Source organism: Notothenia rossii, assembly GCF_949606895.1.
Source record: "Notothenia rossii genome assembly, chromosome: 3".
Lineage (NCBI taxonomy): Eukaryota > Metazoa > Chordata > Actinopteri > Perciformes > Nototheniidae > Notothenia > Notothenia rossii.
The window spans coordinates 57,169,408-57,313,586 of NC_136901.1; the positions used below are offsets into that span (position 1 = coordinate 57,169,408).

General features: G+C 43.4%; 5 protein-coding genes across 11 annotated transcripts in view; 4 read left to right on the forward strand and 1 right to left on the reverse strand.

The window, feature by feature from the left end:
* spdl1 (spindle apparatus coiled-coil protein 1) overlaps positions 1-2,810 on the forward strand; it is a 37,032-nt gene extending 34,222 nt beyond the window's left edge. For all 3 annotated transcript variants that reach the window (XM_079668522.1, XM_079668523.1, XM_079668521.1), the window contains 3 exons: positions 415-627; positions 733-796; positions 2,569-2,810. In XM_079668522.1, the coding sequence (XP_079524648.1) occupies positions 415-627; positions 733-796; positions 2,569-2,716 (425 nt within the window). In that variant the 3' untranslated portion in view covers positions 2,717-2,810. The remainder of the gene's footprint in view (positions 1-414; positions 628-732; positions 797-2,568) is intronic.
* A 2,605-nt stretch (positions 2,811-5,415) lies between these two features.
* sil1 (SIL1 nucleotide exchange factor) lies at positions 5,416-17,880 on the forward strand. 3 transcript variants are annotated; one of them, XM_079668540.1, is made up of 12 exons: positions 5,416-5,652; positions 11,328-11,455; positions 11,795-11,921; positions 12,414-12,519; positions 12,616-12,709; positions 12,831-12,917; positions 13,488-13,583; positions 14,662-14,783; positions 15,623-15,719; positions 15,799-15,963; positions 17,167-17,331; positions 17,432-17,880. In XM_079668540.1, the coding sequence occupies exons 2-12, from the start codon at positions 11,360-11,362 to the stop codon at positions 17,627-17,629; spliced, it is 1,353 nt and encodes a 450-aa protein (XP_079524666.1). In that variant the 5' UTR covers positions 5,416-5,652; positions 11,328-11,359; the 3' UTR covers positions 17,630-17,880. The 3 variants fall into 3 exon arrangements, with proteins under 3 accessions (XP_079524666.1, XP_079524664.1, XP_079524665.1); XM_079668538.1 differs by having other exon boundaries at positions 5,417-5,652; positions 11,342-11,455; XM_079668539.1 differs by having other exon boundaries at positions 5,418-5,652; positions 11,358-11,455.
* A 35,857-nt stretch (positions 17,881-53,737) lies between these two features.
* On the forward strand, positions 53,738-95,250 carry uvssa (UV-stimulated scaffold protein A). Of its 3 annotated transcripts, none has more exons than XM_079673328.1 (15): positions 53,738-53,928; positions 54,375-54,534; positions 55,613-55,766; positions 55,951-56,127; positions 56,848-56,968; positions 57,045-57,563; positions 57,939-58,048; positions 58,295-58,423; positions 75,360-75,480; positions 85,909-86,110; positions 88,347-88,475; positions 88,912-89,095; positions 90,057-90,168; positions 93,519-93,693; positions 93,847-95,250. In XM_079673328.1, the coding sequence occupies exons 2-15, from the start codon at positions 54,383-54,385 to the stop codon at positions 93,938-93,940; spliced, it is 2,379 nt and encodes a 792-aa protein (XP_079529454.1). In that variant the 5' UTR covers positions 53,738-53,928; positions 54,375-54,382; the 3' UTR covers positions 93,941-95,250. The 3 variants fall into 3 exon arrangements, with proteins under 3 accessions (XP_079529454.1, XP_079529453.1, XP_079529455.1); XM_079673327.1 differs by having other exon boundaries at positions 53,740-53,928; positions 88,344-88,475; XM_079673329.1 differs by having other exon boundaries at positions 53,740-53,928; positions 54,422-54,534; positions 88,344-88,475.
* Positions 95,251-95,327: 77 nt separating this feature from the next.
* LOC307034504 (uncharacterized protein) lies at positions 95,328-105,515 on the forward strand. The gene is made up of 2 exons (XM_079673330.1): positions 95,328-97,447; positions 104,333-105,515. Exon 1 carries the CDS (start codon positions 95,420-95,422, stop codon positions 96,563-96,565), a length of 1,146 nt encoding a protein of 381 aa, XP_079529456.1. The 5' UTR covers positions 95,328-95,419; the 3' UTR covers positions 96,566-97,447; positions 104,333-105,515.
* A 3,260-nt stretch (positions 105,516-108,775) lies between these two features.
* On the reverse strand, positions 108,776-113,702 carry nkx1.2lb (NK1 transcription factor related 2-like,b; the record flags this gene model as incomplete). The annotated part of the gene is made up of 3 exons (XM_079671986.1): positions 113,317-113,702; positions 111,218-111,431; positions 108,776-109,497 (listed from the first exon to the last, which is right to left on the reverse strand). The coding sequence occupies exons 1-3, from the start codon at positions 113,629-113,631 to the stop codon at positions 108,776-108,778; spliced, it is 1,251 nt and encodes a 416-aa protein (XP_079528112.1). The 5' UTR covers positions 113,632-113,702.
* Between the last annotated feature and the right edge of the window lie 30,477 nt (positions 113,703-144,179).

Below are 144,179 nucleotides of genomic sequence, written 5' to 3' on the forward strand. Positions count from 1 at the left end.
TATTATTATTATTGAAACATGACCGGTAAGTTTCAAATTTGTCCGGTAAAATTAATTCTTTCCGGTCATTTGACCGGCTAGAAAAAAACCTAGCGGAAACCCTGTTTTGAATGCTCGCATAGTATGGTTAAGAGATAGTACCCATAGAGTCCTGTGTGTGTGTGTGTGTGTGTGTGTGTGTGTGTGTGTGTGTGTGTGTGTGTGTGTGTGTGTGTGTGTGTGTGTGTGTGTGTGTGTGTGTGTGTGTGTGTGTGTGTGTGTGTGTGTGTGTGTGTGTGTGTGTGTGTGTGTGTGTGTGTGTGTGTGTGTGTGTGTGTGTGTGTGTGTGTGTGTGTGTGTGTGTGTGTGTGTGTGTGTGTGTGTGTGTGTGTGTGTGTGTGTCGCTGCCTCTGCTCATCTGTTTTCTGTCTGAAGCAAAAAATAATCAGATCCAGAAGAGGAAGAAAGAGAAGCTTCCTTTCGAAATCACGCCCCCCTCTGAGGAAACCATGCTGCACAAAGGGGAGCAGGTTGTTGCCGTGGCGATAGACGTCACAAATGTAAAAAATTCTGACGCTGAAGCAGACAGTAAAGCTGAGACAAGTACAGCTGAGACAGAGAGCTCCACAAAGACTAGGCACACTGGAGGTTAGTAGGGCTGATTATTGAAATTGTGCACAGTTATTTTACATAAGAAATACACACATCAGCAAAATGGAGGTAAAGTAATAAGGACACGTTTTGTTTGTTCAGAGCCACGACCTGCCAAGTGTGTGAAGATCAGTGACGATAAGACTACTGAGATTCCAAAACCCAGGTCAGTATGTGTGCACTACGAGAACAAATACATGCAACCTGCAAAGGAAGTTAGTCAGTCCAACAGCACGCTCTGTTGCTGAGTCGTGATATTGTTTTATTGCATGTTTGCAGTGGTGTAATATAGTGAAGTACATTTACTCAAGTATTGTACTTATTTGGGATACTTGTACTGTACTCAAGTATTTTTATGTTATGCTACTTTATACTTTTGCTCCACTACAATTTGGAAGCTAATATTGTACTTTTTACTTCACTATATTTATTTGACAGCTTTAGTTATTAGATAGCAGAGGTGTGGACTCGAGTCACACGACTTGGACTCGAGTCAACAATTTGATGACTTTGGACTCGACTTGACAAAATCACAAAACACTTGCGACTCAACTTGGACTTGAACACCAATGACTCGGGACTTGGACTTGAGCCCTCTGACTTTAGGTGACTTGATAATTGAATTCAGAGGTCTCCAACAACATGCGGCCAATCATTTGCGAGGACACATTAGGATCATACCATTATGTGAAAGAAGGGTGGGGGGAAGACGCTCCAAAGACAGCAGGTATAGTGGTACAGGCCAGCTACAAAGCGACGGGGAGACAGATTTAAATGCAAGCGCGTCAAGTCAAGAAATTGGCGAAAAGCGAAAAAAGAAGCAGCATCTGGCTGCATTTGAATGATATTGGAGAAAGCAAAGCTGAGTGCAGGATTTGTAAAATGAAAATAACCTTCAGAGCAGGGTTTTTTTGTTGGTAACCACTCAGGATTTATTGTCAGAGGTGGGAGAAGTTCAGATCTTGTACTCGAGTAAAAGTTCCAGAGTGTAGGAATACTCGGTTACAGTCCAAAAAGTACAAAAGTATTAGCATCAAAATATACTTAAAGTACCACCTGCAGAGGGATCTAGATTCAGGTGTTCTTTTCCACATAGAGACCGCCTCGCTGCACATTATCCCTTGCATAAAGATAGATTGTGGGTCCCTTATAACATGTTTTACACAGTGGAAATAAACATTCTGGTTACCTCAACATCAGGGATCTTATACATTAAACTCCTTCTGAATCAAACCGTCACAGTAGCCTTACCTTACTGATCCCTCTTCAAGTAGAAAAAAACATGTTACTTTACCAGCAGAGAGAAAATGGATTATTAAATTATTAATGTGACTAATAAAGAGCAGTTTGATTATTAAGTATTATTCTGTTGATCGATGTCATTACATTTGTTGAAGAGCACATAATGACTTGTTTAAGACTCTTTTTGTCAAAGTTTAGGACTTGGACTTGACTTGAACTTGCCCATCCTGATTTGAGACTTGACTCGGACTTGAGAGCAGAGACTTGACTCGGACTTGCAAAACAATGACTTGGTCCCACCTCTGCTAGATAGTAACTACGCTTATCAGTTTATTGGCCAAAATCTAAATGAATAAATAAACTACGATATATAATTATACGTTAAGATACCAAGCAGCCGTATATACATTCATTAAAAGTAGCTCCACCTTTACCAGCTGTGATGAACACAATGCATCAAAAAAAGAATCCACTAATTTAATATATAGGATTCTGAAATGGGACATTACGCACATGTACTTCTACTTTTGGTACTTTAAGTATATTTTGATGCCAATACTTTTGTACTTTTCCTGAAGTAAGATTTGAAATGTCGGGACTTTTACTTGTAACATTATTTTTACACTGTTAAATGTCCACTTTGACTTATATCTGAGTTCTTCTTCCACCTGTGGATGTCTGTGGTTCTGCCCTCAGCTCTTCTGGCAGCGACTTTAAGGAGGTGCGGAGAGAGGAGAACCAGCAGCAGAACAAGAGAGAGGAGAGGAGAAAGAAACCAAGGACAGTGGAGGTGATTCACGTGGGCTCCACCAGCACCATGGAGAACCAGTGTGCTCAGCAGTAGCACTTGTACAGATATTGGTTATATCTATATTTCTATTTTTATTCTCTGGACTACAACATATTTTTCTATTTACTATAAATGTGTTAAAATGTTACCGTATTAAATTTTTTTCGCAACATACAAGGTTCAGGGTTCTTTATTTGTCATACGAACATAGCTACAGAGTAGTTATGTCAATGAAAATCTTAGGTCACAGGCTCCTCCAACAGTGCAACACAATAATACAGAAAAACAGAAAAATATAGTGCAAGTAAATATTAAAAAGTAAATAAAAAAAGAAAAATAGTTTAAAAAAAGTGAAATAGTGAAATAAGAGTCTATATGCAAGCTATTGGAATGATATATTAGATAAATAGATAAATAATTACTAAGTAGCAGATGAATGTTATGGATGTTGTTTCAAGTTCAGGTGTTTAACAGTCGTATGGCCTGTGGGATGAAACTGTCCCTGAGTCTGGTGGTTTTAGTCCGGATGCTGCGATACCGCCTGCCAGACGGCAGCAGACAGAACAGTTTGTGGCTGGGGTGATGGGGGTCTTTTGTAATCCTGAGGGCTTTCTTCCTGAGCCGCTGGGAGTGAAGGTCCCCCATGGATGGCAGATCCATCCTGATGATGTGCTGTGCAGCTTTCACCACCCTCTTATGATTGAGGGTGGTGCAGCTGCTGTACCAGGCCGTGATGCAGCCAGTCAGGATCCTCTCTATGGTGCACCTGTAGAAGGTCAGGATACTCTCTATGGTGCACCTGTAGAAGGTCAGGATACTCTCTATGGTTCACCTGTAGAAGGTCAGGATGCTCTCTATGGTGCACCTGTAGAAGGTCAGGATGCTCTCTATGGTGCACCTTTAGAAGGTCAGGATCCTCTCTCTATGGTGCACCTTTAGAAGGTCAGGATCCTCTCTATCGTGCACCTTTAGAAGGTCAGGATGCTCTCTATGGGGCACCTTTAGAAGGTCAGGATGCTCTCTATGGTGCACCTGTAGAAGTAGCAGAGTATCCTGGAGTCCATGTCTTCCTCCTCAGCCCGCGGAGGAAGAAGAGCCGCTGTTTTGGTGATGGTGTTTGTGTGAAGAGTCCATGTCAGGTCCTCAGTGATGTGGATACCGAGGAACCTGAAGCTGCTGACTCTCTCCACCGTAGTCCCATTGATGGCGATGGGGGTGTGTCCCTCTCCCTGCTGCTTCCTGTAATCCACAATCAGCTCCTTGGTTTTGCTGACGTTGAGATAGAGGTTGTTATCCTCGCACCAAGATGTCAGGTTTTCGACCTCTCTGTACGCCGTCTCGTCGCCGTCTGTGATCTGGCCAATGAGGGTCGTGTCGTCAGCAAACTTCACGATGGTGTTGGAGCTGTGAATGGCCACACAGTCGTGAGTGAACAGGGAGTAGAGGAGAGGGCTGAGCACGAAGCCTTGCGGGGCTCCGGTGTTGAGGATCAGGGTGGAGGATGTGATGTTTCCCACCCGCACTGCCTGGGGTCTGCCCGTCAGGAAGTTCAGGATCCAGTCACAGAGGGCGCTGTTGAGCCTGAGGTCTCTGAGCTTGATGGCCAGCTTGGAGGGCACAATGGTATTGAATGCTGAACTGTAATCAATGAACAGCATTCTCACATATGTGTTCCTCTGGTCCAGGTGTGAGAGGGCAGTGTGGATGGTGTGGGTTATGGCGTCGTCTGTGGACCACAGAATTCTGTGATCAGTTTTAGAAGAAAAAAAAAACGTTTAGGGTCAATTCTCTGTTAGTGTTGCAACAATAAATGGTATGATGTGTAACTTGACCTGCTTGAAATTTCAAAACAATAATTTTTTCATAATGGTGGCTTTTTCATTAGACATATCTTTGTCTTGCTGGCCTAATTAGTTTTGTTGCCAGCATAGTGAACCTGGAAATGTTGAGTACCCCAAAGTCTTATGTTAGAAATGTATAGTACAGGTCCCCAGCACATAGAAACATTTCTAACTTAAAACTTTGGTGTACTCAACATTTCCAGGTTCACAATGATGGCAACTAGACGTTGAGGTCATGTTGAACTGGATGATTTACTGTGTCCCTCCTGAGAGCAGAAAGCGTACAATGTGTTGGTGTACAGAGCTTTTAATACAAACAAGTTGAGCTTGAAACATTAGCTCTGATAAAGGTAGAACAAAGTCAACAGTTCATGTTGTGCTGTACATGTACACGCATTTAAACATAAATGCTGTATTAGATCTTATTCTGGCATAGTAATACTAATTAGTACATTACTAAATTGTATTGTATTGGGTATTGGAACACACTTTACTTTTTCCTCTAGCATAATGATTAGAGTGGTACTAAATAGAACGGTTTAAAAATGAAACACCATACATCTTCTCTAGCATACTAATCAATAAAGTACAGCGGTATAGATATCGGAACGCAGTTCAAATTAAATGTATCATTTTATTTCGGCAGTATGCTTGGAACACATAGTATATCTTTCTCTGGCATACTAACCTATAAGGTAGGCCTACTTAATAGTACATGGGAATCGGGAATGCACAATAAGTGTTTCCCTGGTATTCTAAATAGTACGGTAGGTATTGGAACGCTATGCTTGTTGTCACTATCAGTTAAATGTCTGTAGTAGAGCCATATGGAATAATAACCGCTCCCTAACAGCAGGTGGTAGTAATGCTCAGTGTAGCTTTACAGCGGTTGTATTGTTTTTAAAGTAGAAGAAGAAGTCCGTCGTGGACCAATACGTTCCTATTATACATCCATGGGACCAATTGCAAAGCGCCAGTACATCACAAAGAAGAAGAAGAAGAAGAACGTGGACCAATGAGAGCTAAGATGTGTGAGGATGCGGGAAGCACAGTGTTCGGCAGGTCTCCAGATGAATCTTCACGTCCATGAGATGAAGTGACAGCGCGTTTCTGACTTCTTTCTGCGTCTCTTCTGTTTCAGTCAAACAGGTGAGCTGTTGTTAAAGTTACTGCTGTTGTTTTTTCTTCTAATAATAAGGTAGTTCTCTAAAATGCTACAGGGTTTGCTCTCCTATCAGCTGTCAGACATGAAGGCAGGCTGTCAACAAAGTGTCACTATCTGTATGTATCTTATCTGTATCTATCGGACATGTTACTACACGTGCTGGTCGCACACAGAGGCGGGGGCGCGCACAGGATGATAATACACACATAAGAGCATCCTATCTTTATATTCTAATAAATAAATGAGGGACATATTTAATTTTGGACAAAGGAGAAAAAGATAGTGTTCAAGATTTCAAAATGTTGGTCCAGTTTAAAGTCATAGAAAGCAAAACAACAGGAAATACTATGATTGATGTTTGTGTTTTTGTGACAGAATGAAAAAAACATTCACTCAGCACTAACATATCTGCTTGGAGGGGGCCACTGGAGGGGGAGGGGGGTCAAGCTCAGTGTTCATGTGTCCCCCCGGTCCCCCCCAGTGTTTGTAAAGAATAAATATATATACATGTGTATATATATATATATATATATATATATATGTATATATATGTGTATATATATATATATGTGTATATATATGTGTATATATATATGTATATATATATATGTGTATATATGTATATGTATGTATATATATATATATATATATGTGTATATATGTATATGTATGTATATATATATATATATATATATATATATATATATATATACATACAGTGGGGCAAAACATTATTTAGTCAGCCACCAAATGTGCAAGTTCTCCCACTTAAAAAGATGAGAGAGGCATGTCATTTTCATCCAAGGTATACCTCAACTATGAGAGACAAAAGGAGAAAAAAAAATCCAGAAAATCACATTGTGTGATTTTTGAAGAATTTATTTGCAAATTATGGTGGAAAATAAGTATTTGGTCACTTACAAACAAACACGATTTCTGGCTCTCACAGACCTGTAACTTCTTCTTTAAGAGCCTCCTCTGTCCTCCACTTGTTAACTGTATTAATGGCACCTGTTTGAACTAGTTATCAGTATAAAAGACACCTGTCCACAACCTCAAACAGTCACACTCCAAACTCCACTATGGCCAAGACCAAAGAGCTGTCAAAGGACACCAGAAACAAAATTGTAGACATGCACCAGGCTGGGAAGACTGAATCTGCAATAGGTAAGCAGCTTGGTGTGAAGAAATCAACTGTGGGAACAATTATTAGAAAATGGAAGACATACAAGACTACTGATAATCTCCCTCGATCTGGGGCTCCACACAAGATCTCACCCCGTGGGGTCAAAATGATCACAAGAACCTGCAGAGAGCTGGGACCAAAGTAACAAAGGCTACCATCAGTAACACACTACGCCGCCAGGGACTCAAATCCTGCAGTGCCAGACGTGTCCCCCTGCTTAAGCCAGTACATGTCCAGGCCCGTCTGAAGTTTGCTAGAGAGCATTTAGATGATCCAGAAGAGGATTGGGAGAATGTCATATGGTCAGATGAAACCAAAATATAACTTTTTGGTTAGACGTGTCAGTGTTTCCCCTAGGATGGAGTCATAGCAGCGGTGCTAAGGCACGTGGGCCCAGCATAATGTGAGCGCGGAGCGCGTGGAATCTTTTAGTGTGTGCGAAGTGCGCCCTGCCAATTTGTTTCTATGTGTCAGCACAAGAAAGGCTCTTGAGGCCTAGTACCAGGGCCGGTTCTAGACAATTTGCTGCCCTAGTTGAGATTTTAGGCGACATTTTATTTGTAAAGAATAAAAGACAAATACACTGCAAAAACAGAAACTTATTGACATAGGTAATAGACGTCAAAATCGCTTCAAATGTATTTAGTATTGTATGAACTTGTTGGAATTGGGGGGTGAACGTCACATCCTCTAGGGGGGTCCGGGGGTATGCTCCCCCGGGAAGATTTATTTTGGAACATTTTACGCTAAAATGCTTCAATCTGGTGCACTTTGAACACACAATTACTAGAGACCTGATCTAGGGTGTATAACTCTAAAACGCCCATATGAAAAAGATTGGTTTACATTTTAATAATCAAATAAGTATATGAACATAACCAATAACCTACCATAGCCAATAACAAATAAATGTAGCTTATTTAATTTTTGTTGTTCATTCATATCTTATTTTACCCAGTTAACATTTATTTATTTATGCATATTTTTGTATCTCTCCAGCTTTAAACGATATTTTTGGTTTACTGTCCTATAGCAGTGGTTCCCAACCTTTTTTTTACCAATGCACCCCTGAAAATATTTCTCGACCCCAAGGCACCCCAACTTTTTGTAGATTTAAAAACCACTTTAGAGCTTAAACTAAAAACCTTAAATACACCATAAATTGGTTTTCAAATGTGTATTTAATTGAATAGAACATTTTATAGAACAAATAATGTATTCACACATAATAACAAGAACCAGACTAAAAATGTCAACACCATTTCTATGATGAATTCAATATTATAAACAGGCCTACTAAGTAGGCTCTTTTGTTTTGGCTGAACATAGTAGGCCTACCTGTGTAAAAACACGAATACATATCAATACAGTTATTATTTTACATTTGGATTTCAAAAGAGGCAGGCCTATGATCACTTAGATTAAATAATAACTTAATAGAATTGGAGGGATGAAACAATGCCCTCTGACCTGACTTTGGTCATGTGACTCTTCAACCACATCCCAAATATGAAACATTCTGCATTTCGCTATCCAGATAATACTGATTGACAAAATCATAAATCATACATTTATAAGAAAGGCAAACAAATGAACATCCAAACATAAACATTTCTCAGACCGTTACACGGTGCTAGTGCGACACTTGTGCCTGCTTTTGTGAGCAGAGTCTCTTGATGCGTGGGGGGATAGTGGACAGCGCAACGCGGAGGTCCTGCTCCACTGACAGCCGGGTCCGGGTCTTGTTTTTGACATATGCGAGTGAGGAAAACGCCAGCTCGCACAAGTAGGAGGTTAGAAACTGTAAAAGCACCTTGATGGTACTCTCTGAGAGGGATGGATACTCGTGTCCCACAAGCAGCCAAAAATATATCCAGACGTAGTTCCCCGTGCTTCAGTTTCAGGGAGCGGTCCATAGATAGCTCTGCGAGTTCATCCTGAGCTCTGCTGTTTAAACTTGTGGCTGATATCAATGTTATTTTAGACTTCTTTTGCACTGCTGTGCCATCATGTTCTGTCATCCCTGCCTGTGTTGTTGAGGGCTGGGGTGTTTCTTTATTTATTGTCACTACGTAACGATCCATCTTGAAATTATTTGGCGCGAGGATAAAAAGCTGCTCTGCACACCGTAAACAATGACGGCTGACGTAAATCATGAGAATTTAAGCTGTTTAATATTTCTAAATCTGAACAATATATGTTTTATTAGCTTATGAACTCCATTGTAAATGTAATAAAATAAAGTGTATATGAAGTGAAGTTTATTAAATACATAAAAATACGTTTTTTTGCAGCACACTTGGACAGTGCTCGCGGCACCCCAGTGTGCCGCGGCACACCGGTTGGGAACCACTGTCCTATAGTATACATTGGAATGATTTCAAACCTGTTTTAATTATAAAGGAGTGCCTTGGATATATGTGTTTACATAATTTGTGGTCAAAACGTTTGAGACCCACTGAGATAACTTAGACTAAAATTAACTATCTAAATACTCAGAGAGTCCTTCACCTCACTGAGCCTCTCAGTCTGACAGGAGAGCTCTCCTCCACCCTGGTTGTAGAAACATCTACATCTTATATCCGTTAGCGCAGCTAGCACCAGATTCTAATAACAACAGCACCGGTACCGGTGCGCCCTCTCCCTTGCTCGCTCTCTCGCTACCACGCTCGCACTTTGGCTGTGAGCTGCAGGCGCCTGATAAGCCAACATCCCCCACTTTCATCACTTACACTTACAGCGCCCACCATACAGGGCAAATTAAACGTGTAACCGGGGTGAAAAGGGTGTTACATTTACTTAATTATGAATGTTGTTACATCAAGGCCGAACATTTGGATGAGCGCCAACGGTCAAAAATGTTTTTTCCCTCCCAGAGCTACCAGCGCACCGCCCCCCAGATCTGGCGCCCTAGGCGACCGCCTATGCCAGAAATGGGCCCTGCCTAGTACATACAGTGGCAATGTCTCAACATTTTGCAAAAATACACCTTTATTGAACATACAGTAACACAAATACTACAAATCCACATCACAAACAATCAAAAATGAAAAAGGGTCACCACTTATTATTATTTTAAGAAAAAAAGAAAAAAGTAAAATAAATAAATATATATATTTTTTTTTGGTACCTGGCTGGCGCCCCCTAGCAGCGGCGCTCATATTTCAGCAGCGGCGCTGCACCGCCACTATTTGTATATAGGGTAAACACTGCGTGTTTGGAGGAGAAAGAATGCTGAGTTGCATCCAAAGAACAACATACCTACTGTGAAACATGGGGGTGGAAACATCATGCTTTGGGGCTGTTTTTCTGCAAAGGGACCAGGACGACTGATCTGTGTAAGCGAAAGAATGAATGGGGCCATGTATCGTGAGATTTTGAGTGACAACCTCCTTCCATCAGCAAGGGCATTGAAGATGAAACGTGGCTGGGTCTTTCAGCATGACAATGATCCCAAACACACCGCCCGGGCAACGAAGGAGTGGCTTCGTAAGAAGCATTTCAAGGTCCTGGAGTGGCCTAGCCAGTCTCCAGATCTCAACCCCATAGAAAATCTTTGGAGGGAGTTGAAAGTCTGTGTTGCCAAGCGACAGCGCCAAAACATCACTGCTCTAGAGGAGATCTGCATGGAGGAATGGGCAAAAATACCAGCAACAGTGTGTGAAAACCTTGTGAAGACTTACAGAAAACGTTTGACCTCTGTCATTGCCAACAAAGGGTATATAACAGAGTATTGATGAACTTTTGTTATTGACCAAATACTTATTTTCCAACATAATTTGCAAATAAATTCTTTAAAAATCAGACAATGTGATTTTCTGGATTTTTTTCTTTCTCATTTTGTCTCTCAAAGTTGAGGTATACCTAGGATGAAAATCACAGGCCTCTCTCATCGTTTTAAGTGGGAGAACTTGCACATTTGGTGACTGACTAATTACTTTTTTGCCCCACTGTATATGTATATATATATATATATATATTAAATGTGTTTTAACTACAGGGAGGTAGGGTTGAATAATGTCATACTTTTTCAATACTATTATTGTACTTAATTTACAGAAACTTATATGTTAAGTGTGCACCTAGGGAGAACTTGTTTTTGTTAGCATCCTTCCCAAGGACACTTTATCAGGCAGATTGTAGAAGATACAGATTTAAATACAGTTATTTAAAAGTTCACTGCTTGTACTTTTATTTACTTCTAATGATGTACATTTTAATAAAGAAAACTAACCAAAATTATACTTTCAAACAAATTATTGCCACTAAAAGTATTTTCAAATGACCTCTAAAAGCACTCTATGGATACAATACACTTACAATCAAATGCTATTTCTATGTTCACTTAATATCTGTATTTATTTAGTTATTTGTGCCTTTTTTTAAATAAACTTTTAAAAATACATTTGAAATATACTTGAAATCAGGAACAGCAATTAGATATACTTGTGATAACGAATCCTTAAATGATAGTTCTTCACATCCAGGTGCTGTGTGTTTCAGTCATGCAGCTGGTCCCCAGCCGCTCTGCAGCTCCTCTCAGCTCTCTGGCTCTCTTCCTGCTGCTCTGCTGTCACATGACCAGCACTCTCAGCCAGAAGGTGAGTTATACTGGATTATACAGCTTTTTCTCGTGTTGTGTTATGTTGGAATTACAGTTTTCACTGAGGTAAAATTAGTGATATTATCAGTCAGGAAGCGGGTCTTCCCTGACCTCCGAGGTTAATTGACTAATCTTGAATATTTTAGGCCAGTAAGATGTCAAACAAGGTGATGGAAGCTAGGTCTCTGTTCCAAGACAGTCCAGGGACAAGTAGTACAGTTGCAAGTTAGCTTGAGGATGACTATAGTGTCATGCCGTTTGTTTTTTCATCATATCTTTAAAAAGGTTGTTGGCCAGTACACCAGAGAATACATGCTCTAGTTGTGTGTGTTTGCAGTCTGACTCTGCCCTAGCTGTGGTGGAGAATACTGAAGGAGAAGGAGAAGTGGAGGTGACGGATGTAGGAGATGAAGGAGACTTCGAGGTGGTCCAGCCTACAGAGGAGTGGCAAACACTCAAACCAGGTAAAATACTGAAGGACTGTAGAGGTACTTTGTGTGTGTGTGTGTGTGTGTGTGTGTGTGTGTGTGTGTGTGTGTGTGTGTGTGTGTGTGTGTGTGTGTGTGTGTGTGTGTGTGTGTGTGTGTGTGTGTGTGTGTGTGTGTGTGTGTGTGTGTGTGTGTGTGTGTGTGTGTGTGTGTGTGTGTGTGTGTGTGTGTGTGTGTGTGTGTGTGTGTGTGTGTGTGTGTGTGTGTGTGTGTGTGTGTGTGTGTGTGTGTCCTAGCATTTCCATCCTTGTGGGGACCTAAATCTGTTTACACAGTCACTTGTGGGGACTCGCCCCCCTTATGGGGACATAATGAAGGGGAATCATTCATTTTAGGATGAAAACTTGGTTAGGGTTAGGCATGTGTTGGTTATGGTTAAGGTTAGGATAAGTCTCCAGGAAATGCATGTAAGTCAATGTAATGTCCCCTGAAGTGATGTATAAATGGTATGTGCGTGTGTGTGTGTAGGTCAGGCGGTGCCCGCAGGCTCTCATGTACGGCTGAACCTGCAGACGGGTCAGAGGGAGGTACGGCTGGGAGAGGAGCAGCTCAAATATCTGGACCAGGAGCACAGGTAGGTCCAGAGTCTCTACCTGCAGGACTTCCTGTCCAGCTGATCTGAAGTCTGCTGCTGTGAGAGAGTGACTGTGAATGTGTTGTATGTGAGCAGAGAGACAGAAGAGACCTCCATCAGTCCGGAGGAGCTCAAACGGGTCATGAAGAAGATAAAGGAGGACATGAAGCCGGAGAGCGCAGAGCACCAGGTAACCGCACAGTGCATGTTGTATATTTAATTACTCTAGCGACACACTGTGCACTGAGTGGAAAAGCTGCCATAAATGTGTTATGACCTCTATAGAATGGTATATTTGTTCTACTTACGAGGACTCGGTGGCGTCCCGGTTCCGTCCCATGGAGGAGTTGAAGAGAGAGATGAATGAGCTGGACCTGCTGGTACAGACGGATGATCAGGTACATCACACGTTAGAGAAGTCATTTCTTTAGTGACAAAGGGATGTGATTCAGGACAAACTGAGAGGTTCTTTTTTTTATGAGCGCTATCTGGGAAAATGTCCTTGGGTAAAATAAAATCTGTTATCCGTTTGTATAAATTGAATTTCTAGCTGTAAACTGTTGTGTTGTAAACTGTCAGAGGCGCTTTTCTAAAAAAGTATTCTTCCAGTGCTCGGAGCGGCCTCACAAAATAGCTGTGCGACCGCTCCAAACCAAGACGCTGGGCGCAGTGTGCATGTGACGGCATGGGCTCTCTTCTCAATGGGAACAGTTAAAAAGAGAGGCTGTTGCGTAGAATAGGGCACGTAGTGAACACAGACCATAAGGTCTAATCAAAGCATTATTAGTGCTTTAATTGAACCATTACTGAAGTGGAGACAGCTTCCAGCAAGCAGAGAGCTCAAGTTTGACATAAAGACACCACCTGCTTAAAGTGGCCATGCTCTAAATGAAATCAAAATGTTGAAGCCTGGTCATGACCAGCTGTCCTTCAGTCTGCAGTTGAGCTGAATGACTGTTGTTGTGCAGATAATGAGGCGTCTGCTGGAGCAGTTTAACAGCAGCAGCAGCACCACGGAGCAGAGGCTGAGCATCCTGCTGGAGCTGGAGTACTTGGTGCATCAGGTCACACACACACTCACACACATTAACACCTACACACACTGACGCATGTATTCTGAGGCCCCGGCCCCACGAGGACGCATACGGCAAAACGCATAGGATTAACGCAAACGCAATCGCAAAAAAGCTTCCGTCCACACGCTATGTTCACCGGATAGTGTCTGTCCACACGAGATAGCTCCGTTTAGCTCCAACCGCTGGAGAAGCTGCGTTACATATGCAGGAGCCTGTACGTGGCGCTGTAACTTCCTGCACAAAAGCAGCGAAGAAGCATGGTCGTCATGGTTGCCCTTCTGTTTAATCTCCGCGGTGGGGGCCGAGGGAACCGGGCAGAGTTTTTCGCCAGTCAACGTGTGTTAAAGTTGAAATCTTCTGGACAAAATTATAAAAGTGCCGGTCAAAGGTCTTCTTTGTTATTTATTGAGCTTTAAAACAAATGAATAACGACTCTATATAATATAATATAATACATGGAGCCTCTCTTTGTCCTCCCTCTCTTCGGACAGCGTCAGTGTCTGTCTCATGCAGCAGCTGATCCAGTAATGAGTGACCCGACAGTAAAAATAAACATGTTTATAACTAGTTTAGGTAGTTTGAGAGGTAATTAAAATAGCTAAGGGTGATGATCTGACTTGAAGTGTGTCTTTTGCTCTGTTCACCGCTGCATCACAGCAGGACGAGCTGCAGGTGAGCAGAGCTGCGTGTCTCCGTCCTGTCAGATTAGACTTCACTCGCGTTTATGTCCATATCGAGAGAAAGATAAATGATCTCAATTCAGTGTGCAGTTTACTTTGACGCGGGGTGAGCAGCAGAGGTGGGGAGAGGCGGGGCTATTGCCTCATCATTATCAGAAAATGATCGTATAGGGCTTACACACGGAGCCGTTGGACCCCCCAGAGCGTTGCGTATGCCGTTCTATCCACCTTGGGACCCGTTATCGTTTCCGCAGTTGTTTACTGTCATATTCGGTCGTCCTAGTGTGGCCGAATGGTCTATATGACACTAAACAGTAACGCAAACGACCGTTTTCGTCCTCGTGGGGCCGGGGCTTGAGATTGACCTTTCTTCCTCTGCTCGTTAGGTGGACAACGCTCAGAACCTGTGCTCCATGGGGGGGCTGCAGCTGGTGGTGGAGACCCTGAACAGCTCTGACTTCAGACTGCAGGAGAGCTCCGCTTTCGTCCTGGGATCAGCTGTGTCCAGGTACCGCTGCCCCGCTCTGGCCTGAGGATGTCTTTACCCAGAAAATAAGAAACACAACTGGAGGGCAAACGCCTTGTTTAAGAAGTTGATGTTGTAAAGCTGGAAATATAAGGAAGCTCCTGGTAAATGAAATATGATTTGAACATTGAAACAACAATGTCAGTAGAGAGTAATAAAGGAAAACAATTCCACTAAATATGGAACACAATTTACAAAGCTCTGTAGATGGATATTTTTGAATGAGTGGGGATGCATTTTGCATCAACCTTGTTATTCTTTAGCTCATGTATTTATAATTTTGTTTTCATATATATTTGTATATATTTCTTTTTTTTGGAGGAAGTGACATTTTGTGTGGTGTTGAATTTGTGAATATAATGTATTCAAACCCCCACTCATTCAGTAAAAATATAATTAAACAAAAGATATTAAAATGTGAAGTTAACACTGCCTACAACCCTCCTCGTCTCCGACTACAAGTCCCATCTCTACCTCATAACAAACAGCTGGTTCAGGTTTACACACAGGTTGGACACTTTGCCTTGTGTGCTGTCTATGGACTGTATTAAAATATGTTATGTTTCAGTGGAAATGCTCTGGTACTATTATTTAACACTTGCCTGATATTTCTTCATCTATTTTGATTTCATTTGCATAAATAAAAATACAGCATATTTTGTTAGCGAAACTGCTTTTACTCTACATGTCCCCCTTTAAAAAAAAAAAGGAAATCAAATTGGTTGGTTTCATTACCCTCTCCCAAAGGTTGCCTCTTGTAAGCTATGCTCACACTCAGAGAGGATGTAATGGTGGTGACTGACGGATGTTTTGTCCTGCAGTAACCCGGAGGTCCAGGTGAAGGCCATGGAGGGGGGGGCTCTGCAGACGCTGCTCACCATGCTGGCCACAGATCAGCCGCTGTGGGTCAAGAAGAAGGTGCTCACACACAGCTGCACTTCAGTGATATGTTGTGAAGCAGAGCTGTAAAAATAATGTTGGATATTCTTCTTTCCAGGTTCTCTTTGCAGTGGCCTCCCTCTTACGCAACTTCCCCTTCGCCCAGCGCCACTTCCTGTCCCGGGGAGGGCTGCAGGTGCTGTCGGAGCTGTTCAGGGGGGACCGAGGGGGGGTCCTGCGCACTCGTATCGTCACCATGCTCTACGACATGATCAGTGAGAAGGTACCTGTCGTCGCAATATAAAAACTGCTGTCTTCAGACATGAGGAGTTAGGAAAGCAATGCACAGAAACACACTCTTTGTATTTGTGGCCCCCAGTTACACACAGCGTCTAAAAGGGTTACATCACTTACAGGTCACAAAACAGTTCTCAGATGATACACTCGGTAGAAATTCCTGCATTCAAAGCCATACTTGAGTAAAAACGCTAAGGTTTCGCTTTAAAATATGCTTAAGTATCAAAAGTACACATACTTGTTTAGTACAATAGCTAATTTCAGAATCATATATGTTCAATTACTGGATTATGATTATTGACGCATTCATGTATTCATCCCAGCTGGTAAGTGTGGAGCTAATTTAATACAATGTGTATACAGCTGCTGGATGTATTTACTTATTGGTCAATGTTTATTTATTGGTGTATTTACATTTCGTATTAGCTAACAATCTGATTAAGATATCCTATATTCGTCCCACAGAGGGAACATGTACAGTGTCACAGCAAAGGGGACAATGCAGATAAATGGCATTTAGACATTTGAAAACTGACTAAAGCTGTCAGATAAATGTAGTGAAGTAAAAAGTGCAATATGTACTTCAATAATGTAGTGCAGTATAAAGTAGTCAATATGATACAGTACTTGAGTTACTGCACTTTAATACATCCCACCACTGCATCTAGGACAGGGGCTTGTTCTTAACCATTAACCCCGATACTCATACTCAGTTGTAAGGAGGCTTTTCCAACCTGACCAAGCACTGTTCCTCTAAAGTCATAGAAACACCTAAATGACCATTGATCTGCTGTTCACTCATAGGCACATTTAGTATGCTATTGCTTAGGAGTCATTGCAGGTCAAACACCAACATCCCCTTCACACACGCATACCATTTTGTGAGTAATATTGTTGTTTTTACTGTATGTTGTCCATCACTGTTGATTCCATATGATTTTGGGAGTCTTGTCTTCTCTAAAACATTGTGAATTGTATTATTATTGAGGTAGAGGCTTCCAATAAGTGTAGTGGGTTTTCTGCCTCATCCTTCCCAGCTTATATTTCTGTATCTTTTCAATGGTATTGAAATAATTCAAATAATAATAATACAAGTACATTTGAATGAATAAATCATTGCCATCACATACACACACAGTGTTCTGGTGGTAGTGAATCAGTGTGTGACGCTGCTCTCCTCCCGCTCCAGGAGCTGATCTCCCAGGCCGGTCTGGACCCGGGGCTGCACGCCTCCCACCAGGAGCTTCTGCGGCAGTACTCTCTGGTGTCCCTGAGGGAGGGGCTGCTGGAGGAGGGATGGTGCAGTCTGATCCCAGAGCTGCTGGACTCCACCGAGCACGACTTCAGAGAGAAGGTGCAGTGCTGAGAAAAGGTCTGAGGCTGGAAGGCTTCAGTGTTTGCTTCAGTCAAATAAATTGTGTGTGTGTGTCATGCCCCCCCCCCCCCCCCCCCAGGCTCTGCGGGCCATGTTGGCGCTGGCACCGGTGTGTGTGGATCAGTACCGCTCTCACAGCTCCCTGAAGGCCTCGCTGCTCCTGCTCAGAGAACAGTACCAGGACATGATCCAGTCCCAGATGATCCTCGGAGAGGAGAACGAATACTTTGAAGAGATGATGGACCTTATAAACGCTCTACACGTCAAACTCCGATGAGCAGAGGAGCGCTCAGTGGCCTTGAACTCAGCTCTACATACAGATAGTGCACAGACTTCTGAAATAACCATGAACACAAGGACACACTCCCGAAACTTCATCTACTGAATAAAGTTCAAAACCAGGATGGACCTGTGGCATCAGATTGTGGGTTTGGGATCAGAATAACCTTTTCTCTTTTTGGTGTTGTCATTGTAAAATGTTTGACTCTGTTTTCAGAGTTTAAGAATAAATTATTATTTTAAAAATGATGGTGTTATGTTTTTGGATCTCCTGCCTGGAATGTCACCTACAAAACAAACCAGAAATGATTGAGAAGAAGATGAAGCTTTAATCCATGAAGCCATGTGATTCAGGAATGTGTGTGTGCTGTGCTTCATTTATACTGGGGACGCTGGGGACATGTCCCCTCCACTTTTGGAAGTGGCCAATTTGGTCCCTACCACTTTGCATTGGGATCATTTGTTTAAATCAGGGGTGTCAAACTCAAGGCCCGGGGGCCAAATCCGGCCCTCGACTTCATTTGATGTGGCCCCGCAAGAACTTGCAAATAATATAATACGTTTATTATACGGTTACATGCCACTTTACAGGATCACGTTGCCCATAAACTACTTGTCCCACAATGCATCTCCTTTTGTGAAATGTGCACTGAAGAGACTTGCAATTATTTGCCCTAGACTAACTTCTGCTTTCAGACGTAGTTAATTACTAAGTTATTACCCTATCCAATAATAATCCAATTCAGAGGCAATAATGTAATATAATACATTATTTTATATATTTATATAGTTACATCCGGCCCTTTGAGTGCAACCTTAACACTAATGTGGCCCACGATGAAATTGAATGTGACACCCAGGTGACACCCCTGGTTTAAATGTTCTGAAAATAGCGTGCGACACGTTTTATATTAGTAATAAGCAATAGTTGCTCTTGGTTTTCAGCAGCGTAGCATAGTTACTGCACTAGTTGTCAAAAATGAGTGTAAGCATATTAATAGAGGAACTAAGGCCCCTAAAAGTTGAGATACCCCTGCCGAAAATAGTGCAAATGTAGGCTCCTCTGAAGGGGGCCTTATCCAATGCATCTCTGGAAATAATTATCAGAATGTCACCAAATGTGGACTAGATTTTTCGCAGAGCATACAATAAAGCAAGGGTGATATCAATATATTTGTACCATCTTTGTAATATTAACACCTTAAACACACATGAATCATAGGCAGAAATGGAGTAGGAAATTCAAAATGTATGTGTTAATATACTTTTTGCAGATGTTTATCCGTTACTGTTATTAGACAGTCAGTAGGCTACTCATTTTACACTTCACTTCAGGACAAGCGACAAGAAGAATCCAAACAGGGGAAAGACACAACACATCACGCTGAAAACCATGAAGAAGTATCACTGCACCCGTCTGAGGAATGTTTTGATTATGGAAGACCAATGAGACAAATGGAGGGTTGCGGTCGGATAGTTTAAAAATCAGCTCCTAAGTTCTAACCCTATCTCCTAGTCCTTGACCTCTGAGTGAAACGTCACGGGGTTAAGGGATAGTGGATAGGAGAATTCAAAAGGACTCAGGAGAAGAGACTGCGGTACTTTAGAAAATCCAAATGCACTTTCACTATCCAACGTGTTTATGATGCGCCAGCGGACGTCATTGTGTGCGTCTTGGTGAAACTATGGAAACTACAGTGTTCTAAACAACGGACTACGTGGATGTTTAATAAGAACGAGGGACTACTGTAAACTCATCTAGAGTCTCTGCACCGTGCTCTGCTGCTGTTGTTTTATGCTGTATGAACGTGGACAACAGAGAAACATATTCTTCATCACCAAAGTTGTAATTGAAATAAAAAAGGAAAGTGAAATGTATTCTCGTCACCCTCTCTCTCTGGTCCACATTAATACAAATGATCCCAATATGTATGAGTGTATGAAAATATCTTAAAATTAATACAAATGTATTTATTATAAACGTTAGTCTTTAACACCTATCACTGTGTATATCACCATTCAAACATCTTTTAAAAGTTGAAGAAACCCCACACAGCTCAGTGAAATGTTGACTTTATTTGATCATTTCAGTAAAAACTAATGTTCATATTTCTCTTTTTGATTATAATACTGATGAACGTTCAAAACAAAGCACTTTGGCAACTTACCACATACGTTTTAAAATGCTTAATAAGCACCGTAACTTTCATGATATAACTTCTCTGTCATAATCGTTTGTTTCCGTGAACGGCCGACTGTTGTGTGACGGCAAATGCTGCGGCTACAAGGCATTGTGGGGCAGCATTTTCTCCTCTCCTTTCGGTTAGGGAGGTCCAGTGGTTCCTAAGCTAAAGGAGGTTATAAAGGAAGTTTGAAACCTCCTTTCCTATCATTCTAGAGAATTCGAACGGCACTTATCATGGCTTCCACTGAGGGACTTCCGGGTCATTTCACTCCGTTAAGAAGGTTCCTAAGCTAAATGGACTATTCGACTTCAGCCGAGGAGTCTCCACCGCCCTTCACCCCCCCTATCAACACCACTTGGGCATGTTCACACCAAGTACTTTTCCCACAAAGGTTCCTGAGAACTACAATTTAGTTGCGTTCACACCAAAAAGTCCCAGGAACTACATTAGTTCTAGAGAACCTTTTTTACCCCCTTTTCAGTCTTTCGTGGGAGAAAAAGGTTCCTGTGTCTTATTGGCTGGGCGGAATGCAAACCACGCCCCGTCAAACTCCCAAACACTTTTGTGAAGCCGCCATTTTATTATCCTCGCATTGCATTATTAGCATTAGCATTAGCCCAGTGCAGAAACGCAGAGAGACTAACTTATGGCAGAAGCCAGTCTGAAGCCAGTCCCCAACTCCGGGGACTTCCGGCCGGGGATTTTGGGCGGCAGTATCATGGGCAGTATAGCCTACGCCGTGAAGTTGTTTGCGGCCTGCCAGTAAACCCAAAGCAGAAGTAGAAGAAGTGACGTCAGCGGCTTCATTTGACTAATCCTCCCCCAGGAACTAATTTCCGCTGTGAACGCGATCTGTACTTAGGCCCCGGCCACACGAGGACGAAAACGGTCGTTTGCGTTACTGTTTAGTGTCATATAGACCGTTCGGCCACACGAGGACGACCGAATATGACAGTAAAGAACTGCGGAAATGATAGAGGGTCCCAAGGTGGATAGAACGGCATACACAACGCTCTGGGGGGTCCAACGGCTCCGTGTGTAAGCCGTATACGATACTTTTCTGATAATGATGACGCAATAGCCCCGCCTCTCCCCGCCTCTGCTGCTCACCCCGTGTCAAAGTAAACTGCACACTGAATTCAGATTATTTATCTTTCTCTCGATATGGACATAAACGCGAGTGAAGTCTAATCTGACAGGACGGAGACACGCAGCTCTGCTCACCTGCAGCTCTTCCCGCTGTGATGCAGCGGTGAAAGGAGCAAAACACACACTTCAAGTCAGATCATCACCCTTAGCTATTTTAATTACCTCTCAAACTACCTAAACTAGTTATAAACATGTTTATTTTTACTGTCGGCCGGGTCACTCATTACTGGATCAGCTGCTGCATGAGACAGACACTGACGCTGTCCGAAGAGAGGGAGGAAAAAGAGAGGCTCCATGTATTATATTATTATATTATATACATTTGTTATTCATTTGTTTTAAAGCTCAATAAATAACAAAGAAGACCTTTGACCGGCACTTTTATAATTTTGTCCGGAAGATTTAAACTTTAACACACGTTGACTGGCGAAAAACTCTGCCCGGTTCCCTCGGCCCCCAACGCGGAGAATAAACAGAAGGGCAACCATGACAACCATGCTTCTTCGCTGCTTTTGTGGAGGAAGTTACAGTGCCACGTACAGGCTCCTGCATATGCACATTTGCATACTGCAGCTTCTCCAGCGGTTGGAGCTAAACGGAGCTGTCTCGTGTGGACAGACACTATCCGGTGAACATAGCGTGTGGACGGAAGCTTTCTTGCGATTGCGTTTGCGTTAATCCTATGCGTTTAGCCGTATGCGTCCTCGTGTGGCCGGGGCCTTAGTTTATGAGAAGTAAAGAATTCACAGGAACTTTTGAGGGAAAAGTACTAGGTGTGAACGTGCCTATTGAGGATACTCTTCCTTCATCCCCCAGCGCTCTCTTCTCACCCCCACCAAATTGAGTTTGGGCGACAGGGCACACTTCGTCGTCTGACTAACGAAAAAACTTGTTTTTACTTTTTAACACTAAGGGTGCATTCACACCTAATAGTCCGCTTCTCTGGTGCGTACCAGACAACAGTTTGTAACATTGTTTAATTGTTCAGAAGGTTCGGTTTGCGTTCACACCTATGGTTCACACTGGCAAAACTCAAACGGACTATTGTGGTGACCACTGTATTACAGAATTCAATCTAGGAACTACAGGCTGGGGATATGTTTCCGCACGGACACATTTGTTGACGGTACCTCCTGTGTATATACCTACAGGTTCTTATTATACATCCATGATATACAGTGGCCGTTTCTCAATCGCGAGGAAACTGGCTTCCAAGCCAATATTTCAAGGATACTACGCCATCGAGTGCCGCCGAAGGACCATTCCAATCTCGAATTCCAAGTCCTTGGTTTGGGTGTAATTTCGAGGCTGCAAATGGGTAGACTTCGCGTCCTTCAAATCCCCACAATGCTTTGCGCACGGAACAATTTCAAAAACCCTTGCGGAGAATGGCTGAACCGACGCAGCGCAGCACACATTTAAATGTAAGTATGTAGTGGTGTAGAACATGTGTTGGTAAATAGTTTACTTTGTTACATTTGTTATCACCAAAAATGTGTTCCGTGAAAGTAAAGCAAGTTCACAATTAGATAGACATCGTGAGGTATTTATTTTCAGTACAGTTTATGTTGAAACCGTTAGAGAGAGTGGCACACTTGTTAGCCTGTTCCATTCTTCTTTGTTTTCCGAATCCGTGGCTTGGAAGCTACTTTCTTAGTTTATGAATGAAGTGACTTGGAAGTACGCGACTACCAAGCCAGCCTCCTCGCGATTGAGAAACACCCTGTGGCCCCGTCTCAGGTCGACTATTTTAATTTCCTCGCTGCTCGGTCCTCAGTCTCACCGGAATTTGATTTGTCTGCGCCATCTTGAGTAGCGTCCCATGGCTCTTATTTTTGCCGGAGGACCGAGGATCGAGGAGCGATAATGGAGGAGCGATAACCGAGGAACCACCAGACCATCCTCCGATGAAATCCTCAGACACTCGCCAGTAGTATTATTCATCCCGCTTTCGTCTCATTAGTATGCATAGAAAGTGACAGGTGCTGTGACAGGTCACACCTCTCCCTACTTATGCTAATGAGCTAAGTCCCGTCTCCCCTTTGTTCGAGGTGTGAGAACTCAAGTAGGTGTGATATCCCAAGTAGGTGTGAGATCCGTCGATAGGAGGGGGGTGATGTGTATTCACAGGTGTGAAAAGCCCCCACTGTTGCGCCTTATGGTGTTTAATAAAAAATGTTTCAATCACATTAGTATGTGTGACCCATACAAAGTGTGTGATCACAATGTTATGTTTATATTTAATATCATTTTAGAAACCTGTTTAACAATGGACAGCAGGGGGCAGTAGATGGCAGGGTAACACTGCCGTAAAGGGGTTTGTTGTGCACATTGCACTACACACCAGACACTGCCTTACACTACACACCAGACACTGCCTTACACTGTAATGCTACCATACATACATGCATATTGAGAAGGAAAGATTGTTACACCCACTCTCATACATATTGTATTCACCTGTACATTTAAAGAAGTGCCCTTGTGAGAGTGTGTATAAGTGTTTTCAAGTTCGAAGAGAAGGGGGCATAAGTTAAGAAGTTGATGGTTAATGTCGGGAGCCATTTTTCTTTGTCGATGAGTGTGTGACCCATACAAAGCGTGTGATCACAATGTTATGTTTATATTTAATATCATTTTAGAAACCTGTTTAACAATGGACAGCAGGGGGCAGTAGATGGCAGGGTAACACTGCCGTAAAGGGGTTTGTTGTGATTTGCGCCTGCCGTAAACGGACTGATGTGGAGACGGTGCTGCCCTTGGCTTGCCATTCTGGCAAGACCCGCCAAACGAGCAGCTAAGGATTTTGTTGTTCATCATTTCTCCTGTTTTGCAGGAATACTATCTGTCATCGCGCCCTGCATAACAGGTGGGCCCGCCCCCAAGTCTATTAAAACAAAATGCCGCTTCCATCACATTAGTATGCATAAAAGTGACAGTGGCCCGCCCCAATTATGTGATGTCAGAAAACCGAAGGGGTGGAGTGAGATAAAAAAAAAAGAACCCTGTGCAGATAAAAAGCCAGTCATTTCCAATCATCAAGTCATCTTTCCAAAAAAAAAAATGGCCAAGAGACGCCTCGATATGGGTTTAATCAGCGAGACGCCTGTGACAACTTACCGCCATCCGTCCGGAGCGCCAATCAAGAAACGGATGCAGTATCTGTGCCGGGTTCAAACACCTCCGGTCGAAGATCTTGAAGAGAAATGGCTTCTGGAAAATGAACATGTTTGGGGATACGTATTCAACTATATGGCGGATGAACTGCATTTCTACAATCTGAAGAATGGAGAAACGTATGGACCCCACAGTGTTAAAGCAACGTTGACCTCAACAGATTGGGCTGTGTTAACTCTGGTGTCTTCCAGAGATCTCCACGCAACCATTGTATCGGAAGAAGTAGTGCATCAAGAAAACACTGTGGAACCAGCGGTGTACAAGATATGTGCAACAAAAAGCAAAGAAACGCAAACAAAAAGCGAGATCAAAGAAGAGTTTTCACCGTTACCCCTCAATGTGGAGGAAGAAGAAGGAAATATCCCCCCGCCGCCAGAAGTGAAAACAGTCCTGACAAGCACCGTCTGGGAAACTAAAAGCGGACCATCTGGGCCATGGTATTACCGCGCAAGCCGTTTGCTGACGCAGGGGGGAGGGGTTCTCTCTAAAACACAGTGTCCTGCCATCTCTCTCTGTTTCTGCTGATGTGTAAAATATACAAAATAACGTTTTATATACTTACTCTCTTGTTAAAAGGTGATGAAGTTTGTAGCGTAAGCCAGCCATCAGTGTTCTAGTTTTAAGGATCGAAGGATCCAATGTATTTTTAAATGGAGCAGAAATAGAACTAGTCTCCCAGTGCAAGTATCTTGAACAGAGAGTGTCATATTGGACTCGCACTTGACTTTTTAAGAAACATATCCAGAAAGTATCCAATACCATTAAATTCAACTTGCAACATTTTAAACAAATTAGACCTTTTTCTTAACTGTCAATACTGCAAAGTCATACCTCCACTGTATGATTCTATCCCACATTGAATACTGTTTTACAAACTGGTCGTTTGCTTGTGCCACACACCTGAAAAACATAGAACAGCTGTTGAAGAGAGCTATCCAGGTGTTTGACAGAAAGCCACAGTCATACCACCACTGTACCATACTTGAAAATCATAATTTCTTGAGTTTTTGACATATTTTATGTCTTTTAAAAGTATGTGTTTTTAAAAAAATAATATTTACATGGGCTGGCCCCCCTCCCATTGGGGGAATTCATCCACAGAAAACACACTGGACGCAGCACTAGGTCAGAAACCAGAGGAGACTGTGAAGTCCACCACAGACGGACCACCTTTGGACAAAATGTCCTCTCCATTAAAGGCAGCTCATTGTGGAATAGCCCCCCCAACTGAGATACGGGATTGTCCCACTCTCAATAGTTTTAAAGGTCAACTTAAAGAATGGTTGAGCAACAAACAGACGTGTAATCACCGCTAAATAAATGCACTTTAACACAGGGGTATCTCCTCTTGCACTTTATGTAGCGCTTTTATCTTATCTTGCACTTTATATATCATAGCTGCTACATTGTACTGCCATGTGGTAAATGCTTGTATGCTGCTCATGCTCTTTCTGCATATCATGTATTTTATTTTTGCTGTATATATATATATAAATGTCATGTTCTTATATGCTGTATGTGACGGGACTACAGATGGGAATTACCTCAAAGCTAAAATCCGGCTCATTTACACTTGTAAGCATTATTTCTGTTTTAAAGTGTTCATCAATGTGCACTACGGTAGCCCTGAAGAAAATTAAACATTAAAATATGTTATCGATGTCCCCATTCCCAGTTTGTTTTGGGAATAATTGCGATGTTTACTATGTTTTGGTAGCTCTTAACAAAACAGAATTTTTGTAAAAGACTGCGACTCTAAAAGGCAAGTTTGTGATTTTAACACTGTTTCGATGAAACAATAAATTATACAATATTACGACTTTTTGACATATTTTTAACACAATATACTTTTACCTTTTTCTTTTTTTTGTGGTTGTAGGGCTTCAAGATATTTTGCATGTCATGCATAAACACGGTGTCATCTTTTCCTTCAAACTGACGTGCTTCCCGTTTTACAAAACAAGTTATTTTTCTGCTTCTTCATCCTCTGAATTTTCCTCCCCCGTCCCTCTTCCTTCAGCCAGCACAACAAGAATCAAGGTGGATCTGTGAAATGAAACACCTCTTCCCAAAGCGTGACTTCCCTATTGAGAGCATGCGTCTAGGGCAGTAGGGTCTAAACCAATTGGCCAGATATACTAACATCCAGAACGTACGGTATGTTTGAAGACTAACCATTTATCCAGTTCAAGCTGTCTTTAAGATGTGACATTGCGCTCTGACTATTTCCCGTAAAATGGTGACAAACTATTACTTATTCTTAAATTTGACCTCTTGCTGCTTGGTTGAAAATGATAGTTGAAAAATAACTTTAAAAAAAAAAGACTCAAACAGCGAGGGACATTATACTGGTGAAAAAACTCTAAATTCTACAGATGACTCCCCCCACTCAACGCAATAAGTCCCTCCCTCCACTCAGCAAAGCATCTAAAACTAAGGACCCCACTAAGACGACAGTTTGAAAACTAGCTATGGATCTGAGAAAAACCAAGTCTCCCCCCGTGAGTTGCAGCCAGGAAAAAACTCCTGGACTACCATCATCAACATCATTCTGGACACCCGAATCTTGCAGTACTACTGCTGCTTATTTTGATCCTTGGGCCAAGACGTCTCTGTTTATGGACACAGTGAAATCAGTGTTGGTTGATATTGTGGAGGGGGTGATACATCGGTACAGAGAAGAAACATGCAACGGATGCCGAGTCAGTCACCCCGGCCAGAGGCAACACGATTGTCTGAATGACATGCCCGATTTTTTCTTCAGAAACAATTACAACGCGTTAATGAAAAGACTCTGGCTCACCGACTTCATTACTGAGATCGACCAGACTCTTATTGATAAAGACATTTTCACGGATGATTGGAGGATCCAAGGCGCTTCAGAGGCTTTTCTGCACAATCTCCAAAACTGTAGACGCCTCAAGGAGAGACTTGAAAAGATCCATGCCGAGTTGGATGGAGAAGAAGAAGACTAATAACCTGCGGTTGGTTGAAGCCAGGGATTTTTTCTTTTTCGATACATTGACTTTTTCTTTAAAGTAAAATAAAAATGGGGAACTACTATGCAAAACGCTCGGTATATATTGATCAGAATGTAGTCAATACCCTTTTAATAAGTGTGGTGATGAGGACGATTGAAAACAGAATGAATAGTGATCCCCGTTGTTGGAGATTTGGAGGATGTTGAAAACCAACCTCGTCTCCGCGTGTCGTTTGATAAGCTGGGTAAATTCGTGAAAAGGAAGGGATTAAGAAACACCAGAATACAAGTTAAACAATAATCTTGCTTTAATGATAAAGAGTAACAATACAAAATACAAATACAAACACAAAGACAAAGGAAGTACTTCCTGCTCTCTCTCCTGTCCTACCCTCCTGGTCAGCCTGAAGAAAAAGAGGTCGAACCCCTGGAAAACACAGTGTTTCATACTAAAAACACAGGAGGGGGTGTGTGCGGGCTTTCCCCCCGAGGTCATCTTATTGGCAGAGACCAACACATGGCCTGTCGCACCCAATCAGTGCGACACAGCAGAAGAAACCTGGTTCACATCTTGTAGCCAGCACACACCTCCTTTATGGCCCTTTGTCCCTGAGTCCATCTTCCTCCCTTCAGGTTACCACACACAAGTTAAAAGTATGTTTTAAGATATAGTTGTTATAGTTGGCTAAATATACGTAATACATGTTAATTACTTTCATATCAATAATAACGAGGAACACATTACCTATGCTCTTAAGCAGTATTAGAGATGCTTTTCAAATAGTCAAACTTCACACAGGCCTAATACAGAGAACACACTCATTTGTCCTATGGCCCTTCCATTTGTTTGAGCTATTGTTCACATCTTTACTTCAAATAAAAGGTTTCACATTGTATATTTCCAGCTTCCTTTACACATACTGTTATTATTAATACAAAGTAACCAACCACACCTATCTATTGAAAACAAGTCGATTCCCCTGATAATTGACATGCTGAAACTCTTTGGAATGTGTCCCCTCCCCCAACTCTCTCGTCCCTGTCATAAAAAACTGCTTCCATTTCATATAGAGTAATAAAAGATGTTTAAGCTAATTTCTCCACAATGTTTGTAGCCATTTAGTACCCACACATGAAAGAATAAGAACAGAGGTATAGTTGACCAGTAATCATGTAGCACTTATATTTACTGCAATGAAAACACACACACATCTGCTACAAGAATGTGTAACGCACACCCTTCTTTTACGAGGGAAACATTCCGGCGTCTTGGGACTATCTCCAAATAAGGATGTCCCCTGCTCACATCTCTTCTCTAAACACAAGGACTTCACCTCAATATATTGGGGGAGGGAAAAGATACTTTGTCCCTTCTAATTTAACACACATGAATATATATAAGGTGACATTAAAAGGAATATACCAGATTGAACTTTCCTGCCATACCACGTTACTTTAATACTTCAAATATTCCTTCATTTCCCCCTTTTGGTCTCGCATTAACGAGACCAACACACATAAGACATTTGAAACAAAACTACTGTCCTTCTTTAATACTGTGTCTGTCCCCCTTCATTAAACCTTTGGGAACAGAAAACAACCTCCAATGACAGTTAAGAAAGACCAAACTATGTTAAAAAATTGTGTCCTTGTTTGCCGAATCATCATACTCGTCCTCTCCCTCCGCATATGCCAACAAGGGCATTTGGTACAGTGGGGGAGGAGCAGCTTTTCCTTCAATGGTGGAAATGATAAGTTTGACACACAAGGAGCGGATGCACGGCACACAACAACAACCACATGTTATTAAAATGGCCACAAAAGTAGCTACAGAAATAAAGAGAGACATTATTAAACCTTTCCATTGACCAAACATGTTAGCAAACCACTCCTCTAAGAAATTTTGTACCCCTGATTGTTCATGCATAGTTTTAGATAGGGTGCGAAGGCCTTCCAAAGCCCTTGTGACGGAACCGTCTGGAGCCGTGTTATTGGGAATAAATGTGCAGCACATCTCCCCAAACATTGCACAAACTCCACCCTTCTCTGCAAGAAGCATATCCAACGCCATCCTATTTTGCACAGCCATAAGGGATGTTGGACCCAATTGTTCAGCCAGGCCCTCTACCGCGTCCCTAGTGAGATTGGCCAATCGGAGTATGTTGTAATGTACATAGTTGATCCTTTCTACATTTTTGATAGGGGTCACAGGGAAGAGGGCAGAGATAATTGGCAAACTTTCAAACCCTGCAGCTATTTGATCAGCTAGTTTGTAGTCGTTAGGGACCCCTCGTGGGATTCCGATGGAATCGATGTAGGTGGGAGAGTCGACAGACAAATCGAAGGAGCCCGGGGCGTGGCGTTTGGACAGCGCGTGTCTCCTACGTCGAGTGATTAGGTTGGTATTAAGTGTGTCTTTAGGGTCCGTGAGCCCCAGTTTTTTGCCTAATAACATTAGGGGTGCCTGGAGGCGCACCATAGCACACAATCCTACAGATAGTTCGGGAATACGGGTGAACAGGCGGTGACCCCCACAATAATAGTAGAGCCCAGCTCTGGCCCAATGTCCTATATTAGTGCTAGACAGGGTGAGGTTACACCAATCCGGAGAGACATTTCCTAGGTCAAAACGTGGGGATTTTTGAACCATGGAAAAACATGTGTACCCACCGGCGCCTTTGTCAGGCGTAAATGGGCCTGTCCTAGTGTCATTATCAATTGGAGGGAAAACTTTGGCTAGGGTGGTACAGTTAGGAGGGCTGGCCATCCTAGTCAGTTGTAACATACAGTTGTACCCCCAGGTATCTGTGGGAAACAGGGGCGCAGGGTCAGTGGCTAATTGCGGGCGGGCCGTAGCACAGGCTAGACAATCCCCGGCCATTTGTTCTTGGGCTGTTTGGGCAACCCATTTTAACCATAGGTTGTCATCTGTGTATCCTGTGGCCATTTGGATGACGTCTAGAGGTTGAAGTTGGCTATAATCCCCCGTGCATTTATCCGTACATGTAATTTTAGACAGGTATTTAATATTAAATGCTGCCCGAGGAAGGTTTCGTTCCACCTTAGGTTTAACTTTAATTTCGAAGAGGCCTTGTGGCGAACCCCCCCCTGCATGTACCGCGAGGACATAAAGTCCAGCGTCGGAGAGCACTACATTTTTTAGCGTTATGCGTACGGGATTACAAAACCTGACAACGCATGGGACGTTTGGGTTTCTCCTAATCACTTTCATTCTATGTTTGAGGGATCTAACGATTTCCGCCGATCGGTAAGGTGGCATGTATCCCCAGTCATCAGGACCCGAATTTGCTAGGACACCGGACCAGGACTCGCAGGTGCACCCGTATGTGTATGTGACGGACACAGCAGGGTCGCCTTTGGTCCTGTATGTACTGCCTCTGTAAATGTAAGGAGCACCTTTAACCGTATCTGTGACGGTTTTGTTACATACCGCAGGGGCTAAGCAGACATATTTGGCTAGGTAGGAATAGGTACGGTCGAGGCTTCTGCAGGGGGCAATTTTGCACAAGTCGAGTTGTATTATTCCATCACTACCTGCATGGAGAGTGAAGGTTTGTCTAGGAGACATTGGGGTAACTACTGTCTCATAATGGCCCCGTTTGACTCTAGTTACGGATTCATTTGGCGGAGGAGTGGAGTCTGGGTGGTCAATGGAATCACATAAGATTAAAATAATGGTAACAATCACAGTAGAAACCAGGGCTAATCCTGCCAACCATTTCCAGTTACCATACATAGTTATACTGTGAGCTCCAACCCTTCTAGTGTCAGTATACGTCTATTCTAACCCCCAAGTTATTAAAAAATGCTGTGAACCACTGGGTCACTCAACCATGATTTTAAAGGTTACAATGTACATACAGCAGGGCGAACAAGTAGATTATTACTCCTAACACTAGTAGTGACCAACAGGTTATCAGGAAATTCAGGGCTCCTTCAGACATTTTCTATTGTTCTCTGAGAGGTTTTGGTCCCTGTGTCAGTATCACATGAGGTAAAAAGAAAGACAAATCCCTTAAATATAGATTTTTTAGAAAACAACTCCCTAAATTTGGGTTTATAAATGGAGTCTTCTTATAAGTTAATAAATGACTTTAACCTGTGGATTAAGATACCACTTCCCTCAAAAATGAGTTATTAAAAGAACTTTACACTGTGGGTTAAGATACCACTTCCCTCAAAAAATGGGTTATTAAAAGAACTTTAAACTGTGGGTTAAGATACCACTTCCCTCAAAAAATGGGTTATTAAAAGAACTTTAAACTGTGGGTTAAGATACCACTTCCCTCAAAAAATGGGTTAGTAAATGAGGTGCTATGTGTAGCTTATAGCAACCTGATCAGAGGGGAGCAGGTTCCTCTGTCTTCCCGTGAAGTCCTGTGTCTTCGTGCTCCGGCCCGCTGATGGCGACTTCTGGGCTGTCGGTTGTAGGGATGTCCTTGTTGTCCTTCTCCTCCAGTCCGCTGATGCCTGCTTCCAAGTCGTCTGCTGTAGGGATGTCCGCGAGGTCCTTCCGGATGTCGTCGAGGGTCCTTCCAGGTGATTTCCCCGCTGCACACTGGCTCCAGTGGTACCAGATGTCCCCCTTTCCTTCTAGGCGGACAGCATGGGATGTCCGCTGGGTCACTCTGTAGGGGCCGGTGAACCTGGGGTTGAGCCACTTGGGCCGGATGACCTTCAGCCAGACGAACTCCGCTGTGTTGGCCTCGTGTTTTTCGGGTCCCCCTTTGGCCTCAGCAACCTGTGTGGAAAATCCTGACACCAATCCCTTAAGCTGCTGGAAATAAGGTTTCGGAATCAGGACCTCTACTTCCTTTCCTACACTCAAGGCTCCTGGGCCAGGAAACTGATGGCCATGTGTCAGCTCAAATGGGGAGAAGCCTGTCCCTTTGTTTATAGAGCTCCTAATTGACATGAGAGCCAGAGGCAAGGCCTCTAACCATTTCATGCCTGTCTCCTCACATGCTTTGCTGAGTTTCTGTTTGATGTTCTGGTTCATCCTTTCTACCTTTCCCTGAGATTGGGGGTGATAGACAGCTCCAAAACTGTGTCTTAGTCCTAAAGACTGTTCTACTGTGCGTAGGTCGTGGTTCTTGAAATGGCTGCCATTGTCTGACCTCACTTTCCTAGGAAACCCATGTAGTGGAATGTAATGAGTGACTAAGAACTTGATCACTGAGTCTGCATCTTCTCTCCTGCATGGCATAGCTTCTGGCCAACCTGTGTATGCATCGACTACAACTAGTAAGTATCTGAACCCTCTTACTTTGTCAATCATGTCAGTGTAGTCAATTATGATTTCTTCTCCTGCCATCTTAGGTAAAGGAAACTTTCCCTGGTGTGGTTTTACAGTGGCTCTGATGTTATGGGTTAAGCAAATTACACATTCCTCTAGGTAATTAGCTATCATGTCAGGTAGGTAGGGGTGCCACCAGTGAGTCAGGTGTCTGTTCATTTGAGTTTTGCCGCAATGTGTTGGGCCGTGTGCTTCTTTAAGCATTGATCTTATCCATCCTGGGGGTATCACTGGTCTCCCATCTGGGGAGTACCATATCCCGTCTTTGTTGGTAGCTCCTCTGTCTAACCATACTGTCTTGTCTTGAGGAGACCCTGTTGCTTGAGCTTCTTTAAGAGTATCATCTGTTACTGCGGGCAGTAAGTCAGCAGAATTTAAGACCAGCATTTGAAACTGGGGCATATACCCTGCTTTGGCTTTAGCTGCCTTGTCTGCTGCATTGTTACCCCAAGCCAAATAGTTGTCCACCGTGCTGTGACCTTTACATTTAAGTAAAGCTAGTTTGTTGGGTAACATTACTGCTTCTGCAAGCCTTTTGATCTGTTTCTCGTGTTTGATGGGAGTATTGGTGGATGCTACAAATCCTGCTCGCATCCATTGGCGCATCTCTACATGTATGACACCATGAACATATGCTGAATCTGTATAGATGTTTACATATTTTCCCTTTGATAGCTCTAATGCTGCAATGACTCCCATTACTTCTGCCAACTGTGCTGAGACTTTCCCTGTTACTTCTCCTGTTGATCTTTCTTCAAACTCTCCCTCAGCTTTTTGACTCACGACTGCGTAGGCCGCTTGGAGCCCTTTGGTGGGGTGACTAAAACAACATCCATCTGTGAACAGGTTTTCTGCATGTGGCATAGGCTCGTCTCTGAGATCTATTCTTAGCTTCACATCCTGGATGATTCTTTCCTCACACCTATGGGGTTCTCCGCTGCCAATGGTGTCTGCGCTGTTAACTCCTTCATGTGTGTAGGTGATGTGTGCTTGCGTCAGAGTTTTCTCTAACCTGGTCTGTCTTGTGGAAGTCATTGTGAATGCACTTGAGTTCACAAAAGAGACAATGCTATGTGTTGTCAGTACTGTCAAAGGGTGTCTCATCACAATATGTGAAATTTTGTTTAAGATACGTGCTGTACCTGCTGCATGTCTTGTGCATGGAGGTTCCCTGTTCTCCACTCTGTCCAGTGTAATACTAATGTACTCATCAGTATTGACCTACATCCCCCCTTTTTCTGAAATAGAACACCATTTACTGTGTTCTCATTTTCAGAAACATCAAGGAAAAATGGCAATGCATAGGATGCAGAGGCGAGAGAGGTGACCTGGGACATGGATTGTTTGAGAGAAATGAACGCAGCTTCTGCAGCTTGTGTCCAGTCCAGTGTGACAGTGAGATTGCACATGCCTTTCTCATTGATCAGTGTCCTCAGTACAGCTGTTCTTGGGTTATACTCTGGGATATAGTGTCTGCTGTAGCCTGTGAGACCCAGAAAAGATAACATGTCTTTGACTGTCCTGGGTTTTGGGTGATGCAATATAACCTCCTGATGTGTTGCTGACATGCCCGTACCTGCTGGAGAGATAACTCTGCCCAAAAATGTCACCTCTTTACGGGTGCATTGTAGCTTTTTCTTGGAGACCTTGAACCCTGTTGCATGGAGGCGAACCAGTAGGTTCCTGGTGGCCTCTAAACAAGAGGCTGCGGAGGGTGCTGCAATGAGAAGGTCATCTACATACTGGATCAACACCACCCCCTCTGGTAATGAAACGCCATCTAGCTGTTCCCTGAGTATTTTGTTAAATATTCCTGGAGACAGACTGAAGCCTTGGGGCAGTCTCGTGTACTGTAGTTTCTCCCCTCCCATTGTAAATGAAAAAATAAGCCTCATCTTCTCAGCCAGGGGTATGCAGAAGAAAGCGTTGGCCAGATCAATACAGGTGAACCAGGTATGTTCAGGTGTGATATTACAAATAGCCGTGTATGGGTTAGGCACTGGTACCAGAGCTGTAGTTGTAATAGCATTAATGGTCCTTAAATCATGAGCCATTCTGTACTCCCCGCTAGGTTTTGATACCGGGAGTATTGGAGTGTTCCACTCGCTTTGTGAGGGTTCCAACACCCCTGCTCTCTTCAGACCCTCAACTGCCTTGCTGATTCCCCCTTTGGCCTGTGGTTTAACAGGGTACTGTGGTTTATATACAGGCATAGTGCTACTCACTTCAAATGTTATTGGTGCAGCCTTTGAGCAGAAACCTACGTCATGAGAGTCAGATGCCCACAGGTCAGGTGGGAGGTCACGCAACATGTCTTCAGTAAATGAATGGTCAGTCTTTTCTCTACCGTGATGTCTCTCCACTTCGTGTCTCTCCATGAAGATGCATTCTTGTGTGCAGATTTTTAGAGCATAAGCTTTGTGTGAGGGAGAGTATGTGAGTGCTGCTATTTGTGTTGGTTCCCAATCCTCGACTTCTAGCAGTGTCTTTACCATAGGACCAAGTTCCCTGGCTTCATAGCCCCTCCCGATAGCTAATGAAATGTGTGGTGTGGCTTCAGCTGACATACGGTACCAATAGAGTTGCTCATCAGTGAGTTCAACAGATGCAGCCACCCCCGCTTGACCCATAAATAAATTGGTTGTGGCTACGTCCCAAATGGACATAGCCACCTCTGCGTCATACGCATATGCATAACTTTGGTCGTCCATTCTATCATAATTCAGCGTCAGATGGGGAGGATCTGGAGGGGAACCATAAGGCCTGAGGAGGTTAATCCACGGCTTCCATTGTTGAAAAATGGAAAATAGTCCTGGTGTCTTGTCTTGGGGCCGGTCGAGCAACCCCCAGTATATAGTGGCCTGCTGAGTTGCGTCTGCTGCAGTGGATTGGGCCAACATCATTTGAGAAGCTGACTTTATGGTTGACAGTGAACAATTGAGGCGAGTGCCATTTGGGAATGATATTATTAGTCCGTCGGGGGAACAGAGGATGGAGGCGTTAGCTTTGATAAGAACATCCCGCCCCATGAGGTTAGCCGGACTTTGGGGTGCCAAAATGTACTGATGAAGAAATAGCTGGCCCGCTATTCTGGTGGTTAATGGCGTAGTGAGCGGCACCTGCTCTATTCCTCCCGAAAACCCTATGACTGAGACCGTATTACTGGACTTGGATGTGTTAAAAACGGGGGAGTTGATAGTTGAATATCTAGCTCCTGAATCAACAAGGAATGGTAATTTCGCGTGTTTTACAGTCATGTCCATGTAAGGATCCGCCAGGCCCGTACATTCAGGGTTCCCTGGGCGACCTCATTGTGGTGGGTAATAGTCTTGTTCGTACTGGACAAACTGGCCATAGGGAGCAGCCATCACATTTGGTGCAACGTGACCCTGGCCTTGGTGTTGGGCCTGTGGGGCTGCCTCATGGGGTTTCTGGACATACTGCATATCTGCTCTGTTCCCTTGTCCATGCCCTCTCTGTCCCCCTTGTCCCCGCCCTTCCTGTGGAGGGGTTCCCGTCGGGCACATCTTGTACCAGTGGCCGGTCTGTCCACAGATGAAACACCCCCTCTGTTGATATGGGTACATTCCTGGAGCTGTTTGAAACCCTCCTCTACCCCTAGGCCTGCCTCTGAACCCGCCCCTCTGTTGCTGAAAACCATTATTGTAGCCGTATTGGGGCTGGTTATAGAATGGACCTTGGTTGGGAAAACCCCCATTTGGGTTTCGCGGCCCTGGTGCCTGGTCTGCCGGCGCCACAGGATGAACAATCAGCTGTTTGGCACTTTTCTTCTCATTTTGAACTGTTTTACGGGCTATTTCTAGCTGAGCACGGAGTAGTTGCACTCTTAACTCTTCTTCCTCAGTTTTATTCTTTGTAAGTTGTTTGTTAAATTTTCCTACATGATGGCCCAGATGACGCTCCCATGTCTGCGTGTTTAGTAGATCAACTTCTGGGTTGTCCTCCATAAGAGCTTTAATCTCGGCAGGTACTGCTGCTAATATTGCTTTACGGAACATCTGCATATGTTGGTCACTATTTTCTGGACTACAGTCAGTAGCTACTATGTATTGTTGGCGTGACCTGAGCAACATGGTTGCTGCGGCCTCTCCCGGTGTGAACGTGAAAGACAGTGAGCCGTAACCTCCTCCCGTCTGTGGGAAATGTGCTCTCATTGCCAAGCTCAGCAAGCTGTGTATGTTGTTGGAAGAGATAGGCTGGTTATCGTTCATTGTTACTGTTCCTGATCTTTCCTCAACTTTCTTTACGTCATGGCTGGAAGTCTGTTGTGCTAATATCCTCCTGAAATCACCAAGGCAGATTGTTTGTCCTACTGACATATCAGCAAACTTTCTCATCCAATGTCTCCCTCCCTCAGTAGGTAGCGGCATTTTGTCAACCAGTGCATGCACATCTCCTAGTGAGAAAGGGTGGTAAGCGGTATTCCCATTGGGGAGTGCCACCAAAGGAGCCTGTAATACTGGAGCAATAAAGGGAAGAGGTGTGTTGTCTTCTGAGGTGTGTTGGGATCTCAAACTCATACGGGGAAGTGCAAGGACCTGTGTAGCAGTCAGTTCAGAGATTGTTCCTGTCATATTTATGTACTTAACCTTGCTCTTGCACACCCTGCCGTTGACATCTCCCTGTTTTGCTCCAGAGGAACACTCACCACTCTCATCCCCCGATGCCCCTCCCTTGCTGGTGTAGTAATGGCCTGTTTGTGCCTGCCGTTCTTGGAACGGCAGGTCACTCAAACTGCCCTCGCCCTCGGGAGAACTTTCACTGTACCCTTCCCCACCTGCTTGTTGTTGGCTACCGCCCTCCTGCTCTTTATTCATTCTGTCCTGACGTACTTGTTCTATTTCTTCCTTCTCTCTTCTCAATAATTCTTCCACTTCCTGACAATGGACCCCCTCCCTATCCTGATGGTCCGCACCACCATAAGCTCTTTCCCTCTCCTCATATTTTTCTACAATGGCGATCAATTCTTCCGGTGTGGGGCTGCTCTCGCCCTTTTTAATGGAGGTCTTCCTTAAAGGAGTTAGCGAAACATTACCCACTATTTTAAAGTTACCCCCCCTTACACCTGCTTGTTCTTGGGCTGACCCAGAGCCCACTTTTTCCAGTGGCATTTGTAGACTATACCTGGGGGGTGCGTTCGGGACAGGGGAAGGGTAAGGAGGCGGTTGTGTAGATACACTGGATAAATCCGGATAAATCAGGGGGGATTGAATTGAGACATCCTGATCCCCTACATTTCCTGTCTGAGACCCCTCTCCTGAACTAGCCGTTCTTGCAGTGCACCCGTTATTTACAGCACTGCTGAGATTTCGTCTCCTCCTGTCTGAGGCCGAGGTGTCCTTTTGAGTCATATCCCTATAAAATGCGATACGTTCTGCAACATATTGATGTATGTCGTCATCTGTGGGTGGTGGTGTCAGCACGCATGCGTCCCTACTGTCCTGGGGGAACAGGAGAGTGCCAACGTCACTAGAGCGTTGAAACTCCCCCCCCTGTGTTTGGGCTGCTACCATGACTGGGGGATTGTTGACTGGGGGGCGAACCACAATCATCCCCTTCCTGACAATTGCTGCGTTGTGGCAAATCCTCCTTAATTTATCAACCGCCTCTTTCTCTTCCTTTAGTTTCTGACGGGCAAAAAATCCGGGCTTCTGCTCGTTTAGGTTACCCAGTTTCTTTACCAGCTGTCGCTCATACTGATTCAGAGCTGAGCCTAAATTTCCTAGAGTGTCATCCCCTCCCACTCTATCTTCTTTTATCATTTTATCATGGAGGAACCTAAGGTCGGCACAAGCCTTCTTCTTGTCTCCCTGTTTTGTTCCACTTAGAATCAATCCCTCAATCTGTCCCCATTGTTCTCGGAAACTCCCGGGAATTGGGACGTCTAAATCACTTTTGTTGAACTGCCCTTCCATATTGACTTCGCGTGTATTTATCTGACTAGGTTAATATGTGTTCACTAGTAATTTGTGATATACAGGACAATGCTCGTCGTCACTCCTAATGTAGTTATTGTATTTATTTAACTTCCCTGCCTTTGTCTAGACGTGTAAATAGTTTGAGTGTATAAACACATGTATTTGAACTCCACCTTGAGTGATAAATGTAATAACAGAAAAGTACCAATAAAGCGCTTATATAGGAGCAGCGGACTGGCTTATTGAAAGCCAGTTGAGTAGCACTCGAAATGTTTTGGCACCTATAAACCCTGATTGTAATTTAATGATCCTGTGTTCTTTGATTGTATGTTCCTGGTGAAACGCAGTTATTGTGAGTTGTTTTGGATTAAAGCGTCTTCCAGGTGTAACGCAATATTGCAAGAGATACTACAAAATACGTCCAGCAGATGGAGCCAACAAACTATACCATTAAGCAATACTCGAACCGCTAGTCTGTCCTTTCTGTGCCACACCCTGTTTGCCACCAGATGGCGGCACCCGACCAGGAATGAGCTCCACCTCACTGAGGGGAGAAATGATTTTGGAAGCAGCAGGCTCAAACTTTGCTTCTTTATCTGACCAGTAAATATTCACAGAAAAATTCCCCGTACAGTCTATTCAGCTTTTATTGTCCGATGTTTATTTCAACAAGTTTAGCAAGCCTCTCAGCGCGCTTCAACACCGTCTTTCAACGATGTGACGCTGACATGGAGTAGTACCCAGGCTTCACAGAACTTTTTATCGTGACGTTTGGCTTCATAGATTCAACCCTCACAGAACAAAGGATTAATGAGGTCCGGTCACTTCAAAATTGGTTTTTGAAGGTTGCGTTACTCTCCTTTGGATCACTTATAACATAAATAACTAGTCCCCCGCCCCGTCGAGCTGTGGATTCGTTATTTTGAGTCAGTGTTATATGGAGACTTAATACAACCAACTGACTACTCTAGACAGTCTAACTGTGGGGACTCAATACCTCCACTTTCAAGCCAGGGACTTTAATACCCTTCTGGCCCGTTGGGAACTTAATATCCTATTTCAACTGTGGGGACTCAATACCTCCACTTTCAAGCCAGGGACTTTAATACCCTTCTGGCCTGCCGGAACTCAATATCCGATTTTAACTACTAAAACACGCATTTGCATTGTTACTATAAAAAACACTGTAAACTTCGTCTGACAACCCTAAAATTTGGAATATGGTCAAATCACAGATTTCGAATTAAACTGGCATCTGTTTACCTGTTATTGTCAGAGCTCTGTTGTTAGTTGTCAGAAGAAGCCGAGATGTTTAGCCCTGGACTATTCCGTCCGCTTGCTGCTGGTGGTCTCTTCCCCGAAAACACCCCACTCAGACACGTCGGGTCACCATTTGTTGGAGATTTGGAGGATGTTGAAAACCAACCTCGTCTCCGCGTGTCGTTTGATAAGCTGGGTAAATTCGTGAAAAGGAAGGGATTAAGAAACACCAGAATACAAGTTAAACAATAATCTTGCTTTAATGATAAAGAGTAACAATACAAAATACAAATACAAACACAAAGACAAAGGAAGTACTTCCTGCTCTCTCTCCTGTCCTACCCTCCTGGTCAGCCTGAAGAAAAAGAGGTCGAACCCCTGGAAAACACAGTGTTTCATACTAAAAACACAGGAGGGGGTGTGTGCGGGCTTTCCCCCCGAGGTCATCTTATTGGCAGAGACCAACACATGGCCTGTCGCACCCAATCAGTGCGACACAGCAGAAGAAACCTGGTTCACATCTTGTAGCCAGCACACACCTCCTTTATGGCCCTTTGTCCCTGAGTCCATCTTCCCCCCTTCAGGTTACCACACACAAGTTAAAAGTATGTTTTAAGATATAGTTGTTATAGTTGGCTAAATATACGTAATACATGTTAATTACTTTCATATCAATAATAACGAGGAACACATTACCTATGCTCTTAAGCAGTATTAGAGATGCTTTTCAAATAGTCAAACTTCACACAGGCCTAATACAGAGAACACACTCATTTGTCCTATGGCCCTTCCATTTGTTTGAGCTATTGTTCACATCTTTACTTCAAATAAAAGGTTTCACATTGTATATTTCCAGCTTCCTTTACACATACTGTTATTATTAATACAAAGTAACCAACCACACCTATCTATTGAAAACAAGTCGATTCCCCTGATAATTGACATGCTGAAACTCTTTGGAATGTGTCCCCTCCCCCAACTCTCTCGTCCCTGTCATAAAAAACTGCTTCCATTTCATATAGAGTAATAAAAGATGTTTAAGCTAATTTCTCCACAATGTTTGTAGCCATTTAGTACCCACACATGAAAGAATAAGAACAGAGGTATAGTTGACCAGTAATCATGTAGCACTTATATTTACTGCAATGAAAACACACACACATCTGCTACAAGAATGTGTAACGCACACCCTTCTTTTACGAGGGAAACATTCCGGCGTCTTGGGACTATCTCCAAATAAGGATGTCCCCTGCTCACATCTCTTCTCTAAACACAAGGACTTCACCTCAATATATTGGGGGAGGGAAAAGATACTTTGTCCCTTCTAATTTAACACACATGAATATATATAAGGTGACATTAAAAGGAATATACCAGATTGAACTTTCCTGCCATACCACGTTACTTTAATACTTCAAATATTCCTTCACCGTGTAAACAGAATGGCTGAAGTTTGTAAACTAGAAGACATTTTGGATATCGTTCGTTCTGGCAGTACTATTCCTGGTCATTGGGAAACGATTGTAAACGAAACATTTAAAGTGGTCCTGGAATCTTCATTTTCCGAAACATTCTGTAACATTACCGAAAAATGAAACAAACATCAAAAGTGTATCATGTGCTCTCATTGTATGCTCTGTTTGTAGATGTAATGCATCTTTGTGTCAAAAACAGCATACACATGAATATTTTGACTGAAGTGAAAAAACTCCATCATGATATTTCCAGTAATCTGGGGAATTCTAAGCTGGAGACGGTCCTGGGGATGTTACAATCAGTATAACTATTGATTTTGTGTCTGAAAATGTTTAAATGTAAATAGGAAAAAGAAAAATGTAAATAAAAAAAAGTGTTTTTTACATTTTTAAAAACTGTTGTCTTCATTATAGCAAGGGGAGCGTGTCTGATACATGTGTATTACAGTCCTTCACATGCACTGTTGTCTTCATTATAACAAGGGGAGGGTAACAGTGAAGATGTATGATACATGTGTATTGAAACGTGCGTATTATACCCCCACAGAAACACAGAAACATGGAAACACAGAAACACAGAAACACAGAAAACACTGAAACCACTGAAACACTGAAAAAACACAGGACCACTGAAACACCGACACACAGAAACACCGAAACACAGAGACACAGAACTACAGAAACACAGAAACATGGAAACACAGAAACAAAGAAAACACAGAAACACAGAAACACAAAAACACAAAAACACAAAAACACTGAAACACCGACACACCGAGACACAGAACCACAGAAACACAGCAACACAGAAACACAGAAACACAAAAACACAAAAACACTGAAACACTGAAACACCGACACACCGAGACACAGAACCACAGAACCACAGAAAACACCGAAACACAAAAACACAGAAACACAAAAACACAGAAACACAGAAAACACAGAAACACAGAACCCCAGAAACACAGAAAACACAGAAACACAGAAACACAAAAACACAAAAACACAAAAAACAGGCTTGTGTGCTAGTATGGTTTTTGAATAAACACATCAGTATTTTAAAAAGTCGATGGGAGGCTGATACTACTTGACTTTTTAAAATACTGATGTGTTTATTCAAAAACCATACTAGCACACAAGCCTGTTTTTTGTGTTTTCAGTGTTTTCGGTGTTTCTGTGTGTCGGTGTTTCAGTGTCTTTGTGTTTTTTGTGTTTTTGTGTTTCTGTGTTTCTGTGTTTTCTGTGTTTTCTGTGTTTCTGTGTTGCTGTGTGTCGGTGTTTTTGTGTTTCTGTGTTTCTGTGTTTTCTTTGTGTCTGTGTTTTTGTGTTTCTGTGTTTCTGTGTTTTTGTGTTTCTGTGGTTCTGTGTCTCGGTGTGTCGGTGTTTCAGTGTTTTTGTGTTTTTGTGTTTTTGTGTTTCTGTGTTTCTGTGTTTTCTGTGTTTCCATGTTTCTGTGTTTCTGTGTCTCTGTGTTTCTGTGTTTCTGTAGTTCTGTGTCTCTGTGTTTCGGTGTTTCTGTGTGTCGGTGTTTCAGTGTTTCTGTGTTTTTTCAGTGATTTCAGTGTTTTCTGTGTTTCTGTGTTTCCATGTTTCTGTGTTTCTGTGGGGGTATAATACGCACGTTTCAATACACATGTATCATACATCTTCACTGTTACCCTCCCCTTGTTATAATGAAGACAACAGTGCATGTGAAGGACTGTAATACACATGTATCAGACACGCTCCCCTTGCTATAATGAAGACAACAGTTTTTAAAATGTAAAAAACACTTTTTTTTATTTAAAAAAAAAAATGTCCTATTTACATTTAAACATTTTCACACACAAAATCAATAGTTATACTGATTGTAACATCCCCAGGACCGTCTCCAGCTTAGAATTCCCCAGATTACTGGAAATATCATGATGACGTTTTTTCACTTCAGTCAAAATATTCATGTGTATGCTGTTTTTGACACAAAGATGCATTACATCTACAAACAGAGCATACAATGAGAGCACATGATACACTTTTGATGTTTGTTTCATTTCTTCGGTAATGTTACAGAATGTTTCGGAAAATGAAGATTCCAGGACCACTTTAAATGTTTCGTTTACAATCGTTTCCCAATGACCAGGAATAGTACTGCCAGAACGAACGATATCCAAAATGTCTTCTAGTTTACAAACTTCAGCCATTCTGTTTACACAGGGATCACTATTCACTCTGTTTTCGATCGTCCTCATCACCACACTTATTAAAAGGGTATTGACTACATTCTGATCAATATATACCGAGCATTTTGCATAGTAGTTCCCCATTTTTATTTTACTTTAAAGAAAAAGTCAATGTATCGAAAAAGAAAAAATCCCTGGCTTCAACCAACCGCAGGTTATTAGTCTTCTTCTTCTCCATCCAACTCGGCATGGATCTTTTCAAGTCTCTCCTTGAGGCGTCTACAATTTTTGAGATTGTGCAGAAAAGCCTCCGAAGCGCCTTGGATCCTCCAATCATCCGTGAAAATTTCTTTATCAATAAGAGTCTGGTCGATCTCAGTAATGAAGTCGGTGAGCCAGAGTCTTTTCATTAACGCGTTGTAATTGTTTCTGAAGAAAAAATCGGGCATGTCATTCAGACAATCGTGTTGCCTCTGGCCGGGGTGACTGACTAGGCATCCGTTGCATATTTCTTCTCTGTACCGATGAATCACCCCCTCCACAATATCAACCAACACTGATTTCACAGTGACCATAAACAGAGACGTCTTGGCCCAAGGAGCAAAATAAGCAGCAGTAGTACTGCAAGATTCGGGTGTCCAGAATGATGGTGATGATGGTAGTCCAGGAGTTTGTTCCTGGCTGCAACTCACACGGGAGACTTGGTTTTTCTCAGATCCATAGCTAGTTTTCAAACTGTCGTCTTAGTGGGGTCCTTAGTTTTAGATGCTTTGCTGAGTGGAGGGAGGGACTTATTGCGTTGAGTGGAGGGGGAGTCATCTGTAGAATTGAGAGTTTTTTTCCCCAGTATAATGTCCCTCGCTGTTTGAGTCTTTTTTTTTTTTAAGTTATTTTTCAACTATCATTTTCAACCAAGCAGCAAGAGGTCAAATTTAAGAATAAGTAATAGTTTGTCACCATTTTACGGGAAATAGTCAGAGCGCAATGTCACATCTTAAAGACAGCTTGAACTGGATAAATGGTTAGTCTTCAAACATACCGTACGTTCTGCATGTTAGTTTATCTGGCCAATTGGTTTAGACCCTACTGCCCTAGACGCATGCTCTCAATAGGGAAGTCACGCTTTGGGAAGAGGTGTTTCATTTCACAGATCCACCTTGATTCTTGTTGTGCTGGCTGAAGGAAGAGGGACGGGGGAGGAAAATTCAGAGGATGAAGAAGCCGAAAAATAACTTGTTTTGTAAAACGGGCAGCACGTCAGTTTCAAGGAAAAGATGACACCGTGTTTATGCATGACATGCAAAATATCTTGAAGCCCTACAACCACAAAAAAAAGAAAAAGGTACAAGTATATTGTGTTAAAAATATGGCAAAAAGTCGTAATATTGTATAATGTATTGTTTCATTGAAACAGTGTTAAAATCACAAACTTGCCTTTTAGAGTCGCAGTCTTTTACAAAAATTCTGTTTTGTTAAGAGTTACCAAAAACATAGTAAACATCGCAATTATTCCCAAAACAAACTGGGAATGGGGACATCGATAACATATTTTAATGTTTAATTTTCTTCAGGGCTACCGTAGTGCACATTGATGAACACTTTAAAACAAATATAATGCTTACAAGTGTAAATGAGCCGGATTTTAGCTTTGAGCTAATTTCCATCTATAGTCCCGTCACATACAGCATATAAGAACATGACATTTATACATACAGCAAAAATAAATACATGATATGCAGAAAGAGCATGAGCAGCATATTCAAGGATGGTACAGTGGTGGTATGACTGTGGCTTTCTGTCAAACACCTGGATAGCTCTCTTGAACAGCTGTTCTATGGGTTTCAGGTGTGTGGCACAAGCAAACGACCAGTTTGTAAAACAGTATTCAATGTGGGATAGAATCATACAGTGGAGGTATGACTTTGCAGCATTGACAGTTAAGAAAAAGGTCTAATTTGTTTAAAATGTTGCAAGTTGAATTGAATGGTATTGGATACTTTCTGGATATGTTTCTTAAAAAGTCAAGTGCGAGTCCAATATGACACTCTCTGTTCAAGATACTTGCACTGGGAGACTAGTTCTATTTCTGCTCCATTTAAAAATACATTGGATCCTTCGATCCTTAAAACTAGAACACTGATGGCTGGCTTACGCTACAAACTTCATCACCTTTTAACAAGAGAGTAAGTATATAAAACGTTATTTTGTATATTTTACATATCAACAGAAACAGAGAGAGATGGCAGGACACTGTGTTTTAGAGAGAACCCCTCCCCCCTGCGTCAGCAAACGGCTTGCGCGGTAATACCATGGCCCAGATCAGGGATGGGCAACTTTGAGGATAGTGAGGGCCAAAAAAAAATGTCCTCACTACCAGAGGGCCACTTCGTGACCATTCACTTCCATCGGCAGGATACTATATCCACGACATTTAAATAGCCAACTTTAGCTACTAATTTAATGAAAATAACTAAATATATAGGCAATAAATGTTTCTTGTACCAAACACCAACACTGAGTTTAACAACGAATATTCATCTTTGTATTGTGTTTCTATGCTTCCCTCACATTCCATACATAAAACCAAGAACATATGCATTTTTCTGAACTTCACCCACAGCTGGATCAGTAAGCTATACATCTTAATGAGATACTTGTGGCCTCTCCTGCTGCTGCACAATAGACTGAATGTCAATATCAACATTTGTACATCCGATTTGCATGAGATGGAACAGTGTCTCATCTGTCAGTCTGTTTCTCTCCCTTGACTTGATGTGCTTCATCATAGAGAAGTTGCTCTCGCAGATGTAAGTGCTGCCAAACATGCTGGCCATTGAGAGCGCAAAATCCCTGAGGAGTGGAAAGCGGGACTCGTGTAGCAGTCTCCAAAAGGAAATTCCCTTCTCCTGGCGCTTTGCTAGAAAGGGGTCTGACTGTAGTTCGCACATTTCAAGCTGCAACTCAGGGGGCTGCTCGATGATTGCAGCCGAGAGGGGGTTAGTGAATAACTCGATGCGTGGCTGCATGGTGTGGAAATCTTGAAAGCGCTTCTTAAACTGCTGCTGCAGTGTTTCTATGTCGGCTCTGTACTTGGGTAATGTTTTCTCACATTCGGGGGCATCTTTGCGCATCTCTTCACATGACGGGAAGTGCGCCAGATTAGGACGGTCGGCTGAAAATCCGTCTTTAAACAGAGTCAGTTTAGTAACAAATGCGTTCATGTGCGCATATAGATCCGACACGGTTTGGCATCTTCCCTGTAACCGCATATTCAGGTGATTAAGATGCGAGGTAATGTCCGCAAGGAAAGCCATGTCGAGAAGAAAATCTGTATTCCTGAGTTTTGCGCAGTACGCACTTGTATCATATTGGATGGTGTCCTCCAAGAACACAGGGATTTCTGCGCGTAGCGCAAAAAACCTCTCCAAGCAGTTTCCACGGCTCATCCACCTTATCTCTGTGTGCATCTGTAAATCACCGTTCACTTCATCCAAAAAGGCTATAAACTTCCTGTGATTGAGAGACCGGTTCCCTCCTCGAATGAGATTAGTAGTCTTTGTAACTAAATCCATGACATGGCTAAAGTTCATTGATTTGGCACACAGAGCCTCCTGCAATATCAAAACGAAATTTGATTTAGCCACATTCAAAACCATTAGAATAGCTAACAATAATGTTACCCACCTGATGTATGATGCAGTGCAGTCTTGGACAGTCAACGCCACTCTGGAGGAGGAGGCCGGCGAATCCAGTGCGCTTTCCTTGCATTGCTGGCGCACCATCGGTAACAACAGCTGAGAGCTTGTGAAATCCTCCGTGCGCACTTACAACATTTTCAACAGCGGCGAAAATATCTTGTCCTTTGGTATTGCCATGCAAAGAAGCCAGTTTCAATAACTCCTCGTGCACTTCAAATGAACTGTTAATGGCTCGTGTGTAGATGAGAAGCTGGCTCACATCAGTCACATCAGTGCTCTCATCCAACGCTAAGGAAAAGTATGCACAGTCATGCATGACTTGTTTTACCTTTTGTTCGACATGATTTTGTATATCAAATATTCTTCGTGTCACTGTCCGACGGGACAAAGAGACGGTTTCAAAGTTTTTAGCCATGTTGTCATCTCTGAATGCTTTAGCCATCTGGACTGCACAACTCTTCACCATTTCGCCGTCAGACAGGGGCTTCTTAGCTTTAGCAAGCTCAAGGGAAACGGCATAAGACGCCGTGAGAGACGATTGCTGTGTAGTCGTGGCTCTGGTAAAAAAGGTCTGCTGCTGGCATATTTTCCCTTTCAGGTCAGCAACGATGGCGACTCTGGCAGCTCCTGTGTGCTTTTCATATTTGTCTTTATGGGTGCTGTTGTAGTGGCGACTAGAATTGTAGTCCTTCATTGCCGATTTAGTTTCAAGACACACCAAACACATAGGTTTGCCTTTGAATTCTGTAAACAGATAATCTATTTCCCATTTTGGCTGAAAGAGACGGTTTTCTAGGTTCAGTTTTCTTTTTTGGGCGCTCCTGTTTCTTTTCCCACTAACGGAGGAAAGCCGCGAGGTAAACAGAAGACTATACACTTGGCTGCAGGCCTCATTAATTTGGGGGGAGCGCCCTCTAGCGGTGAATATTATTAATTACAAGTGGGGTCTGGTTCAAATGATTTGCTTGTTTACAACTGTGAAACCAATATATTTTTGTAAATTGACTCGCGGGCCGCACAAAGTGAGGGCGGTGGCCACATGCGGCCCGTGGGCCGCCAGTTGCCCATCCCCGGCCCAGATGGTCCGCTTTTAGTTTCCCAGACGGTGCTTGTTAGGACTCTTTTCAATTCTGGCGGCGGGGGGATATTTCCTTCTTCTTCCTCCACATTGAGGGGTAACGGTGAAAACTCTTCTTTGATCTCGCTTTTTGTTTGCGTTTCTTTGCTTTTTGTTGCACATATCTTGTACACCGCTGGTTCCACAGTGTTTTCTTGATGCACTACTTCTTCCGATACAATGGTTGCGTGGAGATCTCTGGAAGACACCAGAGTTAACACAGCCCAATCTGTTGAGGTCAACGTTGCTTTAACACTGTGGGGTCCATACGTTTCTCCATTCTTCAGATTGTAGAAATGCAGTTCATTCACCTTATAGTTGAATACGTATCCCCAAACATGTTCATTTTCCAGAAGCCATTTCTCTTCAAGATCTTCGACCGGAGGTGTTTGAACCCGGCACAGATACTGCATCCGTTTCTTGATTGGCGTTCCGGACGGATGGCGGTAAGTTGTCACAGGCGTCTCGCTGATTAAACCCATATCGAGGCGTCTCTTGGCAATTTTTTATTTTTGGAAAGATGACTTGATGATTGGAAATGACTGGCTTTTTATCTGCACAGGGTTCTTTTTTTTATCTCACTCCACCCCTTCGGTCTTCTGACATCATATAATTTTGGCGGGCCCTTCTGTCACTTTTATGCATACTAATGTGATGGAAGCGGCATTTTTGTTTTAATAGACTTGGGGTCGGGCCCACCTGTCACTTTTTATGCATACTAATGTGATTGAAACATTTTTTATTATACACCATAAGGCGCAACAGTGGGGGCTTTTCACACCTGTGAATACACATCACCCCCCTCCTATCGACGGATCTCATACATACTTGTGATATCACACCTACTTGAGATCTCACACCTCGAACAAAGGGGAGGCGGGACTTAGCTCATTAGCATAAGTAGGGAGAGGTGTGACCTGTCACATCACCTGTTACTTTTAACGAAAGCGGGATGAATAATACTACTCTCGCCCCGCCCCCTTACTGTGTATCGCTCACTGATTGGACGATGCAGCGCATGCACTAATCTGATGCTTCTTGACATGAGAGCAGTTTCCCAGCGGAGTGAAGAAAATACATGAAACTCACGGGACTCACTCCTCAGTTTATACTGTGTTTTGTTTCAATTCATGTATCATTTAGTTACAAATATGTGATATATCTGAACAACAAAGTGGTCAAAAATCATTTTATTCATTTATTGGAAACATTTTCATGATCTCTTTTTTCGTTTTACATTTTCATTTATTGTCATTTCCATTCAGTCAGTCATTAAGTGCTATTAAAATGGTAATGTGCTACATATCCAAACAAACAAACAAAGTGTGCAATCCAATGAATGTTAATCTAACTGGGTTTTGATAGATAATATATCTCTTTTTGTTCTCTCAATTATTTTTATTTCTATTGTATGTGCACTCTAATCAATATTAATCAAACTATTGTTCGTTTATACATTTTAAGAATGGCGTTTATCTTTTTTGAGAATGAGTTCTTATTTTATTTTATTTATTGGGGTCTACAACAGATGATACAAATGTGTGTGTCAGTAAATGTGTGGCGGGGGTGTGTGTGGGAAATAACGGGGACATAGCTGCTGTCAGACGAACAGCTGTGCAGCGTCATCACAAACGGACGTTGCTTCACGTGACGCTCCGGAGGAAAGGAACGTCCCATTGCTCTTAAAACTAATTTCCCTGCTTCTCGTGGTTTCCTTGCATCCCTCCATGCTCCCCTGGTGGGAGGGACTAAACGCAGGGAAACGACGCAAGTGAGGGAAGCAAGGATTTAATTTAACCGACCTGAGACGGGGCCTGTGGACGTTTCACAGGCCGTTTCTCAATCTCGAGGAAACTGGCTTCCAAGCCAATATTTCAAGGATGCTACGTTGTGCTGCTGAAAGACTGTTCCAATCTCCAGCATACTTGGAATTTCACCGAGGCCGCATCCTTGGTTTGGGGGTAATTTCGAGGCTGCACATGGGTAGACTTCGCGTCGTTAAAATCCCCACAGTGCTTTGCGCACGGACCAATTTCCCCAAATCTGTGGCGGAAAATGTAAGGCTCTCATATGACACACACCTGCACACTTGCTAGCCTGATCCACTCTTCGTTTCCGAATGCCAGGAAGGATTCTTGCCTAGCTTCTGAAGCAAGTGACTCGGAAGACATGTGCTACCAAGCAAGTATCCTCGCGATTGAGAAACGGCCTCAATCTCGAGGATACTGGCTTCCAAGCCAATATGTCAAGGATGCGTCATCGAGTGCCGCCAAAGTACTGTTCCAATCTCCAGCATACTTGGAATTCCACAGAGGCCGCGTCCTTGGTTTGGGGGAAATTTCGAGGCTGCACATGGGTAGACTTCGCGTCCTTAAAATCCCCACAATGCTTTGCGCACGGACCAATTTCAAAAACCCTTGCGGAGAATGGCTGAACCAACGCAGCACACATTTAAATTTAAGTATGTAGTGGCGTAGAACGCTGCTGTTAATCTGGAGATCAACAGACACTAGCGGCCCGTGCATATGATTATAATCAGACAACATCCGTTAAAAAACATTATAACACATATAATGAGAGACTTTCTGCAGTAAGGAGCGGCGTTTCACCGACGACAGGTGTTCTTACTTTTATGTAGCTGACGGAGAATTTTTACTTTACACGACACTGTTCAACACTTCATTCTGCTTCACTCTTTAACTAAACAACTGCGGATGTCTTGAAAGACTCAATTGTGACACGTAAATACTACGCTTCCTATGTTTGGGTGCGGACTGCGTTCACACAAGCAATGAACCGCTCCAGAGTTTGCAAGCGCTCCGAGACCACCTATTTTAGCGGACCAGAGTCCGATTGTTTAGTTCACTTAAGAGGTCTCGGATTGTGTTCACACCAACCCAAATGAACCGCACCAAGCGGCTAAACACACCAGGGTTCGATTCAACTGGACTATTCAAGGCAGGTGTGAATGCACCCTAAAAGGCTGGTGTGAACACACCCTTAGGATCAATCCAGTTCTGAGATCTTTACACTGGTTCCTCACTAACACTAAGAAAGTGGATCAGTCCAGTTCTGAAGTCTCTACACTGGTTCCTCTCTAACACTAAGAAAGTGGATCAGTCCAGTTCTGAAGTCTTTACACTGGTTCCTCATTAACACTAAGAAAGTGGATCAGTCCAGTTCTGAAGTCTTTACACTGGTTCCTCACTAACACTAAGAAAGTGGATCAGTCCAGTTCTGAAGTCTTTACACTGGTTCCTCTCTGACACTAAGAAAGTGGATCAGTCCAGTTCTGCAGTCTTTACAAGGGTTCCTCAATAACACTAAGAAAGTGGACCAGTCCAGTCTGAAGTCTTTACACTGGTTCCTCACTAACACTAAGAAAGTGGATCAGTCCAGTTCTGAAGTCTGTACACTGGTTCCTCTCTAACACTAAGAGAGTGGACCAGTCCAGTTCTGAAGTCTTTACACTGGTTCCTCATTAACACTAAGAAAGTGGATCAGTGCAGTTCTGAAGTCTTTACACTGGTTCCTCACTAACACTAAGAAAGTGGATCAGTGCAGTTCTGAAGTCTGTACACTGGTTCCTCTCTAACACTAAGAAAGTGGATCAGTCCAGTTCTGAAGTCTTTACACTGGTTCCTCACTAACACTAAGAAAGTGGATCAGTCCTGTTCTGAAGTCTTTACACTGGCTTCCTCACTAACACTAAGAAAGTGGATCAGTCCAGTGCTGAAGTCTTTACACTGGTTCCTCACTAACACTAAGAAAGTGGATCAGTCCAGTTCTGAAGTCTTTAAACTGGCTTCCTCAAAGACACTAAGAAAGTGGATCAGTCCAGTTCTGAATTCTTTACACTGGTTCCTCACTAACACTAAGAAAGTGGATCAGTCCAGTTCTGAAGTCTTTAAGCTGGCGTCCTGTGTGTCAAATAACTGATTTCCAAATACTGCTGCTGGTTTATAAAGCATTGAATGGTTTAGGACCAAAATACATTTCTGACCTCCTGCTAAATGATGAACCATCCAGAACTCTCAGGTCTTCTGGAACTGGTCTGCTTTCTGTCGCCAGAGTCAGAACTAAACATGGAGAAGCAGCGTTCAGTTATTATTACGCTCCAAATATCTGGAACAAACTCCCAGAAACCTGCCGGTCCGCTGCAACTCTGACTACTTTTAAATCCAGGCTGAAGACTTTTCTTTTTGCCGCTTTTAATTGAACTACTCACATCTTAAACTGCACTGTATCCATCCTTTTTCTTCTTTTAATGTTTATTTTATTATCTTTGCTTTTTAATGACTGTTTTTAAATGCAATTTTCTTAACGTCTTTCATTGTTGTAAAGCACTTTGAATTGTCTTGTGTTGAAAGGTGCTATATTTTTTTTATCAATATATTTATTGATTTTCAGCTTACAAAAAATCACATACATAGGATGAAGACATAGAGCCAAAAGCAATACATATATACACAGGACAACTACTTTACATTAAAGAAAAAATAACAACACTAAATTAAATTGGTACATACAACAAGGGCACTCTAATACATCGGCAACCATCCAGTTTCCAGCAATAGGACCGTATTTCTACAAAGGATATCACAGTAATTTACATTTTAACATATTATAGCATATTATAGCATTATCGCATTATCCTGCCCCAAGTTCGTTCAGAAATTGAGATAGGTCGTTGTTCTTGGTATACTCTATAAAACGTCCCCAGACTTTCTGGAACAGTTCTTGTTTGTCTTTGAGAATGTAAGTGATTTTTTCTAAAGGCAGACATAAAGAAAGTTCCCTAAACCACTGTGCAATACTAGGTTTGCCCAACTTTTTCCATGTTAAGGCAATCACTCTTTTTGCTTGTAATAAACATATCTATAAAAACTTGTTTATAACGTTGTATGTTTGTCGCTCCGGATATAGGCCAAGTAGGAACATTTTTGGTTACAGCTTTAAGCTGATCACTAAAATATTCTGTACTGTTACCAGAACCTCTTCCCAGAATTCCTTTATTCTTGGACATAACCAAAGACAATGGAACAGTGTGCCTTTTCCTTCCCCACATCTGGTGCACGTGTCTGGGATATTAGGGTTAAATGTATTCAGTTTTTCTGGTGTAATATACACTCTCATTAGCCACTTGTATTGCAGAAGCTTTAGACGCGTATTACCCGTCTGTGTTTGGGCCGCCTGACAAGCTGTGCTCCACTGTTCCAATGTTAGATCTTCCTGTAAGTAATTTTTCCAGGCATTAAGTCTAGAGTTAGAGGATTCTGAGGAGAACGCCAGCAGGAGATCATAGAATTCAGATATGATGCCCTTCCCAAAGGGGTTTTTAATTAAAACGTTCTCCAATATAGACAGAGGAGGGGCCAGCATGAGTCGATCCTGAAAGGTGCTATATAATTAAATAAACTTGTCTTGCCTTGCCTTCATACTATATTAACCACATTTTATTCCGACCTCTTGATCCATGATGATGTGACTACATGTTAATATGGAAAACTGTTTTATCAGCTTCAGTACCATTTCAGAGTCGAATAACGTTAACAACGACGATTCTATTGATATGTATTGCATTTGATTATTCTGCAAACTGCAGCTAGTGTAATCTTATCGGTGCTTTTATTCTGAAAGTCGAACCGGTAGTGAAGCGGCCAGCGGAAGTAGCAGTATTGTGAAAAAGGAGAAAGACAGAGCTATCACAGGCTGTTCATTTTCTCATATAATAATCTGTTTAATAGTTGTAACCTTAAACAAAACCACTTGTCATGAATGGACTTCCGGTCTGTGTGGTCCCCTGGAGATAACGGCTGACACCCTGCTGAGCTCCAGTGAGTTTTGGAAGAGAGCAGCTGTGTTTACATCTGTTAGCATTGTAGCAGCTAATGTAGCTCAATGCTACACATGAATTAACTAACGCAACCTGGACTTTAACCGTTTATCCTAGTGCGGAAGAATATTATTTAGTTATATATAGCGTGTGTGTGTATGTATGACAGTCTAGTGTTATACGTGTAATAGGTGATACATATATATATACATATTGCATGATGTACTATAATAATAAGTCAGCGTTATTGAGTGATGTTAGAGGAATAGGACACCTTCTATTAAACTGTAATAATGTTTGAATATTTTCTTTTAATAAACCATTTCATTCTTCAATATCCAAAGTTCTTGATATTGTACACATCATCTGTTCTGTGTGAACATACCATCACTCCACTGTTTGATCCTGGTTTGATATGTGATGAGGATACATGGCCCCCTCTCTCAGACCTGTTGATGTCCAGATGTTTGTCCGGTGTATCTGCTGTGTCTCAGGCGATGGAGTTGTCTCAGAGGGACCGGCTGTCGGAGCTGGTGGAGGAGCTGACCACATCTGGACAGCCTCAGCTCCACCCGGAGCGGATGAAGGAGGTGAAGAGGATCTGCAGGTGGGTCCCTGAGGAGAGAGCTGAGAGCAGCGTTACAGCTACTCTCAGCTCTCTCCTCACTGTTTCTGTTATTAGTATTATCCATAAACAGACACAGAAGTGTGAAGCTTGGTTTAATGCTGTTCTGAGTCATCTTTCATACTGAGAAAAATAAAAAAGGGGAGAAAAAGCGGACAACTGCACCAAAACCCGAGAACGGATGAATAATAATGATGATAATAGAAAATACAAATAATTGCAATAATTCTTCTACTACTACTACTACTACTACTACTACTACTACTACTACTACTACTACTAATATTAATAATAATGATAATTTATGCTCACTAAAATAATGTAAAAAACATAAACATCACTGCATTGATTTTTTGGATTCCTCCATTGTTGGAAAAATGAGTGGACACATTTTGCTACCAGAGAAACATTTCCTATTGAAAATATGATTGCAACAAATGAAAATTCACAATGTAAGCCTTATAAGGGCTATGTTTTAAAACAATTGATAAAAAAACTCTTTCAATACATAGCTCTTCAAGCATAATATGTATTGTTCACAGTCAAGCTATTGTTTCCTGATGTTTAGTCTCAGCGTTAACATTGACTTTTTAACAACCTTTCTGTAAACTGTTTTGAGACGTGATAGGTTAGAATCCACAGGAGAATAAAAACATCAGTTATATAAGACTTTATGAATGTTATATGGTACTGTAGGGCTGCTCAATTCATCGTATTTTAATCGTGATTACGATTTTGGCTTGCAACGATTATGAAAACAACATAATCAAAATAAAACGATTATTTTTTTATATTATTATTTTTTGTATAATCTTTTTTGTATTGGTTTTTCAGTTGAATTATACTTAAAGTTCTGGGTAATCAACTGTTAAAAGCATACTGTTCACATTTTTTTTTTCAATAAATGGATGTTTTCAAAGTAAATGGATAATCGTTTTTAATAATCGTGATATCAATTATTGACCCAAATAATCGAGATTATGATTTTTGCCATAATCAAGCAGCCCTATTATATGGCATTGAATGCAAATGGTTCCTATCTGTGTGTCTCCTCATGCAGAGCGTCTAATGACTGCATCGAGCACGTGTACAACTCTGTGATGTCTCAGCTTAACCAGGAACATGCTGAGGTGCGACTTTCCGCCTTCCAGATCGCCATGGAGCTCTTCTCCAGGTCTCACCACTTCAGGACGCTGCTGGTGGACAACTTCCAGGTACCAGCTTCATGTACCAGGGCTCACCAACACATAGATACCTTCAAAACTATTTATATCTGGATTTCAAAACCTAAAAAAAACGTATTGTGTACATTAACATTGTTGCCTTTGTACCTTTTTGGAGCTTTTGCATATGTGAGCTGTGTCTTGTTCCGAGCCTCTGTTCACCATCGTCCTGCAGGAGTTCCTGGAGTTGACCGTGGAGACAGACTCGGAGCAGCCCCTCCCCCCTCCTAAGGAAGTAGCCAGGAAGTTGAGGGCACAGGCCATCCAGGCTGTCCAATCATGGCAGGCCTCCTATGGGACAGCCTATAAGAAGTTAGCATTAGGCTTCCACTTCCTCAAACAGGTGAAGAAGGTGAGTGGGCCCAACTTTCTCTTTGTTGCTGCCAGACACACGCCCAAGATTTAGGGTCAGAAGGTCTAACAACACGTTACGTAGATAATATCCCTGTATCGTTTTTATATATATATATATATATTGAAAATATTGAGCCATTTACTGACTACAAAGTTAAAATGACAAGAATAACATATACACAGACATAGAGTATATCTACCAACTGTATGCTTCTAAGCGAATATACCTGGTTATTTTTCTTAGATGAGCCCAAGATGCACAAAAAAAGAAAAGCCTCTTTTGAAGGCTTATGAAAATAAATCTACACACTTATGTAAATATATTTAACATGTTCATTCAAATGCTCAATGTTTTACTGTGATATCTTGCTTCAACAGTTATTTTAACACTTTATTTTTATTTTCTTTGTATTATTGTTTAAATGTTAAAGGGGATAAATAAAGTTCCATCTTATCTTATCTAAATGAATGATTCAGAATCACTTAAAATGAACTTATGAATGTAATAGCATTTCATTCATGAACACTCATAATTAACGTTAGAGTTTACAGGTAGTTTGAACAACATTGAAAATCATGCGATGTGTTTAACATTACAGTAAAGCTTCACCTCTGTTCTGCGAATTCCCCACTCAGCTGACCAATCATCAGTTAGCAAAGGCCTCTGGGGGAGGACCTGTCCTCTGCTGTGAGTAAAGTGAGGCGTCTGTGTCCTCAGGTGGACTTCCAGGATGCTGAGGCCCGGACCGTATCAGAGAGGAAGAGGGAGGAGGAGAGGCAGAGGAAAAGGGAGAGGATATACAAGGAGAGAGTGGAGGCAGCCTCCACAGACATGGAGGGTAAGCCCCCCCCCTGTGATGATGAACAGCAGATTCCCTCACGAAGCACAGACTAACAAGGTTGTTTCTCCGTCAGAGTCTTATCAGGAGATCGAGGCCACACTCACAGAGATGGAGTCCTGTATGAGCCTGCTCATCCCCGGGTTCCACTTCACAGAGAGCCACACAGCCAATAGCAGCCCTCCACACTCCCAACCAGCCAATGAACCGTCAGCAGTGGAGGACGAGCCCTGCTGCAGCAAAGACCTGCAGGAGGAGCAGACGGAAGGGAGGGTACAGGAGGAGGAGGAGGAGGAGAAGAATAATGACTCAGAGGGAACGATAGGAGACATGAAGGAAGGGAGGACAGAGGAGAGGGATTTAGAGGGGAGGGGTGTGGATGAGCAGGAGGAGGAGGAGGGAAAGGAAGATGAGGAGGAGGAGGACGAGGAGGAGGAGGAGGAGGAGGAGGAGAAGGGAAAGGAAGATGAGGAGGAGGAGGAGGAGGAGGAAGAGGAGGAAGAGGAAGAGGAAGAGAAAAGTAGTGAGGAAGCGTTCATCCGGAGCTCTGGGCTGATATCTCACTCCTACAACCTGGACCTGAACCTCAGCCCTGGTGGGCACACACACACACACACACACACACACACACACACACACACACACACACACACACACACACACACACACACACACACACACACACACACACACACACACACACACACACACACACACACGCGTATACATCGAATACTGACTGTCAATCAACATTTTTAAACTTCAAGACTAGTTTCTTTAGGCTGCGTCCTTATGTGTCTGGCATTGTGATTGTTTGCTCAGAAAACCTTTGATGTCCCCTTCCTACTATCTCCTACCTAACACAGACAACATCATCATTAGGATGTATCATGTGAGAACTCTGTCATATTTTGTAGAAATACAATCTGATATTCTCCATGTAAGGTTTTAGTTTCCTTCTCTTTTCCAGGTCTTCATGTCAGGGAGACGGAGGATAATGAGGCAGTGGTTACCACGGTGATAGACCTCCATCGGCTGATAATGAGCAAACACCTACCAGCTGTGCAGAGCTGGGTTCAGGTCAGTACACACACACACACACACACACACACACACACACACACACACACACACACACACACACACATACGCATACACACACACACACATAGGTGGAAGAAGTATTCAGTGTGTGTGTGTGTGTGTGTGTGTGTGTGTGTGTGTGTGTGTGTGTGTGTGTGTGTGTGTGTGTGTGTGTGTGTGTGTGTGTGTGTGTGTGTGTGTGTGTGTGTGTGTGTGTGTGTGTGTGTGTGTGTGTGTGTGTAGGTGTTCACTAAGTCGTGTGCTGAGCAGCGTCTCCTGCAGAGGGCTCTGGATCTGAAGAGGAGTTTGGAAACTGCGCTGCAGAAACACAAAGAGCTGCACATCGACTACAAGACCAGACAGCGCAGAGTGGTGAGTGCCCCCCCCCTGCAGTGTGGTGAGTGCCCCCCCCCAGCTACATCTGTCTGGGGGCTGAGCTGAGTCTAAGGACATCACGTCATGTCCTTAGACTGGTCAGGTTAATAACTCATCACTAGCATATGAACAAATATAAAATGAATTCATAAAGAAAGCACCCAACTTTTGTTTCTGACACTCACCAAGGTGTTTGTTTGTTAGGCTTCTGTACCGGCAGGATTCAGGCTTTTGAATTTCGCTGATTGCACTTATGTGGAGAGACTTGGGATAAAAGTGATGTATGGAAAAATGTAATGACAAATTGAGTAGGAGGGACCAACTAGTGGAAAGCTGTAGGAATGTGTTATTTTCCTAAATAGCAGCGGCACTTCAGAGGGGAGAAGAAATGGGAACGGGGTTCGTCAATTTGACTTTAAAACAAGGTGTTACAGATAAACTACTTTAATTATATTTCAAATACAAGGGATAAGGTTAGCTGATAGCTTCTTTATTACATTATACCTGCACTCAGTGATGAGGGGAAACATCTATGATGAGCAGGGAAATAAATGACGAGACACTTCAGATGAACATATTGACACTTTGAAGACAAGCCTACAGACAGAGGATTTAGCAACACATCTTTCTATATACAGTGTTTTGTTAAGAAAGAGCATGGCCAGCAGAGGGCAGCATGCTACTGCAAATGAGACAACATCAGCACTACACACACTACACACACTATACACAACACACAGGCCACACACTATACACAACACACACAACACACAACACCCAACACACACTACACACAGGCCACACACTATACCCAACACTCACTACACACAGGCCACACACTATACCCAACACACACGCCACACACTATACACTACACACAGGCCACACACTATACACTACACACAGGCCACACACTATACACTACACACAGGCCACACACTATACACTACACACAGGCCACACACTATACACTACACACACAGGCCACACACTATACACTACACACACAGGCCACACACTATACACTACACACAGGCCACACACTATACACTACACACAGGCCACACACTATACACTACACACAGGCCACACACTATACACTACACACAGGCCACAAACTATACACTACACACACAGGCCACACACTATACACTACACACAGGCCACACACTATACACTACACACAGGCCACACACTATACACTACACACAGGCCACACACAACACACAGGCCACACACTATACACTACACAAAGGCCACACACTACACACAGGCGACACACTACACACAGGCCACACACTATACACTACACACAGGTCACACACAACACACAGGCCACACACTATACACTACACACAGGCCACACACTACACACAGGCCACACACTATACACTACACACAGGCCACACACTATACACTACACACAGGCCACACACTACACACAGGCCACACACAACACACAGGCCACACACTATACACTACACACAGGCCACACACTACACAAAGGCCACACACTACACACAGGCCACACACAACACACAGGCCACACACTATACACTACACACAGGCCACACACAACACACAGGCCACACACTATACACTACACACAGGCCACACACTACACACAGGCCACACACAACACACAGGCCACACACTATACACTACACACAGGCCACACACTACACACAGGCCACACACTATACACTACACACAGGCCACACACTATACACTACACACAGGCCACACACTACACACAGGCCACACACAACACACAGGCCACACACTATACACTACACACAGGCCACACACTACACAAAGGCCACACACTACACACAGGCCACACACAACACACAGGCCACACACTATACACTACACACAGGCCACATGATGCTTCACACGGGGGGATCTAGTGAGCAAGGCCAGATGCGGAGGCGTGATGAGCCTGGATGAGCCACATCAGAAACCTCTCCACAGTGAGGTTTAATGCTAAACACATATAGGAATAAGTGAAACTACTCTCCATATTTTTGCTCTGTATTTGGAGAAAGAAACTTGGTGTGAATCCTGCATCACATCAGTTCTATCTCTCAAACTTGAATTGTCATCGGCTCACCATTAATGAAATTGAGAGACTTTGGAGATACTAAGTCCAAATTGAAGCTTTCTCAGGCTCAGAGATACCAACCCCATGGAGTGTTTCTAACCTTAACCTCACAGGTGATCACCTACAACCTACTGGGCATGTGCACTCCTCCAAGTGTGACTATTATCTCTAGTACTCATAAACACACTTTGTACAGTGTGCATAGCAGAGCCTCAGCAGCACCATCTGGTGGCTGCTGACAGGACTGCAGCTCCAGATGCTTGTCACCACTACGGTCAACACAGCTCTCTGTTTTTTAGAAACAGCCAGTCTTTGAACCGTGGAAAACACAATCATGAAGGACTCGCACCAGACACACCTTGACATACAGCCCACTTCTGCTTTCAGTCATATTAAGTGTTCAGGCGGACAGCAATTAAGAACAACAAACCAAGTCTTTGTTGGCTTTAGACATAAGATGGATACAAAGCATAATGCCAGTTAAATGAACACATTTCCTTTTGATGATGAGATGTGCACCCTGTGTTGTTGTGTTTCCATGTGCATGCCTCTGAACGTGTCCTCTTGATGTTTTGTTTTCAAACGTCTCTCCTGCATTTCTGCGTGCTCCCAGGGGGAAGCACCACGATAAAGACAGAGAGCGGGAGGATGGAAATATGAATAGAGAGGTGAGATAGCAAAGCACAGCCATAATGCATAACGCATCAGAGACAGAGAGGAGAAGTTGGGGAGCAAGGGGGAAGATGTACCCATTCATTCCCTTCAGAAGCACTAATGTGCCACGGCTGACACTGATACGTCTGTCTGGCTCCTCTTCATCACGCTCAGCCGGGCTGCTGGAGCCGGCACAGAGAACCTGCCATTGGGAAGCTCTCCTTCCTCACTAATTGCTGCTTTGAGAGGTTTTCATTGCTCTGTGCTTCAGAGCTGGGCATACCCTAATACACACCTGCAGTGGGGAGACAGAAACAAGAGAGGGAGAGAGCAATGAACAGCAGGCGGCTGATTCAGGGTTTAAAGGTCCAATGAGTGCTTTGTGCTTTTGAAGAAAGGCGTAACAAAAACACACATACAACTTCTGTATGTGGCACATGCAAAGGTTTTGCTTATCAAAAGCTTATCTACCTGCAGGATTATTTTTGAGTTGGTATGGATGAATGCACTTGTGTGGAGTGACTTGATTGGAAGATGTCCACCTGTAGGAATGTATTATCTTCCTAAAGTAATATGTACAGCAGAGTGGACAGAGGCCGCCGGTTGGAAGCTCTCACACCAGCTGCTGCTTTGAGAGGGTTTCATTGCTCTGTGCTTCAGAGCTGGGCTAACCCAAACACACCTGCAGTGGGGAGACAGAAACAAGAGAAGAAGAGAGCAATGAACAGCAGGCGGCTGATTCAGGTTTTAAAGGTCCAATGAATGCTTTGTGCGTTTGAAGGAATAAAAGTTGTGTAGTGTGAATCCATCGCAGAAGAGTGACAGTGACAGAGCGCCGGGCGCCTCGCTCCGCCTGCTTATCACTGTCAGGAGCAGTCTGCTGCTCCACAGCCCAGCCCCGCGATAACCACACAACTTACAGCCCCTTTATCATAATTAGCTTTTCCTTTTTAGCCTTAAAAGGCCTTCCATTACCGGGTCCTTCTCTATCGGCCCGCTGACACGCCGCACGATTGGTTTCTCTCTCAGCGGGCCTCTCAATACAGTCTCCCATAACGGTGAGCAGGGGAGAGGAGAGGGGGTTAGGGAGGCAGATAGAGAGGCTTGTTATTCAATAAGACTATGAGACGGGCTGGAGACACATCTGCATCACGCAGGGGATTACTGCTGGAAACAGAGATGTCACCATTCATGGCTGACGGCTCTGTGCGTGGGATATTGGAGTTTCACAAAGCAAAGAAGAAAACATACTTTATTAATCCAATCAAATCTCATTTTCACTATGTCATTATATTAAAGAACACACCTAGGCCTGAAATACACCCGAGCACACATGGTTGGGGTTAGCAGTTAGCACACTTTGTATTTGGTCCAGCCTCCAGTTCATGCCATGCCCCACTGTAGCATGTGACTGTTGAGGTCCAATCTGGTGTGCTAATGCTAATTTAGCATGCAGGGTCTTGAAGCTGGTCCAATTATCTAGATAGAGACTTGAATTCTAGCCAAGGAATGGTGAAGCCAATCTGATGGCAAGACCTGTGCACTGTGTGCTCAGTGTGTGTGAAGGCAACTGTACCCAAACACAAGCCCCTGCTGTTCTGGAGTCTCTATATTTGGAGTTAGCTCCTATACTCCGCTCTAGAGCTGCACAATTCATCACATTTCTCGATGGAAATATGTAATATTGAATCTGCAGGAAGCACATCATTTGATAAAGGCTAAATGTGTGTTCAAATATTATTTTGGTTAAATTGTGGAGCCTGAATTCTACATAATTTAACAAAACATATTTGTTTGGTACAGATCCTCTTCAAAAAGTCACTACTGAATAATTGTGATATATTTGAAATGATAATAGGAATTCCAAAGCAAACGTAATACATTTCCACAATAAGTATCATCTCATAATAATTGAAACACCAGTACAAATAATCAAGATTAGTTATGTTTCCAAATCATGCAGCCCTTCATGGTTCTATCCAGCTTCTCCGCTATCATAGACAGGTTGTTAGAGGTGCTGTTAAGCTCCGCTAAGCCCCCCTCTGGAGATGGTGTTCTGAGAGAATGTGAGCTGAAGCCAGGACTGAACTGTGGAGAGTCAATCTGATCTATAGCGTCTTTGCTCTAGTTTGAACTCCAGGACTTTCAGGTAGGAATAAAGAAGCCTGGCGTTGTCTCTGTTTGCTGAGCACTCGTTTGACACCAGTAGAGTCCTTTTCCCACTTCTAAAGCCTGTCTATTGTCATCTCTGTTTTAAAGTCCTTGGGATGTTTTTTATATCAGGAGATAACACGAGGCCAGGGACTGCTGTGACACATGTAACCTATAGCTGATACCAGCTGATGAAGAAACCGTGGTTACTGTGTCAGTTTCAATGTGGAGAGCAGTAGATCTAATGAGATATCCATGTGTACCTTCCACACATATATACATATACAGTGGGGCAAACAAGTATTTAGTCAGCCACCAATTGTGCAAGTTCTCCCACTTAAAAAGATGAGAGGCCTGTAATTTTCATCCTAGGTATACCTCAACTATGAGAGACAAAATGAGAAAAGAAAAACAAGAAAATCACATGGTCTGATTTTTAAAGAATTTATTTGCAAATTATGGTGGAAAATAAGTATTTGGTCACCTACAAACAAACAAGATTTCTGGCTCTCACAGACCTGTAACTTCTTATTTAAGAGCCTCCTCTGTCCTCCACTTGTTAACTGTATTAATGGCGCCTGTTTGAACTCGTTATCAGTATAAAAGACACCTGTCCACAACCTCAAACAGTCACACTCCAAACTCCACTATGGCCAAGACCAAAGAGCTGTCAAAGGACACCAGCAACAAAATTGTAGACCTGCACCAGGCTGGGAAGACTGAATCTGCAATAGGTAAGCAGCTTGGTGTGAAGAGATCAACTGTGGGAGCAATTATTAGAAAATGGAAGACATACAAGACCACTGATAAACTCCCTCGATCTGGTGCTCCACGCAAGATCTCACCCCGTGGGGTCAAAATGATCACAAGAACGGTCAGCAAAAATCCCAGAACCACACGGGGGGACCTAGTCAATGACCTGCAGAGAGCTGGGACCAAAGTAACAAAGGCTACCATCAGTAACACACTACGCCGCCAGGGACTCAAATCCTGCAGTGCCAGACGTGTCCCCCTGCTTAAGCCAGTACATGTCCAGGCCCATCTGAAGTTTGCTAGAGAGCATTTAGATGATCCAGAAGAGGATTGGGAGAATGTCATATCAGATGAAACCAAAATAGAACTTTTTGGTAAAAACTCAACTAGACGTGTTTGGAGGAGAAAGAATGCTGAGTTGCATCCAAAGAACACTATACCTACTGTGAAACATGGGGGTGGAAACATCATGCTTTGGGGATGTTTTTCTGCAAAGGGACCAGGACGACTGATCCGTGTAAAGGAAAGAATGAATGGGGCCATGTATCGTGAGATTTTGAGTGACAACCTCCTTCCATCAGCAAGGGCATTGAAGATGAAACGTGGCTGGGTCTTTCAGCATGACAATGATCCCAAACACACCGCCCGGGCAACGAAGGAGTGGCTTCGTAAGAAGCATTTCAAGGTCCTGGAGTGGCCTAGCCAGTCTCCAGATCTCAACCCCATAGAAAATCTTTGGAGGGAGGGAGTTGAAAGTCTGTGTTGCCCAGCGACAGCCCCAAAACATCACTGCTCTAGAGGATATCTGCATGGAGGAATGGGCCAAAATACCAGCAACAGTGTGTGAAAACCTTGTGAAGACTTACAGAAAACGTTTGACCTCTGTCATTGCCAACAAAGGATATATAACAGAGTATTGAGATGAACTTTTGTTATTGACCAAATATTTATTTTCCACCATAATTTGCAAATAAATTCTTTAAAAATCAGACAATGTGATTTTTTTTTCTCATTTTGTCTCTCATAGTTGAGGTATACCTAGGATGAAAATTACAGGCCTCTCTCATCTTTTTAAATGGGAGAACTTGCACAATTGGTGGCTGACTAAATACTTTTTTGCCCCACTGTACATACATACATACAGTGATGATGTATTGTTGTAGGGAAAGCTAGCATTACGTTAGCATTGTAAGGATACAATGGGATCTTTCCTTTGCATTTCAGAATATTGTAGAAAATAAGATCTTTGGCAAACACACGTTTATCATAATTATACATATTGTTCAACGGGTTAATATACATGTAATATCACCACTTAATGATTTTTAAAGCATTAATGAAGAAGTCAAAAGCTAACGTTGGGCTATAAACAAACTCCAGCACAGTCACATGACTTCACATCCCCAGCACTAAGCTAATGGCAGCTGATGTTGGGCATTTTAGTCTCATTGTTAGCAACTGCCGTTTGTATTGCCCTCAGAGGCTTCAGACATTCGCCAGTGGGGTTTTAACTTATGTATTTTGACGTTAAAACAGCTAACGCCTGTGTGACCACACCTTATTTCAGGCATCTAACATTGGCTTTAAAATTAGGGAACAGGAACTGCCAAATGTGAACTCATTTGTGAATTGTAGGACTCATTCCTGATTTTGTTAAGGTGGTTTCATGAGGTCTTCTTTCCCTTCAGTTTTTTGTGTGGACAATAGAGTGCGACACCATGAATGTGTTCACAGAGACAGACTCATCGTGTCTCTTATTGATGACAGGGGTCTCTGGACTGTTCTGAGTTGTACGCATTCTGAGAGCTTTACGTAATCAAAGTAGTGTGTGTGTATAGAAAAACACTGATATACACAGTGTGGGGAACAGGCAGCTCTCACAGTGCTTCCTGCAGCTGTTTCTGAGACACTATATATGTTTGAAGGCAGTTTTCACGATGAGCTATGAGCAGGAGGAAGCTGCAAACTGAAAACATGGGCTTGTGTTTAGGAAAGGATAAGACATGCAGAGTTATTTGAACATATCTGTTTTTTAAGAGTGTATTCAGTCACTTCGGGCTCCATTCATACAGGCCCAGGCCTTGTTTACTGCTGATAACCCATCTTATCACAGTGCAATGGATGTGGCCGCCTGTTTCTCACTGGAGATAAACAAAGAAAGACTATCCCTCTATTTCTCCCTCCTTTTCTTTCCTACATCCATTCTCTGAATGTGTCTCGTTCTCTCGTTGTGCACCTGTAATATGTTTCTCTCCAACTCTCTTTGCCACTATTCCTCATTATGTGTTACCTTCATAGGGAGTCCTGGGCTTCGGTTATTGCAGCTTGGATGGGTTGATCTGTTACTCTATCATGAATGGAGTCAAAGGAGGAGTGTGTAGTGAAGACCACTTCAAAGTAACTGCAAGGAGTAAAGCATTTACCACAAGGGCTGAAAAAGAGCATTCATATGTATAGCGTGCCCGGTCTAAAGGAAGGCTTACTGCCTGGACTTAGAAAGAACACTGCCATTTGTTTGGTGCAACACCTTTGGTAACCCTGGTTACCCATAACGCTCAGTAAGGAAGTGCTTAGTTCCATGCAGTGATGACCATGATGACCTGATGCTGATATACAAAACACGAGTGGTTGAAGGGCAGAGTGGACATACATTCAATTTGAGTACATGAAGACGAGGAGAAACATGCCTTTACGGTTTGACGTAGGTGCAAAGACAACAAGTCTGATGATCAGGAGTCATTTGTTCCACAAAGCTTATGAAGTTTCATTGAAGTTGTATTGTAATTTGAGCCACTCAGGATTAATTGAAGGTGTCACAAAAAAGTCAAAGTATTGCGATTTGGAGTCCATGAAGTGTCATCTTGTGGCTTCATCAGTGTTCTGAGGAACGTTTAGGAAACACTTTGGACCCAGTCTGCTTCCATCAGGGTCTCTGATGAAGGGAGAGGAGAGGGTTTGCAAAGTGGAGCTGATGGATCCTGTGGGACTCCAGTGCTGTGGTGGGGGGGGGCGGCGGTCTCCTATCACTGACCACAGGCCCTCCCAGGGATCTCTGACGGCCCCTGCACCCTACCACAATCTAGGTGTGTTCCCAGGGCTTTCAGAGGTCCTCAGTGAAATGAGGAATAGCAGTGTGTAATGTCGGCGAGGATGTATAATAATGACTGTTTTGATCACAGATTGAGACAGGTGGGGGGGGGGGGAAGTGGATCCGACAACTGGGAATAAGCTGGCTGACAGGGAGAGGTTTGGGAAGCTCTGGACTGGCTAATAGACCTGCCAGCCTAGGTTAGTGAAATAAAGATGTCACCCTATACATCATATGAACTGACTGCTCCCCGGAGACAAAGGCAGCATCTCTGCGTGTGTGGGGGTGTCGGGCTGGGGGAGTATGATGGGGTAAAGCAGCGGAGAATAAGCTCTGGAGCGAGAGCGAGGGGAGTGGAGAGCCTTTTTCTCATTAGCGTCCGATCCCATGGGATCCTCTCCGGGTCGTAATGAACAGCAGAGCAAGGTGGTAATAGAGATGTGGGATGTTGGGTAGATCAGGCCTGGAACAGGTCAGACTCCACGGCAAGCTTCAGGCCTGATTACTTTGTAAATATGTTGGAATCAATCAGTGGCACTGGCAGTGGACTTCCTTTAGAGCCAGGCAGACCCTCACACACTTATCACTGATCTGCATTCACACACATCACCAGCTGGAAGATGCTTCCAACATGTGCTGGACTTTCACTCTGCTGCCCAATATTGTTACGAATATTATTTTGATTTATTTATGAATTTAACCATCATTCACAGTTTTGAATTGAAATGAAGTCAGATTCAGGGTTTGACATACTGGTATTTATATGTTGATCCATGCTTTGATGTTTGTCGGTGTGATGGAGACTATTTCATGTTGTTATTGTGTGTTGCTGATGGGAATGAGCTAATAGCTAAACCAGGCCAAATGTCTTCTCTTTTTGAGATGTATGTTTGTACCAGTGAACGATGGAAGTAGGGTCACAGATTGTTAAGTAACTCAAATAACAAGTGCAGGAAGTGGATAGCTTCACCCAAACTAGATGTTGGTCCACAACCTGCAGTAAAGATGATCAGAATACCTGTTCAAACGGACTCCTTATTGATACAGCTACCTGCTTTTATTAGGAGTTTTAATCATTTCATTATTTATTTTTAACCAAGAACAGAACAACACTAAAAATGCAGCTTTTGACACCTAAGATAGTTCGACCTAAGATGTGTCTTGTAACAAACACACATATCTATTGTTAACAGGAAAAGACAGCACAAAGGGGCAACATCAATAATATATAATAATAAGATAGCAATCCTGTAAGAACTAACTCAGTTACCATGACGACAGCATGATGCTGTTGGAAATGAGTCCCATCAGGATCCATCGGATGCTCTGCCTTGCTGACTCCAGAGATACAGAGGTGGTCAGCTGTATCAATAGGCAGCACAGAAGGCCACTTAGAAGAGTTCCCAATGTAAGTTCATTTCAAATAGTTAATATTGACCTGTTCTTCTATTCATAGTGAAAGATGTGAATGTTAAAAAAGAATAATACTTTATTATACATACATTACATATACTATCACATTTGCAATTTTGTGTGTAACATTTTAATTGTAGTCAGTATACATTTGCAGGTGGCAGGACCTTGAAATTTTTTATCAACATTTTCACATATTTGTTACCAAATTCAGAGACAAGATTTTGAGTCTGTCCAGATATTGTATGCCATGTGATAATAGTAGTATGAGCACTATGTCCATAACCCAGCTACACCTGAACTCCTCATATCATGTGAGAGAGTGTTCCTCATGTGTGTGTAATATTCTCACTGTGTTTATACATGCTCATAACTGTTAGTCACTTGTTCTCTTAAGAAAATGTCTTGTGATAATGATGGCACAGCCAATGTGTGTGTGTGTGTGTGCGTGTGTGTGTGTGTGTGTGTGTGTGTGTGTGTGTGTGTGTGTTACTACCTGTCAGAAGACAATGGAGACGTCTCTTGCAGCTTTTCCACCTCCTTGCTCTCTCCCCTCTGCTTCCCTCCCTCCTCCTCTCTCTGTGTGAGTGTGTGATGCTTAACCTGCCCCCCCCCCCCTCTCTGCCATACACCTGACTTATGGCTGTGCAGTAATCATTTGCCAGACCTTGGCAGGCTGAGTGTACATTAGCATATAAATAGCAGATGCACTGAGTGCCCATCACAGTCGACTACATTTAATTTTTGGTTTATAAGATTGAATGGGTTTTTAAACGCAGCGCCATCAAACTTGCCAAGAGACAAATGAAGTCAGGGGAGCAGTTGTCCGAGGCAGCGCCCTCACATCATTTTTATAAAGGATAAGAGTCTTATTTAAGGGAGGGGAGAGAGAGGAGATGCTATAGAGGCTGAATAATGAAGACACCTGTGGAAGCAGCACCATAGTTCCTAATCCTGTTCACACACTCACTTCTGCTTCCTTCTCAGTGTCAGTGTGTGGACATACAATAATCCCATCTGTGTATCAACGTGCGTGTGCCATTCAAACACTGGTGGGCTAAATGTGCTGCTATACATGACGGTCCTCCACAGCAAACTGGGACACTTTCATGGAGCTGGCTTCTTGCGTGGGGGTCCTCTTGTTAATAAAACGACCTTAATATGTTGCCGTGCTGAAAGATGGCAATATAGGAATTAAAAAAACACGTTTCCAGTAAATTGTGAAGCAATGAGGAAGAGGATTGTGATGTTTAGTCTAACACCTTGCGTCAAACTGGCTGTGGAACCCACTGGTTTTGAGACTTCAGTTAGTTGGCTCTGAATATTTCTATTGATTTGTGAATGTCAAATAAAACGGAAAAAACCTACGTTTACGGAAAATATGCGCCAGGGGACGTTACTAGTTTACTGCTGGCGAACCACAGTAGCATAGCATTAGCCACGTCACTGTAGAAGAGTGGAAAGTAAGACGTGCTTGCAAATCAACATGGCTTAGTACGTCTCATAGCAACACGAGCCCAGCTTCAACGTGTTTGGTTGCAAACCCCACGCCCATGTCATGTTGAAACAGGAAAGGGCACACATTTGCCTTCTAAAGTAGATTGTTCAAAGACACAGCCCTACTCACTTGGACAGCAGCATACAGAATGCTTTGGTGTTGCGTTGGGATTGGGAGCACCCTACATGTGGTGACGCTTTGCCATCTGACACACACACTTGATTTAGTGTTTAGTTTTAAGCAGACGTACCGCAATGTAACAACATGGTGCTTGGTTGAAAACCAAAGAATCCCCAAATAGGTGCATTATCATTATTTCCAACAATACCTTCCAGCTGGAGTTACAAGAGTTACAGTACAGTGTCAGAGTATGATTGCAAACATTTGTATTTATTACAACGCCGTGGCAAAGCATATACAAAGTAAAGGAGAAAGAGACACTGAGACACTTCATAACAGGAAGTGAATGTAGTTCTCTTATCATTTGAGGTCCATCATGCTGGTTTATCAATATCGTTGTGAGCGATAATCTCATCATGGCGTCCAGGTCTACAGCAGACTGTGGTTTTCACTGTCCATTTGGTCCTGGAATAATACTTCTAACGTTTGGTATGGCAGCAGAAACATAATAACAAATATGTTATTATCTTTCACTGCTTTTATTGGAATTTCTTTTCCAATTTTATCGCAATTATAACAAACAGTGTTATAATGGGATAAATATTTGACAATGAAAATGCTTTTTAATTACATACAGCCTCAACCAAGTACCATGGCTGTCTTTGAAGAAACCTTTGAAGCTCTATAGTTCTAATAAATGACCTTTACTTTAGCAACCACTCCCACAATCCTCCTCTCCATCCAGTTGTTAAATAACTATTTATTTTCCTTTCTTGCCCATTTCCCCTTTAGGAACCTCCTTTATTTGATCTTAGAGTAAACATCTCCATTACAGTAACACATAGACCAGCTTTACTTTTCTTTTTTATTTATTCTGCTTTTTTCCGGAACTATTTTAATTTCTATCTGGGCCTGTTTTATTGTTAAAGTTAGCAATATCTTTTCAGTCTTTTCCTATTACAGTGACACATGGCCCTGCTTCTCTCTAACCATCCCTTCTAATTTGTCTGCTAAATCTTGGGTTCTGGTTTTATCTTCTGTGGGATCTCTGCGCTGCTGTGTGATTTTCTCCTCGTGTGTCCCGGAGAATAAACCAAAGCTCTGTTAAAATGCAAAGCATCCCCCGTCTCAGCCATGTTGGGGAATTGAGGCCATATTTTAGCCGCGCTCACCGTCAGCAAAATGTTTCTGGAGGAAAGCTAATTCTGCGGTGAGACTTACAGCGCTGCCAGGCGGGGGACAGCACTCGATGCTATCAGGATTAAATTAAGGTGAATTAGAGACAAAGAGGCTGAAAGAGGGGGAAAAGGGATGATGTTAGGGCAGGGTTTTCCTCCAGCTGGGTGATCACTTCTTAGTCTCAGGTCATTGATCAGAGCAAAATAAACCAGCCGGATTAAAGCAGACAAGCACAAAACCTATAGAGACTATATCTGTGCGGGTGTGTGTGGGGGGGGGGATGAATAAGTGTAGCAGTGGACTGGAGTAATGGAGAAAGTTTGGTTTGATCTGTAAAACGCTCTGTTCTGTTTCATAGCATCCTCTCTTCTCTTTTCTCTGGTTGATAAATAACGTCAGGTCTCAGTATCTCACTCCTCAGGTCGGTCTGTGCAACCCCTTATTTAGTGGGAATGCTGATACAGCATTCCAACTATCTGTTCTTCGACGCACGCAATTCTTTATTATTCCGCCGGGTTATTTTGCGCCTCTTCTGCTCCCACATTGAACATAGCAGAACCTCCGTTCAAACATCAAAACGTTCAGCTCGGTCGGGAATCGATGGCTATTACTTTTCTCATTAATAACTTTCATAATTCCAGAGATACATCCCATAATTCATCCCATTTTTAACATGGAACATTTAATATGCTGTTTCCATGGAAACGTATCCCTCGCCATAAAACACGAGGTCGCTGCAACTCCAATGGACACGTTCCGGTTGTCCCACAATCTTCACCTGTATATCACCGGTCCATGCCTCAACAGCTCTACGTCAAATCTGAAATCTCACCATATGCCGTTTCCATGGAAAGGCATCCCTCGCCATATAACACGATGTTGTCGGAACGCCTATGAAAAGGGTCAAAACAGCACCAGACTTGAGATAATGGTTAACAGCCCTGCCCTCAACAGCTCTATGTCAATTATGGGGTGTTATCACATGCCGTTTCGGTTTCCATCCCTCGCCGTAAAACACGGTGTCGCTATAACTCCTATGAAAATTGTCAAAAAGTGCTCAAACTTCTCATGTGTGCTAACAGTCCAGCCGTGAAGACATCTACGGGACAGTTTTGAGATTTCTTCATTTGCCGTTGCCATGGCAACACAATGCTCACCATGAAACACGGTGTTCTCATAACTTCAGTGAAAATGCTCCAAACGGCCCAAAACTTCACAGGTTTGATAACGATGCAGCCATCAACGCATCTAAGCGTATTATGGGATGTCATCAAATGCCGTTGGCATGGCGACAGATCATTCACCATCAAGTTAGTTCAAAAGTTTGCGGTTCAAATATTCTGCTGCTTTTCCAAGCCTTTTTACTTTCTTTTCTTCTCTCATAACACATTCAAGCCCCCAGTGTTCATGTATCATTTCCATCTAAATTCTTCACTTTCTTCTTACACATTACATTTCAGCATGGAAGTTTAGCATAAAGCATTCCCACTAGCAATTTCTTCAGGAATTGCATTCTCCAGTTTATATTAAAGTGTCATTTGCAGTAATAACGGCTGTGTTTATAACAGTCAGGGGAAGGCTACATTATTACCTTTGGCTTTCTGCCGCGCTGCTATTCTCACCGCCAAATATCACTAAACATTTTTTTGGGAATATCGGAACTTAATTTTAATTTAACTACTGCTTAATGAGGGATAGAATGAGTGTAAGGACACACATCTGTGATATTGACATTTGAGTAACTTTGACTGCACATTGGAACTGACTTTTTTATCATGTTCACCGTTGACACTCATCGTTCCCACTAGTGTTAGTCAGTATGCCTGCAGATTTTGATACTTCTTGTATTATTACATTGCCATACGCTGCGATACTGGACTAACATTCACATTAATTTGTCCATGCCAAAGCATTTTAAGGAATCCTTGGGTTCATACATTTCAGACAACATGCAGAGTTCTGTAAAGCTGATGGTCCGGATCCATCTCAGGTCAGCGTTTTTTTTTACGTGTTTTTGGTAAGATGCCTGAAATAAGATAAGGACAAAAAACATAAATTAATACCCCACTGGTGAATGCCAACAGGCCACTAAATGAAACTAGAAAATGAATTTCCTGCTGAACAGCATTCAAACAATTACTAAACATCATCATGCCAAACATTAACCGCCTATTGCTTAGCGGTTGTGACGTGAAGTCATGTGACTGACTATCATGTGGACCGTTCATAGCTTTAGCTTTTTACTTTTGTAGATTTAATTTACACTTAAACTATTATAAAATCATTGTTGATATGTGGAGATGATCCTACTGGACAAAACATGGAAGTGTCATAAACGTGTGTTTTCCACAGAGGATAGACTGCTGCACCAATTCCTAAATATAAGTGGGTCCACAGAAGAGGTGGTTAAATAGTGGTGCGTTAGATGGAAGCATTCGCTACAACATCCTATAATCAGCACGATCACCATATGGCCCATTTGTTGCTTTTATTTTATTGGTACCTGACCAGTTTGTTGAACCATAATTAAAAGTCAGTCAGTTGCTGCTCACCAGCACTCAAGTCCATATCACAAACACCTTTAGATCCCGGGGCCTAAAAACAGAAAGAAATTTGAAAAATGATTCACTTCTTTCATTGCCATTTACTTTGAATGTTTAACATCAAATCTGAGCCCAATTCCTCTCAGACCACCCACCAGTATACATGGCTGCATTAACAACAGCTAATTATGCTTTAATTGTTTAGTTGCTGCTTAATGAGTAGTGAGTGCTGTAATATGAAGTCTTTTTATTGGTGTGTGTGTGTGTGTGTGCCGGATGGAGAGGTGTGTTCAGGGCTGTGACACGGTTAACTGACGCAGTCTTATGGTTCACTTGTGCTTTAGTAATCATAAGGAGACTCATCATTTGTAAACTAATTCAAACATTCTAATGGGCTTTATCAGCAGCAACAGACACACACTCACAACTACACACACTGTTATTACACAGTAATGAAAAAGAGACCCTTGAGAATAAGGGGTTAGCTTAACGTTTTTACTGCTCCCCATAACCCTAATCACTGTGATTATTATGCTGCTTGACTGAAGTGTATGTGTCCTCGGCTGTTAAAGACATAGCAGCCACCACACACACACACACACACACACACACACACACACACACACACACACACACACACACACATCTGTGTTATGGAAATGACCCCTGTGTGTATGGAGTGTTGTGTTCTGCATTGTAGCCCAGTCAGTGGCTAACAACCTCACCAGGAAATTAAAAACCATAACTTCTGCTTAGCACTGATAGCAGCTCATCACTCACACACACACACACACACACACACACACACACACACACACACACACACACACACACACACACACACACACACACACACACACACACACTCTATGCCTTCCCTTCTCCCTTAAGCCAAAGGGATACAGTCAAAATATGGGAAATCATTTATGTTCTCATATATGATGTTGATATACTATATTATTTAAAACGACATGAATGACGAACAAGTGTTGTGTGTTTGTCCAAAACCCCGTATCCTGGGTATACAATCATTTGACAGCTGTGTCCATGAGTCAAGTGGATTTAATACTGTGTAATCACAGTGTAATATGGGTGTAATATAGGTCTAATAACAGTGTACTATGGCTCTAATAGCAGTGAATTATAGGTCTAATTACATTGTATTATGGGTCTATTAACAGTGTAACCTGGGTATAATATGGGTGTAACAATAGTGTGGCATGGGTGTAATAACAGAGTAATACGGGTATACAATGGCTGTAATAACGGAGTAATATCGGTGTACGGTGTCATGGGTGTTTTAATCTCTATTATTGCTGTAATAACAATGTAATATGGGTGTGAAGTTGAAAAAACCTATAAACTAATGATACATAATATTTATATGTGATTGCCCATCGAAGTGTAAAACCATACGTAATCTTCCTTAGATGAAGGCTACAGACGGAGAGGAAGATGACGATGATGATGACGATGATGAAGACTTCTATGAGGTTCCAGAGAAGGAGGGATATGAGCCACACATTCCAGAGCACCTACGAGCTGAGTATGGTACGTTCAACACACACACACACACACACACACACACACACACACACACACACACACACACACACACACACACACACACACACACACACACACACACACTGCACACACACACTGCACACCTCTAACCTTAAGCCTACAGACACGTGCATAAATAGTGAGGTTAAGCTACAAAAGAAGACCTGCTGCTGCCCTAATCTTTTAAGTTTCACACACACACTTAACAAACAAACACAAACACTTCAAAGAGCAGCCCTCAGCAGCTGGTAATGTGCAGGTGAAGGGCTTCTGAAGTGGGTTTATTGATACAACCAAGTGTGTGTGTGCCACAGACTCCCATTGGATTGATTGTGGTTGTAAGACCAGCATTTCATAGTTGTTGACTACAGTTGAGGAGATAACCGTGGAGGAGGACCAGTTAATCAACTCGTACGACTCTTAATCTCACTTCTAAAGTGAATTAAATAGGGAAAATGAACTATCCCCAATTTATTCTGTGGACCCTCTCCCTCCAGATCACTGGGGGTCCCTGGACCACTGGTTGAGTAATGCTGGTCTATGTCAAACTCATAACCTGAATACAGCGAGTCCAAATCACACAGAATCGCACAATCTGATAGGGCTGCCACTTTGTATTTCAAATCCAAACAATAATACTTAATCTGTCCGTGTGCTCACATTCTGTCTCTTTAGCTGCTATATGCTGCCCTCTGTTCCCCAGCCAGTCTATGTTGTCTGTTTCCTGTTTCCTCTCAGTCTGTTTCCTGCTGAGCAGGTTGAGGACATTGGCTTCAACAGACACAGCTTCTTCTGGGAAGAGGTTATTCAGAGCAGAGCTAAATGTGTTGGTGATTTTTTCATAAATCAGAAACTACGATCTGAAAGAGGCTAAAGTGGGGAGTTGGTTAATATTGTCTTTGTACCCTTCACATTTAACTACACAGCCATTTGAGAGATGGTTCATGGTAATGTATTGATTGTTGCAGCTTTAAAAACCTGAAGCAAGATCCGAGCATAGCCTCAATGTGTTATCCACTCAGGTTGATGTGAAACTGTCAACAGTCAGCTGCAAAGTCATTGGTGAATACCCAGAACAAATACCTATTACCAGAAGCAACAGGCACTCTGGTTAGTATTGGCCAATCACATTTGAGCAAGCCCCCCGGGGGTTTGGCCGCTTTTGAAGCCAATTCTTGTAGTGGCCAATAGGTGGTACTACACTTCTGCTCTCGTCCGTGACGTCACTGGGCCGAAAAAAACTTGTATGTCAATCAACACAGAGATTTTTTTTTTTTAAAAGCAAGCAGAAACTCCAGAGTTATTTTCACTCTCCATTGATTAGACTGAGCTGAGGACGTCAAATTGGAGGCGGAGCTTCAGGAAAACACACAAGCTCCATCGCCCGAAGTCCCCCATTTATCCGGATTATTTTTAATCTAGTCGATCAATTTTTGTCTTGCTCAGCAAATTGCAACTTTCATAGGAATGAACAGGGCCCTGCCTCCAACACTGTTTCCAGTTCTCTTTATACCTCCATGCGTTAGCGCAGCTAAACAGTACTTCTGAGGGCCATTTGTCCCAATGCAACCTGGGAACCCATTGGCTTTTGATGATTCAGATTGTATTCGCTTAAGATAAGCTTTTAAACTGCCTAATGGAAAACAATCCTGTCATAGACGTCGCCTCTCAACGTCTGTAGTTTCTAATCAGGAACAGGAAGTCTTGGCCCAAGTATCTGCTCACCAGAACCCCTGAGTACTGCACTGAGACTGACCCCGGGAGGACATACATGCTAACAAGCTCACAATGGGTGAGCTAATGGTTTGCATAGTCCCACACGCTGAATGCTAACCGTGAGCTCTCTGATTTGGAATGCAGGACGCTCTTGTAATGGAGACAGATGTTTCTTTTCCACATGTATTTCCCCCCGTGTGTCTGTGATGGATATCGTGCTGTCAACACATCCATTCCCCTTCAACCTGAGTCATCAGTAGCTGCATATGAGCGCAGTTCTGTTCTTGTTGCTCTGTGGTTTCATTGCTCCTGTATGGATCATGTCTAGCCTCCAGGCAGCATGCTAGGTTAGAGGTCAAATGTTCAGGTCATTAACCAACTGCCTGCTCATCTCAACGCAGCGTCAGCTTTACAACGACATGCTTTTTTGCCTAAATATTAGATTTGCTGTTAGTATCATTATCACCAGGCTCCAGGCAACAGTATAAGTCTCACACTGCTCCGTCAGCCACATTCAGCCACCCCCCCCCCCCCCCATCACTCATATCTGCCAGCATTACTTTCTTTACTGTATGTGTATCTTTGTTCATGATACCATAGCAGAACACGTTGCAGACTGTGGTGTTATTGCGTGTTCAGCTGTGAGGCGACCTTTGACCTCCCAGCAGCCTCCTGAGTCATTACATTCACACTGGGCCTCCTCTTTACCTGAGAGCCTGCTCCACTCCCACCTCCCTCCATTACTAATCAATTAGACGCTAAAGTAATTAGATTGTATCTGATGTGCCCAAACAGCTGTGTGTGTGTGTGTGTGTGTGTGTGTGTGTGTGTGTGTGTGTGTGTGTGTGTGTGTGTGTGTGTGTGTGTGTGTGTGTGTGTGTGTGTGTGTGTGTGTGTGTGTGTGTGTGTGTGTGTGTGTGTGTGTGTGTGTGTGTGTGTGTGTGTGTGTGTGTGTGTGTGTGTGTGTGTGTGTGTGTGTGTGTGTGTGTGTGTGTGTGTGTGTGTGTGTCAGGCTGATTAGTGGGTTAGGTAATGATCTGCAGGGGCCATACCACATTAACAATGCAACCTCCTTAATGAGCCCCTATTAGCCCTGCACCTAGGTTTTACCCCCCACACACACATACAGTACACACAAACAAAGCAGCAACCAAGCAAGAGCACCTTGCATAGTCATCCATCGTCTACTTGTTATATTCTGATATGTATTGATCTATTTGTACACTTTTTAATTAATTCATCTGTGCTGGCTCCTGAAGGGTGGACTGAGCCAGGACAGCAGGAAGTCTATATTCCACTGCACACTGAAACACACCTGCTTCCTCTGCACCTTGGCCAATGAAAATACAATTTGTAATAATTAATAATAATTTGAATTTCTGTATGTAGCACTTCAAAGGTTCAGCCCCTTTTTAAAGCCGTTACAGGATTCTAGCTGTCCTGATTTAGTATCCTCTTGGTTAATTGCACTTATTGTAAGCTAATGTGATGTGAATTATAAAGTTGTTGTCATTCTATTGTCAGGAAATGCCATAGAAAAAAAACTGTCCCCAACTCCGGGGACTTCCGGCCGGGGACTTCGGGTGGCAGTATACGCCGTGAAGTTGTTTGCGGCCTGCCAGTAAACCCATATTTAACCACCTGTTAGATAGATATAGAGTTGATAGAGTTCGCTATGATTGAGGTTTCGTTTATGCATAGGGTAGATTATTTTAATTACATTTCCTTTTTTGTTTTGTGTATTTTTTACATTTTGGATTTGCTTGGCGAGCTATTTTTAGAACATGCCCCGCGGACGACTCACGTTGCCCCTGCGGGCGACTAATGGCGCTTTTCCACTGCAGGGCCTCGCTCGGCTTAGTACGGTATAGCTAGGCCTCGTTAGGCCAGGCTCACTTTATGCTGCGTTTCCATTACAGTTTAGTAGCTGGGGCAGTAACTATAGTAACGCAGTGTAGGCGGAGCCGTGACGTCATCTTCAATGCGAAACACAAAACCAACATCAGCCGTTAGCTGTTAGCACTCACAGCTAACAGCTCCTCATATCTGTTCAGAAACTAGACAAAGGTTAAACAAGTACAAACCACAGACTGTCTGTGTCATGGCGAATACAGTCGCTGGTTTATTTATGTCTGTATAGGCCGTTGTTGTGAGTGTGGACGGTCGGAGCATATACAACGTTAGCTTAGCCAATCTCCATTCAGAAAGCACGCATTTTAAAACGTTTCTCGCCTGCCGTCTGTCTGCAGACTTGTCAAAGCATTAATTCATGGTTTTTACTAACCGGTATCAGTATGTTGTTACTTCGGCATAATTTTGAAACGTGTATTACAATTAAATCACGGTCAAATATGTTCATTTTGGTGTAGTTGCCAGCGATTCTCTCACTAGTTTAGCATATTCAGCCCGGTTGTTGGCCCGGAAATAACCTCGATTTTGGAGAGCCAGAAACATTTGAAAAAGTACCTGCTAGCCGGAACTAAGGCTAGTGGAAACGCAACCAAAAACGGGCACGTCACGGCACGCTTAAACTGCGCTCCGTGCTGTAGTGGAAATGCGGGTTTTATTCCTGCACCACTCTGCTGGAGAGCTCGAGCCAGACTGCTAACATTAGCTGTGCTGCACCGTGACGTGAGACACAGCCGCTGCGAGGAATCAATGGATTCATACATATTTTGTCTTTGTTTAGCAAACTAGCTTGCTAGATTTGTGGCACGATAGCACCTGTATTTCTGCTGGTTAGCTATCCAGCCACAGCAGCTCCTCAAGTAGTGATCAGGCTTCTGGCCCTTACCTTTTTTTTCTGAAGATGCACAAATGGTTTCAGCTTTGACACTTGCTGGTGGCTCACTTATTAGCTTCAAGTGACCATGCAAGTAAGACCCTGAAGGTAGAATGTGTTCATCTGCTAGGATGTTTCCTGTTGCTAACATAATATATAATCCATAATATATTTGATGTAATTTGGACGAGGATAACCTGTCTCAAAGGTATATCTAAGATTTCAAAAGGTGTTCTGTAGTCCGTCTGTTCTCTTCCGGTTCCAAACCTCTTCCCATCCCTGCTCTCTGTGCTCCTCTTCCTCTCAGCAGTAGATCACATTTATCATTTCTCTCTCTTTCTTTTCTTCTCATTCCTTCCAGCGTTCATTCATTGAGAAAGCCTGCCTCTGATCTCTCCTCCTTCTATTTCTTCTCTTTTTCCATCGATATCTCTTGCTCTCTCTTTCTTCCCCTCCGTCCTGTTCTGTCATTCTGATTATCAGTCCTCTTATCCCCCCCTCTGCTGTCAGGACACTATCTCTCTCTTTCTCAAATTAACATTTTAATTACAGGCCCTGCTTAACCCGAGAAAATCAATACCTCTTTCCGCCTTTCCTCTCTCGCTTTCTCCCTCCCTGTCTTCTCCTCAAACCCCCTTAACCCCCTTTTTCTCTCTCTTTCTCTAACAACCCCCCTCACACACACACACACACACACACACACACACACACACACACACACACACACACACACACACACACACACACACACACACACACACACACACACACACACACACACACACACACACACACACACACACACTACTATTATACACACACACACACACACACACTACTATTATACACATTTCCTCCCATTGATCTATGCGTCTTAACTTCCACAACATCCAAACAAACCTTTGAAAAGAGCAGATTGAGTCCGAGTCACAGAGTGTGGGGGGGGGGGGGTGGTTAACCTGACTGTTGACTTGGTTTTAGGTTTTTAAAAAGCACCTTGCTTTGAAAATGCACAGCCGTGCAAGAATGACTGTGACTATCAAGAAATGATTTAAAGTTACAATGCTTTTCTGGTGTTCCCTCTCCTGTAGTGTGTTCTATAGGTTTTAGTGCATGTACATGGTCTGCAAAGACTAAAATTCCACGCACTCCCTCCCCCCCCCCAACCCTGCCTGAAGACGCCTCTTTTCTTCCCTAACATCGTGACATCGATATGTAACACTCACACTGCTATTGACCAGCGCTCCAACACATCGGACGTGATAAGCTAAAGGGCGGGACATCTCTAAGCGGTTGACCAATCACAACAGAGCCGGCCAGCTAACCAAGCAGACTGGGCTCTGGTTTCAGAGGGTGAAAAGAGGTGCTGCAGCATAGGCAGTATGAGACAAATAAAGAGCTTTTTCAACATTAAAGCATGGAGACATGTCCCAATAGAGACACTAAATACTAGGGATGTAACGATATACCGAATATCGCGGTATCGCGGTAAATAAACTTCCCAATACCGTCGTGAGACTGACAAAATCTACCGCGATTTTCCCCAAAACATTTTTTAAAAAGAAAACGTTTTTTTTTTAAAACACTTTTTTTTTTTTAAACACTTTTTTTTTTTTTAAACCTTTATTTAACCAGGTGGTCCCATTGAGATCATCGATCTCTTTTTCAAGAGAGAACTCTCTAACATGGTAGCAAGTAGGTTACAACATGAAAATAAAACAACAGATAACACAAAAGGACATCGTATTTACAGGGCTACATTTACACACCTAGAGACATTGACAAGTATCAACCATATATTTATATCTCGCCCTGTCAATAAGCCTGGCGTTAGACTTTTTCGCTGTCCGTCATTTCGACAGACAGGATCGTAAAATATCCGTCATAATCCCTTATTACCCGTCGGGTCTGAAAAGTCTGAAAGATAGAGCATGCTCATGAACTGTCAACGGGGGGGGGGGGGGGCGATGTTATGCCGTGTGTGCATGCACCTCGCGGGACGCGCACAGCGTAAAGCAAGACCTCCCAGACATGTATTGATCTGTACGGCAAAGTACGGTTTGGAAACTATATCATTTCCTTTTGGAGGGCATGCATAACACGGCATAACACCAGAGCCTGGCTGCGGGGAAACGTTGGCGCTGTTCCGAGTTTGTTCTAATCTGTCAAAATGACAGACTGCTTTCAGATTTTTCCGTCATTGTTAAATAAAATATTCGGTTAACGCGACCACTGGTGTCCCAGCAACATCAGTACCAAGCGACAGAGTTTTTTCCAGAGCAGGGGATATTGTAAATGGCCAAACATCCCAGCTTATAAATACCTGGAAATGTGGACATTCTCATATTCCTAAAAACCTGTCTGATGATGCTGAGTGAGTGACTAGTGAGTTTGAGTTGAGTTACTTGAAAAACTAAAGTGAAACTTGATTTATTTTATTGCAGGGTCTGATTATTAAATGTCCTTGTTTATTTGTGAGATGCAGTGGCATAAAGAAAATGCTTACTTTGTTTGGTAGTACTAGTAGGTAAAAAAACACTGGTTTTCTTGTTCCAGTCTGTTACTGTCACTTTGTTTTTGACACTTTAAAATACTGCTATCCTACAAAAATGCTGTAAAAATCAGATTTATTATGTAATAAAAAAACATTTTCCGAGTCAAACATTTTTTTATTGAAGAAAAAGGATTCTGATTTTTTTCTTCCGTGGACCTGTTATCGCGATATTATCGTACCGTGAGTTTTTGGTATCGTTACATCCCTACTAAATACTGATATGAAGCATCATAAGGCTGCTTTAAAGGGCACCTATCATGCTATTTTTAGGCAGTGGCGGCGCCCGGGTATGGCTGGGGTAGGCTACAGCCATACCAAGAAATGGCTTAGCCCCACCTTAGCCCCACAAATGATGTTAAAGTAAGCAAGTTTAATTAAATAATAAGCAAAATGCTAAATGTGGAGAACACGGCTTGCGTAAATATACGGGTCGTGTCCACAACACGATCCTGCTGTAACAACAAGTGCATGTTACTGATGCAATATGGTTGAGACCATTCGGGCTTATGCTAGAAGAGGGGTGCAAGGAATAGTCTAAGTAGTGGGGGAGTTTTATACACCAAAGGTGTGGAAATTCTCTTGCGTTATAATATCAGCGCGGCCGCGGTCAGATCAAAATGCCTCCGAATGCAATTTGAATAGACCTACAGCCAATCAGAGCAACGAAACGTTGGGTCTGCGTCATGCATTACTGAAGAGATTAACCGGAACCGCCATTCAGTATCCTCATTGGATCTTCAACGTGTACTATCATACGTCACGTTCACAGTGATCCCTTTTTATTTACTACAAGACAAATGTACCGTTTTATTTCATACAGTTCCATTCTGATTGAGACAGGGAAATAATCTAAACCTTAGGCGTGGCATTTCACTGTCAAGGGGGGCGATGTAGCGTGTATGTAATTACGTTGCAAATACAGACTTGAGCCCCACCACTGTATGGGTTAGCCCTACCATAGATTACCCAACACAAATACTCTGGCGCCGCCACTGGTCTCAGATATATAAAAATATATAAAAACATGTCTATGATTTTTTTTTTCAAAATTCAAACAGATCATGCATTTTAGACATCCCTCATATCCCTTTATTCCAGCCCTGTTTAGAGAAACCATGGATGTATAATAAGAACTGGATACAGCGTGGGAGGCGGAGTCTCGTTCTTTCCTATGAGAGCTGCTCATTGGTGCATGAAGGCAAAATGGCCCAACTTTTGAGAGAGCGAAACGTCACAGATTACCCATCATGCCTGGCTGTCAGAGCAGAAGTACCCGTATGTGCACTCATAGAACATGCGCAGTTGAGTTGCCTCTTAAGCCCCGCCCCCGAGCTCCTGCTCTCGGCTCACTAGAATGAATGGAGAGAGAAAATAAATCTAGATTCGGCTTTTAGTGCATTTTACAACTTTAAGGACCTAATGATTTTAATAAGGGCTATAAAGGTGTTCGTGCTGGGTAGTTTATTTAGTTTTTAAAAAATGATCCGCTGATTTACTGACGTCTCTTTCCCAATAATAGTCAATGGGAAAAAGTCTTTATGGGCCCAGTGACGTCACGGACTGATACGGAAATTGTAGTACCGCCGTTTGGACACAACGAATTTTGGGCATAGAGTCTGCCGCACTTCCTGGGGGCTTGAGAGAAACGCGGATTTTTGGTCCTTAGCTTGAAAAAAAAAAAGAGGAGGCGGAGCTAATGCCTGATCAGAGATATTAGGCGCATTCACACCGCAGTACTTTTCCCACAAATGTTCATCAGAACTTAGTTCATGAGAACTCTTTAGTTCTCATGAACTAAGTACAGATCGTGTTCACTCCGGAATAAGTTCCTGGGGGAGGATTAGGCAAATGAAGCCGCTGACGTCACTTCTTCTTCTTCTGCTTTGGGTTTACTGGCAGGACGCAAACCACTTCACGGCGTATACTGCCACCCGAAGTCCCCGGCCGGAAGTTCCCGGAGTTGGGGACTGGCTTCAGTAGAAGCCGCTGAGGCTCAACTTCTACCGAAGCCTTCCGAGTAAATCGCCAGAACGCCGACACCTCCTCATCTCCACCGCTCCCATGTTTTCTTTTGTATTGCCATAACTTAGTCTCTCTGCGTTTGTGCACTGGGCTAATGCTAATAATGCTAATGCGAGGATAATAAAATTGCGGCTTCACAAAACTTTTTAGGAGTTTTACGAGGCGTGGGTAAAAAGGTTCTGATTAACTAATTTTAGTTCCGGCTCTTTTTGGTGTGAACGCGACATTTCGGAACTATATCGGAACTAAAGTGGGAAAAGTACTGCGGTGTGAACGCGCCTAAAGTTAAATTCTGCTGTGATAAAACGCCATCCTGTTCCAAACCACATCAAGGATTATTTCTGAAACAGTTTGGAGCTCAAATTATTTTTCTCTTGCTGTTTTTTTTTAAATAAAAACTGAAATAAAAAAAGATGAGTTCCTTTTATTTCCCGCTTTTTAAACATATGTGCTCTCCAGTACAGGTTAGCTCTGAGGCTTGCTAATGTAAACAAAAACGAGATTACGTCCAAAACACGTCAGGCATTGTTTCTGATAGCAACTCTCTGTGGGTCCACCATCGGAAATTACGTAATATCGGCAGCAAATTTGTATCCGCTCGTTGTAGCCACATTTTTAAAAGATGTGGGTACGGAGGAAAAGAGAAAGGGTTTTATTTCCTGACGCTGCGTGAGTTCCCCGACGCACCGGGGACACATATTTATGTATAAAAGACATCAAAAGTGCATTTTACATGATAGTCCCCTTTAAGGTATTACATACAGTATATTGTAACAGCATGTAGGCAGGGTAATTACCAGGGTTCACTATCCTAGGGCTGCAACTGCCGCTTATTGTCATTATCTGTTTATCTGCAGATTAGTAATCAATACCGCTTTGTTCCATATAAAGGGAACAGAGAAAATGTACCTTCACACATTATCAAATGTCTTGTTTTGTACAGAACCCACACTATTCAGTATGCTATATTGTAGGGCAATGAATCCTCACTCTTGTACATTTTCAACAGTTAAGAGTCGTTTGTTTTAAATTTGTAAAAATAAATTACTAATTATTAATTTGTTTTACATTTGTAAAAACAAATTACTCTTAATAGATATCCATTAACGTAACACAAATCATCCTAACATCTTGAACAATTAATCTAATCAGATTTTTTTTAAAACAACACTTTCAATCTATTTTTCGATAATGATAATTATGGTAAATTATGAACTCTTTCTAGGATGCATATCACTAATTACTCGTAAAGAAATAAAACAAAGTGTAATAAAGTAAGGAGATAATGTGTGTGTAACAAAGCACTGCAGTGACCCTAACTTCCTGTTCCTGTTGGCAGGTTTGGACCCTATTCCCTCCACCTCTACAGCTCCAGCCCCAAAGAGAGCTCCAGCTAAAGCCCCCGCAGCCCCCCCTCCCCCCTCCTTCTCCTCCATCAGGCGGCTGAAGCGTCTCATGGATGATGAGGAGCAGGATCCCACCTGTGCAGCGGCCACCCAGCGCCGCCTCACCCAGACCCTCCCCCTGCCTGCAGAGCCCGGGTACACCTGCTGATGTCCTCTCTCCCCCTCCTAACTCCCCTCCGCCTTTCCTCCCCTCGTCTCACCTCCTCTCACATCCTCTCTACTCAGCTCATTGAAGTTGCTACAGAAATCCTTTTACATCCCTAAGAGTGAAATGAACAGAAATGGACGTCTGTCTTCTTCTGCTGTTCCCGTTAGTGTTTACTTCCTGTCTGTCTTCTTCTGTTGTTCCCATTAGTGTTTACTTCCTGTCTGTTTTCTTCTGTTGTTCCCGTTAGTGTTTACTTCCTGTCTGTCTTCTGCTGGGCTGCGGTCGAATAGTCAGTTTAGCTTAGGAACCTTCCTAACGGAGTGAAATGACCCGGAAGTCCCTCAGTGGCAGCCATGATAAGAAGCGTTCAAATTCTCTAGACGATAGGAAAGGAGGTTTTAAACTTCCTTTATAACCTTCTTTAGCTTAAGAACCACTGAACCTCCCTTGACAAAAGGAAAGGAGAAAATGCTGCCCCACAATGCCTTGCAACCGCAGCATTTTCCGTCACACAACAGTCGGCCATTCACGGAAACAACCGATTATGACTGAGAAATTATATCATGAAAGTTACGGTGCTTATTAAGCATTTTAAAACGTATGTGGTAAGTTGCCAAAGTGATTTGTTTTGAACGTTCATCAGTATTATAATCCAAAAGAGAAATATGAACGTTAGTTTTTACTGAAATGATCAAATAAAGTCAACATTTCACTGAGCTGTGTGGGGTCTGTTCAACTTTTAAAAGATTTTTGAATGGTGATGTACACAGTGATAGATGTTAAGGACTAACGTTTATAATAAATACATTTGTATTGATTTTAAGATCTTTTCATAGTTCATACAATCTTTGGGATCATTTGTATTAATGTGGACCGGAGGGAGAGGGTGACGAGCATAAGTTTTACTTTCCTTTTTTATTTAAATTCCAATTTTAGTCATGAAGAATATATTTCTCTGTTGTCCACGTTCATAAAGCACAAAACAACAGCATCAGAGCACGGTGCAGAGTCTCTAGATGAGTTTACAGTAGTCCCTCGTTCTTATTATACATCCATGTTGTAGTCCGTTGTATGGAAAACTGTAGTTTCCATAGTTTCCCCACAGCAGCAGACGCACATTTATGACGTCTGCTGGCGCATCATAAACACGTCGGATAGTGAAAGTGCAGTCGGATTCTCTAAAGTACAGCCATCTCTTCTCCTAAGTCCTTTTGAATTCTCCTATCCATTATCCCTTAACCCCGTGACGTTTCACTCAGAGGTCAAGGAATAGGAGATAGGGTTAGAATTTAGGAGCTGATTTTGGAGTATTCGACTGCAGCCCTGCTGTTCCCTTTAGTGTTTACTTCCTGTCTGTCTTCTTATGTTGTTCCCGTTACAGCCCCTACACACGGCGGCGTGCGTTGCCGCTGCAACGCTTCTGCCCATTCACTTTGAATGGGGTGACGTCACGATTCGCCGAACTGCATTGTGGGAGCAAAGTGTAGATTTTCTCGCGGTGCTCACTGCAAAAAAAAAAGCAATGTTCTACTTTTGCCGCCTCAACGGAGGCGTCAGCCAATCGAATCATATGCCAGTGCAAGCTCTAGCCAATCAAACGGCTTGCTTGTGTGTCTGGGGCGGGAGATTCATGTGATTGGTTGTTGGTCGAGTTTCAGCCCCCCCCCCCCCCCCCCCCGCCGGCAAGCGACAATGCACGCCGCCGTGTGTAGGGGCCGTTAGTGTTTACTTCCTGTCTGTTGTCTTCTGTTGTTCCTGTTAGTCTTTACTTCCTGTCTGTTGTCTTCTGTTGTTCCCGTTAGTGTTTACTTCCTGTCTGTTGTCTTCTGTTGTTCCCGTTAGTGTTTACTTCCTGTCTGTCTTCTTCTGTAGATTTTTCTGATGTTCAGCGCTCTATCTTTTAACATCTTTACTTTTTCTCCCTTGATTGTCCTTAGCGACGGTCATTGTTATGCTTATGTCCAAATTGACCAATCAGAATCGAGTATTCAGCTAAGCCGGATAATGATTAGAGATATAGCATATTGCCCCTTAATACCAAAACTCTTCCTGCCTCTCAGTGCAGCACTAATGTAACTAATGTAACCCCCCCCCCCCCCCTCTAATGACAGGCCTAATTAGATCAGTCTTAGTTCCCTACAGACTCCCACAGTGTGAACTCAGTGCGGCATGTAGCTGATTGTGAAACGGTTCCCTAATGTTGCTGTTACTTTCCTGCAGCAGCTCCTCTGGGCCCGGCTCCTCCTCGGGGCCCGGCTCCTCTCAGAAGGCTGCTGATGCTCCTGTGGTTCCGTTTGGTCTGGACCTCTACTACTGGGGCCAGGAGCAGCCCAACGCTGGCAAGATCATCAAGTAACCAAGACTCTCACACACACACACACACACACACACACACACACACACACACACACACACACACACACACACACACACACACACACACACACACACACACACACACACACACACACACACATTAAATTTCATTTAAATACATTTCAATTCTGAATCTTTGAGAACAGGGGCCCAGATTCTAAACAGAAAGTATTCGAAGTATATCTTACTAACACTTCGAGAGTTTTAAATAGTTTATTTATCATACAGAAATATTTACAATCAACTAAAAGTATCCAACCCTAACTACTAAGTGTTCCCAAATGATTTATTTTGTCAGACCACACGTAAAAAAATAGATAAGATATAATAAAAAAAACATATAATGACTTTCATAATACCATACAGCAACAGGAGAGTCTTTGTCATGCTCTGCTGTGCGGTCCCTGTGCAGGTCGGCCTCCCAGCATCAGTTCTGGGTTCCCATCGATGTGGACGAGGAGGTGGAGAACAAGGAACTGCTGGCAGAGAGCCGCAGCAGATACATCTCCTTCCCCGGGAGCTTCACCCCGGTCAGCCATCACTGCAGAGCTCCTCTGGGGGCCGGGAAGCTGTGCCAGAGACAGGACCGCCTCAAGGTACGGGACACAAAGACTGCCCCCCTTTCTCATTGTAGTCCTTCTCCATCCAGCGGCTTCCAGGGCTGTTTTGAGCCGGGCCCCGATTCCAAACCAGTTTTTTGTGTTTCCACTGCATCAGTGCCGGCTCTGGGCCCCAAAAACTGGTCCAACTGCGGCATTTATAATCCTGGCGCGCTCCAATAACAGAGAAGCACTTGCTGTTGGTCAGAAGCTTGAGGGGAACAACAGGAGGCCAAGGAGAGCCTAGAACGTTGTTGAAGAATCAGTAGCGCAGAGTTCGCACATTGGCTAAAACGCCCCCACACACATATATGGTATTGACACGCCACGCAACATTAACCAGGCATATGTGTGACTTATTATTTATGATTCAACATACTTTAAACCACAACCTGTTTCTGATATTGTGTTAGCCACAAGGACCTCTTAATTCAAAGCATTTATGGAGAGTAATTATTTAGTTGTTCTTTTAAACACACACAAATGTAATGCAATACACATTTAGTTTATTGGGTCTACATCTTGATATTGATGAGTCCAACTGGCTTTGTTGGCCAGGCTAACATCATCCATGTAGAAACTTTATACATTCGTTGATGTACAGTGCTATGTGCAAAACTTTTTCAGTTAAGGCCAAACGCCGTGGTCAGAAAATGCTAAACCATAGTAGCATACCGTTAGCGACGTCACTCTGGAGAAAAGTATAAAGTTGGAGAAGTCGTTTCTGAATCTCAATCTGGCTTCGTGAGTTTAACAGCAACATGAGCACAAATGCAATCCAACATTGTCCTTATTATGAGGGATATCTCTGCTGGCGTTAGAGCGACTAAGCGATGATGTCTTGTTGTGGCTCCTACTGGGCTGAGGTCAGTTTTGAGCAAACAAACCAGCCCCACAGACCACTTGTTTCATTGAGAGATGTATCGGAGTGTGTGTGAGCTGTCCCTCTGTCCTCCAGTGTCCTTTCCATGGAGGCATCGTCCCTCGGGACCAGGAAGGGAGACCCTGCAGACTGGAGGACCGGCTGAGGGAGGAGAAGGAGGAGAGGAAGAGGTGGGAGGAACGCCCGGGTAAGGAGCACACATCCCTGCACATTGTTCACAAAATGTTCCTCACACCACAGGGAGAAGAAGTAGAAGATCTTTTCTACAATCAACACTAAACAGTACAAATACTGTATTACCAGAAAGGAAAATATTGCTTAAGTGAAAGTACAAAAGTTTTAGCATCAAGTTATTCCTCAGTACCAAAAGTAAAAGTACTCAATATGTGTAATGACCCATTTCATAATCACATACTTTAAATTAGTGGACTATGATTATTGATTTAATAATAGGTTCATCACAGCTGGTTTTAATATCATTAAGCCAAAAGACACCTTAAAAGTGACAACACGTGAAGAACTGGAGTGGTTTAAGCTATCATCATTTTCTCCGGAGGTTATTTTGGTCTGATGATGTTGGTGCACAATTGTATCAACCAACAGACCAAATAATTTTAAAAAAAGCAATACTATTATTAACATTCCTTTCCTCTTTCTATCGGACATGGGAATTAAAAACACAGTAAACAAATCACTTATTGTGATTGACAGCTAGTTATATACAATACCACTATGAACTAGACGTGGGGTTACAGTTTGCTTTCCCACCAACCAGAGCCATGTATGACCTGATCATTGACCTCGCTGCAACACAAGCGTGAATATTCCTCCACAGAACAGCCATGGTGGACTGCTGCTGTGCTCTGTTTACACTGACAAAGGAAAAATCATTTGCAAGTGCGACTTCTCCAGAACTTCCTCCTGGTTCTAAATGGGACACGCACGCAAGCACGCACGCACGCACGCACGCAAGCACACACACACACACACACACACACACACACACACACACAGAGAGGTGATGACAGAGCACAGAGCCCTGCTGCAGCTCTGATCACTCTCAGGCTCTCAACATCTCTGATTTATTTTCTGTCTTTAAGTTTTCTTAGTCTCTATTCTGTCTTCCGCTATTTTTAGTGCGAATGCGCACTGAAAATAGTTCTTCAAATCTTTGATCTTCTTCTTCTTATTATTATTTCAACCAATACTTTGGCTCTCAATAACTTCAGCATTCCTTCAGCTACAGAAACCATTCAAATATCAAACTATTCAGCCTTTTCAGCACATGATGGGAAACGTTATACTTTTTGAAATAGTCAGCTCTTTTTTTAAAAACTTCACATGTGTGCTAACAGTCCAGCCGTGAAGACATCTACGGGACAGTTTTGTGATTTCTTCAAATGCCGTTGCCATGGCGACAGATCGCTCGCCATCAAGTTAGTTCAAAAGTTTGCAGTTAAAATATTCTGATGCTTTTCAAAGCGTTTTTACTTTCTTTTCTCATCTTAATACACATTCATTCACTATTACTTACATTTAATATCTAACTCCTTCAGCCTATTTTCAACTGCAGAAACCATTCAACTATTATATTATTCAGCTATTTCAGGACATCAAGGCTATACATTTTGTTGTTTATACCCTTTTTAAACCTTTTCTTTTAAATATTAAGCTTCTTCAATAATTGTCCTACCCTTCCAGTTTAACATTTCACTTTGAAGTCTTCAACAAAGCAGTCCTGTGCTATCCAACACAACACTACAGGGTGGAAATGGGGCCGTCCCTCCCTACAGGCCGATCACACCTCGCGAAGGGGGCCTCACCTCGCGGAGGGGGCCTCATCTTGCGGAGGAGGCCTCAACTGAGCCGCAAATGCGGCGCACCTATGTGCATTTCACTTTTCTGCATTTCTCCGCTAATTTCAGCAACACTTACTTGGTTTCTGTAGCTAAAATCAGCCACAAATGTTCACAGTTTACAGCATTCGCACATTTTCTGCAGGAAATGCTTCTTCTTGTTTGCTACTCTTCATTATCTTTATTCAGTTATTTTCTTCTATTCTCAAACTCCTCTAACATCACAACAACAAAGTGATAGAGGACACACACACACACACACACAATGTAAATATGCAGCTGCTCCCCTTTTATCAGTAATGACTCCTAAATACACCAGCTGCTTTTCAATTACTGCTCCTCTGTGTGTGTGTGTGTGTGTGTGTGTGTGTGTGTGTGTGTGTGTGTGTGTGTGTGTGTGTGTGTGTGTGTGTGTGTGTGTGTGTGTGTGTGTGTGTGTGTGTGTGTGTGTGTGTGTGTGTGTGTGTGTGTGTGTGTGTGTGTGTGTGTGTGTGTGTGTGTGTGTGTGTGTGTGTGTGATGAGGAATAGTTGAAGGTCCAGTCAGACCCAGGGTCAGACCGGCTGATTAATAACCCCCCCCCACACACACACACACACAGAGCGGGGGATCAGTGTTTTGACAGAGTGGATCCCATCACAATCACAGTGTAATTACTTTGCATTACTGCAGGTTTATCTCTAATTCCCCCGCAGTCCGTCATTAAGCAGAAGTGTCTGTTCGTTTAGCCGGTCATTACTCTGTGTTACTTTATCAGGCAGAATTATGACATTACACTTTTCATTAACACCACAATTGGATCCAAATGGGCCGGGCCGACACTGTTTACTGCTCAGTGAGAGGAGAGTGCAGCACGGCTTCTCTTATCAGCTCTAATGACTTCATTACCGACTTTGTTCAACTTTCAGTGGGGGGGCAGACTGGAGGCAGGTCGCTTCTTCTTCAACATATAAAGTCTGATCTGAGATCTGTATGAATAGAACTGATGCAACACTTAGCATAAAGATGGCCAAACTTAAGCTTTTTTCGGTACATGGCTAAGTTTCTTAGACAGTGGTTTAATTAATACTCAATTCTGATTTGTCCATTTTTACATTCAGCAGACTGTTGCTATAGATGCTCTGATGAATGGACTGTCCGCTGAAAGAAGCCCGGGCAATTTAACAACAGCTGTGGCCAAAAACACATTTGTTATCCTCCATGCTTTTTGAATATTTATTTTTTCAATTTGTGGAGGCATGCACGTTTGGATTCCTGATGCCTAAACTGTCCCCAGGGCTGAAAAAGAGAGACAGGAAGTCATCACTAAAGGGATCACGGGTTGGGCTCTGGCAGTGTTTAAAGACTGGTTCATGGAAGAAAAAAAACAAAATGTGAACAGACTTGGACAGTTACATAAAACCTCGATCCTTGCTGCCGTCATTTTAAGTTTTTGAATGTTGTTTAATAAAACCATGTTCAACATTTTATGTTAAATTATTGATTTGCCTGTAGGTAACCGTGTAATAAGGGGGATAATGTGCAGTGGTCCTTATCGGGAAAATAACCCAGATAAGGGGAACAGGACCCTGAAGGGTGACTCCTGCACATCCTGACAACCCTGTACAATGTGTTGATGCCATGTATGAAATATGGAGATGTCCTCCTCTCTTCACCCTGCTGATGACTCCTCTCTGTTGCAGACTGGAAGGATGCAGATCTGATGCGGGACATCGAGGCGGCCACAGGAGAAGACCTGGGCTCTGACAGGCTGGGGAAAAAAAGGAAAGGGAAGAAGAAGAAATACCCGAACCTCAGCGACCTGAAGCAGAGCGCCAATACGTCCCGCTCCAGGCTGGAGAAGAAAGTCCTCAACAAGTACGTCACTTCCTGTTTCTGAACGATCTGATAGGTTTACAATGTTTCAGTGGGTCTTCAGCTTTATGCATATTTCAGAATGATTTTCCATTCATGTTAAATCAAACATGTTCTGAATCCACCACTTCCTGTCCCCCCTCCCCCCCCTTGCAGGAGCGCCATGCGCAGAGTAGCGGAGGTGATGAGTAAAGCTGACAGCAGGAAACATGACAAGTTCTCCAACCAGTTCAACTACGCCATCCACTGACCTGCATTCACATTGTGACTCTGAAGAAGAGAGGAACGTGATTCTCATAATAATGAGACTTAAAGAACTTCTGACACATCTAATATCAATTATTCAGCCTTTATACGCATCGTTTACATTTGGTATAGCTGATTGAATTTAATGTTTAACTGCTCTTTGAATTTGTTTTTAAACATTTTGTTCAAGATTATGAATGAAAATGATGAAGGTTAAAACATTTGTGTGTGTGTGTTTTCAAAGTCCATATTTATATTTATAAATGTTTCATTGGGTAAATTTGTAAGTAAATATTTTGTTCTTATTGTGATCAGTTCATTGAAATTGATATTTTGGTTATGAAGTGAGTGAACATATCTGTTGCACCTATAAATTTGAGTTCTTACTCTTTTTCCTTACTGATGGTATGTAATTTGGTGGTATGTGTAGAGTCGACGGTGGAAGGAGGGAGAGGCATATACGTGCCTTGATTCCTGCCGAGTCGACGCACAACTGTTGATTGGTGTCAGTGCCCAAAAACTTTTTAGGAGCAATGCGCTCATGGTATAGATGTGGCGCATACATCTTAGTTACTACTCTTTTCCCTCACCCTATCCTAAGGGATTGCATGTACGTAGACACGTTGTACGTCTCCAGCTCTGTTCCTTACTTCTTACTTGCTACCCATTTCCCTCAACCTATCCTAGGGGAGTGCATACATGTTAGTTTAGCTGCTATAGGCTTAGTTTGTCGGGGGACACCATACTTCTTCCTTCTGTCTGTACCTGTGTACTCTCATGTTCCGAATAACCCAGTGTTACAGCCGCAGACGTCCCGCCCTCGCTGCATCCGAAGAGGTGATTGGATGAGACGTTATCCAATCCCCGCCCTTTTCGGCACATTCCCCGGGGGGGGGAGGAGTACAAAGGCTGGGAACGGAGATCATTCGGGAGGCTCTGTGTTGGGAGACAGACGCCTCTAGCATTGCGATACTTCTTGTGTGTGTTATACTGTTAGCTCCCCCTGTAATCCGCAGATACTTAGCCGAGTGCAAGTAGAGTGTTGTAGCTTCGTATTGTGTAATGTTGTGATCTGTTTAACCCATATTAGCTTAGACCCAGGTGAGTAGCACCTGTTGACCAGCTGTTGTGATCTGTTTAACAAGTATTAGCTTAGACCCAGGTGAGTAGCACCTGTAGACCAGCTACAAATGTGTGTGTGTGCAGCTTCTTGAGTCACCATTTGTACCCCGTGTAACGGGAGGGTTTTGTTGTGTTTATAAACTTCCTTGTTAAAATTCTCTCTTGGTGTAATAAAACCACTTATAATTATTACCAATACCACTCTGGTCGTGTTATTTCCCCTTTGGCTCCCCTAGCCCAATAGGGAACGTAACACGTGGGGGCTCGTCCGGGATACTTTGAAGAGAATCCCTGGGGTTATAGGTGGTTTTGTTATAGCAACAAACACTTTTGTAAATACGGGTGGGCAGTACACCCGAGAATGGCGGCCTTCGCCTTAGAGTCGTTCTTAGTTTGGCCGTCCTATGAGGAGCTGGACCGGTGTAAAAAGGACGACTTGATAGAAATAGCGCAGCACTTCAGTCTTGTGGTGAGTCGGCAGATGTTAAAGGAAGAATTGAAGGCATTGGTGGGGGATGAGATGGTGAGAAGGGAATTACTAGTACTGGCTGTGCCCGCTGAGTTCCCAGGGTCTAACGCCTTAACTGAAGACCCGTTAAATCAGAGGCAGGCGGCGGAGTTTACATTTAGCCAAGAAAAGAGTGATGGCAGCGAGGGGGGCGAGCCGTGTGAAGCACTGCTCAGGCCGCCTCGTAAATGTCCACCCTCTCCGGTTGGTAGTACAGATTCCCGGGAAGGGAATAAACTTAAAGTCCGCCTCGCCCGACTTCAGTTAGAAGCAAAAGACAGGGAGCAAGACAGGCAGTATCAGTTTCAGTTGGAGGTAAAGAAAATCGAAGCCGATAAGGAAATGAAAAGAATCGAAGCAGATAAGGAAGTCCGGACACGGCAGATGGAGCTAGACTCCGAACTGCGCGCATCTGGTGTTATTTGCAATCCTAGAGAAAGCTTTCCACTTCCTTCTCATCCACCTGCCTTCAATGTAGGGAAAAATGTAGCATTAGTGCCGGTTTTCCTCGAGACTGAAGTGGATGCGTATTTTTGTGCGTTTGAACACCTTGCAGTGGCACTACAGTGGCCGGCTGAAGCCTGGGCGCTGTTAGTGCAGTGTAGGCTTCACGGGAGAGCTCAAGAGGCAGTTTCTGCTCTTTCGTTAGAGGACAGCTTAAGTTACGACCTGGTGAAGCGTGCCATACTTAGGGTGTACAAGCTAGTTCCCGAAGCCTACCGGCAGAAGTTCAGGAACCATAGAAAGGGTTCTAATCAAACCCATGTTGAGTTTGCCAGGGAAAAAGGGATGTTATTTACGAAGTGGATTGACTCGTGTAACGCTGCAGAGTACTCTGTTCTGAAAGAATTAATTCTCATGGAAGAATTTAAAAGGGGGTTGCCTGACCGCATTGTGGGATACATAAATGAACAGAGAGTACAGTCGCTCTCCGCAGCTGCTGTACTGGCTGACGAATATGTGTTGATGCATAAAACTGTTTTCCCCTGTCGCTACTGAGAGGGCACCCAGCGCGTCTGCTGCACCCTCTGAGCTGGGGAATGTGTATAGGGTAACAAGAGAGGGGAGGGAGTGCCACTATTGTCATCAGTTTGGACATGTTATTGCTAACTGCATGATTCGTAAACGTAAGGAGCAACCACCAAGTCTGACCCGGCCGAAAGGCATTGGGTTAATTAATGCGGAGTCACCCAATATTCCTCCCTCCGACCATGATGAAGAAATAGATCCCTGCTTTAAGCCTTTTGTGTTTGAGGGATTGATATCGTTAACAGGTGAGTCTGATGATCAGAGACCCATCCGCATCCTACGAGACACTGGAGGTTCCCAGTCGGTGATTGTTGCATCTGCCCTGCCATTCTCCGACCAATCAGCGTGTGGGTATGGATCAATATTATGTGGCATTGAAATGGGTTATGTGCCCCGGCCCGTACACAATGTACATGTACAATCTAGATTAATTACTGGATTCTTCCCTGTTGCTGTATGCCCAGCATACGTGGTATAGTTTTCTTAATGGGAAATGACATTGCAGGAGGTAAGGTAACTCCTGCGCTTGAAATATTGGATTCTCCGCAGGCTGTACTGCCTGAGGTAACAAATGACCACATTTTCCCCATTTGTGCTGTCACCCATGCGCAGGCACGTAAGAGTGACTCAGATGTGTCTCTAAATGATACTATGTTTGGGACACTGTTTACAGATGACAAGTTGCCGGAGAAACGATCAGAAGTTGTGGTTCCCCTTTCCCCTGCCGTGGCCACTGCGCCAGCGCAACCTGCCAGCCCAGTTGTTGACGGTTCGACACTCCCGGTAACCCGAGAGCGTTTACTCGCTGCGCAGAGGGCTGATCCGACGCTTGCGAAGTGTTTCGAGCAGGTGGTGAGTAATAGCAAAGCAAGGGGTGAGAAGGTAGCTTATGTGCTGGATAAGGAGATATTAGTGCGCCAATGGTCCCTCACTGCTACGGCTGAAGCTGACTGGAGTGTAGCGCATCAGGTAGTTGTGCCGGCGCCCTACCGTCAACATCTGTAGCGCATGAGAGTAAATGGTCGGGACACTTGGGCGTGACTAAAACTTATCAGATCGTTCTCAAACATTTCTTTTGGCCAGGTTTAAAGAAGGATGTCTCTAGCTTTTGCCGTTGCTGTCATGTGTGCCAGGTTGTCGGTAAGCCTAACCAAAAAATTCCGCAAGCTCCGTTACATCCCATACCGGCTATAGGTGAGCCCTTTGACCGGGTGTTGATAGATTGTGTTGGCCCTTTACCGCGTACGAAAACGGGTCAACAGTATTTGCTCACCATTATGTGTACGTCTACTCGTTTCCCTGAAGCTATTCCGCTGCGTAGTATTACTTCCGCCGCTATAGTTAAGGCGTTGACAAAATTATTTTCCACATTTGGAATACCGCGGGTAATTCAGAGTGACCAAGGGACAAATTTTAAATCCAAGTTGTTCAAACAGGTCCTCCAAACATGTTATGTCCAGCGTGTATCACCCAGAGTCGCAGGGTGCGTTGGAACGGTGGCATCAGACCCTAAAAAGCATGCTGCGGAAGTACTGTTTGGAAACGGAAAAAAACTGGGATGAGGGAATTCCCTTCATCTTGTTCGCAGCTCGTGAAGCTGTTCAGGAATCGTTAGGATTCAGCCCCGCGGAACTCGTTTTCGGCCATACGCCCCGCGGCCCCCTTAAAATCTTACATGATGAGTTTCTCTCGGCTGATACTCCTCCAGATAAGAACGTATTGGATTACGTTAGTCAGTTTCGTGAGCGCCTGCACCGGGCAAATTCACTCGCTAGAGAGTCGCCCTCCGCTTCACAGGCTGTCATGAAGCGTAATTATGACCGTGCCGCTGTTCCTAGGCATTTTGAGATAGGGGAAAAGGTTCTTGCATTATTGCCTATCCCTGGCGCTGCGCTCTCCGCTAAATTCCTCGGGCCGTACGAAATCCGTGACTGTCTTAGTGACACCGATTATGTTATTTGCACTCCGGAGAGACGACGTAAAACGCGCGTTTGCCATGTTAACATGTTGAAACGTTATCATTCGCGCATCGCTGCTGACAGCCAGTCTGGGGGGTTGGGTAATCAAAGAGTAGCTGCTTCCGCATTAATTGTTACAGATAGTTCCGGCCCATCTGATGACGGTTTGGTGATGCGTTCCCATCACCAGCCGGGTGCCCGGTTATGTAACTCGGAGATGATAGAGACGCTGCCCACTACGTTAAGTCATCTGCAGGCGGAGCAGCAGCATGACATAACCCAGTTAGTGGCTCAATTCTCGTGCCTTTTTCAGGATGTCCCGACACAAACTAATGTGATAACGCATGACATCGATGTAAAAGGCGCGAGGCCGATTAAGCAGCACCCGTACCGTGCAAATCCGACCAAGCGCGCCCTTATGAAACAGGAGGCGGAATATCTGGTAGCTAATGGCTTAGCTACACAGAGCTCTAGTCCATGGTGCTCCCCGTGCCTAGTAGAGGCTAAATCTGACGGTTCTCCGCGCTTTATCAAGGACTACCGTAAAGTGAACGCTGTTACGGTGCCCGATGGCTCTCCATTGCCGAGAATGGAGGACTGCATCGACAATTTAGGTTCCGCCAAATACGTCAGTAAATTGGATTTGCTTAAAGGTTATTGGCAGGTACCTTTAACAGACCGTGCGTCGAAAATCTCCGCCTTCGCTACGCCTGACTGTTTCCTACAGTACACCGTCATGGCTTTTGGTATGTGTAACGCTCCTGCCACCTTTCAGAGACTGGTGAATACTGTATTATCAGGAATAAATAACTGTAATGCGCAGGGCAGGAATTTCACGAGGGCCACGAGGGCCATGGCCTCCCACTTTGGCCTTGTGCCCTTAAAAATGATATCTGCCATAAGGCCACAGTGGCCTTGATGCCCTCTCTGACTAAGTTTTGTGGTTTAGAAGTCTGCCTCTTTTCTGACACGGCTTCAACACCAGCATATTTTGAAGGAGGAAAAAAAAATCAGCGGTGCGCTTGATTTGAGCCTGGAATGCACCGCTCGAACGGTCTATGATGACAGTTGACATCAGTCTAGGACCTATCTCCGCCCACCCCCTCACGCGTCCGTGTGCGTAGGACGGTCTAGGACCAAGCTAGCTGATTCTCCGCTCAAGAAAAGGCTGAGGTGAGGTAAGGTTTTGTGATGATCCTGTTTGCCGTTAAGTTTTTCATTTGTCCAGCTTTAAGTGTAATTTTATGGATAACATTACTATTTCTTGCTCGTATGGTAATGCATAATTATAATATTTTGAAGTGTTTTTGTTACTACTTGGATAAGTTATCAGGGCTCGTACGGGTGCTTGAAATCCTTGAAAATGCTTGAATTTTTACGAGGTGTTTTCATGACTTGAAAAGTGCTTGGATTTTGGGAATGGTGCTTGGATTTGAGATAAAGTGCTTGAAATTGTAAATGCTTTACTTTTACAATAAATTGCTGTCTGACTGAATAGTTCGCTTTTTAGATTAAAAGAAAATAAAGAAGTCGGAGCGCGCTTAGTTGCTTCGCTTCTACATAAAAACAGCTCCGCTCCGGCCTCCCCGCGCTATGCGCGCGACCTGCAAGTGTTTTATTTGTGTGAGCTGGGCATTCTAATGAGAGAATGACAGTATGCCAGGAGGTTGCTGTTTTAACGAGCGTTGGCTATCCGAAAAGAAATACAAGCTGTGGCTAAAACGAGGATCAACCCAACGATTCGCCTTCTGCACAGTTTGCCACAAAGAATTTCAATTATTCGAGATGGGAGAGTCTGCGCTGACGAGCAATATGAAAGGTAAGCCGTAGTAGAGCATTTTGGATTAGGCTAACGTTGCATGTTACGTTTGTTTAAGCTAGTAACGTTAGCGAACTCGATGTGGATTATTGCTTATGCAGGTGACAATAATAAAAAGGAGCGTACCTATGTCAGTATGTGCGACAGTCGCCATCCTGTGGTTTTCAGAGGATGAAGCACATAAAAGCAATGTATTTCTACTGGTAGTATTTTTAGTGCCTAAACTTGCTCCATCGAAATCAGTCACATTGACCCGAAGACACATTTTGAGTTATACACTGTTGGAAAGAGGATATTCCTAGCTTTCTAACGGAGGAAACATATTTTAGTTTGTATTAATGGTCTGGGGGAAGCTCGCGAGTGTGTGTTTGTGTGTTTGTGTATTTTTGCATTTGTGTGTATTGTTTTAGTTTCCCGGGGAAAACACTCACGAGAAACACCGGCTGTTGTTATGCCTGCTTTGACGTAAAGTTACTCCGTTCTCCGCTTGTAATTATGCCGTTACAAGCTTCAAAGTTGTATTTATCATCTGAATTTGCCGAAACAAGTTTAATATTCTGAAAGCCAAGACTTTGTTTATTTGAAATCAGATGAAAACAAACTGTAACGGACCCTGCCGTGTTATCTATGATTACTATACGCCAGGGGTCGGCAACCCCTGGCACGCGTGCCAGCATTGGCATAACCAGTGGCACACTAGGAATAAGTGGAATAAGTGTGCAAAATATTTAAATTAATTTTCGGATCCTGAAAGCGAGACCGCCGCCAGAGCTCGTCTCCCCGTTACCTGCAGAAGGAAGCCATGCACGCAACGCAGCCCCGCTCTCTTTATCTCCAGTTGACTTTCTGCCGCTTTCCTCCGTGGTGCAGTGCTGATCGTTTTACCACGGAGGAAAGCACTTCACTAATTGCAGTAACCATAAGGAGCTGTACAAATGCCGTAGTTTTTGCGTGGCTGTGTATTTAGTTGAAAGCCCAGTGGCGATCTGCTCATCTCTCATCGAAATAATATGCTACAAAGGGGCGGACTGGCCATCTGTGTGTTGAACTTTCCTGTCGGCTCCCAGACCGTAGTCGAGGAGGGCAGAAGCAACAAGCTTCAGGTTCAATAACCCACTTTAGCTTAAATGACTGGAGAGAGGCGAGCTCTTCTTGGGAGGACGTTGCATTTATTTAGCTGTTCTTCTGTTTCACAAAATACATCACAGACCTCTGTTTTTCTGCTTTCCCGTTTCACTTCCAGAAACATATACACGTTCCCTCACTGTCGCTCTACCATTCACAAACACACATGCACAAGCCGCACCCCTCTCTCTCTCTCTTAAAGGGACAGCGATCTCATCTCACTCTGCATGACCCTAATATCATAACATTTGTGCTCTGGAGAATCACAGAACGGACGATCGTCCTTATTATTATGCCGTTTAAACCAACTATTTAAATGTGTTTGTTAAATTCGGCATCATGTAAGTTGCGCTGACAGGTCCACACACTGCTTCCGCAGCGAGGCTCCCCCGCCCTCCAGCTGATAGTTGACGAGCGTCAAGCTCCTCAACCCCCCCCCCCCCCCCCCCCCGTTGATAATTATCGATCGTTGGCACGCTGATAACATTTTTAAAATGGCACTTCATATCAAAAAGGTTGCCGACCCCTGCTATACGCCATACATTCATAATGTCAGCGGGAGGGAGGGGGGAGCATCGCTACGTAAAAGCATTAGTGCGAGGGAGAGCTGTCATCTTCCCTTTACAAGCTTCAAACATGTATTTATCGGGAGATTTTGGCAATAAAAGTTTCATATTCTGCAAAAAATTCCCTGGAAACCTCCAAAACCCTTACACAGAAAGAGGATCTCTGCACACGCTTTTTTTTATATCAGCTTTGTGTTTCAATGGTTTTGTCCTAACCTTGGAGAGCCGTATGTTTACTGCCACCCTAAAAGGACCTCAAAAATGTTAAAAATGTTAATGAAGAATTTATTGAAAAGTTAGTTGGCTGATTGTTTTATATTGGCTCAGCCAGGTTATATGGGATGCCCAGTCTACTATATATGATATGGGTCACTCATTTTACAATATTAAACTTGGTTTTCTTATCTTTAATTTGTCATCCTTATGTAGAATGCTATTACGAAACACACATTTGGTTGTTTATAGCATAAAGAACATCGGATTTAATGTGAGGTAGGGAAATAATCATTTGAGTATAAATATGTGCATATAAATATGTAATTTACAACAGCTGTAGGCTGCTTGAAAAGCTTGAAAATGCACCTTGAAAATGCTTGAAAAGTGCTTGAATTTGACTTTGGAAAAGGTGTAAGAACCCTGAGTTATGTTGCAGTTGTGTTCTTTTTTTATTATTATCTAGTGCTAGGCAGTTAGCGCTGTGTTGTTAGCTGTCAAAGACCTCTGTGCAGACTTATTTGACTACCGGCGATCGCAGACGGAAGTTCAAAGTTTGCTGCTCGTTTATATCGCCCAATTTTCAAAACGCGATCAAAATACCCATTCACATGTCTTGTGGCATGCCTGAACTGTCTACATACGACATTGTGCGTCACCATAGTAGGGAAACTTTCCTCCCATTATGGTCCAGATTCTTGTTGGAGAAGTGAAGAATGTACCCCAATCTGCTGCACCTAATACAAATAGTCCTAGTTTTTCCTGTCTCTACCTCTCAAGTTGAACGGCAGTTCTCAGTAATGAAGAGAATGCAGGGCGATTGGCGTTTAAGCCTGCACACTTCAACAATTGAAGATCTACTCCTCATCAAATCCCAGGGTTGTGCTCCTGCTGAATATCAAAGTGATGAAGCTGTGGCAAGATGGTGGGCAGCTGGCATCAACAAAAGGAGTCCCAATATTCATCCCTATGGTCAAAGGAACCCCAAAAGTCAAAATCTCCCTGACTCGTCATCATCTCCAAGTGACTCAGAATAAGGACGCACCTTGACGTAGGCCCACTACCACAGTCTCACAGTGAGCCAAACATGTCTGTGCTATAAGAATCCTTGGTAGTTTTAATAAAGAATTTGTTTAATTGCAATTTGGTGTCCATTGAATGCTTAATAAATATATATAAAAGTATTGTAAATGCATATACAATCGTAGTCACTTCATATCGTATGTTAAATCATTGTTTTAATTTATGGCCTTGGTGCCCTGGCTTTTGGCCTTTGTGCCCTTAAAAAATTGACAACTCAAAAGGCCAAGTGGCCTTGCCCCTAAAATGACGAAATTCCAGGCCTGGTAATGCGTATTTAGATGATCTCATTGTGTACACTCCCACCTGGGAGATGCAGATGCAGATATTGGGTCAGGTATTCACCCGCCTCGCACAAGCATCTCTTACTTTGAATCTGGCCAAGTGTGAGTTTGGGAAAGCTACTGTCACCTACTTAGGGAAGCAGGTTGGGCAAGGCCAAGTCCGACCAGTGGAAGCTAAGGTTGCTGCGGTGACTGAATGTGCGGTGCCCGGCACCAGGAGTGACCTCCGCCGTTTCCTCGGCATGGCAGGCTACTACCGCAGTTTCTGTCGCAACTTTTCCACTGTAGCCCAACCGCTAACTAATTTGATAAGTCCCAAGGCGGACTACGTTTGGACCCCTGAGTGCCAATATGCATTTGAATGCGTAAAAACACTCTTAAGTCACGCTCCTGTGCTCGCTGCTCCCGATCTGGCTAAGCCCTTTACACTAGAGGTGGATGCCAGTGCAGTGGGGGCCGGTGCTGTGTTACTGCAGGAGGATGTGGATGGAGTGGATCATCCTGTCTGTTACTTCTCCCGTAAGTTCAACAAACATCAGGTCCGGTACTCTACCATTGAAAAGGAGACCCTTGCTTTGTTGTTAGCTCTCCAGCACTTTGAAGTTTATGTCGGATCCAGTTCTTTGCCAGTTGCAGTATTTACCGACCATAATCCCATTGTCTTTTTGTCCCGCATGTACAATCCCAACCAGCGTCTCATGCGGTGGGCTCTGATCGTCCAAGACTACAACCTGCAGATCCGACACAAAAAGGGTTCAGAGAACGTGTTTGCAGATGCTCTGTCCAGACTGTAGTGATGTGTTCTGTGTTCGTTATGTTGTGGGGTATGGTTCATCAAAAACCCTGTGGGGTTTTGTCTTAAGGGAGGGGGTGTTACAGCCGCAGACGTCCCACCCTCGCTGCATCCGAAGAGGTGATTGGATGAGACGTTATCCAATCCCCGCCCTTTCCGGCACATTCCCCGGGGGGTGGAGGAGTACAAAGGCTGGGAACGGAGATCATTCGGGAGGCTCTGTGTTGGGAGACAGACGCCTCTAGCATTGCAATACTTCTTGTGTGTGTTATACTGTTAGCTCCCCCTGTAATCCGCAGATACTTAGCCGAGTGCAAGTAGAGTGTTGTAGCTTCGTATTGTGTAATGTTGTGATCTGTTTAACCCGTATTAGCTTAGACCCAGGTGAGTAGCACCTGTTGACCAGCTGTTGTGATCTGTTTAACAAGTATTAGCTTAGACCCAGGTGAGTAGCACCTGTAGACCAGCTACAACTGTGTGTGTGTGCAGCTTCTTGAGTCACCATTTGTACCCCGTGTAACGGGAGGGTTTTGTTGTGTTTATAAACTTCCTTGTTAAAATTCTCTCTTGGTGTAATAAAACCACTAATTATTACCAATACCACTCTGGTCGTGTTATTTCCCCTTTGGCTCCCCTAGCCCAATAGGGAACGTAACACCCAGCTTCCCCAAATTTCTTTTTGGTGTCTATCTACGCCGGGATCGTGAGTCGTGGCTGATCCTGTTGCTGTGGTCCTGAGTCCTGGATCCTCTATCCTGAGTTCTGGATCTGAGTCCTGGATTTCGAGTCATGGCTGAACCTGTCTCTGTGGTCCTGCCTGACTCTCACCATACTACTTCCCTGATGGCTCCCACAGGATTGTTGACATCCTCGTGGATTCATCTTCTTATTATAGACACATGCATTTCCAAACATTTGGACTACCTATGTTGCAAATGTATTATCTTTTCAATTTACACACGGAATCTATTGCACGTCTGTCCGTCCTGGGAGAGGGATCCCTCCTCTGTTGCTCTCCCTGAGGTTTCTCCCATGTTCCCCTTTAAACTGTGGGGTTTTCTCTGGAAGTGTTTCCTTGTACGATGTGAGGGTGTAAGGACAGAGGCTGGCGTATTGTCAAGACCACTGAGACAAATGTAACATTTGTGATATTGGGCTATATAAATAAACATTGATTGATTGATTGATTCTGTAAACTGTCCTTGTAATCTGATTACTGTAAAATGATAAGACACACTTAAATTGTATTTTGACAGCAACAAATGTTTGTTTGTAAAGAAAACTTGATTGCTGCTTCCTGGATTTATGGTCACATGACTACACATGCAGTTTCCTAACATGCTCCTCCCTCCTACTTGTCACCTGTTTCTTTAAGTCAACAGTCAACTTGCATTGTGGGTAATGTAGGCGCAGAGTTGGGGATATTCTAGTTTAAAGGTAGGGTATGTAAGTTTTAGAAACCGGCGCGAGATCGCTAGAATTTGAAAATACACGACCGGAGAAAATCTGCCACTTCCTTACAGAGCCCCTCCTCCAACACACACGAACGCGCACATGAACAATGAGGGCACAAGATAAGTTTGTGCACAGATGGAAGGCTGACAGGCATGTGGGCCATCCAGTTATTTTAGCCGGGCCGGCTCAGATGATTGTTCGTGCTTTTTACAGTACCACGGCTTCCACAGATGTCATTTTTTTATGGATTTATTGTCAAAGCACTTAAGATATTCATTGCTATCGGGATGTTAAGAGCATTCCATGGAATATAACACAAAGTGTATCTCGAGCCGGTTTCTCAAACTTACCTACCCAACCTTTAATGTGAAGGCTTAACATAACAATTACAAAATAAATGTCATGATAGTAATCAGTTGCAATTGTAGGTACTGAAATGCCAAAGGTTGGCAGTTACAGAATGGTCACATCCCAGTGTATGATCTTAAAGCTCTTAAATACTTTATACATTCATTCTGATGAATCTGAAAGTTATATTGAAGAAGTTTGACAAAATGAATACTCATTTCAAACTATAGAACTTGTTATACATGATTAGCAATACAAATCTTCATTTAGATAATGTTTAAGGAGTTTTAGTAAAGGTTTTGACAAGGAAGAAGAAAGTGGAATATAAAGATAATTGTTGTGTCTCAAATTGTGTGTTTCTGTACTTACGTTTGCTGTTTCGAATGCATATGTGTTACAGTGTGAAGTATGGCACTATAATGCACTACGAGTACTTAGATGATCCATTCAAAATGGTCAACAAGTTGACTTCTCGCACTTAATGACCGCCATCTTGGCAAGATGTCGAAAGTTAACTACGCAATTGCAGTTGCTCCGGTAGATATTAAATAAAAGTTCTGCATGTGTTTTTTTAGTAACGTTTGCATAGTGACCACATAGTAGTAACATTCCATTATATTGGTTTAAAAGGCCACATACATTTTATTAGTTTATTTGAGAAGTTTATAATCATCTGGTACGGCAAATTATCGCAGCTAACTAGCTAGCTAGCTAACAGCTGCCATCATCACTTCCTGTGAGGGCCCAGCAGTCCTGTGCTAACACTACAGGGTGGAAATGAACACATTGCCTACGTGTGTTAACAGAGCACGACATGGCAGCAGGGCCGTCCCTCCCTACAGGCCGATCACGCCGACTGCGTGGGGCCTCACCTTGCGGAGGGGGCCTCACCCTGCGGCGGGGGCCTCATCTTGCGGAGGGAGCCTCAACTGAGCCGCAAATGCGGCGCACCTATGTGCTTATGCGGCTCAATTAGTGTGGCGCGGCACGGTTTCGCCACTGCGAGGCTCCACTAGCCCCCCCGTCGACGCTCGCAAAACAGAGGGCCTGTTTGCGTGGGGCCTCAAGTTTGCCAGGGACGGCCCTGCATGGCAGTATTCTAAAGGAGGTATCAAGAGACTGGCAGATGTCTCGGTTCATGCTGCATACATTTTCAACCCTCTTGTTTGGGACAGTCTGCATGAGCGTTACACAGTGATAGACAGCTGAGTCAGCATTAACACTGCTGAAAGTCCCACTTTCTCTCTGTAATACCAGCTAAATTGAACTGAAGTGCATGAAGCCTAATGTTTTGCTGAGTCATTAAGGGACATATCCTCTAACATTACCAGCTCTCACTCATTAATGTGTCCACTGTCGTGGAGCGGTGTGGGAAGATGCATTCTGATTGGTCGACTGCTTCTCCAAGCAGGACGTCCCGCTGCCAATGAGCACCCCCACACAGTGAAAGCATCTCTGCTGTGATTGTGAGTGGTGAAGCTGAACTGAATCACATCCATCTGACCCCAGACCTGCTGCTGAAAACCCATCAGCCTGTACTTTGTTTGTCCAGACTGTAAAATCCCAACCAATATTGGATGGACTTTTCCGTCCAACTATCCCCCTCAGGAGGAATCTGCCTGGCTCTAGTGATACTTTGACCATCATCAGGTCAACATTTTAACATGTCCCATACTATAGTTTATGACCTAACACCTGCAGAACTGATGACATTGACGATTTCCTCATCACTTTGTTTTATACAAATCCGCAAATGTTAGTATGCTAACATGCTACACTGAAAAGATAATACCAAAGCATCATCACTGTTGGCATGCTAGCATGTGGACACTAGAATGGCTCTTGTTATTTTGAATTGTACCTGTTAAGGGTATGAGTTGGGGACCCACAGAAAATAGGTCCGTCCTGCTGTCCTGCTCCATCACAAAGACTTCACCGGGCCACCATTCACGCTTTCATTGACATTATTTAATATAAAGGACGATATCATGTTAAGCTGAGGATTCAGTACATCCAAGGATTTTATGGAAACATAACAAATTCAATAAATAAGAGAAATGAAAACAACCACAGCTGGAGGTACACGTCACTGACAATAGATCAAGCCATTCCTTAAGTCATAAATAAACATTCAATATTCCGACAGACTTTTTTTTAAACAAAAAAATCAACTATTTGTCTATTACGTCGTTTAAAACAGCATTTGGAATAGGGAGCTAGAACATAGATGTATGTACAGTTTCTGGTAGATATTCACATCCTATCAAAATAATCCATTGAAATTAAAGCCTTGAAGTGTTGGTAGTAAAAAGGAGAGCAGAGCTGACAGTCTGTCTGCTGGAACATTTCAGTCTCCCTGGGCTCAGTGTGTGTGTGTGTGTGTGTGTGTGTGTGTGTGTGTGTGTGTGTGTGTGTGTGTGTGTGTGTGTGTGTGTGTGTGTGTGTGTGTGTGTGTGTGTGTGTGTGTGTGTGTGTGTGTGTGTGTGTGTGTGTGTGTGTGTGTGTGTGTGTGTGTGTGTGTGTGTGTGTGTGTGAAGGTCTACAGGTGTGTGCTGTAGAAGGCGGGGGCAGCGTAGCTCTGTGTCCCCAGCATGAAGGGGGACAGGACGTGGCTGGCGGTGAGGAAGGGCAGCTGGACCAGGCTGCCGGCGGAGTGGTGGTGGTGGTGGCCCCCGTAGCTGTGCATGGCCAGGTGCCCGCCTAACGGGGGGGACTGACTGAGAGGGCTGAGGCTCCCCATGCCTCCCCCCCCTGATCCTCCGCCCCCTGCACCGGTGGGGGCAGAGGTGTCCGCCCCGGGGTTCTGCTTCTTCCACTTGGTGCGGCGGTTCTGGAACCAGATCTTGACCTGGGTCTCGGTGAGGGACAGCGACAGGGCCAGGTTGAGGCGCTCGCACACCGACAGGTACCGCGTGGACTTGAACTTGTTCTCCAGCGACACCAGCTGCTCGTAGGTGAAGGCAGTCCGGGCTCTGCGGGGCTTCCCCGACTTGGAGTCCGAGCCGGAGCGCTTCCTCTTGGGTTTCCCCTGCGAGCCCTGGCTCCCGGTGCTCTGGCCATCGGTGTTCTGGCCCGCGGGGCTCTTGGTGTCTCTGTCGGGGTCCTGGTGACCCTGCTGGCCCCCCTCTCTGTCTCCGTTGGAGGGCAGAGCGGAGCTGCTCTCCTCGCTGCTGTAGGGCCCGTCTGCGGCCTCAGAGTCGGGACTCCCTGCTCTGTGGTAGTCCTCTTCCTCGTCCTGGCCCCTGAACACAAAGCCTTCCTCTGGAAACACAACAAAGACCAGGTCAGATTTACAGTCAGAGCCTTTCATTTTAAGATTGAGCTTTAGTGGTGATTGGTAAATGAAAGTCACACAGAGATGCGGGGGCCTGAGTGGCCCGAGGCCCCTCGGCTCAGTCTTTTCCTAGTGTTAAATAGTGTAAATGAGATGGCAACAGTATATTTGACAAGACAACGTCAATGTTTAAATTAACTTGGCAGTGCAAAAATGTGACACAATAAAAATCACTGAGGCCTGTACTCCCTAATATATATATATATAGATATATATATAAATATGTGTGTGTAATATATATATATATATATATATATATATATATATATATATATATATATACTGTATATACATATATATATATATATATAATAATATACCTCACATTAGTAAATATTAAAGCTACAGGAGACTCATAAGCCCTTAACATTACAGTTTGCATTATGCTATGGTGTATTACCAAAAATGAGTTTGTTTTTCACTAATAGCCCGTTAGTTATTTTTGACTGGCCAGATATTTGTTTTATTTTTGTAATCATTAATGTTCGAGCTGATAATGAAATGGACATTTTAGTCAAGGGTTTGGTGTGTTAAAAACTAAGATCTCATATATTTGAATCCAATCATACTTCACAATATTCTGTCTGACTCACAGAGTTTACAGTTGGGTACAGACATGCTGTTAATATTACATAATGCTTCCTGACAAAAAACGTACAGAAATCATTTGAATGAATTTGAATATAAATGTGTTAACAATGAGGACCTTGATATTTAAATATTCCATAATATGTAACTACTCTTCACTGCAGCCTGAAACCAACATTTAAAATCTCAACATGAGTTGATAAGACTTCTTTGTCCCATTTTAAGTGTAATTATCAACACCCTTTTATTCAAATCCTTCCATTTTTGTATCATTGAGTACAAACATTTTCAAATGGATTGTATAGGAAAGTGTATATTTTATTTTCTTCGAATGTGTTTTGACTGCTGTGTATTTATCACAGGTCAGGAATAGTAAAAAACGAAATAGTAGAGGAGAGAAAACACGCAACGGGTAAACGAATTATCCATGAACCGGACTCATTTAACACACGAATGAAATGTGTGACACACAAAAAATACAGAGACAGATATTCTAACAGTATTACTCATCCCACACGCACGAGCCGTATACACCTCGTGCTTTTTATTTATTTTTTACCGGAGCTTCAATTTAAGGCGATGCGTTTCTTTTTCTTCGATTGAGAACGAACTTTAACTTTCGATCAGAAGGTTTTGTTTTAAAAAAACAAACACATTCCATCAGGATTAACAGTTATAGCCTACTATCAACAAATCAGGAAAGTCTATATGTAGTACATTGAAAAGAATAGTTTAACAAAAGTTCTCTCACACAAACAACTACTACCCCGATTAAAAACGAAATCTACTTAATTTGAGCTTTGGCGTAATGAAGACAGGTTTACCACCAATTACTAAATATATTTTTACAGTTAAATACTCAAATCAAAACAATAAAAAATAAACACACACAGATAAAGATTTGGGTAAACGAAATCAATGTTTTAAAAGGCTGAATTACTTCAGAAAATGTAAGCTTGAAGACATTTGGACGGAGAAAGAGCGGCGGCGACTGGCGGGAAAACATTAACGGAACATGATGGAGCAGCCGTTAAAGGTAGATCCGTAAAATGGACTCACTGCTCTGGTATTCCTCCGCAACGTAGCAGCCTTTAGCCGACTCCACACTGGGCTCGCGCTCCCCCGCTCCTCCTCTCCGGTTCTCCGCTCCGTACGCGCTCAGCTCGCGCTCACCCCGTTGGCTGGCGTGCTGCTGTCTTCGGCAGCTCGTGAACTTGTTCGGGTCCAGGATGTCCAGCACGGAGAAAGAGGTGGTCCGGTGCCCGGTGGGGCCCTGGAGAATAACGCATTGGAATTATTCATTGACAGCTAGAGAGTAAGAGCTGCAGATATTGGATGATCGATTATTTTGTATTTTGAATTGTTTATAATAGCCTACTCGTCATAATAATGTTAATATTATTATTATTAATAATAATACAAAATAAATAATAATAATAATAATTATTATTATTATTATTATTATTATTATTATAATTATAATAATAGCATACTAGTATTATGCTACTACATCTAGGCCTACTATTACTACTACTACTACTACTACTACTACTACTACTACTACTACTACTACAACAACTAGGCTACTACTACTACTAGGCTACTACTAATGCTAGCCTACTACTACTACTTATAATAATAATAATAATAATAATAATAATAATAATAATAATAATACAAATAATAGTAATAATAATCATTGTAATAAATGTCATATGGCCCGTGAAATACACTTTACTACATGTGTCTCCTATGTGTAAATCGGGTATCGAACAGCCAATCAAACGGCGCTAAAGTGTGTTCATAAAGCGAACACACAACATGACCACAAATCAAACACATTTCCTATTTCCAATATGTAGCGGTCAATAGGTATCAGAGGGCGAACGAATCAATCCAATTTTATTTATATGGTTCTCATGTTGAAGGGATAAAAGGAAGTAAACTCTTCTTCGTGTTAGTCAGGATGAGAAGACATTAAGAGACACTTTGAAGTTGAATGAAGACATGGGTTTATGATTTCCCAAAAAATCACAAATCCTTGCATGAGTTTAACCCTGTGTGTGTCCCCCATGTTTATATGATATATATATATATATATGAACCCTGAGTTTATATCCAGAAGATTTATGTGAAGCCCAAAAGGCGGCCGAGTGCATGGAGTAGATAACAGATTAGGATCATTCATTAATTAATGAGGCCAGTCTGGAGCATGTCGACATGAATAATCCCACATTAATAATATTATAATTTCTCCCTTGAAATAATCCCAGGGAGCATGCGGGTTGGACCAATGGGCCTATTAACATGTGATGATAAGAAGAATCACACAATAGCTCGGTGTGATTAAGAGGGATAGTCCAGTTCAGATAGGAAACACAAACTAATCTACGATCATGACATTTAATCCAAGGATGTAGGGTTATTTTTCTAGAATTAACAGGAGTACTTTTTCAATTATAACCATCTTGGATCTTCTTCGTATAGGCTTTCATTTCAAAGTAAATGGAAATACTGTGAGATCATTCTGAAAGAGTGGACTTGTAAGGTTTTTTTTAAGGATTCAATCACAATACAGTTTGCAGGAACAACTACATTATGTGAGCTTTTATAGAAATGCATTTGATTGTAGGTATTGTGATTGTTTCCCCATCTCATTACCAGAGCAAATTGGCGGATAATTTTACTGCTATGTCTTAATTAAGGCCTCATCTGCCTGCATGGCGGCAGGCCCACAGGAACACAGCTGTCATACAAAGAAATACACATAGCTTACACACCCTCTGTCGTTTACCACGGGGCATTTTCAGTTATTTTTGCACTTCAACTTTCTGTTACTTTTCATGGCAAACAATTTACCATATTTCCTGTTTATTTCAATGCAATTTATAGGCTTATATGTTCAAAGTTCAAAGGCTTAATGGTCATTTGCACATCTACAGTGTAGTTATGGAAATGAAAATCTTAAATGCATGCTCCTCCAGCAATGCAACATAATATGTAGGCCTATAAGACATAAAACAAATAGTGCAAGAAGAAACGGACATAAAAGAGTGAGAGAGAATGTTGCAGGATGTTGTTTACTTCTGGGTCTGGATTGTTCACTCTGTGAGTGTACCCTCTCCCCCAAATACCCGTGAGGTGTTGCGTGCATCTACCTGCTGTGGCGGGGCTAACACCGGGTTGGTAGGCGGAGGTTCCGAGTGGTTCTCCCCGGCCTGAGCGTCTCTGCCTCCCGCCCCCGCGCTGGAGAAGAGCCGCTTCTCCCCGGCGGCTGCTCCCTCCAGAATGTCTATGCTGTCCGGGCCCACCACGGTCTGGACCCCGTCCCCGCCGGGCCCCGGTACCGCTCTGTCCCGACTCATCACGGGCTGAACCGCGTCCGCCAGGGGCCCCGGTGCACTTCTGTCCCGGCTAATCACAGTCTGGACCCCGTCTGCCCCGGGCCCCGGCACCAATCTGTCCCGGTTCATCACTTTACTGTCCCTGTCCCATATATCAAGAATCCGGTTTAAAAATTAGGAGCGGTTAAAAATGGAAAGATTCTGGACCGAGCCGTTTTAAAGGGACCGTGTGGTTCTGACTCGGAGGGGATCCATCAGCATCCAGAGTGAGGAGAAGTTTTCCACAGAACCGAATCCCGTCAAACTTTCTGTCCTCTCTGCATTCCCGCAGCCTCTCCGCTGATCGGCTCACTGTGTGTCCTGTACGGTACCGTTATCCCGTGTCGGCGCACACACACACAAACACACGCACAATAAAAGCAGCGTGCCGACCTCCAGCCCCGCGCGCTCTGTCTGCTCACCGATGGGTGCGCGCTCTGGAAGCCTGACAGGAGTTGAAGGCGGGACGGCACTGATCTATCTCTCTAATAGTTCAAACTAGCTCTCGCCCCCCCTCCCTCTCTCTATTAGTTAAGCGAAGCCCCCGCTCTCCTCCCATTCTCTCAACGCCTTTTTTGGCTTTTAGCTGGCCCCTCGAGGACCCACTATCATATAGGCCTATCATATATGTGTGCGTGTGCGTGTGCGTGTGCGTGCGTGTGCGTGTGTGTGTGTGTGTGTGTGTGTGTGTGTGTGTGTGTGTGTGTGTGTGTGTCTCCTTATTTATGCATTCCTATTCAACTCTACGGCTTGTAATTGGCTACAAATGAATCCCACTTCCACTAATAGTCTATTATCTCGGGGCTGCGCGCGGAGCGATCCGGGCCGTCACTATCCGAGCACGAGGAGAAACAGGGGGAGAGAGCTGGCTCTTCTTTTCTCCCTGACAAAATGAAGTGAAATAGTTTACATAGGAGTGAAGGTGAGGTGCAGTGACCAGTTCTGTTTAGGCCCATCAAACATTTGCATTGCTAATTTCAAACAGAGCAATGGGTGGAAGTTCTCCATCGGATTTCTGAGTATTGCAGGAAATAAGATCTGTGGCCAAGACATGTTTATAATACTTCAGGAGGATAAACTCCACATATAAACACCACTTTTATCATTTAAACATTTTGCGAAGCGTAATTGCAATATGTTAAAAACGTTGGACTATAAAGGAACTACAGCATGGTCACATGACTTCACATCACCACCACCACTAATAAGCTTAAATTGGTTAATGTTTGTCAAATCACGTGTAGGCTACTAATCTCATGTAGTCACTATTAACAATCTCTGTTTTTATGACACATAAAAGTGTTTGAAACGTGAGTATTTAGGCTACTGACGGATTTTATGTCCAAAAACGTGAACATCTCGTCCGCTTGTGCTAACCACTGACCTTATTTCAGGCATTCAAAGAGCCGTTTCCTTCAAGACAAGTGAACCGGATATGGTAAAATGCTTACTTATTACCAGGTTTTAGGACTCCTTTCTGCACCCCTATGATAGGCTGCTGCTCACTCGCGCAGCAGGTACAGTATAGGCCTTGCGCTGGGGCCAAGGTTAACTGGCCCGCGTGTAATTGACGTGCAGCTGATGTGTCGCCTTGCGCTGCTTTACTCGCGCACACAAGGAAAGAGCGAGCCTTATCTTGAATGCAGATTCCAGGGTAGGGCCTCCTCAAAACTCAATTACGGCCCGAATAAAGCCGGTAATGTCCCCGCTGCAGTGAAATATTGATTCCTAATCCTTGACAGTCATTACTATGCCAGAAAATAATAGACCACAGAATTGGATTTTGATTTAACACACGACGTGTTTATTCTAATGCTAGGGACTTAATATTCCGTCGACTCTCATGTTCAGCCACAGAGGAGGGGGGGGGCTCTGACGCCACACTTTTTATATTGTTGTTGAAGAAATAAAAAAAAAGAAAGGGGAGATGGGACATCTTTCCTGTCCTCCTCCCCGGCCCTAATACACAAGGTCAGCTCCATGTAATTGCCTTGCTCAATGATCCTTAGGAGGAAGAAATTAAAAGTTGAGCAAAATAATGACTGAAACAATGAGACATGATTAGCCAATCAGAGAGCTAAACCCATTATGGCAGCCTTCTGATCTACTTCCTGCTTCCGCCCAGAGGCTTTATGGCTTTATTTTAAAACAGTCAATATATTAACCAGATTAAATCACAGCAGTTTATTCACCTTGGGAAATATTAGCATTTTAACTGGTGGAAGAAAACTATAAAGCACTGTGAACACACTGCTACTGAGAGGAAGTGCATGCGGCAATCTGTGACCAAAGAACATGAACAATTATAATTGTATTAATAATATTATAATATACAGTATTTAATAACACAAATTATGCAAATTATTATTATAATTGATTATATCATTACATTGAAAATCTTCCCCCTTAACACTATTTTACCTCAGTTCAGAATTGTAATTAAAACTCTTGCTGCCTACAAAAATACTTCACTGAGAAAAACTGAAACTTGAATGAAATGTATTATGTCAACATATTTCACATGATTAGATTATTATCAAGTTTAAATCAAAAAGATCAGGTTCAACCTTATATCATTGCTCTTTACTAACCTAATACAGTAACACCCCCCCCCCCCCCACACACACACAGACACACAGACACACACACACACACACACACACACACACACACATATATACACACACACACACACACACACACACACACACACACACACACACACACACACACACACACACACACAGGGGCAGTCCCAACCTCCTCCGAAGCGCCTTTCCGTCTCACCAGTCGGTGTGTGTGTGTGTGTGTGTGTGTGTGTGTGTGTGTGTGTGTGTGTGTGTGTGTGTGTGTGTGTGTGTGTGTGTGTGTGTGTGTGTGTGTGTGTGTGTGTGTTCTTGAGAGTGAGCCCGTGTGTCTTGTGTCTGTAATTATTCTAATGAAGGTTAACGAGCTCTGCTCAGCCTCCTCTTTATTAAATTAATCTCAGCCAGTAATGAATCATAATTACTATAATTAGCCTGAGCTGCTGATCTCACTCTGCTGGACAGAGAGAGACGGGGGGGGGGGGGGGCAACCTTCATCAGGTCTGTCCCTCTGTCTGTCCCTCTGTCTGTCCCTCTGTCTGTCCTTCTGTCTGTCCCTCTGTCTGTCCCTCTGTCTGTCCTTCTGTCTGTCCTTCTGTCTGTCCTTCTGTCTGTCCCTCTGCCTGTCCTTCTGTCTGTCTTTCTGTCTGTCCCTCTGTTTGTCCTTCTGTCTGTCCCTCTGTCTGTCCTTCTGTCTGTCCCTCTGTCTGTCTCTCGGTCTGTCTGTCTGTCCCTCTGTCTGTCCTTCTGTCTGTCCCTCTGTCCTTATGTCTGTCCCTCTGTCTGTCCTTCTGTCTGTCCACCTGTCCCTCAGTCTGTCCCTCGGTCTGTCTGTCTGTCTGTCCCTCTGTCTGTCCTTCTGTCCTTATGTCTGTCCCTCTGTCCTTATGTCTGTCCCTCTGTCTGTCCTTCTGTCTGTCCATCTGTCTGTCCTTCTGTCTGTCTCTCCTTCTGTCTGTCCCTCTGTCTGTCCTTCTGTCTGTCCCTCTGTTTGTCCTTTTGTCTGTCTCTGTCTGTCTGTCTGTCTGTCTGTCCCTCTGTCTGCCTGTCCCTCTGTCTGTCTGTCTGTCCGTCCGTCTGTCCCTCTGTCTGTCTGTCCCTCTGTCTGTCTGTCTGTCCGTCTGTCTGTCCGTCTGTCTGTCCCTCTGTCTGTCTGTCCATCTGTCTGTCCTTCTGTCTGTCCCTCTGTCTGTCCGTCTGTCTATCCCTCTGTCTGTCTGTCTGTCTGTCTGTCCGTCTGTCTGTCTGTCCCTCTGTCTCTCTGTCTGTCCGTCTGTCTGTCTGTCCGTCTGTCCTTCTGTCTGTCTGTCTGTCTGTCTGTCCCTTTGTCTGTCCCTCTGTCTGTCCCCTCTGTCCCAATGGTTAGTATGAACACCGTTCACACATGTGTTATTATTGTATTGAATGAATCCCCGATGCACTAACTCTAATATGTTCAAAGCGCATAAGAGCACACTCTAACTTGTGTCTCTGCTTTCTTCAAAAAGCAGTTGCATATCTCGTGATAATACATTGAAAATCAAATAGTGATCATCTGTATTGATTGTCCCGTTGATCAGCTATTTGATGCAGTCCAAACTCACATTCAAAACACTGTACTTATAATAATCGTATTATTATTTGTACAGATATGTGAGACACATGTTAAGCCTTTTAGAGCTAAGAGCAGCCCTGCATCCTTCATGGCTATATGTTGGATAAGATGATAATGTGAGTCCTTTCCACACAGTAGGAAAGGGTCCTCAGAGTTCAGAGTTCATCCTGCGTTAGAGTGTCTCACCTTCTAAATGTGTTGTGTGACGCAGTGACAAGAAACTCTGAACACTGAACTAAAGAATCATATCAATACATATCAAAATATGAAATACTGACAACATTTCTGTCCAAACCGGCTGCCTTTTAAAACCCACCAGTTTAGTGTTTAGAAAGGGTCTGACTTCCTCTCCCTCTTTTCTCCATCCATCCTGTTTCTCTATTTTGTGTCCTTTCAAGGTTCCATATTTTAGATTAGCCCTCCTCCTCTTGCCCATTACAGGAGTAATAGCCCCCCATCACCGCTCACACACACTAACCGCCCCCCCCCCCCCCCCCACCGTACACACACAGTCGCACAGTTTGACACCCAGATAACATCTGACCTGAAGAATTAATTAAATATGATAGCTGATTAAAAATAGCATAACTAATAGTGTAATATCTCAAGCTGTCGTCTTTAATAGTCAACATTGTGTGTGTGTGTCTTATCTGCTGCAGACAGACGCTCTCACTATTGATTCCTGTTCATTTCAGTTGTCAGGCAGAACACTCAGCTCATCTGGAATCATTACAGTCTACTGTCTGCTCCTCCTAAGTCTGTCTCTCTACCTGTCTGTCCGTCTCTCTGCCTGTCTGTCCCTCTGTCCTTCTTTCTGCCTGTCTGTCTGTCCCTCTGTCTCTCTGCCTGCCTGTCCCTCTGTCCGTCTCTCTGCCTGTCCCTCTGTGTCTCTGTGTCTCTCTGCCATCTGTCTGTCCCTCAGTCTGCCTGTCTGTGTCTTTCTGCCTGTCTGTCCCTCTGTCTGCATCTGTCTGCCTGTCTCTCTGTCCCTCTGTGTCTTTCTGCCTGTCTCTCTGTCTCTCTGTGTCTTTCTGCCTGTCCCTCTGTGTCTTTCTGCCTGTCCCTCTGTGTCTTTCTGCCTGTCTCTCTTCTCAATTCAATTCAATGGGGCTTTTTTGGCACATACGTTTAACGGTGTTACCAAAGCATCTAAATATATATAATATCTGAATAATAACACAACATTCACCTGATAGATTTGTGTATATCTTATCTTGCTGCAGAATATATTTATCTTCCGTATTTCATTGAATTCTTCACATTGAGGGCTGTCTCTCTATGTCCCTCTTCCTGTGTCGTTTCTGTTGTAAGGGATGATACTGAAACAGCAGAAGGTACTATAGAGATCCCAAACTGAGTGTATAGATGAGAAGGATGTTTCCTCTACTGTATGTCACACAACGAGTGAGGCACCCTGTTGCACTGGCTGCTCCTTCATTAACATCAACACACACGTAATCCCACACACACCATCCCACTGCCTCACACACTCACTAGAGTGCCAGCATGTGGATGGAAGAGGCTCTGTTAGACGCATGGGGGTTCCCTTTCCTGTATGTGTTGTTATGTAAAAGGTCTGCAAAGGCTACAACCCATGCGTGTTCCCCCCAGAGGGACTTTCTCTCTCAAAAACAATTGTAACATGTTCCTCCTATGATAGTCAAATAAAAGATAAAACTACAGTGCCTTCCTGTTATAGTACATTTCTGAGCCTTTTTCAAAAGAAGAGGCAGATTCTCTGTCAACAAATTCTACCAAATCTATTTAGATTAGATACAATTACAAAACTCCATTAAGCCCCAACAAACAATGGAGACATGGCATTGGAAGTCCACCATAAATCAAATACACAGTGTAACCCTTAGATGCATAAGTGGGTCTCTTTTGACCCTCTGAGGTGGTTTTCTTGAAGTATCTTTGTAATGACATTTTTTTATCATTTCATATTCCAGCTATTCCTCAAAAAACACGTTTTGGATATCATGCCATTCCCATTTTTTATTTACATTTTAGGAAATTGTAGTTTTTGTATTACTACCCCAAGCTTCCATAAGTGGGTCAACAATGACCTGCATGCATTTCCTATGGAATTTCGTTTTTTTTCAAAATGTATTTTTTTTTTCTAATATTAGAAATAGTGAACATTTTTATATTTCTAATGTGAATTGATTTTTCTTAACCAAAATGACAAAAATGGCATAAAAACACATTATTCTAATACGGGTCCTTTTTGACCCACTTATGGAAGAGTGTAGGGTCCAGTCACTCGTGGATCAAAGGGTTAACTATTAAATAACATAAAGTGCCATTTGAGACATGATTGACAGCGGAGAGATGCTTCTGCTTCAAATGTTCATTACAGACCTTCCGAGTCGTTCTTCAGAACCCGGAGGATCCTCAGTCACTCCCTGAATGAGCTTTTGAGCCCGTTAATAGCCTTTCAAAGAAAGAGCTGTTGTCTTTTTTGACAGTGACCTCAAAAAGAATTGGGGGTGAGGTAAATAACTTAGCAAATCAAAAATCCACAAATGAACTTCCTCGTGTCTTTCAATGTTTTGGAAAACAATGAATCTTTAGGGCAAAGAGGAAGAGGATACACCAGGACATGATTCAAACACCATACCTGTTAGTAGATCACTTTACTGTTGGTTTAAGATGTGTAATGATCACATATAATTCTCCAGATATCAAGAATCACATTCAGACCTCATGTTGATTTCAGGGGTACTGAGATGTAATAATATAATAATACATTTGATTTATATAATTAGCACACTTTAAAGACACCGTAATCTCAAGGTGCTTCACAAAGCTATAAGGAAAAAATAAGAATATATCGAAATTATTTGTTCTTTTTAATGACTGATTTTAAATGCCATTTTCTTAATGTCTTTCATTTTCTGTAAAGCACTTTGAATTGCCTTGTGTTGAAAGGTGCTATATAAATAAACTTGCCTTGCCTTGCCTAAAGGAGCTTATTGGATACAAAATGGCAATATAAAAAATAAAAGATTAAGAGCTTAAAAGGTTTAAAAATAAATAAATAAATAAAGTAAATGACAGTCAGTAAAATGCGGTGTGGAACAGGTGGGTCTAGAGGCATTTCCTAAAAACTGAGAGTGATGCCGAGGTCCGTATGTTCTCTGGAAGCTGATTCCACAGACGTGGGCCCAGGGAGGAGAAAACACGGTCTCCCATGGTGACCAGTTTTGTCCGCGGGACAGCCAGGAGATTGGAGCTGTCTGACCTGAGTGTGCGTGATGTATGGGAATGTTTTCTGGTTAGCAGTTCCTGTAGGTAGGTGGGGCCAGTGTGTGGCGTTGAAGACCATTATGAGGACTTTGTTGTTGATCCGGTGTGTTACAGGGAGCCAGTGGAGTGAGTGAAGGATGGGGGTGATGTGCTCTGATTTGCGTGTTTTTGTGAGTATCCTGGCGGCACAGTTTTGTATAGATTGTAGTCTCTGAGTGGTTTTTGCTGGAATGCAAGCAGAGAATTGCAGTAGTCAATGCGTGAGGTGATGAAGGCATGGACCAGTTTTTCTGCATCCGGTTTGGTGAGGGAGTGTCGCATTTTGGAGATGTTCCTCAGGTGGTAGTATGAGGCTTGGCAGACCGTATTTATGTGTGCTTGGAATGAAAGGGAGAGCCCAGTTTCACACTTAGGCTCGTTACAAGTGGGGAGAGGGGAATGGAGTGGCCATTGATGCTGATATGAGGGATATCAGTTGTTTGTGTTTGATGTGGTGTTCCAATCAGAATGGCCTCTGATTGGCTGCTATTCAGTTGGAGGGAGTTGTTGCTCATCCAGTGGTGTATGTGTTCCAGGCATCTTGAGACATTTGAAAGTGCCAGATGTTTACCCGGGGCAGGGATGGCAGATGTCCTGTGAATATCACACAGTCCTATATGTATAGCATGTTCCACACTACTACACTTATTATAGAAGCATACTTCCCTTCAATCTTACTGTTAGCAAAAGTCAAAAGGTCTGACTTTATATTTTAAAGCCAATATATGTAGAATCTGCAAATGCCTGACTTGGCCACCAGTGGTCATACTAAAGCTAGCCCTGTAGTATTGTGTGTCTTTAGCTCAAATGTCTCAAAGTGTATAACAACATGAATGTTTTTAACATTTCAATAGAAGGCTTTAGTGTTGTTCTGCTCCGTATAACAATCAACGACACTCAAACTGCTGAGCAGGCACTCTGCTAAGACACACACTCACACACACACACACATGGACACACACTCACACACACATGACTGGCGAATCAATATTTATGAGCTATCATGCTCCTGACAAAGCAGGAAATGATGGCAGCCAATCAGAACAGTCTTAATCTCAGGGATGCCATTATATTGTCTGATAATCATTCATCAGCTTCTCCACTGGTTCCACAGCACAGTAAACAATACTGGCTCTACTCTGTGCGCAGACAAACACTGCTGCCGTGCATCTGGAGATACTGCTAATGATTGTATTTTATATTCATCTGGTATTTAAGCACCGCTAACTGAACTGTGTCCACTTTGATGTACTATAAAACAAATAAAAAATTGTAAAAGATAAGTAGACTGCATTTATAAAGAACTGTTCTGATTTGTGACCACTCATTATTCATCCACTGGTGGCGCAGCTACCTGGAGCAATTAGGGGTCAAGTATCTTCCACAAGGACCCTTCCACATGTTGATGGTAGGGGCCAGGGATTGAACCACCAAACTTGGTTGACGAACACTGTCCCTCCTCAGTCCCATGAAGTGGTAGATAAAAAGCAGACACCCAATTTAGGATGAATAAAGTACATATAGGCTAATCTAACATCCTCTTGTGCCCTGCAGATAAGACACCGGTACAATATTTTCATCCGTTCTAACATGGACTCAAGGCTGGATTAGCAAACAGGATCAGGCTCTGAAGGTCTCATATTAATGTGTGTCTTGTTTCCTTGTGGCAATTGGATGAATGTAAACGTGTGTGGACATTGATGAGCGCATTAGAAGCTTAGACAGACTTAAAGAACACTGGATCTTAGTTTGTGTAGCCATGTTGTCATGTGGCCATCATTTCAGCAAGCAAACATCATGGCTGTAATGGAGAGAAGCACATGGTGAAGTGGTAAATGTGTTTTCTTTCACAATAAACCATGTTTTGCTTTCAGGTATAATTACTGTTAAGTCAAAGCAAATGTATCCAGGTCGGAAAGTGTTCTGTCGTCTCCCTGAGGCAACATCTTTAGGGGGGCTACCGCCTTCAATACAACGACAGTGAGAGAGAGATGAGATAATAACCACAATTGATAACATGAATAATTATCAGCCTATTTAACTCAGGTTTAAACTTGAAAATGTAATTGTTCTATTTACCCCCAGATGGCTCTATTTCCCCCTTGTGACCAGATCAACTTACCCCTCATGTGGGGCAAATTAAGCCAGAGGAATGGTAAATGGACTGTACTTATATAGCGCTTTATCCAGTCTTTAAGACCCCTCAAAGCGCTTTACATACTACATGTCATTCCCCCATTCACACCCATTCATACAGAGCAGTGTACCTTACTCTAGGACCTAACATTCACACACATTCACACACCGTTGGCCATGCCATCGGGAGCAACTCAGGGTTAAGTATCTTGCCCAAGGATACATGGACATGTCGACTGCATGGGCTGGGATCGAACCCACAACCTTCTGGTTGAAAGACGACCACACTCCCTCACAGCCACAGTCGCCCTAGAGGACACCTTTCTTTTGAGAAGACACATTTCATGGCTCTTTATGATGCATTATGTTTGCTTTGGTTGACAGAAGTCATCCTGAAGTAAAGGTTGATGTTGTCATCGGACTTCTATCTGATTTGACCTTGCCTAGAGGACAACATAAGTACAAATTGGCTCTCTCCTACACCTGCTCCATAAATTCTACTCTTGGAATTGTAATATTCAGTTCAGAAATGTATTCAACTCAATGATTATTTAATTCAGATAGTGTTTGTTTAGCATTCCGCTGAAAGGTGCTTTTAATACGCTGCCCCCTTCACAGTACAATAGTGTCCAGATCAGCAGGTAACAGCATGTTTGTGTAGAGTTAAAGCATCATTTAAAAATGTCAATAATACATTTGCAGTCAAATATCTGGTTTGGTTATACCTGGTATCATGCTGATTTACAAATGAGTGAATGTACATAATCATTCACTATTATTGATGTCAAGGCATTCCCTGATTACATGAAGTTAATATGTCACTTTCTGTACATTTCATTCAATCAGCGGCCTTAACGGATCATCCTGCTGGAGGAAACAACTTACAACAGAGATGTTGAAAATGCTTCTCCCACATAATTGTTGTGTTTCTCGCATCTAGTGGAGCGTAATCTTTCATAATCTTCTTCAGACACAACAGGGCAGTGTTTAGTCATACATAATGACAGTTGTTTAGTATCTGCGCTGTACATCAACAGTTTCCTTTGTAGTATCACATTGGGATGCACCATAAAAGGACCATCGGCAAATGGATTTTGATTAAAGCTGCTTATACTGTGCACCCAACAAGAGCCCCCCCCCCCCCCCCCAGATGAGACAGTGTGAGGTGATGATGTCCCGCAAAATCACTTTAAGCTCTTTGTGGGTCTACAGGGCTAAAATGGGTAAACATAACAGCGTATTCTCAGAGAGGCTCCTTCACACAGTAGCAATGATATCTCCGCTGCACAGTCCTTCAGTGTGTGTGTGTGTGTGTGTGTGTGTGTGTGTGTGTGTGTGTGTGTGTGTGTGTGTGTGTGTGTGTGTGTGTGTGTGTGTGTGTGTGTGTGTGTGTGTGTGTGTGTCAGTGATTGGTTTCTGTTTTATGGACTGGCTAGAAGAGTGCTAGTAATCCGTAGAAATAAATCTGCTTTATTTGACCTTAGTGTTAACTCCAATAAAATACGCTTTACTGCTGGGAGGACACACACACACACACACACACACACACACACACACACACACACACACACACACACACACACACACACACACACACACACACACACACACACACACACACACACACACACACACACACACACACACACACACACACTAATGAAAGTGAGCTGTTGTCCTGTGGCCAAACGTTAAGCACAGAAACACAGAAATACTATTGTTGCCAGTGAATTTATTTTGTAAGCCTTGACAGTTGGTTTTCACTGATAGTGCTTCTCAGTTTCAGATTTCTGTCAGTGTTTCATCGTGGAGGGTGCAGAGAGAGCGACACTGCATGCTGAGGAGAGAAAAGCGCTCCTCTGGAGGCCCAAGAACTCAAGACCTACTGTGGGTCAACTTGTAAGTGCTGGGGAATTAATTCAACTCTTAAGAGCTTCCTTGTTTTCTTTTATTCATTGGCCAAGGTACAAGCAATACAGGTGGGTTTTCAGCTTGTGACAGAATATATGTAGACTCTCCTGATGTCAATGGTGGGGCTCGTTCCACCAATTTAGAGCCACGATAGAAAACAGGCACGTTTGAGTTGATTTAAGTTTAGCACCTCTGTCACCTCGCAGAGAGGCAGTAGCAAGCTGATTGGCTGATGAAGAGCAAAGTGTTCATGCTGGAATGGTTTGACCATGTTCTGGACTTAAGGACCGGTTCCCTTCACAGCATGGTAGCAGGGCAGCTCCAGTGTATGGAAGAGGACTCAGGCAACCAGTAAAGGGAGAGGAGGAGCGGTGCATTGTGGGAGAACAATAAAAAGCTTGAAACAGGTCGAGCTGCTGCATTCTGAATTAGCAGCAGAGGTCAGATAGCACTTACAGGTAGTGCTATTAACAATGTGTGAAAATGCTCTACTTACGCATAATATCAAATTTGATAAGTATGCTAGTTTTTAGAACTTTATTATGCCAGTACTGTTGTGTCAAAAATTGCACGTCTTTAAATTGATGTGTAAAATCAAATTACTGTACAATAACTACACACAGAGTCAAGAACAGAGATTATGGGCTTGTTTCTGACTACGGGGTCTTGTTATCGTTACAACTTTAGGTTGAAGTCAACACTCACTGTGAGTGTAGATTTGCCACTTTTTATTTATTTTTCGGTTGGAACAGTGGGATGTCTTTCCAGAGCACAACGTTAAACACTGTAATCCTAGTTCAGTGAGCACAGAGTGAAACCTCCAGCCTTGTTAACATGCAATCAATTGCAATGTATGTGTTCAGTTCAGTCATGGTGTTCATAATCTTTAGGGGGGGGGGGGGGGGGCGCTAGGCTCATGCTGATCAGGTACATTAGACTTCCAATGCTCATGTCTTCAGTAAAGACACAATGGTATTCTCTCTTATCTTAAACATGCACACACTTTTAGATTAGAAATGTAGGAATCACGTGATCTCATTGGGTATCAGATGTTAAAAAGGTGGGGACTTACTGTGCAACAACTTGCTGTAATGCTTTCTAGTGAGATAAAGGAAAGCAAAAGTCTGGGCCAGAACACTTGGAGGTCAACATTTTACAGCGGCAACTGGAGGTCAGATTTAAAATGTCAGTTTAAATCCTTTCAAAATGAGTTAGCTTGGAAACACTGTAGCCGCTCAGCTTGGCACTCACTAGCTGTTTAGTCATGCTCTGACAGAACGAATGTAATCATTAAGATCTTACATCTCCAAAATCAAACATGTTTAAAACCAATAGCGCAGCCACAAGAAAAGCTCATGCCCTGGTACCACACAAGGTGCCACCTGCTCATTTGAAGAACTAAAGATTTACACACAACCTTCAGATTGGGGATTACCCACTGCTTCCTGAGCCACAGCCTCCCAAGGAAAAGTGAACCCTTAAACTTAAAGGGTCACTACTGGATGGTAAATTCCAGGCTTTTATGTGTTTCCTGTATAAAGTTGACCTTATCTGAATAAGGCATCTTTCAGGAGAACGCAACAAATTGGTTGCATGTCCGTTCAGTAATATGGAAATTAGTACTTTGAAGTTTATAACCAGAAAAGATAACTTACTTACAATTATTCTCTGGCCATGTCATGTTCATGCTATCTTGTTCCTGTCACATCCAATCAGAGAGGAGGAAAGCTTTACACTCCTAATTAGGATCAGATGTTCCAATCTGAAGAGCTCAAGCTTGGATAATTAAGTCAGATTTTTGACAATTACAAAACCAAGCTACACCAGCCAAATACAGAGAGAGAAAAGAGCCATCATTGCCTCAGTTGACTTACTTTATTATTAACAAACACCTCATGGCTTTGAAGAAGAAAATATACATTTAAATGAAAGTGGTAATAATGTAAGGAATCCTTCTACAGCTTTCATTGGCTGATTACATTACGCAATATTACGCAGTGCAATATGCTGAATGGCAAATTATTTTCCGTGTGATGCCAACAATCATGAACTACCACATTCAACCTAAACCTCCCCTCCCCAATATTTGGTACAACATCATGCAAGATGACAAAACATCTACTGTACACCCGTCCACTCACATGCTTCTTCTTTAATAATAATAATAATAATAGCTTGGATTTATATAGCGCCTTTCATGAGACCCAAAGTCACTTTACAAAAAAGAACAGGGCAAAACAAACATAACAAAAACAAAAGGCAGTCAGACAACCAGTCAGACAGACAAAACGACAAATAGATTAGGGGCCAAAGGCCTTAGTAAACAGATGGGTCTTGAGGGCCCTTTTGAAGGCGTCAAGCGTGGGGATGTTGCGGATCTCTGCAGGGAGAGTGTTCCAGAGGGTGGGGGCTGCCACGCTGAAGGCTCTGTCCCCGAAGGTTCGCAGGTTGATGCGGGGGGTGGTAAGCAGGCCGGAGTCTGATGACCGCAGGTTCCGGGGTGGGGCATGTGGGTGAAGGATGTCCGATAGGTACTGGGGGGCATGGGCATGGAGGGACTTGTAGGTAAGGAGGAGGACTTTGTAGGTGATGCGGGACTTGACCGGCAACCAGTGGAGGTGGATGAGGGTGGGAGTGATGTGCTGCCACGGCTTTGTATGTGTGAGTACCCTAGCAGCACAGTTTTGAACTTACACATTATGGATACAAGCGATTTTCACCCATTTAGTAATTACATGTTCTAAATTTGTAAACAGCAATATGTTTCCTATCGCTTAAACCTCCAGGGCTGTAGGCTACACAGTTTAATACTGTCAACTTCTAATTTTGGGAAAAACAAAAACGTCTTTTAAAACTACAATTCCCAGTAGGGACGTGCCATAGAGAACATGTTGCGAAACACAATAGCCAGCATGTGTAGTTCTGGGGGGGCGTTCGAGTCCAGTTTTGAATAATCTGCCGTGGTTTCGTTCCATTTAAAAGAGCTTGACGCTCGGCGTAATCTTGGCGCACTGCCACTCCAACATCCAATCCCAGAGTTTGAAGATTCATCACGGGGTTTGTCTTCTGTTACGGTCCTTTCTTCTTAGAGGAAGTACAGAAACACGTAACTCTGGATTTGTTTTAATGTTTGAGGTGCAATAAACGACACAGCAGCTTTTTGGCATGTTAAAACTATTATTTTCTGCCTCGCTCATGAGAGTAACAGCTGGCGAAATTACAGCCTCGCCTACTGATTTCAAATGTACTCTAAAAAGATATTTATAAATGATTATTATCATTACAAAGCAAGACAATAAATGGCAAAGATATGTAGAAAATGAACGTATTTAAGATACGTTCATAAGAAACGTAATGTGGAAGAAAATATGTTTCTAGAAGATATTTAGAAAATAAACGTATTTGAGATACGTTCATAACGAACGTAACGTGGGAGAAAATACGTTTCTTGCTAAACGTAGTTGAGAATGCAGTTTAGTTCTTTGGGAACGTCATTTTTAGGAGACAGGGTTGCCATAATACATTCTGACGAAAAATACAAATTATTATGAATACAAATAAAATAAAAGAAGCCTCCCGTGAGTTACTACAAGCTATAAAGTAGATTTTAAAAACGTTTTATAGAATAAAAGCTCACTGCTGGACGTTGTAGAAATGCGTGTGTGCACTACGACAAAGGAGCCTCATTCACTTTACATTGGGGTTGTTTGCGTGGTGGAGTCACGAACTTTGCTACATTTACGTGTCTGCACCACGCAAACAAACGGTGTTAGTCATGCATTCTGGTGAGATCAGGTTGGTGGCAGCACTGTTCAATGTCTCTTGAAAACATTACCCACTGTAGTATGTGACGTGTGAATAAACTCCAACTCTGTATCAACAACACTGTTGTGTAACTTCAGTTAAATACTTGTATGTGTGTAGATTAGAAAGAGGTAAGATAAAGGATCTGCAGTATTTTATGAAGTATTAATCGTACAAAGGTCAGTTTTATACAAGTAGAAGTGTGTATTTACCTGGTAGTAGGCTGTCAGTAATGGCTACGCCTCTCTATTTGGACTGGTAGATCTCGACAGACTGGCAATTTTAAAAGTAGCTCTCGGTTCAAAAAAGGTTGGGCACCCCTGGTCTACAGTGTGGCCGCCGCTGCTTGCCGTTTGATGTCCAGAGACGCTATTGCCGGCATGCAGTTGTCAGAAAACACACCTTGCCTGGTATAATAGCTCTGATTAATGCGTTTCACCGTTGAATGTGAAACACAGCGTTAATACGAAGGCGCGCGGCCCCCGTGAGAGTGGCCGCGGTGCGTTCAGGGACCTCCGCAGAAGAACGGTGGGTTACGTATTGTAACCCTAGTTCTAGAGATATGTGTGTGTGAAAAATGCCTTCAGTAAAAATGATTGCATTTATCCCAGAGTAAGAGTCATCTCTCTCCAAAATTCCACATTTCCCCATAATGTCCGTTTCAAAGAGACGGCATTTTGACCGACCCGCAGCCCCACGAGAGCATGCCGCGGTGCGTTCAAGGACCTCAGTAGAAAATCTGCCCTTTCTGTGTCAGCCCCCCATCGGACAAACTTCCTTTTATGGAAGGTTTGGCAGCGGAGTAGGCCACCAGAGAGTACTACAGCTTCTTAGCTGTCCCCTAAACAAAGTTTTATGGGGAATGGAAGCTCAGCTGTGTACTGACAGAGTGGATGGACAGGACACTGAGACTGGGTTACTCACTCCAGTTTTGCATCGTCCCTCCTCCATTCAGGGGCATAAGAGAGGAAAATCTATCATCCTAGGAGGAGATAGGTTTCCTTTCAACAGAGATTCAGGCCCTGTTGCAAAAAAAGGCTGTGTATGTTGTGCACTTTCAGGAGAGAGAAAAGGGGCTTTACTCCATGTACTTCCTGGTTCCCAAGAAGACAGGAGAATTCAGACCCATTCTGGATCTTCGCAGCCTGAATCAGCACATTGCCTGCAAAAAGTTCCATATGTTCCATTGGTTCACAACCATCGACCTGAAGGACGCTTACTTTCGTGTCGAAAATTGCTTCAAAGCACAGACAGTATTTGCGTTTTGCCTTCCAGGGGGTAGCCTACGAGTACAACAGACTACCGTTTGGCTACTCCCTATCCCCACGCACGTTAAGCAAATGTGTGGCCACAGCGCTTCAGCCGCTTTGCGACCATGGCATGAGGGTTTTATAATACGAGCTCATAGTCATGGTCAGGTCCAGGGAAGGGGCAAACACAGCCCAATTGATCCAAGTGGATTGCAGTCAATTGGAAGAAGAGCAGTCCCATACCTCACAAGCAGGTGGGGTATCTGGGGATTTTGCTCGATGCAGGCAGACTACGTACCACCCTGTCAGAGAGCAGACAGGCATCCCTACTTCAAGCAGTTTGCAGACTGCGAGAGAGGGCAACGGTGACAGCTTTGACCATCATGCAGACTCTGGGTCTCATGGCGGCTGCTGACCTCGTGGTACCACTGGGGTTACTGCATATGCGTCGCCTGCAGAGGTGGTTTGCCGGCCTTCATTTGGATCGCAAGAGGCACAAACGACGTCTGGTGACCACCCCCCCCCCTCTCAGTGGAGGGCAACCTCTGATACTGGGGGTCCCCAAAGCATCTGCGGAGGGGAACTCCGCTGGGGCGGGTGACCTCCTACGTCACGGTGTTCAAGATGCATCCGTGACAGGATGGGGGGGGACCTGCCTAGAGAGAGCTATAGGTGGTGGCTGGCCTTTGACAGAAACTGGGCACATCAACCTTCTAGAGCTACGGGCAGTAGTACTGCTCCTACAGCACTGCAAACCCTTACTACAGGGCAAACATGTGCTGCTGAGGAGCGTCAACCGCACCACAGTGGCTTACATCAACAGGCAGGTCTGAGTCAGCTCCGCCGCCTTGTTTAGCGCAGCGGAGAACCTGTGGTTGTGGGTCTCTGAAAGCCCCCCACATTCCGGGACTGGAGAAAAGGGGGGCCGGCCTCATGTTAAGAGGCGGGCCCCTGCCAGAAGAATGGTGGTTCTCCCTGGCTCGGCAGGACAATCCACCCTGGGGGGTGGACACGTTTGCACACGAGCCATGGCCAAGATAGCTGCTCTACGCCTTTCCACCGCAGGTGCAATAGGGGCGTTACCCTCTTTGGGCCAACCTCTCCAGAATGGCTCCTGAGAGGGACAGGCTGAGACGGAAGGAACTGTCTGACAAAGTTATTCAGACTATCCAGGCAGCAGCAATCTGCTGTTTCTACACGGACCACGATTGCGGTAAGCATGTTGTAACTTCCGGTTGTTGTTGTCATCTCCGGCTATCCCGTGTGCCTGTTCTGTTGCTGATAGCTTATTATCTTAAACTTAATCGATCGTTTTAAAACTCTTGATCACGGCAACTGCCTGACGTTGTAATCACACGTTACTACAGCTTAAGCACTCACAACTCTCCTTCTCTTAGCGACTGTAACTCCACAGTTGCCTACACTCTTTTCGGGTTTGCTAACGGTAGCTACTTTAGCTTGATAGCTAGCCATGGCTCTTTCCCCACCCTCGGGTGCTATTTCCTGCTCTAACTGTCTCATGTTTGGTTACTTCCCTACCTCCTTTACTGGTACCGATACATGTGTTAAATGTAGTATAGTTGTTAGGTTGGAGGCGGGAATCATAGCCATAGAAGCCCGGCTCCGCATCTTAGAAAGTAACTCAGCTACAGTAAAGCCCATGTTAGCCGGTGCGGACCGGCAAAAGGTAGCTCCTATTAGCCGTCCCCCGGCAACTCCCGAGCAGCAGGGAGATTGGGTGACTGTTCAGAAGGGGCATAACGCGAAACCCGCAGGTCCCCACCAACCCGTTCACGTATCTAACAGGTATTCCCCACTCAGCGAGACACCCGCTGAGAAGCCAACTCTGGTTATTGGTAGCTCTATTATGAGACACGTGAATTTAGAGACCGAAGCCTCCACAGTCACATGCATTCCGGGGGCCAGAGCGGGCGACGTTGAGGCGCATCTTAAACTGCTGGCTAAAAATAAACGTAAATACAGTAGGATTGTTATTCACGTCGGTGGTAATGATGTTCGTTTACGCCAATCAGAATGCACCAAACTTAATGTGGCGTCGGTGTGTGGTTATGCTAAAACAATGTTGGACACCGTAATCTTCTCTGGTCCCCTCCCCAATCTGATCAATGATGACATGTATAGCCGCATGTCATCATTTCAGCGCTGGTTGTCTTGGTGGTGCCCAGCAAACAATGTGGGCTTCGTGAATAATTGGACAGCCTTCTGGGGAAAACCTGGTCTGATTAAGAGAGACGGCATTCATCCTACTTTGGAAGGTGCAAATCTCATTTTGGCAAACATTTCAGGGCTTTGTGGACTTAATCCATGACAAACTGGAGTTGAGACCAGGAGGCGGAGTCACAGTCTTACACGCTTCTCTGCGCTCTCTCCTAGGCAGTCATCCATAGGAATCCCGAACCCGATAAAATACCCAATATTAACGGTGTGTGTGTCTGCCCAAGGATAATTTAAGGTAAAACCTAATAGAGGTGTCATACATAATAACCTAATAAAAGTAAATGTAACAACTACTACAGTGCAACAAAACAGGAAGATTAAATGTGGTCTCTTAAACATAAGATCTCTAGCATCTAAAGCAGTATTGGTAAATGATTTAATATCAGATTATAATATTGATATATGCTGTCTCACGGAAACTTGGTTGAGACAGGAAGAATATGTCAGCATAAATGAGGCCACTCCACCCAGCCATATCAATACTCATATCGCCCGAGGCACGGGCAGAGGAGGTGGAGTTGCAGCAATCTTTGACTCAAGTTGACTTATCAATACTAAACAAAAATTAAATTATACCTCCTTTGAAAGCCTCGTTTTCAGTCTTACGCATCCGACCTGGAAAACTTTGCAGCCAATCTTATTTGTTACAGTGTACCGTGCACCAGGTCCTTATTCAGAATTCTTATCAGAATTCTCTGAGTTTTTATCAGCTTTGGTACTTAAAACAGATAAAGTAATTATCGTAGGTTATATTCATGTTGACGATGATAAAAATAGCCTTACTGTTGCATTTAACTCTATATTAGATTATGTTGGTTTCTGTCAGAGTGTAAATAAACCAACCCACTGCTATAATCACACTCTCGACCTTGTTCTGACTTATTGTGTTGAAATTGAGCAACTATTAGTCGAACCGCATAATCCTGCTTTATCCGACCATTTCTTAGTAACTTTTGAAGTACTGTTACTAGACTACAAAGCATTAGTCAAAAGCTCCTGCAGCAGAAACCTATCTGTTTGTGCTATAGCCAAATTTAAGGAAGAGATTCCACCAATACTTAACTCGATAGCATGTCTGCATGTAAGGGAGGAAACTTATACAAAATGTACACCACCCCAAATTTATCATGTTGTTGATAGTGCTACAGATGCACTGCGAATGAAATTAGACTCTGTTGCTCCTTTAAAAAAGAAGAAAATAAAACAAAATAGATTAGCTCCATGGCATAAGGCCGAAACCCGCAAAATAAAGCAAAAGTGATGGGTCGATGTTGTTGGACGACAGGGCGTTTATCCGAGGGGCGGAGCCTGCGTAAGATATAACGGGGGGTTACGTATTGTAACCCTAGTAATATAAGCACAGACGGAGCCCTCTACTTGGGGCCCTGTCTGTCCTATGCCGTTCGCTGAAGAGGGTGTAGAATGACAGTCAGGAGGCGGGGCAACCTTATATACGGTGGGCTTGCGCGCGCATTCAGATAGGCCCGCCCCGAGGGGCCGGCTACGTTTATAGATATCTCAGTACGTGAATGCTCACATAGCATGATTGAGGGTAAGGCAAGGCAAGGCCATTTTATTTATATAGCACTTTTCAGCACGTGGCGATTCAAAGTGCTTTACAGATTAAAATCAAATGACATTTAAGAACAAATACAGCACAAGTACATTATTAAAAAGGCATTTAAAAACAGGCATAATAGGGTAGTGCCCATAGAGTCCAGTAGGGCTTCGCCTGTGCTTATATAACTAGGGTTACAATACGTAACCGCCCGTTTCTCCTTAAATGTTTGCAAGCTAACTGATGAAAGAGGATTAAAAGAGACAGTTTGTAACAGGAATCAGTTTTGCTGCTGGCTACCTCTTGATGTGAATGCCAGAGGAAACCTGTGAGAGCCAATGAAACACAGAGAAGTGAGTTTTAGACCAGACATCTCACTCTGTCTTAACCCACTGAGTTAAAGTGATAGCTATCCCTATTGTTACACACTGAACAAGGAACTGAATAACTCCCCATATACACACGCACACGCACACACACACACACACACACACACACACACACACACACACACACACACACACACACACACACACACACACACACACACACACACACACACACACACACACACACACACACACACACACACACACACACAGCTGACAAGTATGACATCAGAGCTCCAGGCAGAGAAATGCGGCATGTGTGCAGCAGCAGAAAAAAAGCTAATAAAGCAAATAGTGTTATCAGTAATTTAACAGCAGGCTGATATGGCCTATTGATCTGTCCACTCAAATCTTTTATCTCCACCACACAATGTATCCACTCTGCGGTTTATGACCCCGCCACCACACACTCATAGTAAAACACAAGGCATGCAGAGACACACTGAACACAATATAAACACAAACAGATATAAACACACTCCAAATCGCAATGTAACAACACTCAACACAACAACACACTGCATAATGCAGTGGCGAACCGTGTCTATCACAACTGGACCTTCTGTACACACCCTATGGTACCCCCCCCCCCCACCCCCCCGCTATTATAATGTCTGTCTTTTCACTGAATTGTCCTCTTGAAAAGGGTACTCACAACAATTCCACAACAACATCATCTTCACCTGTTGCACTTTCAATTTCAACGTTAAAAACAATAAAACGGCATATGAATTGCTCCGTGGCATTTATCTACAAGATCCACAGTCTATGCAGTTACCCAACAGTGTCTCAGGTTATATTACTGTGCCAGTACACACAACCCAGTCTCAAAGCATTTCGTGTTATAGTCATGACATTTAATCTATTGATTCGTGTTCACCAACACGATTTTCCCCTTTTTTTCGTGTCACACAAAACTATTTTAAAAGCAATGTGTGTCGTGGTAGTGTGTGTTGTGCCTGCATCACGTTCATTACAACGGTTCTTACTCAATATCTAGCCACGATTATTGTTTTTAAATCGTATAATGTCTGACTTTTTTTGCCATCCGCGAGGAAAATAAATGGGGCTCAGAGCCTCAGAATACTGAAATCTGTAATTTTTAAATATTTTTTCTTTCTAATTTGTTATTCTTTTCTAAATAACACACGGTTATTTACTCAACAATAACACACAATTATCCTTGTTTCGATTTATTTGTTTGATTCTATGATTTCGGGCTTTTTTGGTGTCCGTCAGGAACTGAATTTCAAAATAAAATAACCGGAAACAGATACACACCCACTGAACTGATTACCCAAAATCCTCAGCTATAGTTTAAGCTTGATGATTGGATTGTTTAGCCGCAATGCACGTTGGAGATATGCTGTTTATGCGATATGAAATCCAAAAAACATTTAAAAAAAGAAAATAATGCTTTATTACGAGTGTGTTTGCTTTTCTCTTTGGAAGTCATCACAAAATGGCATTGTAATACACGGTTCGGCTGCATTAAATATTAGACGTCTTCCATAGTTCTTTATTCATAGAGCCCTGATTAGAAGACTTCTGGACTAACTGGAAGAACTGCCACTGAAACTGAATATGTGACATGGATCGTAAATATATCAGCAATTAAACAACATCTTCAATTCCCTTGCAGTATCAACACTAATTCGGCTGACTTTTATATTTGATCCAATTGTTAGATAGGCTATATTTACCCCATAACGGTGCACAGCGGATAGAAAAGGACTTGTCGTTTTTAAAGATATTACTGATTTTCTTTGAATATGAGAATGTAAATACTGAGTTGAGAGAATAGTCAGGGGTTTTGGGTGATGGGAGACACATCTATGGAATCACAATTTCAATAGTTTACCATTAATTGACGGATATACCTTTCTGTCTGTGATGTTTTACAAATCAGATATTTATATGTAGAAGTAAAAACATGTGAAATAATTATGTGAAAACATGAATAAAACTACACATCTTCAGATGTTATACTTACATAAGTGTCCTACACTAATAATACAAAGTTATTATGTTATTGCATGCTGTGTGTACCTTGTGTGCACCGCCTAGTGGTTAAAGCAAGTAATTGAATATATTTTTAAAATATTTTTTATTTGATGAAAAAAATACTAAGAGTACTGAGGGGGAAAGTAGAAGGTCAATGATATTGATAACTGATATTATACATATGAATTATACTGTTATGTATGCCTCTCTGAAGAACCAGCACCTTACCGTGGTAGAGAGGTTTGTGTGCCCTGATGAACCTGGGGGCTGTGTTGTCTGGAACCTTGTGTTCCTGGTAGGGTCTCCCATGGCAAATTGGTCTCAGCCAAGGAGCCAGACTAAGATTGGTTCACAAGACCTCATGAAAGACGACACACGAAGTGAGGATACCCGGCCCGGAGGAAGCCCGGGGTCCCCTTCTGGAGCCAGGCCCAGAAGGAGGACTCGTCGGCGAGCGTCTGGTGGCCGGGCTTGCCACGGAGCCCGGCCGGGCACAGCCCGAAAAGGCAACGTGGGCAACACCTCCGCTTCTCCGTCCCGCGGGCCCACCACCTACGGGAAACAGCGATGGGGTCGGGTGCGCTGCCAGAAGGGTGGCAGTGAAGGCAGAGGGTCTCGACGGACCAGACCCGGGCGACAGAAGCTGGCTTTGGGGACGTGGAACGTCACCTCTCTGGGGGGGAAGGAGTCGGAGCTTGTGCGGGAGGTGGAGCGTTACCAGTTGGATCTGGTTGGGCTCACCTCTACGCACAGCGTCGGCTCTGGAACCTTACTTCTGGATAGGGGTTGGACTCTATTCTTCTCCGGAGTTGCTCAAGGTGTGAGGCGCCGGGCGGGTGTGGGGATACTCACAAGTCCCCGGTTGGGTGCTTCGTTGTTGGAGTTTACCCCAGTGGACGAGAGGGTCGCCTCCCTACGCCTGCGGGTTATGGGGGGGGAAACTCTGACTGTTGTGTGTGCTTATGCACCCAACAGCAGTTCAGAGTATACGGCCTTCTTGGAGACCCTGGAAAGAGTCCTGTATGGGGCTCCTGAAGGGGACTCTTTAATCTTGCTGGGAGACTTCAACGCACATGTGGGCAATGATGGAGACACTTGGAGGGGGGTATTGGGAGGAACGGCCCCCCTGATCTGAACCGGAGTGGTGGTTTGTTACTGGACTTCTGTGCGAGTCATGGATTGGCCATAACAAACACCATGTTCGAACATAAGGATGCTCATAAGTGTACGTGGTACCAGAGCAACCTAGGCAGAAGGTCCAAGATCGATTTCGTTATCGTATCATCGGACCTGAGGCCGTATGTTTTGGACACTCGGGTAAAGAGAGGGGCGGAGTTGTCAACTGATCACCATCTGGTGGTGAGTTGGGTCGAGTGGCGGGGGAAGCCTCTGGATAGACCTGGTAAGCCCAAACGTGTAGTTCGGGTGAACTGGGAACGTCTGGAGGAGGCCCAAGTTCAGGAGGCCTTCAACTCACACCTCCGGCGGAGCTTTTCGGGCATTCCTGTGGAGGTTGGGGACATTGAACCAGAGTGGTCGGTGTTCAAAGCCTCTATTGCCGAAGCCGCGGCGGGGAGCTGTGGTCTCAAGGTCCTAGGTGCCTCAAGGGGCGGTAACCCTCGAACCTCCTGGTGTACACCGGTGGTCAGGGAAGCCGTCCGACTGAAGAAGGAGGCCTTCAGGGATTTGTTATCCCGGGGGACTCCCGAGGCAGTTCCAAGGCCGTGGCCGTGGCCGAGGCAAAGCAGCGGGTGTGGGAGAAGTTCGGAGAAGACATGGAAAAGGACTTTCGGACGGCACCAAAGTTGTTCTGGAAAACTCTACGACACCTCAGGAGGGGGAAGCAGGGAACCATCCAAGCTGTGTACAGTAAGGATGGGACGTTGTTGACCTCAACTGATGGAGTGTTAAGGCGTTGGAAGGAGCACTATGAGGAACTCCTGAACCCGACAACTCCGCCCTCTATGTTAAAGGCAGAGCTGGGGTATGACGGGGGATCGACACCATTCTCCCGGGGGGAGGTCACTGAGGTCGTCAAACAACTTCACAGGGGGTGGATGAGATCTGCCCAGAAATGCTGAAGGCTCTGGGTGTTGAGGGACTGTCATGGTTGACACGTCTCATCAACGTTGCGTGGAAGTCGGAAACAGTACCGAAGGAGTGGCAGACCGGGGTGGTGGTTCCCCTTTTTAAAAAGGGGGATCAGAGGGTGTGTGCCAATTACAGAGGCATCACACTACTCAGCCTCCCCGGGAAAGTTTACTCTAAGGTACTCGAAAGGAGGGTCAGGCCGATTGTCGAACCTCAGATTGAGGAGGAACAATGCGGATTCCGTCCTGGTCGTGGAACAACGGATCAGCTTTTTACTCTCGCAAGGATCCTGGAGGGGGCCTGGGAGTACGCTTATCCAGTCTACATGTGTTTTATAGACTTGGAGAAGGCGTATGACCGGGTTCCCAGGGAGTCACTGTGGGAGGTGCTGCGGGAGTATGGGGTGAGGGGGTCTCTACTCAGGGCCATCCAATCTCTGTACTCCCAAAGCGAGAGCTGTGTCCGGGTCCTCGGCAGTAAGTCGGACCCATTTCAGGTGAGGGTTGGCCTCTGCCAAGGCTGCGCTTTGTCACCAATCCTGTTTGTAATATACATGGATCGGATTTCGAGGCGTAGTCGTGGAGGAGGGGGTCTGCAGTTCGGTGGACTAAGGATCGCACCACTGCTTTTTGCAGATGATGTGGTTCTGATGGCTTTATCGGTCTGCGACCTTCAGCACTCACTGGATCGGTTCGCAACCGAGTGTGAAGCAGCTGGGATGAGGATCAGCACCTCCAAATCTGAGGCCATGGTTCTCAGCAGGAAACCGATGGACTGTCCACTCCAAGTAGGGAATGAGTCCTTACCCCAAGTGAAGGAGTTCAAGTATCTCGGGGTCTTGTTCTCGAGTGAGGGAACAATGGAGCGTGAGATGGGTCGGAGAATCGGAGCAACGGGAGCGGTACTGCAGTCGCTTTACTGCACCGTTGTGACGAAAAGGGAGCTGAGCCAGAAGGCAAAGCTCTCTGTCTACCGCGCCATTTTCGTTCCTACCCTCACCTATGGTCATGAAGGATGGGTCATGACCGAAAGAACGAGATCGCGGGTACAAGCGGCCGAGATGGGTTTTCTCCGCAGGGTGGCTGGTGTCTCCCTTAGGGATAAGGTGAGAAGCTCGGTCATCCGGGAGGGACTCGGAGTTGAACCGCTCCTCCTTCGCGTCGAAAGGAGCCAGTTGAGGTGGTTCGGGCACCTAGTTAGGATGCCACCTGGGGCGCCTCCCTAGGGAGGTGTTCCAGGCACGTCCAGCTGGGAAGAGACCAAGGGGTAGACCTAGAACCAGGTGGAGGGATTATATCTCTTCGCTGGCCTGGGAGCGCCTTGGGATCCCCCAGTCAGAGCTGGTTGATGTGGCCAGGGAAAATAAAGTTTTCAAAATCCTGACTCAAATCCTGACTCACTGTGCAAAACATAGTAGACTCGTGCGGACTCAGAGCCGTAACCGTATAGCAGCAGATCCAGAGATCCAGCAGACTCGTCATCGTCATGCACGAGTCAACAGCAGACTCAGATTCGCCAAATCGCAAAATAACCCTTTTTTTTGTGATCAACATTTTTTTTAAAGAAAATACACTGTGTAGCGGAGGTTAATGTAACGTTAGTTTAATATGCTCGTGAAATGCAACAACTTTTCGGTTTCACCGGTAAGTTTCTACGCTCTTGATGATGCTGACTCATATGACTCAAATGACTCGTATGACCCGGATCTCTTCAATAACTGACTCAGAAGACTCAGAGTCCGTAAACGGATCCGGATTTGCCATCTCTAAACTAAAGTCTGATTTAAGGGTTGTTTATATTTCACATAATTAATCAGAATCTGCAAAGTAACTAAAAATAAATGTAGTGGAGTAAAAATACCAGGTTAACCTCTGAATTGAAGTGGAGTAGAATTCCAAAGTAACAATGAGCTGTCATGTGGGTATATATTAATGTTGCCCATTATGGATACAAGCAATTTTCACCCATTCATTAATTATATGTTTAGCATTTTATAACACCAATGTGTTTAATACTGGCAACTTCTTCTTCGTTCCCAGAAGAGACGTCCCATAGAACATTTTGCGAAACACAATAGCCAGCATTTGTAGTTCTGGGGGGGCGTTCAAGTCCAGTTTTGGATAGTCTGCCGTGGTTTCATTCCATTTCAAAGAGCTGTTTGACACTCGGCGTAGCCTTGGCGCACTCAATCAATCAATCAATCAATGTTTATTTGTATAGCCCAATATCACAAATGTTACATTTGTCTCAGTGGACTTCACAGTTTGTACAGAATATCAGTATGACAATAAGACACCCTCTGTCCTTAGACACTCACATCGTACAAGGAAAAACTTCCGGAGAAAACCCCACAGTTTAAAGGAAAAAATGGGAGAAACCTCAGGGAGAGCAACAGAGGAGGGATCCCTCTCCCAGGACGGACAGACGTGCAATAGATGCCGTGTGTAAATTGAAAAGATAATACATTTGCAATCCAGGACTTATGATCCAGGACCACGGCCACGACTCGCGATCCAGGACTCGCGATCCATGACACAGGACCGCAGGATCATCCATGACTCTGGATCCCGGCGTATATAGACACCAAAAAGAAAGACATTTGGGGAAGCTGGGTTAATCGGAACATGAGAGTACACAGGTATAGACAGAGAGAAGGAAGAAGTAAGATGTCCCCCGACAAACTAAGCCTATATCAGCAAAACTAGGGGCTGAATCTAATCAGCCCCAACTATAAGCTTTATCAAAAAGGAAGGTCTTAAGCACACTCTTAAAAATGGATAGGGTGTCTGCCGTCCGAACACAAACTGGAAGCTGACTCCACAAAAGTGGAGCTTGATAAGAAAAGGCTCTGGCTCCCATTGTACTTTTAGAGACTCTAGGAACAACCAACAACCCTGCATTCTTGGAACGCAATGCCCTAGTAGGACAGTAGGGTATAATGAGTTCTTTAAGGTAAGATGGCGCCTGCCCATTAAGGGCTTTGTAGGCGAGAAGAAGAATTTTAAATTCTATCCTGTGTTCTATAGGGAGCCAGTGTAAGGCAACCAGAACAGGAGTAATGTGGTCCCTTTTCTTAACTCTGGTTAGTACACGAGCTGCAGCATTTTGAATCAGGTGAAGCGACTTGACTGACTTCTTGGTACACCCTGATAATAAGGAGTTACAATAATCCAGCCTTGAAGTAACAAATGCATGGACTAGTTTCTCTGCATCGTTTTGAGGCAAGATATGCCTGATTTTTGCAATGTTACGTAATTGGAAGTAGGCGGTCCTTGAAATTGATTTTATGTGGGTGTTAAAGGATAAATCCTGATCAGATATAACACCAAGATTCCTTACACTCTCACTGGAGGCCAAATTAATGCCATCCATAGTTAGTATATCTTTAGATAATTTGTTTCGTAGATTCTTCGGGCCAAGTACAATAACTTCAGTTTTGGTCGTGTTTAACATCAAAAAATGTAAGGTCATCCACGTTTTTAAGTCCTTGAGGCAGTCTTGAATTTTATTTAGATGATTAATTTCATCAGGCTTGATTGATAAATATAGTTGAGTATCATCCGCATAACAATGAAAGTTTACAGAATGATTCCTTATAATATTGCCTAACGGAAGCATATATAGTGTGAACAAAATAGGTCCAAGCACTGAGCCCTGTGGCACTCCATGGCTAACTTTGGTTTGCATGGAAGATTCATCGTTGACACATACAAACTGAGAGCGTTCAGATAGATAGGACGTAAACCAGCCTAATGCAGTTCCCTGTATGCCAACTAAGTGCTCTAATCTTTGCAATAGGATATCATGGTCGATAGTATCAAATGCAGCACTAAGATCGAGCAAGACAAGAATAGAGACAAGTCCCTTGTCTGAGGCTATTAGAATGTCATTTGTGACTTTAACCAGAGCTGTCTCTGTGCTATGTTGTGTTCTAAAGCCAGACTGAAAATCTTCAAATAAATCATAGTTTTTTAGGTAATCACACAGCTATTTTGCGACTGCTTTCTCAAGAATTTTTGAGAGGAACGGAAGATTAGAAATAGGTCTATAGTTGGCTAAAACCTCTGGATCGAGGTTGTGCTTTTTAAGAAGCGGTTTTATCACTGCTACTTTGAATGATTGTGGAACATAGCCTGATATTAAAGACATATTCATAATATTTAATAAAGAAGTGCTAATTAATGGAAACACTTATTTTAACAGCTTAGTTGGAATCGGGTCTAAGATACACGTTGATTGTTTAGAAGAGAGAATCATTGAATGTAATTGTTCAAGGTTTATGGCTGAAAAGCATTCTAGTTTACTATCTAGTGTAATATTAGAACTTACGTTTCCGCACTGCCACTCCAACATCCAATCCCAGAGCTTGAAGATTAAACACGGAGTTATTCAAGCAAAGGAACTGTAGTCCCAAATGATAGCTGAGGATTTTGGGTAGTGTAGTGTCTTCGGCCATCCTAAACTCGGATTCCATATCGCATTAACACCATATCCCAACGTGCATTGCGGCTAAAACATCCAAATCACCGAGCTTAAACCATAGCTGAGGATCTTGGGTAATTAGTTCAGTGGGTGTGTATCGCAATGATGCTCGAAATTTCCCATATTGGCCTACGTCTCTTTCTTGTTACTTTATTTTGAAATTCACTTCCTGACGGACCGCAAAAAAGCCAGAGATTATAGAAATAAACAAATAAATAAAAACATAGGATAATTGTGTGTTATTGTTGAGTAAATAACAGTGTGTTATTTAGAAAGGAATAACAAATTAGAAGGAAAAAAAGATTTATAAAATACAGATTTCAGTATTCTGAGGCTCTGAGCCCCATTTCTTTTCCTCGCGGATGGCAAAAGAGTCAGACATTATACGATTTAAAATAAAAACAATAATCGTGGCTTGATATTGAGTAAGAACATGTTTTTATTAACACCACAGGTTCTGGTTTTTCAAGACCCGACCAGACAAAAAGACGTGGTGCAGGCACGAAACACACTACCAATAGAAATACATTACTTTTAAAATGTGTTTGCTGTTCGTTGTGTGACACGAAAAAAAGGGGGAAATCGTGTTGGTGAACACGAATCAATAGATTAAATGCCGTGACTATAACACGAAATGCTGTGAGACTGGGTTGGTACACACCATGGTCTGTATGTCGTTACAGACTCGACCCATTGACCTGAAATGTCAGAAAATAGTGAAGAATGTCCTTCCAGTTTCTCAAAAACTCTTTAAATGTCCTGTGTCAGTCCAGTTGCCAAAGATATTCACTTAAATATGACATTAAACAGAGAAGAAACAAAAAAACTCAATATTTGAGAGGCTGAAAATTGCAATGGCTGACGGCTGCTGCTCAAGTCAAATGGACTTCCATTGTGGTCATTTTGACCCAGACATATTTCAGTCATATTTTGACCTGAACACCACTTGTTACAACTTAACCAATCTTGACTCAAAGTATTGGAAAATAGTGAACATGTCCTTCCAGTTACTGCAAAAGTTTTTTAATTTATCTGTAACACCATGGAACATCAAATGTGACTGATACGATACACCTTTTTTATTATCTAGCCAGGGATAATGTCAAGTCTACAGTCCTAGGCAATTCCAAAATAAAACATAAAATAAACAGATCCTGACATAATCCCCCTCTCAAGGGACGGATCCCAGACGTCCCTAAAAAGTCAAAAAGGTCAAGAAGGGCGGATGGAGGGGGTCTGGAGGAGGGATCTGGGCGGGTGGCACGGGGCACGGCAGAGGTCGAGAAGGGGGACTCGGGCGGACGG

Excerpts from the sequence above, each read along its gene's own strand:
- sil1 (XM_079668540.1), top strand. The coding sequence starts at position 11,360 with ATGCAGCTGGTCCCCAGCCGCTCTGCAGCTCCTCTCAGCTCTCTGGCT. Across the intron at positions 13,584-14,661 it reads TGGAGTACTTGGTGCATCAG|GTGGACAACGCTCAGAACCT; the intron begins GTCACACACACA and ends TCTGCTCGTTAG. Across the intron at positions 17,332-17,431 it reads AGCACGACTTCAGAGAGAAG|GCTCTGCGGGCCATGTTGGC; the intron begins GTGCAGTGCTGA and ends CCCCCCCCCCAG.
- uvssa (XM_079673327.1), top strand. The coding sequence starts at position 54,383 with ATGTCCAGATGTTTGTCCGGTGTATCTGCTGTGTCTCAGGCGATGGAG. Across the intron at positions 56,969-57,044 it reads AGCCTCCACAGACATGGAGG|AGTCTTATCAGGAGATCGAG; the intron begins GTAAGCCCCCCC and ends TTTCTCCGTCAG. Across the intron at positions 75,481-85,908 it reads GCACCTACGAGCTGAGTATG|GTTTGGACCCTATTCCCTCC; the intron begins GTACGTTCAACA and ends TCCTGTTGGCAG.
- LOC307034504 (XM_079673330.1), top strand. The coding sequence starts at position 95,420 with ATGGCGGCCTTCGCCTTAGAGTCGTTCTTAGTTTGGCCGTCCTATGAG.